This window comes from Carassius carassius, chromosome 46 (assembly GCF_963082965.1).
Source record: "Carassius carassius chromosome 46, fCarCar2.1, whole genome shotgun sequence".
NCBI lineage: Eukaryota > Metazoa > Chordata > Actinopteri > Cypriniformes > Cyprinidae > Carassius > Carassius carassius.
In genome coordinates this window covers 13008887-13153065 of record NC_081800.1, presented here as the reverse complement: position 1 = coordinate 13153065, position 144179 = coordinate 13008887, and the positions used below count along the sequence as shown (strand labels likewise).

Sequence of the window (144179 nt, the reverse complement as noted above, 5' to 3'; positions counted from 1 at the left end):
AGGATTTAGACCGTATCATAGTACTGAGACTGCTCTCCTTAGAGTTACAAATGATCTACTCTTATCATCTGATCGTGGGTGTATTTCTCTATTAGTTTTATTGGATCTTAGTGCTGCGTTTGACACAATTGACCACAACATTCTTTTGCATAGACTTGAAAACTTTGTTGGCATTAATGAAAGTGCATTAGCATGGTTTAAATCGTACTTATATGACCGCCATCAGTTCGTAGCAGTGAATGAAGATGTATCATATCGATCACAAGTGCAGTATGGAGTACCTCAAGGCTCAGTACTAGGGCCGCTACTCTTCACGCTTTATATGTTACCCTTGGGAGATTTCATCAGGAAACATGGTGTTAGCTTTCACTGTTATGCTGATGATTCTTAGCTCTATATTTCTTCACGGCCCAGTGAAACACACCAATTTGAAAAACTAATGGAATGCATAGTCGATATAAAAAACTGGATGACGAGTAATTTCTTACTGCTAAATTCTGAAAAAACAGAGGTGTTAATTATAGGACCTAAAAGCTCTGCTTGTAATAACCTAGAACACTGTCTTAGACTTGATGGTTGCTCTGTCAATTCTTTTTTATCAGTTAGGAACCTAGGTGTGCTATTTGATCGCAATCTTTCCTTAGAAAGCCACGTTTCTAGCATTTGTAAAACTGCATTTTTCCATCTCAAAAATATATCTAAATTACGGCCTATGCTCTCAAAGTCAAATGCAGAAATGTTAATCCATGCATTTATGACCTCAAGGTTAGATTATTGTAATGCTTTATTGGGTGGTTGTTCTGCACGCTTAGTAAACAAACTACAGCTAGTCCAAAATGCAGCAGCAAGAGTTCTTACTAGAACCAGGAAGTATGACCATATTAGCCCGGTCCTGTCAACACTGCACTGGCTCCCTATCAAGCATCGCATAGATTTTAAAATATTGCTTTTTACTTACAAAGCCCTGAATGGTTTAGCACCTCAGTATTTGAATGAGCTCTTTTTACATTATAATCCTCTACGTCCGCTACGTTCTCAAAACTCAGGCAATTTGATAATACCTAGAATATCAAAATCAACTGCGGGCGGCAGATCCTTTTCCTATTTGGCGCCGAAACTCTGGAATAACCCACCTAACATTGTTCGGGAGGCAGACACACTCTTGCAATTTAAATATAGATTAAAGACCAATCTCTTTAACCTGGCTTACACATAACATACTAATATGCTTTTAATATCCAAATCCGTTAAAGGATTTTTAGGCTGCATTAATTAGGTAAACCGGAACCGGGAACACTTCACATAACACCCTATGTACTTGCTACATCATTAAGTTAACAGCATCTACGCTAATATTTGTCTGTTTTCTTATTCCGAGGTCACCGTAGCCACCAGATCCAGTCTGTGTCCAGATCAGAGGGTCACTGCAGTCAACCGGATCCAGTACGTATCCAGACCAGATGGTGGATCAGCACCTAGAAAGGACCTCTACTGCCCTGAAAGACAGCGGAGACCAGGACAACTAGAACCCCAGATACAGATCCCCTGTAAAGACCTTGTCTCAGAGGACCACCAGGAGAAGACCACAGGAAACAGATGATTCTTCTGCACAATCTGACTTTGCTGCAGCCTGGAATTGAACTACTGGTTTCATCTGGTCAGAGGAGAACTGGCCCCCCAACTGAGCCTGGTTACTCCCAAGGTTTTTTTCTCCATTCTGTCACCGATGGAGTTTTGGTTCCTTGCCGCTGTCGCCTCTGGCTTGCTTAGTTGGGGTCACTTCATCTACAGCGATATCGTTGACTCGATTGCAAATAAATGCACAGACACTATTTAACTGAACAGAGATGACATCACTGAATTCAATGATAAACTTCCTTTAACTATCATTTTTGCATTATTGACACTGTTTTCCTAATGAATGTTGTTCGGTTGCTTTGACGCAATGTATTTTGTTTAAAGCGCTATATAAATAAAGGTGACTTGACTTGACACTGATAATTGCCTGCAAAACATCATTACTTGATCAATTAATAAAAGTTCCAGTGATTATTGTATTAAAATTATAAAAGAGTTTATGTACAATAGTGTACAATAGTAATTTATTTTCATAATATTCAGTTTCCCATTTGGAAGCTAAATAAAATCTTAATTAAAAGTATCTGAAAGTACACATGTAGCAACGTTAATTTACTGTGTTTACAAAAACTAGCAAATGGTATTTTGGCGGAAACTTGACGGTTACCATGTTGTTATTTTTTGCCAGAGCATTAGTGCAGGAATTTGATATCCACGTTTTGAGAAACCGCTTCATTAGCTTGATTGCACTTGAATACGTGTAGAAAATCATTAAATCATGGAACTGTAAGCGTGTCAGAAGTCGTTTCATTATTGGGTTGTGCAGTAAGTAGTGAGTGAGAGCGGACGGTTGGCTGAAGTTTTTGCACTGTTCAACTCCCCCAAAACCGCGCGCCTGTGCGCCTGTTCCTCCGCCTGCAGTCTGTAAACCAGTCCAGCTCTCCGCCTCACTGACAGATACAGGCTTGATGACCCAAGCTTAGCGTTAAAACTAGAAGACCAAGTTACGCCGAAGAGAAAATATATTTGCTTTAAAGCCCAAATAACAAACACAAAACACAAGGTAAATACGGGCGCAGGGGCTGTGGACATATTGCAGCCCAAATTAAGGTAAGTGGTTCATTATTATTATTATTATTATTTCTTTTATTATTTTTATTTTTGGGGGCTTGTTATGTTTTGTGCTGTCATTTTCATTTGACTAGCTACTTACAAGCTTTTGGTTATTTGCGTAATGCACGTCTTTATATCTAAAGTTTCGGAACTACTTAAGCTTTAGTAAACATTAAATTTCACGAAACCAAAGGCTTGTGAAACATTCTCAGTTAAGATTTATGCATGTGCAAACTTGTTGCTCTCTGTTTATTCATATGCACTGATATGGTGAATGAGTTGTGCAGTTATTGGCGCTAAATGATGTCCTGGTGTTTGGGTGGTAAATGTGTATATCTTATAATCTTATAATAATAAAATAATAATAAAAATCCTGTCGTTTTCTATGAGATTCACAATGAGGTTTTATGATTTATTTACAAGTTTGATTTGATTGTTTAAATTATTTCTCACATGTTTCAAAGCACAAATTTCAGGGCATCTCTGTCTTTTTCCATTTCATTTACCCTCACTTTGTCTTATTCAGTCTATCTCCAAATTTCATATATATAAAACTGTGGAAATGACCAATATCCTTTTTTTTTAATACTGCTTCACACTCAATATAACTCTTTTAACAACCAGCTCTGTTGATCAGGTCTGCCTTCACTTTTTGTTGTGCCAGTGGCCACATCCATGCAGGGCAGTAATAGACATTGCCAGGCAGAAGCTTTTTTAGGGACTGAAGTTAACAAATTACAGTCAAGCCAGCAGTTAATTCCTGCCAAGCACATAGAGTCCAGAACCACCAAATGGTTCGTCAGGAGAGAGAGAGAGAAAAGTAAGTTGTCTATGTGTGCATGCAACAGGCAAAACAGCTGAATTTAGATGACTGACTTCATTTGTGAGAACACATCACATAGGAAGTCTTCATTTGATTGCTAATGTCAGACTTTTATTGACTGTTGAACATTGAAAGCGTGTCATTGGACTCCCAATCATACTACATTTCATGTGTCAAAGCTGTTGTTTTGAAAGAAATCCTTCTTTCTAACTAATTTAATCAACAACAGATTCACAGAGGACATATGAGTTCACTGGCTCCCACGGTTAGAGAAGTGCCATTTAACTCTAAACATTCTTATGGTCAAGGCATTTTCAATTAACAATTCACACTTGAAGATCAAAAGAAAATATTAATAAAGTTGTTATATCTCCAGAAACCAGAAATATTGTGAGTAAATAATAGACAGTGTTCCATTTAGCTCAGAAGTCGGAGCTGGGAATAATATCACACTGAGTTGACTGCATTCCAGTACACAAGTCAGAAAACCAAGATGGACATGTCAATTGTTAGCAATACGAGTTGATAAGTACACATATTTTTCACAGATAATGCTGAAGTATCATGTCCACAGATAGAAGTTGTTTAGTACTGTGTGAGTTTATTGAAACATAGACAAAGAGATGTGCTAATAAACAATATTACTACTCTTTCACCTACTGTTAATGCACTGAGCAGCCATTTTGGATTCCAAAGTCAGGGTTTTTTCCATATTTCAGTTCCGACATTCCAGTTAAAAGTTCCTATACCTGAAACTCCAAATTTCCTATTTCCGAGTACAGACGAAATACACCAAAAGTACCATATATTCTGCTATGAGTGTTATCAGAGCGCATTTGTAGACATTGCATTTATTATGTGTTCATTATTGACCATAACATGAAAAAATGGACTGTAAAAAAAAAAAAAAAACAGATTGAAAAAAAAAATGGATTGTAATTGATTATGATAATAGACCAGGGTTATTCAAATCTTGCCCTGGAGGTCCAATGCGGTGCAGAGTTTGGCTCAAACCCTGATCAAAGTCACCTGCCTGTGATTTTCTAATGATCCCAAAAACATTGATTAGCATGCTCAGGTGTGTTTGACTAGGGTTGGAGCCAAACTCTGCACCACATTGGCCCTCCAGCGCAAGATTTGAATAACCCTGTAATAGACCTTAATAAGGTTAGATGCCATATTGAATTTTACACAGATGAAAACACGGGTATGAGGGATAGAAACTAAAGTGCTACCGTGTTTTGTCCACTTTTTTTCAGAAAGACATTTTGTCAGCTGAACAGTTGATATGTTTTTAAACAACAGTAGAAACCATTGAACACACCGTACTTCTGTCCCTCACAGCCTCATTTGCATTCCTGTCAAAAATTGTTCATGGCGCTACCCTTTCTAAGCTCTACTGAATTTAGTATCCATTATAGATTTATCAAAGCCAGAGTCAAAACATTTCTAATGATAACTGCCTATTTATAAATAAATAAAAACCCTCTGTACTGTTTGCTTTTGCACAAAACATCCTGTGAGGAAATCAGGAGTTGATACTGATGGAGCACTCTTTTTCTGAACTCTTCTGATGCTTTCTTGAATGTTGCCTCAGATGTTTAATCTCGTGTCTTATTTATACATTTCAACTCACTGTAAAACTCAATGGCAGACATGCCATAGCCTTGGCTTTTAGTTTTTCAGGCTTAACTCTTTAGATGAATCTTAAAGACATACAGATCATACAAGAACACACGCCTTTCAGTATGCAGGGAAATTACCTTCTTGGCTAATGTGTTATTGTTGTGTTTTATTATTGTTATTACAGTAATCATGGGAAACATGCTGCAGTGTTCAGAGAGCTCTCTGTGTGGGCTCTGCTCAGTCTCTGTCATTTCTGGAGAGAAGTCTGCTGTGCACTCTATTATTAAAATCTGACATTTAGTTAATTAAGTCTGTCTTTTTCAGAAACACCAGACTAGGTGGAGATTTAGACAGAAATTAATTGTTTTAATGAAGAGAAAATACATTTATTGATGCCCAAGATCTAAATGTTAAAGAGTATTGTTTCATAAGCTTATTTGTCAAAGAGGGAAAACAAAATCTAAAGAAATTAGTCATAAACTACTATTATACACTATCATTAAAAAGTTTGGGGTCAATGTTTTTTTTTTTTTTATTGTAAAGAAATTACCACGTTTTTCAACATGAATGCATTTAATTGATCAAAAGTGACAGTAAAAACATTTATAATGTTGCAAAATATGTCTATTTCAAATACTGTTCTTTTAAACTTTATAATTTTTCAAAGAATTACTTGTAAGAAAAAAGTTTATATTGTAATAATATTATGCAATATTAACTGTTTTCAGCATTGATAATAAGAAATGTTTCTCGAGCACCAAGTCAGCATATATATATATATATATATATATATATATATATATATATATATATATATATATATACAGTACAGACCAAAAGTTTGGAAACAATATTAATGTTTTTGAAAGAAGTTTCTTCTGCTCATCAAGCCTGCATTTATTTGATCAAAAATACAGAAAAAACAGTAATATTGTGAAATATTAGTACAACTTAAAATAATAGTTTTCTATTTAAATATACTTTAAAAAAAATAATTTATTCCTGATGCAAAGCTGAATTTTCAGCATCATTACTCCAGCCTTCAGTGTCACATGTAACATCCAGTCTATCACATGATCATTTAGAAATCATTCTAATATTCTGATTTATTATGAGTGTTGGAAACAGTTCTGCTGTCTAATATATTTGATGAATAAAAGGTTAAAAAGAACTGCATTTAACAAATTCTAATAATATATATTCTAATAATATATTTTCTTTACTGTCACTTTTTATCAATTTAACACATCCTTGCTGAATAAAAGTATTGATTTTATTTAAAAAAAAGAAAGAAAAAAAATTACTGACCCCAAATTACTGACCAGTAGTGTATATTGTTATTACAAAATATTTATATTTTAAAAACATAGCTTCTTTTTTTTCTTTTTACTTTTTATTCATCAAAGTATCCTAAAAAAGTATCACATGTTCTGAAAAAATATTAAGCAGCAGAACTGTTTCCAACTTTGATAATGAATCATCATATTAGAATGATTTCTAATTCTAAAGGATCATGTGATAATGATCCAAAAAATTCAGCTTTTCATCACAGTATAAATGATAATTTAAAGTATAATAAATTTAAAAACAATTATTTTAAATTGTAATAATATATCACAATATTACATTTTTTTCTGTATTTTTGATCAAATAAATGCAGGCTTGATGAGCAGAAGAAACTTCTTTCAAAAACATTAAAAATAGTAATGTTTCCAAACTTTTGGTCTGTACTGTATATAACTTTTGACCAGTAGTGTGCATTTTGTTTTATTTATTTATTTTTTTTTTTTAACTATAGTGGGGCCAGAGAAAATGTGTTAATGCAAGTAAAAATCTGTCCTTCTGGTCCAACTGGACCAGCAGAAAACAGCTTATGCAGACATAAATAATCTTAATACAGAACCAACACCTTGGTTTTGCCATCAGCAGCTGCTCTCTCTTAATTTCTGTCACATTTAACTTTAAAACTAACTGACATTTTGAGTGATATAAATAGCTGTCTGCATTCCACATTGAGGAGTATGTGCTGTGTAATTAGCAGCAGAAGTGGTTGTTATGTCTAGGCCATACCATTCCTCAAGTCACCGTTCAGGAGAGGACTGTGTCTTTAGACTGGAGTGATAAGTGCTGTGAACTTTGGATTGTCCACTGATGTATTTGGCTAAGGCCTTGGGAAATGATTATCCTTGTTTAAGCTAATGTTTGAATGTTTTTATCAAAGGCATCATGATGTGTGTGGATTTGCTTATTGGCTTTGGGATTTGGGATTCACAAGTATATTTACTAACAGGTTTGTTTCATTTTGAATCAGACATTTCCAAAAAATGACACTTCAGTGAGGAGGTCAGTTACATCAGTAATGACTCTGAATTAATCAATGACTGAATGGATAAATGACTCACTCTCCAGTGAGTTTGAGGCTATTTTGTAAATCCTTACTCATGATAAAGAACTGATTCTTAAATGGATAGTTCACCAAAAAATGAAAATTATAATCCCATGATTTACTCACCCCCAAGCCATAGCTATATATGACAGAGTGATATTTTATGAAGCCCAAAAAAATAAAATATGAAGCTTGAAAGAGCCAGGGCATTTTTTTTATATAACTCTGAGTGTATTTATCTGAAAGAAGAAAGTCATATACACCTAGGATGGCTTGAGGGCCAGTAAATAATGGGGTAATTTTCATTTTTTTGTGAACTGTCCCTTTAAGAGTCATTTGTTCATGAATCATTACCCCAGCTAACAGGTAATATTCTCAAGGTTCTCTTAAAGCTGTGAACAAATATTCTACCGGGGCATTAACAAAATGTTAGTTCCCTATCTGTCGGTCACTACGAGTTACCACTCCCACCACTTGGGAGGCCAATCATCTCTGAGTTTAAGAGAAAACGCCAATGAAAATTGGCTAGTGGATTTAACATACCTGAGCCACTCCCCGTGCCAACGTGTATAAATAGGGCGACAGGTGCATCCACTCATTAGATTTTTGCTTCGGAGCCGAGTGGTTGTATGAAAGCTGTTATACTCCACAAAGCCATTCATCTGCTGTGTCGGGAAGCTGTTCTGGTTGGCGGTACGGCGCAAACAGCGGTGTCCCTTTCAGCGATTCCCCTGGGCGCTTCAACTAAGAGAGCAGATTTCCTAAAAGAGCAAATCGCGGACGATTCGCGTTTTTTTAAAGCCGCCGTTTCGTCCGCGTCCTTCTGGATGCGGTCGTTTCCTGTTCTCTGACAATGGCCACGTTCGTTGTCTTCTGTGTCTGGGCATTCAGCACGCTGAAGGCGTGTTCGTGGATGATTCATGCACGCACTGCGTGTGTGACCATGGCAACGCTGCGATTGCGTCTCTCCTTTCTTAAAGGGAAAGGAGCAGACCCCTCTGTCACTACCAGTTCCGGTTTCTCTGTCACGAGCAGATGACCGCCGGCTAGTGCTCTGGGAGATTTGAAGGTGACAGTGAGAGCTTCTCCGCCGGGCCACGCCCCACGGACCTCTTACCCCTTCCGCAGTGTTTGTCTTGTGCGGCTGCTGGGTGATTTTGCTGGGCTGTCTTATGGCAGTCCCAACGGGTCATTCAGTTTGCCGCCGGGGATCAGATGTCGATTGCAGCATCGGGGATGGGCTGTTGACCTCTGTGGATGAAGATTCGGCAGGGCTGCCCCCCTCGGGTGTTGTCGCCACTGCCGAATTGGACCCAGAGTTGACAGCCGTGCTTGCCCGGGCAGCTGTGAGCATCAGGATGGAGGTGAATGCACCGCCCAGCGCTGAGTGCTCATGGCTGTTTGATTGGTTCTCGGTGTAGAGCGCGACTCACAACCGCGTTTTACTCTGGTTCCTTTCTTCCCGGATGTGCATGGGGAAGTGATGTAGTCGTGGATGGCCCCTTTTTACGGCCGGAAGCAGCTCATTTCGTTCCTCCGTCCTCACTACCCTTGATGGCGGGGCAGCTAGGGGTGCGTTGACATTCCCCAGCAGGAGAGTGCGATTGCGGTGCACTTGTGTCCGCAAAACGTCGCCACTGGGAGGAATTGTCCGTGCCTCTCACCCAAGGCCTGTAAGCTGCCATGGCTATCCTGCAAACTCAGCAAGCCAAGGCTTTAACAAATGCACGAGGGAAGAACCAACCCGAGGTTGATGCAGGAGCTGCGCACGGCGACTGACCTCACCCTTTCGCAACGCCTCTCCACGTGTCTCTGGCCAGTTCCTCCGGGAACACGAGGAGTGTGGCTGTGATGACTCGGAACGCGATGCCTTCTGGGCCATCTGACACAACTCCCCATCGCTGCACCACTGCGGGTATGTTGATTGTCCCTTTGGTGCCACTTGTACGGAGTTTGGGAGCATGGCTTCGCTGCCCAACCCGTCACGCTGGCTCATTCGGATGGTCCGACTCGGTTACGCGATTCAGTTCGCCCGGCGACCTCCCAAGTTCAATGGCATCCTCGAGACTTCGGTGGCAGTCCGGGATGCCTCTGTTTTGCGCGAGGAGATTGCTGTCCTGCTGGCGAAGGATGCAATCGAGCCGGTCCCTCCAGCCGAGATGAGGATGGGGTTTTACAGCTCTTACTTCATCGTACCCAAGAATCCTGGATCTGCGAGTCTTAAATCGGGCCCTGCACAAGCTCCCGTTCAAGATGCTGACGCAGAAACGCATTCTCAAATGCGTTCAGCCCCAGGACTGGTTTGCAGCGATCGACCTGAAAGACGCGTACTTTCATGTCTCGATCAGAGGTGGAAAGTAACGAATTACATTTACTCGCGTTACTGTAATTGAGTAGCTTTTTTGTGTACTAATACTTTTTAAAGTAATTTTTTAAATCTGTAATTTTACTTTTACTTAAGTATATTTTGTTTGAAGTATTGTACTTCGCTACATTTTAAAACACATTAATTACTGAGTAAAAAAATAAAAAATAAAAAATAAAAATCGCTCCCTGGAAACTACGGCATAATGGGCAGGAGGGCAAACTGGCGCTAAAATCACAAGAAAGATGCAGACGGACAAAACAGGCGTTAGTGGTGCAGACACCACTGAAAACGAAACCCCGTCATATTCTGAAGTTGAACTCGAAGGAAATGAAGTGAACCCCTGGCCATATGTATGCTCTATTATGCAGTGTAAGCTGTATTTGCCTAGGAAGACCAAACTAGCAGCTTATAAAATCTCGACAAGACATCAACCGTTCGCAAGAATGTAGAGGTAAGCTAAATAATTGCATCGTTGCATTGGTGGTTAAAATGAAGCTTTGACATTTTAGCAAGAGGTTTTGCACAAATTAGCTAAAAAGACCGTGGTGAGGAGTGTGCTATTTTTGTTTTAATGATGTGCGCGCGCATTTATTGTGCGTTCTTTCACTGTGTGATTCAGTCTCCTAAAATGCATTTAGAATGATCACAAAATTGAAGATATAGGGGCAGAAAATTCACATATTTATATAATTTCATATATTAAATCAAAATCACACAAAGAATGCCATCGTTTCCTCCAAAAATCATCATGAATATATACATACATATATATAACAGTTCAGTAAACAAGTTAATTAAGAGACTTGCGTTTTAGACACCATATTGCCTTTTTAGCTCTATTTCTACAACAGAAAATAATTCCAAACACAGCCACCAAAGCACAGTTTTGCGTCTCTGAGCAACGTGACAGTGTTTCGTTCCTGAATGAATCAAACGTTTAAATGATTCGGTTCAATCGCAATGACTCACTTATTAACAGTGACTTGCTGACACATACTGGCCATTTTAATTTCACATTTAAAGTATCTTTTGATTTTTTTTAATAATTAATTTCTTATCATTTCAAATGAGTATTCAACATTTTATGTCTTGTATATCAAAACATTATTCATGCATTTGTAACTGCAGGTTAAATGCATTCTTGTCCTGCACTAAACAGTGTAATACATCTAAATGCCACTTCCAATGAATCTTCTGCATTTCCTCTGCATTAAAAGATGAGTTTGTTGATACTGATTTGCCTGGTAACAGCCCAAATGTTTTATTATTCTAAATAACTGATTCCTTTAATTAAAAACAACTAGTTTGAGATTAATAGACCTATCCCAGGGGTGTCAAACTCAGTTCCTGGAGGGCCGTAGCCCTGCAGAGTTTAGTTCTAACCCTGCTCCAGCACACATATCCTGTAGTTTTCAAATAAACCTAAATGATTAGATTAGCTGGATCAGGTGTGTTTATTAGGGTTATATCTAATATCTAAACTGTGCAGGACTGTGGCCCTCCAGGAACTGAGTTTGACACTCTTGGCCTGTCCCATTTTGACTCCCTCCCACTGTTAAAATGTAACTAAGTAATTTTTACTCTGAGTAAAGTTTAAATGAGCTACTTTTTACTTTTACTTGAGTAGATTTTTAGACTGGTACTTTTACTTGTACTTAAGTAAAATTTCATTAATGTAATGGTACTTTTACTTGAGTAGAATATTTTTGTACTCTTTCCACCTCTGGTCTCGATCCTCCCTCGCCACAGACCGTTTCCGCGGTTTTCATTCGAGGGCCAGGCATGGCAGTACAAGGTCCTCCCCTTCGGGCTCTCCCTGTCCCCCCGTGTCTTCACGAAGCTCGTGGAGGGTGCCCTTGCCCCACTCTGGGAAGTGGGTGTCAGGATCCTCAGTCTCGATGACTGGCTCATTATGGCCCGGTCCCGAGAGCAGTTGTGCGATCACAGGGACTTGGTCCGACGGTTTCGTCCGCTGTTGCTGGACAAGCACGTGTTGGTCCGCACGGACAACACTGCGGCTGTTTCGTACATCAACCGACAGGGCGGTCTACGATCACGTCGCATGTCTCAACTCGCCCGCCATCTCCTCCTCTGGAGTCAGACGCGGCTCAAATCGCTGCGCGCTATCCACATCCCGGGGGAGCTCAATCGTGCAGCAGACGCGCTCTCACGACAGCTCACTTTCCCCGGGGAATGGCGACTCCATCCCCAGACGGTCCAGCTGATCTGGAGTCGATTCGACCTCCATCAAGAGGGTCGGGGACCTCCAAGCATTTTCGGTAAGTGAAGAGTGCCTTGTGTTCGGGCCGGCCTTCTCTCACGTTGTCCTGAGACCCCGGCCTGGATACGTGCCCAAGGTTCCCACCACTCCCTTCCGAGACCAGGTGGTGAACCTGCAAGTGCTGCCCCTGGAGGAGGCAGATCCAGCCTTGGCGTTGCTGTGTCCCGTAAGCGCGCTTCGCATATACGTGGACCGCACCCAGAGCTTTAGAAGCTCTGAGCAGCTCCTGGTCTGCTTGGAGGTCAGCAGAAGGGGAAGGCTGTCTCTAAGCAGAGGTTGGCCCACTGGATAGCCGTGCCCCCTGGGGGTGAGGGCCCACTCCACACGGAGTGTGGCCTCCTCCTATGCGCTGGCGCACGGCGCCTCTCTGGCAGACATCTGTCGAGCTGCGGGCTGGGCGACACCCAACACCTTTGCGAAGTTTTACAACCTCCGTGTAGAGCCAGTTTCTTCCCGTGTGTTGGGTAACAGCGGGAAGGGCTGGCGAGGTGTCACGCTTGCTGCGTCATTCCCCCTAACACGGGGATGTGAGCGCCTTTCTTCTCCCAGTGAGTTCCCCGATTGGCATACCCTGGTCGAGCATCCTCCAGCACCCTCGGCAGTCAGACTTGGCGGAGCAGTCTGTCGCCAGGCCCAGTACTGGTGTTAGCATGCCCGGAGCTCCGGTCAGCACATGTACTGGGCTAGGTGTCCATATGGCTTGATTCCCTATAGGTAATACCATATGTGTATTTTTCAACGGTAAGGTTTCCCTCTTGGCAAACCCGTGTCTTCCCTTGACAGACCCGTTCTGTCAGTCTCTTCTGGCAGCCGTTCCATCCCTACTCTAAGGTAGGACCTGCCTCAGAGACCCCTTCCGTATGTAGTACTGCCCCCTGGGTCAGTCCATATCAGTATCTCCACATGCCACCTCCCTACGGGTCTCCGTAGCGACCTTTTCCTAAGGCTCGCTTCCCCATTGTCTTGCCAAGCTGTAAGAACAAAGAGGGAAGATTTGAAGCAATCTTTCTCCGAAGGTTGAAATCCCTTCCAAACTAACCTTGTGTGGGCGGAACAGCAGCGTGGCCTTCTCCAGCTGCGATGTACTCACCCTTTGGCCACTTCGGCACCAAGGTCAGTGAATTTGCGCTGGGGCTTTGGGAAGGTTATGACCTTAAGCTTAGCTTTTGTGGCACGCCAGGGCTTGTCGACAATTGCAGCGCCACAGGGTTGTGACGATATTCAGGTTGTGGCGTTTTCCATAGGACCCCATATGTCGTTCGACATAACTCGTAGTGACCGAAAGATAGGGAACGTCTCGGTTACGTACGTAACCCTCGTTCCCTGATGGAGGGAACGGAGACGTTATGTCCCCATGCCACAATCTTGAACCGGTCGCTGTTGCCGGGACACGTTCTCGGCTCCTCAGCGTAAAACCTAATGAGTGGATGCACCTGTCGCCCTATTTATACCCATTGGCACGGGGAGTGGCTCAGGTATGTTAAATCCACTAGCCAATTTTCATTAGCGTTTTCTCTTAAACTCAGAGATGATTGGCCTCCCAAGTGAGACCCCATATGTCGTTCGACATAACGTCTCCGTTCCCTCCATCAGGGAACGAGGGTTATGTACGTAACCGAGACGTTCTATCTGGTCTTTATTAATGTTCTCAAAACCTTAGCACAATAATGTCATTGATACATAGTTCATGGAATTTTTTTTTTCTGAAACAAAAAAGTTGCATGTTCGTCTAACATTTTTTAAATGTTACTACTTGTTTCAGAATAGTCAGAAAACATTCAAAAGTACTGTTGCCAAAATGTTTGCTGTAAATAATGTATGATATGATGGAATGCTTTATTAACATTTGCTAAACCAAGATAAAAAAATAATAATAATATAAAAAATCTGGATTTTCTGAAAGTAAAAAAAAAACATTTAGAGATAACATATTTATAACTTAACAGGAACATTAGTGAAACATTCTTATAATATATTTTTGTTAGCTGGGATGGCTTATGCTGTGTTCGTTTGGCTCACATTAAATTCTGGCACACATTTTAACAAGATGAAACAGACAAAGCTTTCCCAACTAGACCGTAATGATTCCATGACACTTTCATTCACATTTGTGACCATTTTATTTGCAGTATGGAGCCATGCAGAATTGTATTTAGCTCTCCAAACAGCACATACAACTGTATTCTGCTGATGTGCGAACATAACTATTGAGATCCCACTCAAGACACCTCGTTTTGTTGAGCAGCTTCTAATGAAAACATTTCTGCTTGGAAGTGCTGAGTGTATCCCATAAAAACAGCACATATACTTACTATATACAGTACTTGTGTTATGGTGCTTGTGGTCAATAACACATATAGTTAACACATATAGTTATCAAACTCTTCCCTGAAGAGCAGGATGCAGTGACTTGTGTGTGACTGTGCCTCAGCCCTCTCCTTGCATTCCTCTGGCCAGTCCAAACCAGACCTTTTTTGGGTGTGTGGTATAATTTAGCCACTATTTTTACAAATGGGTACATTTTCTTCCCTTTTTGCTTTTATTCCAGGTCAGAGGCATAAAAATGGATGTTAATTTCCATGTGCTTGACTTTAAAGTGAAAGATGGTCAGACGATATGAGAGGAACACATATGTTGGCATGTCAGGATAAAGAATGGGATTCCATTGGATACTATAGCCTTTAATGCATACCTTGGATGAACTGATATTTAGGAAATGTTTGGATCAGCAACATATGGTCAGCTCTGGGAACTGTCAGGCACCATGCCAAATGTTTAATGTAAATGTCTGTTTGTAGTCATTTCAAAGATCTTAAGAACCTAGACAACAGCGTGAATGTTCACAGAAGATGATTGAGGAGCCAAGGGGAACCGCTAAAGCATCCATGCTCATTACTCCAATAATGACACAGTCACAGACGCTGTGTGGAATGGGAGACATAAAGGACTCAATGGACACAATTAAAAATGAACAACATTTGTGTGGGATCCCTCTAAGCTTAATAGGAGTCTTTACTGTGGGTTTGCTATGCATAAATAGGAACAGAGGCTAGTTCTTTGACTTAGAGGTGTCTCTCAATTCATTGTTCATCTTTGAATGACAAATGTTATATTATCTAACTTAGAAATAAACAAAACATTTAGTTCATTGGAGGTCTTCTTTGATGCACAGGATATAAAAAAACATATATTATATTATATTAATATCCATATATTATATTTAATTATGTTATAATCTTAGTGTCTTCGTTTTATCTATTAGTATTTCCCTTAAAGTCGAAGACAAACACAAAATACAAAGTTCAGGAAACTTGAGGGAACATATTTGAATGTGGCAGTAAATTGTGATGGGAAGACACTGAGTTTCTCTCTTGGGACACATGGCATCTTCTGACATCTGGCTCCTCTCCCCAGCATATATAGGGAATACTATGGATTTAAAGTGTTGTGACTCATTTGTGAAAACAATCATCTATGATGGCAGTGAGATTTACTGATTTTTTCCCCCAGCTGGTTGGATTTAAAGGATAATTGTAATGCTATGTTGCTTGAGCTTTTGCCAGGAGATATCACATTCAGTGTGAAGTATTATGATTCAGGGTTATAGTTCAGGATGCAGGTTGGGTTTAGGGTGCTGATTTGGGTTTCCAACAGGTGTTGGCTTTAATTTTAGATCTCAGTTTGATCAGGTTTAACACACTGGCCAAGGTTAAGTCAGAAACTGACAGGTGGGGGGCATGTAGCTGAATAGGGTTTGCGGTTTAGGTTACAGCCCCATGTTTAAGGGTCAGCGTGGTCCTCTGGTTGGTTCTGCGGACCCTGGATCCTTAACCACATCTTAGCCCCAAAATGTCTGGTGACGTCACAGGACCCAGCTGGAAGACATTGAGAAATGACATCATGAGTGGCTCCTTCGCCCTTTTAGTCACAAACTCACAGAGACTGTCAGAAATATCCCCTCCTACCTCCTTCCTGTCTAATGAATGGCTTGTTTTAAGATATGTTTTAAGAAGGCCAGTTTGAGTTTTTCCACCACCACACTCCGTCTGACCAGACACAGACTCACTGCTTGTCTCTTTAGTTACCCTTTGCTTATTTTTTTTTTGAAATGTCAGCAGATGATACTAAAAGATAAACTAAAATGTTGTTCTCATTCAGATGTTTTTAACATCACACAATCTTATTTATGCACTTTTAAATAATAGTACTTTTAGTACCTTTTAGTAATGTCTATGTCAAAGCTTTTAGTGTTTCTCAGGGAATGCTGAATGATGCATTCATATTCAGATGGCAATGTTACAATATCATCCCAAACCCCAAATAACATCCTACTTCCACCCTGTTCCTTTGATGTACTTTGTGAAATGTATTATTGTCTTAATTATTATAAACAGAGGAAATGGGTTGCGGGCTGAACTTGAAGAGAAGACATAGAGTCTTAAGTACCTACACATTGTCCCTTGTGTAATTAACACATTAACACATTCAGCTCCAAATGAAAGTAAAGGCTCAGTGTTAACGAAAATGTATGACAATCCCACACAGAACAGGATACACACAGTTACATATAAAAACAGCTGTGTCAAATGAAATAAACAACCATTAATCTCTTTTTGTCTCCTCATGGTGCAGGTCCGTGTGTGTAAGTCTCTGTCTCTCTGCAATGTTCTCCTGCCGCTCTCGCCTGCTTCTGCTGCTCAGTATCTGCAGCCTGACTGCTCCCTCACTGGCTCTGCCCTTTGAGCAGAGAGGATTCTGGGACTTTGCTTTGGATGGAGAAGTGGGAGATCTGACAACGGTGATGATGAGAGATGAAGAGGGTTCAGCTGTAGAGGAGCTGCCACCAGATGTGTTCTCATGCCCCTTTGGTTGCCATTGTCAGCTCAATGTGGTGCAGTGCTCAGACCTAAGTGAGTATCTATCTATCTATCTATCTATCTATCTATCTATCTATCTATCTATCTATCTATCTATCTATCTATCTATCTATCTATCTATCTATCTATCTATCTATCTATCTATCTATCTAGATAGACCTTGTATATGTGTGCAGAGCTGTGGTTGGGGGGCTGTGATGTGTGTTTGTCAGCGGTCGGCTGGTCACTGAGCGCTTGTTGGTTTGAGTGGCAGGTGGGCAGATGGCTTGGAAGAAGATATTGTAAAAAGGAAAACAAGAAATATCTTCAGTTCGGCCTCTTAGCATATTGGCTTAAAATGGCTTGAACTCAAGATATTCTATGGGATAATTTCTTTTATGTACAAAAACCTCATAAACGAGTACAATTATTAGAAAAGAAGATTTCAAATAATATTTTATGCTTCTGCTATTATTGTGCAATATTTTACCCCCCTTGGACGCAAAAGCAGTTCTGTTAGTTAATCAGACTGTTAATGGGTGCTCTGTTCAGTGCCTGATTGTTCTAGTATTAATTCTTGTATTCTTTATATTATTTGCTAACATAAAATAACATCAAATAAATGTAAAGATTGCATCTTTTACACTTATGTTTGTTTAAAAATGTGGTAAAAGCTATAATGTTGTGAAATATTATTACAGTTTAAAATAAGTGTTTTCTGTTTGAATGTATTATGGCAAAGCTGAATTTTCAGCATCATTACTCCAGTCTTCAGTGTCACATGATCCTTCAGAAATCATTCTAATATGCTGATTTGACCTGTCTATTTGATTCTTATCATTATAAATTTGGAAAAAAAATTATGTTTGTCAAAACCATAATTCTTTAATAAATAGTAAGTTAAAAAGAACAGCGTTTGTTTGACATATACAGTAGAAATCTTTTGTAACATTAAACATGTCTTTATTGCATCCTTGCTGAATAAAAGTATAGTTTCATTAAAATATTTTTATTTTTATTTATTTTTTAATGGTAGCGTAAATGTGCTGTTTACCATCTTCTACAATCTATAAGACTGATAGCACAGCATGCTGATGTGTTCCTTACAAAAAGTATGCGATAATTCCAGAAAAAAAGACTCCTGGGCTGAAAGTTTGTGTTCATTGTATATTGTGTTCATTCTATGATGACATTATCAAAAATATAAATTCCAAACAAAAAATCCTAAGCTAATGTAATGATGGCAGTTCCTTAGATCTGAATAAAGAGCATATTAAACACTACGACACACGGAAACACAAAAGTCTTTTCTGTGAAAATGCTTGAGTTGATTAAGGTATCCAGAAGATGTTTTTTTACTAATAAAAAACAAGTCAGAATGATTTCCTGTGTTAATTGCCTGCAGGCCACATATCAATATATTTCTTTGATATGCTTAATAATGCATTGATTTTACTTTACGGTCCTGCTTGAAGTTAGATGGCTTGGAAGTTGTGGTTCTCAAGAACATTATAAATGGCTGCTAGGTTGAACCCAGCCTAGTATCAATTATTGGGCTCTGCTGGAAATCATCATGAATCATTGGCCTGATTTAGAATCTTGGACACTCCGTTGCTAAAACAGACACAATGCTGGATTTGTGCTTTGGTGCGGTTCTGCTGGAGTTTTGTGATGTGGTCCATATGTGGCTAAAGAACCTAAATGTTTTTTAAAGTGCATGTTTAAAGTGGTGGCAGAACATCCTCAGGTTACTCTAATATAAAGATACACTAATGCAAAACCTGACACTGGAATGAAAATGCCCAGTAAGCACACAGTAGGCCACAATAACTGATTTATTTCGAACTAAACATCTTGTCAAAGACATGCTGTAATTGTTAAGATTTTCAATTGTGTTCACTATCTAATTCTGTTATTGTGATGTTGAATAAGAAGCCCTGTCATGGGGAAATCCAGACCAGATGGAAGGCTAATGGTCTCTCTGTACAGACATTTGTATACAGATCTGTATACTCTATACCCTACAAGCTTTAAATTAGCTGTAAACATTTTGTCTTCATGTTTAGGTTTGACTGCAGTGCCCAAGGAAATTCCCAGAGACACCAAACTCCTGGACCTACAGAACAACCGCATCACAGAACTGAAGGAGAATGACTTCAAAGGACTTACAGACCTCTATGTAAGACACTGTTACTGATCAAAGAAATGAGAACTAGAGAGGGTGAAGGTCAAGCAATAAATTCTACTCATCATTAATAACAAGTGAGAAAAATGAAGATAGATGAGGCTGAATGAGGCAAGAACATTTTGGCTTATTGGTGTTCCTCAAAACACTAACATTTTATTCAAATTGAAAAGTTCATAATATTGTTAATTTCTGGATGTTTTCTGGTGCTGTTCACTGATGTGTGCAAGTCTCACAGCTTGATAAAAAAAATTGTATTCAACGTTGGCTGATGCAATCATGCAATCAAGCTCCATATTAGCTAAATATATCACTATTTACTTTAATGCTGTAACTTTAGATTAAGTATTTACATTTTAATATTTAAGATTTTTATTTTATATATAGAAACAACGAGACAAGCATGTTTTGGCTAGCTCCTGAAAAAATGGTCTGTCGTTTGCTGCACACATTACTTTACCTTTGGCACTCTGTGTCAAACAGTTCAAGTCTCTGAAGGAGAATGCCCCTGTAGTTTGGGAAACACACGCCGGTGCCAAACTGAATGTTTTAGTTCCCTTCTTAGAGCTCATATTATCCCCAATATGTATCCCTAATATTTACTCAGCCTCTCTCACCAAACACAATATTTGGCATGGCCTGAAAAACAAGACATAAAATTATAGCATCATTTATAAGTCATTTGATTTTGTGTACATATTTAATGCTCATGGTCAAACTGTTATTAATCATGTCTGCATGACTTTCCATGAACCAAATGCTAACGTCTTTCTGTCTCCCACCAGGCTCTGTCACTGGTCAACAACAAGATCTCCAAAGTCCACCCGCGAGCCTTCGCACCCCTCCTACGCTTAAAAAAGCTTTATTTTTCCCGTAACCTCCTGACGGTGATGCCCAAGAACCTTCCCCCATCCCTGGTGGAGCTGCGCATTCATGACAACCATATTAAGAAGGTTGCAGAAGGAACGTTCTCTGGTCTGGGCAGCATGAACTGCATTGGTTTGTATGCACGCTTGCCATTATGTGGTATAGAGGTTACAGTCTGACCAAACCATTTCCTTTTTTAGATGGAGCCTGCTGGTTTTTGTGATGGGATATTCTGTCTGATGTTGAATGCTTCTTATAGAGATGGGCGGAAACCCTATTCAGAACAGCGGCTTTGAGCCTGGCGCTTTTAAAGGCCTGAAACTCAACTACCTGCGCATCTCTGAGTCCAAACTAACTGGAATTCCAAAAGGTGATTCTTTATAATATTCATAAAAGTCATTATGTGAACTCTTGTCAAATGATAGGATTGTATTTATTTTGAAAAAAGAACATTTGGATAATACAGTTACTCTGTGCAGCTTCTCACTTGAATGAGCTTTAATAATATCCTTCACAATTTGCATGAGTTTTAATGGGTGGTGCTACTTCCAATTATATAATGAGGAATGTTCCTCTCTTCCCAGACCTCCCTGACAGCCTTCATGAGCTCCACTTGGACAATAACCAGATCCAAGCTATTCAACTGGAGGACCTGAGCCGCTATAAACACCTGTACAGGTGAAGCAACTCATGACCCTTCTGCACTCAACACACCACATAGCTTTTCCTGTGGGCTCTCTATAAAGCAACAGCGCCACCTGGTGTATGACATTTTAATAATATGGGGGGGGGTGGTTAAATGCTTGCTACAATAGTGTAGTTCAGTTTGTAGAGACATAGGTGATTACAGACCCTATGTTTGCCATTTAGGCTCCTGAAAAGTCAAGTATTATCCTTTAAATTTCACAAAAATTATGATTGCCAGTTTATTGGAGTAATCTCAGAAGTGTTGTTAACTAAAACTATTGTGCTAACAAAAGCTTGCAAGGAAAAAACATTTTTTAATAAAATAAGAAAACCATGTTTGCAAAATTCTAAATTGAAACCATAAGTGTGCATTATAACAAAATAAAAACTAATAATACTACAGAGAAAGTTTTTTTAGTTTTATTTTTTATTCTAGAATGGTCTGGTACTTGGACTGCAGTGATAAATGAATTTGTACGCACTAGAATTTGACATACTTTGATATTTGGACAAAATTTCCAGAGTACAGTCAAATCCAATTCACGAGTAACATGACAGATAAAAACATAAAAAAAAAGACATTCAGCCAAGTAAGGTGTCCCATACTCGGAATTCATGCTCTGCATTTAACCCATCCAAAGTGCACACACACACGCCCGGAGCAGTGGGCAGCCATTTATGGTGCAGCACCTGGGGGTTCAGTGCCTTGCTCAAGAGCACCTCAGTCATGGTATTGAAGGCAGAGAGAGCACTGTACATTTACTCCCCCAACCTGCAATTCCTGCTGGACCGAGACTCAAACTCGCATCCTTTGCATTACAAGTCCAAATCTCTAACCATTAGGCCACAACTTTATGTATAGTGTAAGTAACAGCATAACGTTAAGATAACAAGACATTAATAAACTCAATTGGTTAATGTCTTGAACTTAAAACAATGAACTCGGATCAAGTACTAGAAACTAAAGAGAGTGGGATTGTCTTATATAACACAACGTACACAACCTACCACTATTATATGATGATTTGTCTGAAATCACAATAATAAACCAGCATTCAGCAGTCAAGTTAATCCATGAAACAATGCATAGACAACAACTCATGAAAATCTCTTTTTCCTGAAAAATCCTGCATATATTGCAGCTTGTCCTGCAGGGCTGCAGTTGACCCATTGCCTGTTCACAGTGTTTCCAGTCTATTGTGTTTCCACCTCACTAGATGTCTGTCACAATGTGTGCAGCCCATCTATTGTCTATTGCTTATTCATTGTTTGCCAGATTGGGCCTGGGTTTCAACCACATCCGGATGATTGAGAATGGCAGCCTATCATATGTACCTAATCTCAGGGAGCTGCATCTGGAAAACAACCGGCTGAACCGCATCCCCATGGGTCTGCCAGACATGAAGTACCTGCAGGTGCGAGAAATCAAACTGATGAACAAAAAGTGTCCCATTCACACAAGCACAATCATTGATTTTGGCTTCTATTCCAGGTGGTCTACCTTCATTCCAACAACATAAATCGAGTGGATGTTAATGACTTCTGCCCTCGAGGTTTCGGCATGAAGAGGAGCTTCTATAATGGCATTAGCCTCTATGGCAACCCGGTTAACTACTGGGAGGTGCAGCCTGCCACCTTTCGCTGCATTGGTGACCGATTGGCCATTCATTTCGGAAACTATAAGAAATAGAGAATGGATGAAAAGAGAGATTTGTGGACAAATACCAATGCTGGAATTGAAACAGAACAGAAAAACTTGGAGAAAGTGGGCCAAAATGGTGTTAACAAACAATGTTTGCAAATCATTCTTATTATGTATCTTTGGATGTATTTGTTAATGATGTCTAAAGTTCACACCAAGGATGCCAACAATAATGATAAAGATATCGTTTTAAAAATTAAATGACATTTTAAGAATAAAATCAAAAGAATAGTACAGTCCAAACCACAACAGTAACGGATTGATAACAGTCAATCAGAATCAACATTATAAAGAGATCAAGCATTTAAAGGGGCAGACAACGAAACTGCAGAATGCTTTTAAAGGAACACTCCACTTTTTTTGAAAATAGGCAAATTTTTCAACTCCCTTAGAGCTGAACAGTTGAGTTGAGTGATATTACACAGCGCTTGAAAATAATCCCCAGCAACTCTGCAACTACAAAAACTAGCTGGGCACTATTTTCAGGTGCTGTGTAATATCACTGTGACTGCTGCACCCATGTTAAGGCAGCAACGTCCCCTGATTATTATGCCAGAATGAGAGTATAGTTCCTATCCATATCAGCCTAGAAAAATTTTCAGTGGATCTTAGTACACGATGTAACTAGAGAAGAAATAAGTTTTAAATAGGAACAATACAGAAACTCTTTGGTCATTTTTTTAGCCAGATGCTAACGGTCTAATCAGATTTAATGATCTATGCTCAGTGTTGGGAAGGTTACTTTGGAAATGTAATAGGTTACAGATTACAAGTTACCCTGTTTAAAATGTAATAGTAGTGTAACTTTTTCAATTACTTTATTAAAGTAATGTAACTAATTACTTTTGAGTACTTTTTGATTACTTTTCTAAATTTGTGAAAATTAAAGAATAATAAATAAAAGCATACACATCAACTTAAATACAGTTATCTAATAAGCATGTGACGTATTCTGTGTACTAAACTCCTGAAACATTGGTGTTTTTTTAAACTACTGTCTCTTTGTATATGATGATAGTTTTCTCAAAATAAGTAAAATGCACATGAAGTGACACAGAGCAGTTCTAGAAATTATGTTTATGTGCTCGTGTACTCCTATATTGAGATGGCAGAGGTTGAAAACACTGCGAGCTTCAGTAGGCCCATGTGTAGTAAATGAAACCATGTCTTTGCCATTAATTTACAGGAGGGGCGGACTGGGAAAAATTTCAGACTGGAAAATTCAAACTCATACAAACAAATTCATGGACAAAACTATTTTTTGTATTGACCTGACATAAAAAAAGGTTTAAATCTTTAATTTGGGGACATGCAAAATAATTAAAAGTTCTCTCCTGAACTGCACCTTCACTTCTATTTTTCTCTTCAGTCTCTTTATTTTGCCCTGTTATCCATATCTCTTGTGACTTTAATACTCAAGATTGAACAAAACTATACTTTACAATACAATACTCTACAATACTACAATATCTTTATAGAAAAATCCTAATACTGTACACGAGTCATGTTTTTTCCCTTACAAAAATTAACCTTGCTTTTATTAGCCTATATAAAAGTAAAATAACCTTGTTTTTTTTTTTTTTTGCAAATGGATTTGTATTTATTCTTAAATAAATACATTTGTAAAATAATTTTACATTTTTGGTTACCACAGTTAAACAATAGTAACCATTTTCTCTGGATTTATAGTTAAAAATTAAAATGTTAATTTTTGTAAGGGTTGTGTTGTTGTCTGTCATAGCTCCCCCTAATCCTATAAAAAAAAATCGGAATTTTTGTCAGCTAAATTACTACTGTAACATTACAACAGATAATACGATGTCCTTTATATACAACCCGAATTCCGGAAAAGTTGGGACGTTTTTTACATTTTAATAAAATGAAAACTAAAAGACTTTCAAATCACATGAGCCAATATTTTATTCACAATAGAACATAGATAACATAGCAAATGTTTAAACTGAGAAAGTTTACAATTTTATGCACAAAATGAGCTCATTTCATTTTTGATTTCTGCTACAGGTCTCAAAATAGTTGGGGCGCTTCTGGACCATGTTCACATATGGCTTCCTTTTTGCATGATAGAGCTTTAGTTGGCATCTGCTGATGGCACGGCGGATTGTGTTTACCGACAGTGGTTTCTGAAAGTATTCCTGGGCCCATTTAGTAATGTCATTGACACAATCATGCCGATGAGTGATGCAGTGTCGTCTGAGAGCCCGAAGACCACGGGCATCCAATAAAGGTCTCCGGCCTTGTCCCTTACGCACAGAGATTTCTCCAGTTTCTCTGAATCTTTTGATGATGTTATGCACTGTAGATGATGAGGTTTGCAAAGCCTTTGCAATTTGACGTTGAGGAACATTGTTTTTAAAGTTTTCCACAATTTTTTTACGCAGTCTTTCACAGATTGGAGAGCCTCTGCCCATCTTTACTTCTGAGAGACTCTGCTTCTCTAAGACAAAGCTTTTATAGCTAATCATGTTACAGACCTGATATCAATTAACTTAATTAATCACTAGATGTTCTCCCAGCTGAATCTTTTCAAAACTGCTTGCTTTTTTAGCCATTTGTTGCCCCCGTGCCAACTTTTTTGAGACCTGTAGCAGGCATTAAATTTTAAATGAGCTAATTAAGTGGATAAAAGTGTAAAATTTCTCAGTTTAAACATTTGCTACGTTATCTATGTTCTATTGTGAATAAAATATTGGCTCATGTGATTTGAAATTCCTTTAGTTTTCATTTTATTAAAATTTAAAAAACGTCCCAACTTTTCCGGAATTCGGGTTGTAGTATTTTGAGTGATGACTGATGAGCAACGTGCTGCTGCTTGATGAAATAAATAAAAAAACCAAGACAAAAAAGCATCTTTACAGATGAAACTGACCTGAAACCCTGAACAGGAGTTCTGCTTCTCTGCTCCATCAGTCCACTCTATTCTCTATTCTCTCTCTCTCTCTCTCTCTCGCATTGATTACTCTGAGTCTGATCCAAACCATTTGGCGGAGGCGCGGAGAGCGCGCGAGTCATGACTAACAATTCATGACTTATTAGAGATTTAATTATCAAATGGTGGATTCGCAAATGATCGCTTTAGTACATTCGGCAGGCAATTATACAAAAATGATATTAAATATTGGGGCAAAATCGGCTGCCAGGCCACCGAGAATTGTCCCGTTTCTCCCGGTGTCCAGTCCGCGCCTGATTTCCACGGACAGGCAGAATGTGCAAGTCATATATTGCATTTTTGGGGCTTAATATTCACAGACACTAGTCCATGTCATGTTTTGATTCAAGTGTAATGACCTACTTTTGATTTAGTCATCCAAAATGTGGCATATTCCGTCCGCGTTAGGCATTTCGTTTTTATGACTGGATTCAACGAACCAGACTGTGTTTCCGCATCCCGGAAATTATTAGGGCGGTATGTCTCAGAATAGTCAGTGCAATTTGGGAAAGAAATTAGTTAAATCTGTATGTGGTTGTGTGTAAATATTTAAATGTAATCCCCTTTGTAATCGTAAAAAGTTTCATAAGTAACTGTAATTTAATTACTCATTTTTTCGTAGTAACTGTAACTAATTACAGTTACAATAATTTTGTAATTAAATTACGTAACGCCGTTACATGTAACTAGTTACTCCCCAACACTGTCTATGCTAAGCTAAGCTAAAAGTGCTACAGTAAGAGCCGGAGATTGGCTGAATGGATCCAAAAACAGTAAAACTCAACTGTTTAACTCACCCGGAGTTGGAAAATGAGCATATTTTCAAAAAAAAGTGTAGTGTTCCTTTAATAAACAGAACATTATTGTCTGTCAGTGTGGATGCTTATATAGTTATTGTTATCTTTATAGTGATCATATAGTTGATGTGAACAGACCTGAAAGAGAAAAGGAAGGAGCAATAAAAATAAGTAATAGAAAATTCAAAAAGAAATTTGTGGAATTTGATCTCTTACAATTGGCTCTATTTATAAAACCATAATAATGGTCATTGTTTTGTAAGTGTTTTACAGTAAATTCTTACCATTATCAGTTCACTTTTTAAGGGCTCTGTTTGCTTGACACTTTTATAATAGTTAATATTGTTATTATTTTATATTAGTTTATGTTTTATTATTAATAGTGAAGTTTGGATTGGATGTTGAAATGGGAAGGTTGAATCTAGATGTTAAATTCATGGTGCTTATAATAAGTGTATCTGTGTTGTTTGTAAAAATGTTTGCTTTCTTTTTTCACCTTTTTCGCCTTGCGTCCTTCAGGGGTCTTATTGTTGTGGGAGTACTTTAGGGCAATGGAGGAACCTTACACAGACACAATATAATTATGTTGTCGAGTTTCAGTAAGCCAAATGCCTCATGTTCTTACCCAGCACTTTTGGGATTGAGGCTGATTCAGAAAAGGATTGTAATGTTATGTTGTTTTGCACAGTTTCTCTATGAATTCCAAATCTCTTCTTTGTAGCGTGTTGTTTTTCTCATGTTTTCTTTGGCAGTGACTCTGCATGCATTCAGTCTACACTCTACTGCATATTTCAATAAAATATCTTTCAGCTTGACTTCAGGAGCAGAAGTGATGTGCCATCATGATTTGAAAGCTGTGACTAATACAACTTGAGTTAACACGAGTTTGATGAGTTCAGTGAACATTTCCAGTGCTCTTCTTGTTAAACAAGAATGTGTCCTCCTTTCTCAATAAAGCCAAATATTGATTGATTGCATTATCAAGCACAATGTCAATGGTTCATTCTACTTTGTTGCAAACCATGTCAGAGAAATTCCAGATTTTATAAATTAAAATAAAACATAAAATTATTAAAACCTTGTGGGAGATGTATTTATGTATCTGAGTATTTGTATGATTAAGTTACTGAATATACACTATTTGGACAAAAGTATATTGGGACACACCTCATAATTACAGAATTCAGGTGTTTCAATCAGACCCACTGCCACATGTATAAAAACAAAGAGCTAGCCAAGAAGGCTGCATTTACAAACATTTGTGAAAATAAATTGCAGTAAGTCAGTTCATTCAATTTAAAAACACAGTTCATGAAATTTCATTCCTTTTAGATATTCCATGGCCAACTGTTGGTGGTATTATTGGAAACTGGAAGCATAGAAGCAACTCAGTTACAAAGCAGAAGACCACATGAAGTCACAGTTCCAAACTTCCCCTGGCATTATCATCAACATAAACAAATGTGTGGCAGGCGCTTCATGGAATGGATTTCCATGGCTGAGCAGCTACACACAAGCCTCACATCACCGAGTATAATGGCAAGCATTGGATGGAGTGATGAAAAGCACATGTCACTGTAGACTCTGTAGCAGAGGAAACCTGTTCTGTGATAATCACACCTCTCTTTTTGGTAGTTTGATGGGCGAGGCTATGTTTGGTAGATGCCAGGAGAAAGTTACCTGCCTGACCGCACTGTGCTTAATGTAAATTTTGGTGGAGGAGGGTTAATGTTATGGGGTTGGGCTAGGTTGGTGGAGGAGGGTTAATGTTATGGGGTTGGGCTATGGTGGAGGAGAGTTAATGTTGGGCTAGGTCCTTTATTTCCAGTAAAGGGAAATGCTGCAACATGCCAAATTATTTTGGACAATGCTATGCTTCCAACTTTTGTGGGAAAAGCCCTTTTCTATTCCAGCATGAATGTGCCCCAGTGCACACAGCAAGGTCCATAAAGACTGTTGGATGTGTTTGGTGTGGAACCAATGGGACATCTTTGGGATGTACTGGAACAGAGATTGTGAGTCAGGTCTTCGAAGTACAACATCTGTATCTGATCTCACAAATGCATTACTCGATGATTGGTCAAAAATTCTCACATGAACACTCCAAAATCTTGTGGAAAGCCTTCCCAGGAGAGTAGAAACTGTTGTAGGTGGGGGGTGTTCAGAAAGTGATGTCATTGAGATCCCTGATGGTGTAATGATCAGGTGTCTCAATACTTTTGTCCATTTATTGTATATTAAATCGTTTAATACCAACAGCAGATCAGGAAAACATGTTTGATCTGCTGCCACACTTGACCATTTGAATACATACATTTAAATTTTTGTTTTTGTGTGTGTGTGTGTCCAACATGACACTGAAAGTAGCCTAGTGCTTACTCTGTCAAAATATTTATTCAAAGTCCAGATTATTATTTTGGTACCCAGATCTCTTTATTAATTGAAATAATTTGTTATCCAAAAGATAGGTCTATATAGTCTCTGTTGAATAGGTAACAAAATAGTCAAGAATTATTTTTGTGCATTTTTTTCAGCTACTACTACTACTACTACTACTAATAATAATAATATTGGATCTAAAGTCCAAATTACTGTTTTGGTACTAAGAAGATATTTACATTAATTAAAATAATTTGAACGAGCTATCTAAAAGAACTACTCAATTAAGGAGGTTATAATATTTTTGAGCATTTTCTCAGCTGGTGTGTAACAGTTTCAGCCGAATCACCTCAGCTCTAATATTATGGGAAAAAAAACACGTCTGATTGTTTTGTTGAGCACAAACAGTTTCACCGACGTCATAATTCACGTTATAAAATCACAATATAATTCTCAATCAAAATGCGGAGGATGGCATTAGATGCAATCCACGTCCCATTTTCATCAGATTAATTTCGCTTTATAAGCCTGTATTGTCATCACAAGATCATCTGGTGTATGAAAACCGCCTGTAGCATTAAACCTGTCTTGTTTTCTCACTAGAAGGCAGCACTGTGAATTTAACACAGGTATCTTACGGCTTTTATTGTAACAGCCGCGTCAAAGAATGCCCGTCGACAGCGCGTCACCGCGTCAAACATGTCTGTCGGTATCTGCAGGTCTCTGCCGTGAGCGTCTGACGCGCTCAGGAAGCGTTTGACCACAGCGTTCCGCGACGCGCTCAACGCGACTGCGGATGCTAAACACTCTGCTCTCGGGCGTCATAGAGGAATGAGTATCTGAAATCCAGTGGTTAACATTAAATAAAGGCCTCTGGAGTTATCGACTGCTGGAGCCTGATTTGATGCGTCGCTGTGGTCCGGGTGAGTCAGAGGAAACGCTTGACCTGAAGTGCTGAAAATCTCCGTTATATTGACGATTATTTCACTATAATTGCTCTGTGCCTGTCGTCGCTGCATGCATGGTTGCTTAATAAATACATTTCAGTTTTATCGTAGCACAAAAGATGCGTTGGTTTGTAAATAAGCAGGAGATCTTGTTCTCCTCCGGGTGCATAATGATTTGTGATGGACAGGATGAAGAGGACAGTGCTCTCTCTCTCCCCTGTGTTTGTGACCCGTCAGCACAGGTAGGCTACTCATGTGGATTACTACTGTTATTCATTAATAAAAGGCTCATTCCTGTTGTGCAGCACATTTTCTTACGTACATGTCTTAATATAATAACATACTGTACTCACAGTTTTTAAACAATGAGATAATAGTTGTCACAAAATCTAAATGAGTGAATTTCTAGTTAAGTTTTAGTTTTTGACTTTTTTGCCATCATTTGAGTAATCAATTTGTTTTTAAATGTAATTTAATACAACTAAAGATTACAGGTATTTCTATTTTAAATTCTAGATAGATTACACAATATATGATAATATCAGAATTTCAAAAGATTGACAGCCTCATACAAAGTTTTTCAATCTGGAAATTCAAGTATTTATTTTTTTATTTTATTTTTGTGCTGTCAAACGATTAATCACGATTAATTGCATCCAAAATAAAGGTATTTGTTTACATAATATATGTGTGTGAGGGATGTATATTTATTATGTACACACACACACACACACACACACACACACACATATGCATGCATATATTTAAGAAAAATATTTTACGTTTATATATGATATCATTTATATGAATATAAATATATACACATAAATATTTTCAAAATATATGCCTTATGTGTGTCTCTTTATATATACAGAATAAATATACACACTACACACATATATTATGTAAACAAAAACTTTTATTTAATCATTTGAAAGCGCTATTTTATTTTTTATTTTTGTAAAGCATTTTTTTGTAATCATGCATTTTTTATGTATATTCCAGCATATATTGATACATATTATTTTATTTTTTAAAGTACCGTACTGTGTAACAGGAGTGACCCAAAAAGTGTGGGGTCTTTGCTGATTTAATCCATGGTCTGGCATTGATCCCGGGCACACTGACACTTTAAAGTTTTCCTTTGTAGTTTGATGTGATGGATCTGTCACTATTGATTTTTGTGTACCTCTGTTTTTCCAGTGACTTCCACACACGCCATAGATGTCCACCCCTTAGCTCACTGAGCTAACTTTATTTCTCCTCATCACCCCTGTTATCCTTCCACTCTTCCCTCTCTCATGCCTCTTGCTCTGTCTTTACTCTGTCTCTCTTCTCTTATCTGTTCCTTGTTCATCCTCTTTAATTTTCCCGTCCTCCCTTCCTCTGCCACTCCTGCTCTTTGTTGGATGGCATAATGGTGTGCTGTGGTCGAGTGCTGGATTCACCCTGCACTCTGGCTCTGTTGGTGGGCTTCCAGTTTGCGTTTGTCCTTTACTTCTCCCTTGGAGGCTTTCGTGGCCTAGTGTCTGTATTGGTTCATTCCTCTGAGCCTGAGATCGACTACTCTCGACCGCATGATGTCTACACTAACCTCACCTCTCTGCTGCTCCACCATCCAGGACCCGGTGGACCAGAACAGCAGCTCAGGGACTGTGTGCTGCCCTCTCCACTGCTGGGTAGATATAAATCCACACTGAAGTGCTTAAGACATTGATCAATGGATTTGTTCATTTACTTTGTCTCATTGTCTGTTTTTGAATTAAATGTACCAAACACATGTTAATGAGTTTTGTCCACCCGCCAAAAAAGAAGAAGTCTTTTTTATTAATTACTCTGACTTTTATCTTATTTTACCAGATGTCTAAATTCACTTGCAGCATTTAAAAACAACTGATTTTAGTTTTTAGGGGTTTTATTTTATTTATTTATTCATAAACAACTGATATATTTCTTACTAAACTGCATTTTGTACATTGCACATTGCATTGATTGACTTGGATGACTTGGAAAAAGAAGAAATAAGCTGTTAATTAAATAAACAGTTTTTAAATGTCATTTTTTATTTTATAATGATTCAGCAATTTATTATTTCTATATTTTTTAATTTATTTATTTACTACATTTTAAAACATAAATTAATTATTTTAATGTATATTGGTTCGCCAGTTTAAACAGTGATTTATGACTTTTCACTCCATAAAAGATTCCATTTAACAGTGATATATATATATATATATATATATATATGTATATATATATGTATATATATATATATATATATATATATATATATATATATATATATATATATATATATATATATATATATATATATATATATATATATATATATATATATATATTAGGGGTGTAACGGTTCACAAAATTCACAGTTCGGTTCGATACAATACACTGGTGTCACGGTTCGGTTCGGTACTGTTCGGTACGTTTTAGATACAGCAAAAAGAAAAAATTAGCAGACAATGTAACAAAGTATGTTTTTTTTTTTTTACATTGAACAATGATGGAGCTATTCTTTACTCATCTTCTATGGTGTTTTCTTAACAGCATACTGTATAAAACAAAAACAGCTCCTTATAAAAAAAAAATGAAAATGTTATATTAGTTATGAACAAATACAAAGATGTAACTTTTTATATGGAACTCTATAAGTCTTTATATTGAGTGTGTTTTTACTCAATTGGTTCTTTAAAGGGGATTATGTTTTTTGGAACAAAGCAGGAATTACGGTCTGTCTGAAATGGGCTCGTGAAGGAATATTGTAACGGGGCTCAATTACATTAAGCATGTTCTTAAAACCTACGTTTTCCACTACAGAGTAAGGCGCTCGCTCACTCAGTACGCGCTGAAGGCTAGTTGCAAAATGGCTAATGCGTTTAACAGACCAGAAATAGAAGATCCTCCAATAACCAACAGGTCTGGTGTTTGGGTGCACTTTGGATTCCCTGTAAGCTATAATGGTGTGTGTATGTTTCTCCTTTTTTCCGTCTTTTCCCAGATACTGACACACTAATGTGATGTCGGCGTAAATGAGTTGACATGTTTCAAGTATTCCCGCTGGTGTTTTTTTTTTTTTTTGTAGGCCTACCCTAGATGCAACCTGTCCTCCAACCAATATGCTTGTATAGGTCGTTGGTCCAAATCCCTGAAATACGACCCATCAGAGCGTATACTACAATTGCGGCAAAAGGTCGTTTTCATATTAATGTTTTGTACTCTTTTATTTGCCCTCTGGTTTGTGTTTTGTGTAGCTCAGTTGGTAGATTATTGCGTTATACCTTGATATGTAATCATGCTATCATGGGTTCGATCCCAGGGAACGGACATGCATGAAAATGTATAAGCTCAATAAATCATAATTTAGCATGATTTCTGTGAGGGTTAGGTTTAGGGGTGGGGTTAGGTGTGGTCATTTGAACGAATAAGCCACCTAGTAAAATATGTAGGAAATACTGTGAGATCGGTGTAAATAGCCCATGCATTTCATTTAAATAAGCGTGCGTTTTGATAGGTAATGACGTGATACGTCATTTCATGACGACAGACGCAACGCGATACTGTCATTATTTTTTATGCCCGCTAGAGGGCGCTTAACTTTAAAACGTAAATATAGGTCGTAATAAGGTGCTTGCACAAACGACCTATATGGTCGTTTTTTGTTGGAGGACAGGCTCCAAAGTGCACCCAAACACCAGACCTGTTGGTTATTGGAGGATCTTCTATTTCTGGTCTGTTAAACGCATTGGCCATTTTGCAACGCGCCTTCAGCCTGTATTGCTGAGTGAGCGAGCGCCTGACTGAGTAGCCTAACATAAACATATAAGTTGGTTCTTCTTCGGGGGTGTCAGGGGCGTTGCCTGTTACGTCGTTTGGGTTATTGGGCTACCTTGTTGAACGCATATCATTATATTTCACAATTTTTATAATTAATTAGTCCAACGAACCGTTCGGTCCATAAGAGTACCGCGTACCGAACCGAAAGCCTCGTACCGAATGGTTCAATACAAATACGCGTATCGTTACACCCCTAATATATATATATATATATATATATATATATATATATATAGTGTTTTACAGATTCAAGATTTAAAGTAAAGAAAATTCAATATAATTCAATATATTCAATATAGTCTTGACCAATACAATAATAAAAACAAATTCTTTGACCGATATGGTCCAATATATCGTACATCCCTACTCGGAAATTCTCCACAAAAAGGAATAAAGTCATACAGGTTTGAAACAAAATAATGGTGATTAAATAATGACAGAATTGAAATTTTTTGGTAAAATAAATTCCTTTAATTTGGTGCTGTAGCACAGATTGTGTGTGCTCTCCTCCTGCTGTCTGCCAGTGGGTCCTGTTTCTGTCCACCTCTCCTCACCCCCTTCCCTGGAGAAGATAAAAGAGAAGAACCCCTTGGTGACCTTAGGGGGTCATTACAACCCGCCAAACTGTGAGCCACGGCACCACACAGCCATCGTGGTCCCCTACCGGAACCGGCAGACCCACCTCCGCGCCCTCCTCTACCATCTGCACCCCTTTTTGCAGAGGCAGCAGGTCCACTACGGCATTTACATTGTGCACCAGGTCTCTTGTTCATTTTTATGCTGACTTGTCACATCTATTGTTTGGGGGAAAATCCTAGCAGTAATTAGAGGAAGTAGCAGGGACAAAGGGTAAACAAAGCTCATAGCCTATTGTCAAGCTATATTAGTGTTCTATTCTTGCCGAAGAATGCATTTGTGTACACTTGATTTGCTCATAGTCTGTGTTATCAGTCAGGGAACTCCACCTTTAACCGAGCGAAGTTGCTGAATGTTGGAGTGCGGGAGGCACTGAAAGAGGAGAACTGGAGCTGTATTTTCCTGCATGACGTCGATCTGCTGCCTGAGAATGACCACAACACCTACACCTGCCACCCCCAGTACCCTACACACCTCTCTGTAGCTATGGACAAGTTCAGATACAGGTACCTTACCCAGGATTAAATGTTTCAACACACCTTTTCTCTTAATGAACAGGGGTGATATTTTTGTTTGCATTCTTATGTTTGTAGTCATGGTAGTATAGACATGTCAATAATACTAATTTTAATATTATGTAATTATAATCATAATAATTTTTATATTACAGTATTATAATATAATAATAAAAAAATGGTGTGTAGTTGAACAATGTCAAGGTTAGATGCCAGTATACCGGTACACTACCTTTCAAAAATTTACAGGGTTTCTAATGTCTTTGAAAAAGGTCTCTAATGCTAATTTGATTTTTTTTTAAATACAGTAAAAACAGTAATATTATTAAATATTATTAGTAAACATAATATAATATACAATACTATAATATTACAAAATAATGATTTATATTTGAATATATTTTACAATGTAATATATGCTTATGATGGCAAAGCTAAATTTTCAGCATCCACTTCAGTGTCACAAAATACTTTGTATTTTACTTTATATGTGATTAATTTTTTAGGATTCTTTGATGAATAGAAGTTTCAATAGAATGCCATTTATTTATAAGATTAAAATGCCTTTACTGTAAATTTTGTTCAATTTAACACATCTTTGCTGAATAGAAAAAAACGTACTGACCCCAAACTTATGTATATAAATATAAGAAAAAAAAATTGGTGGTCAATATTTCAATTAAATTCTACACACTTTAATTTAAAACAGGCAACAAGAAACAAAAAAAATAAAAATAAATAAAAAACATACAATAAATAAAAAACGTGTTTTTTCTTTTTGAAGAATTTGATAGATCTTATAAAACTTCTAGAAACAAAAAGTTCATCCTCTTCACGCTTGGCAAAATAGGTGATGTAGTTCATTCAATATTAGTGCTGACACAGTTGTACTCAGTAACTCATGGCTCTGGTCCTCTAAATTGACATCCAGGTCTGCACATCTTGGGTCACAGAGTCTGCATTTCTGTACTCTGCAGCCACAGTGTCCATCTAGATAGTAACATTCACAGAGAACAAAAAAACTGCAGAGAAATCAACCCATAAATTCAGTGCACCAAGACTGAGGACAACTTCAGAGCCTCTCTGTGATGAATCCCCAGCATTCAGACATGACTCAGTGAGTTAGTCATTGGGTAGAAATACAGAGAAAAGATACATAGCTCATCTAGCTATCACTCAAAATCTAATGAATAGTACTAAAGAATACATAACAGCTTTAGGAGCACAAGGGATCTCTGGAGGGCAGGTTGAATCAGCCGTCAAAGTTACAATACCACTGTCTTTTTTATTTGTTTTATTACATTTAAAAAACAAAAAAAACAATGAGTACTTTTCCACAGCAATGAATTAAATTGAGTAAAAACACAGTGTTACAAAAGAGTTCTATTTCAAGTTAATTCTGCTCTTTTAAACTGTCTATTCATTATTTATTCATTATCGTGACCATGAAAAAATGTATCATGGCTCCCACAAGAAACATTGATAATAAGAAGAACTGAGCACCAAATCAGCATATTAGAATGATTTCTAAAGGATCATGTGACACAGAAGACTGAAAAAAGCTTTAAGAATCATACAAAGTAAATTCTATTTTAAAATATATTATAAATCAGTTATATAAAATTGTTCATATCATTACTATTTGTACTGTATTTTTGATTAATTAATGCAGCCTTGTTCAGCATAAGAGATTTCTTACAAAACCATAAAAAGATCTTTCCAACCCCAAACTTTTGAAGTCATGTTTATACATGCAACAGTTGCTTTTCCTATAATTTTCCCATGATTTATTCAAAGAACACATTAAAATACAGTGAAACCACATTTTAAAGATTTACACGTTATCTATGGTTGTCACATGATGTCATCATGTTGCATGTTTAATTTTTGAAACCTAATCAAACTTTATTTACTTCTTATTTTTTGTCCAAGTTTGTGTAAAAACCCATTAACATTTGGCTGCCTTTTCAAAAAATGCTTAAAAAAAAAAGATCAGTATATTATGATTTGCACCCAGTTTTCTCTGTTAATCTGCACATTTTGCCAATTTTAGCAGGTCAAATGGATAAAAAAAGCACATACTATACAGTGCACATACTATATACTTCAGAAATATTAGTGTGGTAGTGTTCTGAAAATAGTTCAGGACAAAATTATTGACACAAATTTAAACCGCATTCTTTGTTAATTTATAAGGGCTCCCAGTTTTCTCTCCATTCGTACAGATTGCTGTACTGATGTAATGCAGAGGTACAGATGAACATTAAACTGCAGGGGAAGCTGTGACACTTCAGATGGAATGATTGATGAAAGATAGTAGAGACAGATGACCTTATTCCTCTGTGCCTCACCAAATCACTGCTCTGACTCCTTTGCAGGCTTCCATACTCCCAGTACTTCGGAGGGGTGTCTGCTGTAACTCCAGAGCAGTACCTCAAGATGAATGGCTTTCCAAACCAGTATTGGGGCTGGGGAGGAGAGGATGATGACATCGCAGCTCGGTGAGGATGGCAGAATTCAGTTCATAATGCATTTGCATGAGTTATTTCAACATAATGGAATGCAGTAGAGATAAAAGTAACTGGCACGTCTACATCAGAAATGTGTCCTGTTAAGCTTTTTTGTTGCACTTCTGTCATCTCTCCATCACCATTTAGTTTTCAGTTTATTTTCGCATTGGTATTTTGCCATTATTCTCATTTTCACTGCATCCGTCTATCCCTCATGCCCTCCCCTGCATAGCCACATGAGGGACCAGTAAGTACATGCATGAATCACTAGATTGGACTAACTATTTAGGTGTCACTATACTTTTTATTCAATAATGCATTCAAGTAATTTTACTTCTGTGACAATTAGAAACATGCTGTAAAAGATTAAAAGTTTTTGAAGGAAGCCTTGAAACCAGAATGAGTCAAGTGTAGTAGATCATTAGTAGTGTTGAGGATTTGAATCACATTTTCTTTATGGTTAGTTCTCTCTTAAGTGTCTTTGGCATGAATAGGATTGAGCATCATGAGGAATCTAATGAATCTGTTTCGGATTCCTCATTACGCAGTTCCGTTAATGATTCTTTTAGAACGTTTGAGAAAGGTGTATTTGAAAAAATCTATGATGAGATCATTTTTGTAATAAATACATTTAAAAAGAAAAATGTTATTACGTTATTATTTTACTGTCTTTTGTATAGGCTGCTTATATTCAAAATAATAATTGGCCTAACTGTGTATTAAATAAGAGTGCTAAAACTAAAATGTGGCATACAGTATGTCATTCCGCCATTATTTTGATAAAATACTACTGGCAAAAACAATAGAGTGCATGCTTAACTACACTTTGTCATATAAACAACCAGTCTGTAATTACATTAAATCTCATAAGCCTTAAAGTGTTACTCCACCACAAAATGAAAATGTTGTCATTAATCTCTTACCCCCATGTCGTTCCAAATCCGTAAAAGCTTTGTTCGTCTTCGGAACACAATTTAAGATATTTTGGATACATGTACATACAGAACCTCTGAGTCCATCAGTGTTTTTCTTTTCTTGCTTGCTGTTTAATATGCCTTGGTTTGATTTCAAAGCTTGGTTTAAATATGGTTTGATTTCACCCTGAGCTATTTTTCAGGGTACAGATTAAATCTAGTCCAAGACAAAAAGTATTTCTGGAGACAATCCAGGACCCAGATTTTTGTTTTGGGAAAACTGACATTGCATGTATTCTTGGAGAACATTTTGAAGGGCATATCAGCTCATGGTGATTTGCAAACCTGGCTGTCACATAAATAACCATCAATACCCTTACCCTGACTCGGATGACTCAAATGGCTGAACCAGAAGAAAGAACTTAAAGTATTTAAGTATTTAAAAGCTGGATTAGCCTCTCCAACTTTAGATGAACCTTCTGAGGATTTTCACTTATGGTTAGAACCTTTTTACATGAAAATCCTCAACATAACTTTTTTTAGCTAGTTCACATCCCTCTGGCCCATTTTGAGGACTCTGCTGGAAATGGTTTTCCTGCTGTGCTTTGTGCTGCTCTTTCTTTTGTCCCTGTCTGTTTGATACTTCATACCATTTTTTTTTTCTTATATGTTACTGTTTCTATTTGCCCTGTGGTTTTGTCTTTAGAGTCCGTCTCTCTGGGATGAAGATAATGCGCCCACCTTTGGCCATTGGTCATTATAAGATGATCAAACATAAAGGAGATCAGGGTAATGAGCAGAACCCGAGAAGGTGATGTCACTTGGCACAATATATTATATTATAAACTTGGTGTTGGTACTAGGGTTGAAAAGGGACATAAAAATGTCTGGGAAATTTCCAGAAACTTTCCTTGTTCTCTTGCGGACTTTTGGAAAATTGGAAATTTGGAAAAAGGAAGGTTTCTGGAAATGATTCACCTTTTTTTAACCCTAGTTGGTACAATCTTAAAAATAAAGGTTCTAGCGATGCCATAGGGGAATCATTCTGGGTTCCCCAAAGAACCTTTAAGTGAACAGTTCTTAAAAGAATCATTATTTTTCTTGGTGTGAAGAAAATTTTTAATCTAAAGAACCTTTTTCCACTGTAAGAAGCTTTTGTCCATCAAAAAGGTTCTAAGGACGTTAAAGGTATGGAACCATAGATGGCAATAAAGAACCTTTATTTTTAAGAGTGTATGGATAGATACGTTTATTATTTAATCCATTTGTTCAGTCTGTTTATTGAATCAGTTCCTCTTCATGAACTTGTTCTTGTAGGTTTGACTTGCTGAAGCGCACAAGGCTGAACTGGCGCTCAGATGGACTGAATTCACTGACTTATGAGCTCCTGTCCAAAGAGTTGGAGCCATTGTACACTAATGTGTCTGTCAACATTGGGGATGATCCACACCATAACCCTATGAAGGCTCTACCTTGGAAGTTAGAGCCTCAACCCGTTCCAACCAATAAAACGAAGACTGAAAAAGTGGGTGTGGTCATCAATCATAATGCTACAAAAGTGGAGCTCACCCACTTGAATGCCAGTAATGTAAGTTCAAATGTTGGTCAAAAAGCTCCTTTAAACCAGGAGGTGGGATGATTCTGATAATCAAGTATCCACAGACAATCCACAGGGTGAGTTATTAATGGATAGTGGAGGAAATACCAGTTTGCTCTTTGTTTTATACCATAAACCATTGCTACTCTAGGCAAATAATTTAATTCCACTGAAAGTTGACTGAAACGGTTTGGCCGCCTCTGAATGTTGTTCAGCTGCTGATATGGTGACATTTGCACAAGTCTGGAATCATATGCTGAAGATCTCGTTTTGCTGTAGGAGTCATATCAGAGTGGGCTGAGCTGTAAACCCTCTCGAAAGTGACCAGTCGATGTACCTGTGCAAGTCCTGTGTGTTTTTGAGCCGATGTGCTGCCAGCTGCTGCTCTTCACCCCACTGTGTGGGTCTGTTTTTCTGTGCCTTTTCTTGCCATTGATCCAGTCTCTTATCAACATGCCATGACTTAATCAAAAACATTATTACTGCACACCACTGTTATTAATACTACAGTTGAATGCTCATTCCACATTTATCTATTTTTCTCTTCTTTTAATATCAGCACACACTGCTTTGTGATCTAGAGCTTGAGCAGACATGTCACTGTGGTCTATTTTTGGTCTTACTGTACAAACTTAGAAAGGTGTGATCTTTCTCTTTTAGCTGCTCAAGATACCTATTAATAGTTTTATGATATTGTGTAAAAGATAATTATTTTAGGTATTGTGTGGTGCCTTTGTTGGATTCCATTTTGGTTGTAGACAATCACTGGGATAAGCATATAAAATTACCAAATTATGTAGAATCTTTTCCCACTTCTATTTGTTAAATAGATTTGATGGTTTAGGTTGAAGTGTGACTTTAGTCTAAGACGTTAGTTGTTATTTTAAGATTTTATTACATTCAACAGGTAAGGGGTACTTTTATGGTTCGTTATATAGAAAGAATACATTTTATTTGTTAGACAAAAATATTGGTTGTATCACCATCATGGCACTTTTACAGCATGTAAAAAAACTGCACTCTGTATTAAACACAGTCCTAGAGTGTAAGGTACATTTAAAGAACAAAGATATTAGTGACATACATTTTACTTTGGAAATAAAAACTGCATTGAACATTAAATTAGCAGGTTCACTTACATTTTTCAATCTCCCACAATGCACACTGTAGACCATTAAGAAAAAGATCTTATTATTTGCTGTAAATGATAGTCTGAAGGTGATCATTGAGAATTTACCACATCATGTGACATGGTGCATATTTCAAATTTCATTTCAAAGAGGTTGTTTAAATGATATATTCTGGTTTTGATACGCAATTCTTAGTGCGACAGCCTAAAAAAAAAAAACATGTTTTACTTCATGCCATTGTATTAAAACTGCAAAAAGTGTATTTGCAAGACCCTTGTATACTACTATAAATATATATATATATATATATATATATATATATATATATATATATATATATATATATATATATATATATATATATACATTAAAGTACATAGTTTTCTATTAGATACAGTATTTGGCATTAGTTTTAAATTACTTTAAGGCCTAATTGTCTCTAACTTGAGAAAATCATATCTGATCTTAAGATCTTAACTGTTTTAGACCTGACATGCTCTGGAAATGTTTTTTATTTTTAGGATTTTCTTTTTTTGGGGGGGTCATGTCATTTTTGGTCAGAAAATGTGTATTTGAATGTCTTCTCTTCTGGCTATGATGACTGTTGGTTATACAAACCCGATTCCAAAAAAGTTGGGACACTGTACAAATTGTGAATAAAAACAGAATGCAATGATGTAGAAGTTTCCAATTTCTATATTTTATTCAGAATACAACATAGATGACATGTTTAAACAGAGAAAATATATCATTTTAAGGGAAAAATAAGCTGCTTTTAAATTTCATGGCATCAACACATCTCAAAAAAGTTGGGACAAGGCCATGTTTACCACTGTGTGGCATCCCCTCTTCTTTTTATAACAGTCTGCAAACGTCTGAGGACGACCGAGGAGACAAGTTGCTCGAGATTAGGAATAGGAATGTTATCCCATTCTTGTCTAATACAGGCTTCTATTTGCTCAACTGTCTTAGGTCTTCTTTGTCGCATCTTCCTCTTTATGATCTGCCAAATGTTTTCTATGGGTGAAAGATCTGGACTGCAGGCTGGCCATTTCAGTACCCGGATCCTTCTTCTACGCAGCCATGATGTTGTAATTGTAATAAACCCCTTTGTATATTGCAGAAGAATACAATGTCCAGTCTTGATTATGTTCTTTGAACTTTTACTGAAGCTATTGGTGAACTCGTTTACAACTATTCAGTAGCCACGCTATACACACACACTTTACGTCCCTCCTCATATACGTCATACGTTACGTCATACATTCAGACATAACTAATCATTATTCTATTACAGTAATTAATTGATGCGGTATGTGGTCTGGCATTGTCATGTAGGAAAATGCAAGGTCTTCCCTAAAAAGAGACGATGTCTGGATAGGAGCATATGTTGTTCTAGAACTTGGATATACCTTTCAGCATTGATTGTGCCTTTCCAGATGTGTAAGCTGCCCATGCCAAATGCACTCATGCAACCCAATACCATCAGAGATGCAGGCTTCTGAACTGAGTGCTGATAATAACTTGAGTTGTCCTTGTCCTCTTTAGTACGGATGACATGGCATCCCAGTTTTCCAAAAAGAACTTCAAATTTAGATTTTTCTGACCACAGAACAGTTTTCCACTTTGCCACAGTCCATTTTAAATGAGCCTTGGCCCAGAGAAAACATCTGCGCTTCTGGATCATGTTTAGATATGGCTTCTTTTTTGACCTATAGAGTTTAAGCCGGCAACGGCGAATGGCACGGTGGATTGTGTTCACTGACAATGTTTTCTGGAAGTATTCCTGAGCCCATGTTGTGATTTCCATTACAGTAGCATTCCTGTATGTTATGCAGTGCCGTCTAAGGGCCCGAAGATCACAGGCATCCAGTATGGTTTTCCGGCCTTGACCCTCACGCACAGAGATTGTTCCAGATTCTCTGAATCTTTGGATGATATTATGCACAGTAGATGATGATAACTTCAAACTCTTTGCAATTTTTCTCTGAGAAACTCCTTTCTGATATTGCTCCACTATTTTTCGCCACAGCATTGGGGGAATTGGTGATCCTCTGCCCATCTTGACTTCTGAGAGACACTGCCTCTCTGAGAGGCTCTTTTTATACCAAATCATGTTGCCAGTTGACCTAATTAGTTGCAAATTGGTCCTCCAGCTGTTTCTTATATGTACATTTAAAGGAACACTCCGACTTTTTGGGACTTAGCTTATTCACAGTATCCCCCAGAGTTAGATAAGTCCATACATACCTTTTTCATTTCTGTGCGTTCTGTAAGTGTTATTTGATGCACCCACCACTAGCCTAGCTTAGCACAAAGACTGGATGTAAATGGATAATGGTAGCATAGTAATCCCAATAAGTGACAAAATAATGCAAACATTTTCCTATTTACATGTTGTGATCTGTATAGTCACAGCGTGTACAAATAACAAGGCTATATGAGACAGAGACCATTTTTAATCGTATAAATACTGGGAACTATATTCTCACTAGGTGTAGGAGCACAGCTAACGTTACTTTGGCGGAGTGGCTACTTGGGCGGAGTGATTAGAAAACTTTGTATGAATAGCTAAGCTACAAGTAAACAGGTGATCATGAAAGGCTATTTCAAATGTGCTATGTCAGTTGACGTGTGCATATTTTGTGTATTGACACACTGTATGCAATGGCTATACTACAATTTCATTGAACTATGAATGATCATTATAACAAAATCACTTACTTGGTGGACAGCTGACCATTAGGTTCACTCGGGCTCAGGAATACTTCCAGAAAACATTGTCAGTGAACACAATCCATGGTGCAATTCGCCGTTGCCGTTGACTCTATAGGTCAAAAAAGAAGCCATATCTAAACATGATCCAGAAGCGCAGGTGCGCCAAGTTTTATTTATTCTCATAAATTCTGTTACCATTTGCCATGCATTGTACGGCTGAGAGACTGCAACGACTAACACTAAAAATCATAATTTGTGTTCTACTGAAGAAACAAAGTCACCTACATCTTGGATGCACTTGGGGGTAAGCAGATAGACATCTAATTTTAATTTTTGGCTTAACTATCCCTTTAATCTTACTATAGGGATTCTTAAATAGTTCATCCAAAAATGTAAACTCTGCCATTGTTTACCCTCATGTCATTCCTTACCTGTATGACTATTTCTTCTGCAAAACACAAAATCAGATATTTTGAAGAATGTTGGGAACAACACAGATTTGGTGACTACTGACTTGCGTTTGGACAATTGAAAAGAAAAACAATGAGACACTTCTCAAAATATCTCATGCTCGAACAGAAAAAAGAAAGTCAGGTTGGTTTTTGGGTGAACTATCCCTTCAAGCTCACCTTCAGTTCCCCAAGCTTTCAGTGTCTGCTCACAAAATCACTCACTGGCTTCCAAGCACCAAAAACATAAACTGATGACTAGTGAATCAAGCTGATGTTGTGTCATATGTGGCCTACAGGTGTGTCAGTGTATTATTAAGCAAATAAAGAAAAAAAATTTAAAATCTCTTATGCTGTTTATCTTTTTAAACAATATTATCAAGGTACTCTCATATATTTTCTGCCAATACTTGACCCTGCATTTAGTATTTAATCTAAGAAGATTCCATTACAAAAGCCTTTTAGTAAAACTAATCAGCTTTAGCTTCATTGAAACAATTCAGTTAATGTGTGCCAACACACACACACACACATTATAGTATGCACAAACTGAGAGCACAGTTACAACAAAAAAAATAATATCTGTGAAGTAGAAGTGGTTTTCAAAGAAATGTTACAATTACGTAATGCCATTTCATGGAACAACTTTTATAACTGCCCATGCAGGGGATCTGATTATAAATGGTGTTATTTCTGCTGAGATGCTGGTCTGCTGTTCTGGGCTGGTGGTCTTAACTCGGCTTGGCTCTCTTGAGTGGTTGGTCTGGATGGAGCCTGTTGGCTGTGGTGACTTCCTGGTCTAGACTGAGTTTGGTTTTCAAGAAGGTTTACTGGGTTAGACTGAGCTTGTTGTCTTGTTGGTCTAGACTGGTCTTGGCTATACTGTGATTTGGGCCTCTCTGGTTCATTTTGGTCTGGGTCATTCACCGTCATTTTTTACTCTTCTGCACCCTGGTCCACTTTATGTTTTCCTTTAAGGATATTGTTTAGTCAGAACACCACATCGTTAACAGTTCTGGGTGTTACCTGGCTGCCAGCAGGGGCCTCATGAGTTTGGTTTGTGGTAAATTTCATCTGGCCCACCTGGCCCTATTGTGAATGGGCAGTGGGGATTATGGAAGCAGGAGGGATATAGTAAGGCAAATAATATGCTTTGGAATGCTGGCCATGTACTTCCATGCTAATAATGAAATAATTTATAAATAGTAAAATGAAACTGCTGCAAAACATTTTAAGCTGAGTAATTACATTTAAATAACATACAAGTCATCAAAACAAACCTTTGTTCTCACACCAGACAGAAGGTGGCGATGGTCTGTTCCTATAAATGTAGTGTAGCCTTCTGCTACTGATAGTCTCTTGAGGAACAAAAAGTAAATAGACCATACACAAGTATTAATATGAACAATTATTCTCTCCACCCGGTGAAACTGGTACTGTGACATTTAAATGAAAAATAACTCGAAGCCTGCCAATGATTTATTTTTCCCTTCATTTCTTTTTGAAAAAAGTAAACATTTATAATGTTTGCACATTCCATTGTGCTCTGTTTGATTGAAGTGCATGCTTTTGCATTTTTTTGCATTGGCATGGTTCATTGTTTGAGTAAAGAAAATGCACAATTATAGTAAAATGTACACTACAGTTCAAAAGTTTGGTTCAGTAAGATTGTTTTTGAAAATTGTATTAAATTAGTCAAAAGAGACAGTAAAGATATTTGTTACAAAGGAATTGTTTTCTCAGTAATATATACAACGTAATATATACAACGTACTATATATATATATATATATATATATATATATATATATATATATATATATATATATATATATAATCATATAAAAGCTGTTCCTTTGCAAAAAAAACTGACATTGCGACTGGCTGTGTTAATGTTACCTTGTTGAAATGTCCCAATTTTGGAACTTTTGCGACTAAAAGGCACTTTCATACTGCAGAAGAAATCATAAATATGCTTTATGCATCAACGTTATTAAATTTTTTAAAAGAAAAATGCTAGAAAAGTTCTAATTTAAGCAGAGTAACTAGTCGAAATCTTTTTCCACTTGAATGTGCTGGCAATGGTCTCCTAGCAAGTTCAAATTGTTTTAGATTCTTTGAATATTTAAAATACTCCCTTGGCAAAGTGTTTATTTTTAAGCTTCAGCTCTTATTTTATATGTTATATATTATTTAAAATATTTTTTATATTTAAAATAAAATAAAATTAAAGTTTCCCTTTCGTTCAGCGTACAGTGATATCCTCCCGTGCGAGGGGGCGCTGGAGATCATTTGAGCTCTACGTTGCACGTTTAACGATCTGCTGAAGGAAAGTCATAACAACCGACTGTTAAGTTTGTGCATGCGAACAGTAACTATAAATCGAATAATACGCTTTGAAACTGTAACCATTTTGATGCAAGGCGTAAAATGAGCACGCGGGCGTCAACATCTGGATCCGTCAATGAGGCTAAAGGCAGAAGAAGTGTTGAAGATGTCCCAGACTCCAAAACACACTTCAGAGTCTGTCGGTTTATCATCGAGACTGGTATCTGCAATTTTTCTGAAATGTTTAGAGATTTGTTTTTAATCTCTTTAACTTTCAAAGTTTTAAGGATGCACTGCAGCTGCTTGTTAGTTCATTTTCATTATCCAAGGATCAAGTGCAGATCCAGTTTCTGGTCCCATAATAATAAATAATAATAATTCCTTACATTTATAAAGCGCTTTTCTAGGCGCTTTACATAGTCAGGGGGTGTCTCCTCATCCACCACCAGTGTGCAGCATCCACCTGGATGATACAGCATGTGCATCCTATGATCCTATGTTTTCCTCATCTGTAGGAGTGAAGTTAGGCATGAGATCTGTGCCCATGGCCACAGCATGTGTGCTGTATCGCAGGTTCTACCAGTCGGCCAGTCTTCAGGTCTATGAGCCTTACCTAGTGGCCATGTCTGCCATCTACCTCGCAGGCAAAGTAGAAGAGCAGCATCTCAGGACAAGAGATATCATCAATGTCTGTCACAGGTATATAAGGAGGATATTAAAGTAGCAGTTCTGTTCTCAGAATTCGTGTATAGGCATAGCATGTCCTTTTTCTTTGATCCAGGTATTTTCACCCAGAAAGTGATCCACTGGAACTGGACGGGAAGTTCTGGGATTTGAGGGACAGTATAGTGCAATGTGAGCTGCTGATCCTTCGGCAACTTAACTTCCAAGTGTCTTTTGAGCACCCACACAAGGTAATGCATGCAATTGTTACCTTGGGTCTCAAGCTTTTAGAATGAGTAATATATCTGTTGTCCACAGAAAAGAAAAGTTGTGTAGGATTTAAACTACAATGAGTGAGTAACCGGTAATAGAGTTTTCCATTTTGGGTGAACTATTTCATTAATGACTGGCAGCAAACATTTTGCAGGAAGCCTATATAATATATACTGTGCTTTGTGTACAAAACAATATAGTAAAAAAAAATAATGCTCTGCAGGGTTATTATCATAAACTAAAGCTATGAAAGCTCTGACAAAAAAAACATAACCTAATCTGATGCCTTGGCTATGGCTACTAATTGAAACAGGTGTAAGCTGAAGCACTAAAATTAGTAACTGAAAAAAATAAATAAATTAGATATATTGAAAGCTAAAAAAGTGTAAAACTGAAAGCTAATGTAAAATATTAATAAAACTATAGTATGTCAGTGCTGTAATACTGCTTTAAACTGGCATCACACTGGCACTCTTTACACACACTGCCAAGACGCTGTACGTAGTCAGGGGGTATCTCCTCATCCACCACCAGTGTGCAGCATCCACCTGGATGATACAGCATGTGCATCCTATGATCCTATGTTTTCCTCATCTGTAGGAGTGGGTGTTGATGGCGCAGTGGATAAGACACATGCCTTTGGTGTGAGAGACCCAGGTTTGAATCCACTGTGAGACACAAATGTGTCCCTGAGCAAGACATTTAACCCCTAGTTGCTCCAGAGGCGTGTGACCTCTGACATATATAACAATTATATATATAAAACGCGTCAGCTAAATGAATAATGTAAAAGACTCAATGATTTATATACTCGATTTATTATTTTCATTCTCAATTGCTAAGAATTTGATCAATTATAGGATGTAAACATACTCTCATCTTTGTACCTTTTCTATCTAATGCTGTCTAAACTTTATTTGTGTTTTGATCCATCTAACAAACTTGATTTTGCTGTGTCCCAGTACCTGCTGCAATACCTGCTCTCTGTGAGGAGTCTTTTGAATCGCCACGCCTGGTCTCGAACCCCCATCGCAGAGACGTCCCTGGCTGTATTAAAAGACAGTTACCATGGCTCTGTGTGTGTCCGCCATAAGCCTCAACACCTAGCCCTCACCTCCCTCTATCTTGCTCTCCAGACATATGGAGTGCAGCTCCCCAGAGGAGAACTAGAGTGGTGGCAGGTAGGAGTTATTTTTAATTTTTACAATTTCATGTGTAGAAAAACAAAAAATGTCCAGGCAGCATTTGGGTCATGCTGTGTCTGCATTGAGTCACTGAGACTGAACGTTGACCAGTTTGATTCTTACCATTGCCAGAGCCAGATCAGGCATCAGTAGAGCCTTGACTGCAGTAACCTTTAGAGAGTGGCAAGTAGTTCCCATGGCAATAAGGGCACCTAATGACTGCTGCCTGGTCTGAGAGAAATAACATTGTCTTTCACACAAGATGTGTTCCCTTAGTGACACTCTAAGGTAATATTTAAGAATCAAACCATTTCATATTTTTCAAAGGACTTTTAAAACCACTTGCTCGGCTTCAGTTTCCTAGAATTCTGTCAAGTTCTATCAAAGAAATACAATAGACCTTTTCTGACATATTTAGCCGTAAGACTATGATTCATTTTTCTAGTAATTTGTTGAAGAGTTTTAGGTAAGAAGAAACCTTCCAACTGGCATGTAAAAGGGACCTAAATTTTGTTTTGTTTTATGAGTTTTTTTTTAAGTGGATGTATATGACATGACAAAATCATGATGTGGAAAATCTATACAAATAATTTTGTGCAATTGTTTGTATAGAAATCATAAAAAAAGTACTTTTTCTTGTGTTGTCTAGACTTTGGCCCAATCCCAATTCTATTTTATACCCCTTCCCCTAAAATATTCCCCTAAGGATTGGGACACCACTACTATGCCGCCACACGTCATCATTCGTCGTCTAGCTCTTACAATACACACATATACTGGTGTGCTGGTGTGCATTACAGCCTTTAATTATCATTCTGTATTAATGAGCTGCTTACTGACACACACACATATCTTAAATTGCGCTGCTCACACATCCAGGAGAAAATAAACTTGTCAACGCTGCCCCACGACTTTTATCAAATACAGTTTAAATGCTGAATTGCTACATTATATTTTCCAGTGATGAGAGGATACAATCGCTGTTTTTAAGTAAACTCACTCTAAAAAGATAAACACACAGACGCAAATACACGCAACTTCCATTTCTCTCTCTCTCTCTCTCTCTCTCTCTCTCTCTCTCTCTCTTTCTCTCTCGAATAGGCAATATTTGAGAAAATGGTTTAGCGATTTCTAATTATTGGGGGGATTAGCCCCCATCAATGTCTACGGCAGTTATCGCCCTGATCAGTTATCGCCCCTTAATAGTTGACTAACCTTTAGATTACGAGAAGATCATTTTTTAGACGCTTAGTCGCAGAAAAAAAAAATCCACACGCCTGTCATTCATCAACCTCAAATATGGCTTATCATCTGAAATATGTGAGTAGTAGCAACTTTACATGGCCACTCAATCTAATGTTAACCTAGAAAAATGTGCACAGTTCAAGTGTTTTAGTGGAGTGTGAAAGCAGAACAGTAGCACTCACGGGAGGATAGATGGAGGCGCTGGTGCTGTCACTTGCTCTTAAAATACTCATTTTGGTCATACGGATAAGAGTAATACATCTTTCAATTCTGTGAAGCATCTTTTTTTTACCTAATATTCATATTTTATTTGTTTTCAACTTTAATTCTATTAACAACATTTTTAATAGCTTTAGGTTATGATAATAACCCTGCAGAGCATTACTATTTTTAAACATGTTTTTAGGCATGTTTCCTGTCAAAACATTGCGCTTTTGTAAAATAATGAAAGTAAACAGGATCCACTTTCTGTCATCTCGGCCTCTGTGAACTTGAGCCTGAAACTCTGTGTATATATTTAAAAATATATCTATAGAGAGTGAAATGTCTACTTTTAAAAGAAACGATTCAAATGTGAAAAAACCTAATATTCTCAGGTCATCTAATCCATATGAATCTTTCATGCAGGCACATCCGTTACTGTGTGAAGATGACGAGTCAGTGTCGCCGAATTAATCTCTTAAACCAAAAATACTAGTTTATCAATAGATTATTAATATGTTAATTAGGGCTGGAGAAATTAATCGATGCATTGTGAATCAGGAAATCGCGATTCTTTCTTGAATCGATTCTGAGCTTAATTTTGAACAGCAGATGGCACTGCATGCTTTAGAAACAGCCATAATCTGCTTGTTTCCAAATCACTACACACACTTCAACCTAAAATAATAATTTGTAAAGTTCGAAACGTTATAAAGGTGTTCACAGTGGGCTGTGTTTACATTAATCTTGCATCATAAAAACATTCTAAACTGAGGTGAAATTACATGACTCAGCCAAACGCACAAGCACTCTTTAGTACTCTTCTTCATGAGCTTCATGAGTGTGCGGATAAAAACTAGATTAGAGCGCCATCTGCTGTTAAAATCTAAGCTCATTATCGATTCTAGAGGAATTACGATGCATTCTTAAAATCTAAGAATCGATCCACGAATCGACTCTGCATCAATTTATCATCCCAGCCCTAATGTTAATGCAGTTTGATCTCACTGTTTTTCCCTGTCACATTCATCATCATTACTTCTGCCGGTGTGCTGTGGCAAGATTTATGCATGCTCTTGATCGTTTAATAAACTATGTAGGCAATTAAAGGCTTATTAGCACGATTTAAATGGTTTATTAATAAACGTGTGATTAGTCGACTAATGCTTAAAGTGAATGACTACTACTCGACCAGAAAAATCTTTAGTCGAGGGCAGCCCTAGTTATTGGTATTAGTAAAACAGGCTGATGCATTTAAGTCAGTAAATTATAGCCAAATGATGTGAGCCCAGATTATTTCCAGTTGGTCTACCTATTGATGAACACAAATAATAAAAATAAAATTACTATATTTATTTCAAGAGTATTATTAAACAATTGTGGAAAAATATCAGAGTAGTTTTATGCATGGCACACAGGCATTTCTTTATATTTGGTTTCCATTTAAAATTTCTAAAAAATAAAAAAAATTAATACAATAATAATATGTTCTTAATTCCAGTACTTCATAAAAGGCTTAAACTTAAGTAATTATGAGATATGAAAGATTGTTTTCTGCCATTGTATTCCACTCTGTATGATGTTTGGAGTTATATGACACACATAGAGATCTGGATCAATACCAGAATATTGGCAAATATATTGATTACAACTTATGAATGCAAAAATATGTAAATGCAAAATATGGTAGTGGCCAAAAGTGATCTTCACCTCCATATATTGTTTTATTTTGGAATTTTTAAGCATGTTAAAACCTGTATTCCATGATAAGCTGTAGTTTGCTTTCCAAATTATTTTAACCAAGTTAGTTTGTTTTCTTAAATGCAATATATTTTGATCTTGCAGGGTCATTGAAAGCAGACATTGAGAAATATCCTCTCCAGACATCACTTTTGGCCACTGCTGTATAATTAATTACCGGTTATTATTTAATATAAAATCATCACACTATTAAAATTTCCACATTGGGGCATCCCTGTGTAATATATATCATATGAGCATGACATCTGATGCTGAAACCTAAAATAATTTAGGTTTTTGGTACTTTTATGAAATAACAAACATTTATATCTAGTTCATTGAATGTACCATTGCCCACTCTCTGTTTTTTCTTCATGTTTCTCTCGCCTTTGTTGGGTTTCCTGTTTACATTGACCTATTTTAAATGGAAATTTGAGGTAAAAATGTAGCCACAGCAAGGCCTCTTAGAGGAAATAAAAATAAGAGGCTGTTGTTTTCACTAGACTGCAAAAAGATCACTACAAGAGACTAAACTATTATTAGTTGCCTCAGAACTAATATTTAGATGTAATCTCTGATATAGCATGCAGGTGGACCCAATTCTGGGATCTGCATTGATGTTTTGCTTGTTTCCCTGCAGGTTGTTTGTGCAGACATCACCAAGGCTCAGATCGAAACCATCATGAGTGAATTACTGCGGCTCTATGACATGGAGGCCAAGTGTACTTGAGAGACAAAGAATGAAATGGGTACTAAAACACTTGACATGGAAACCAACACCTTCGGCTGTATATGTTCCTCAGAGACATTTTGTGACTGCCTGAGATCTGTAACGATGATCTTAGCTCATGCATTGAGCCGTCTTTCTCCTGATGTTGTGATTTAACCTAGTGAGCTCTACTTGCTAATTACATCACAGGACGTGAAGGTTTCTAAAGGCTCTTTAAGAGTGATGAGGGGAATTTATATATATCATTATCATTGTATCATTATCAAGTGGTGGTATGAAAACCAGACTTTAGCTACACCACATCAATCAATTCCCAGCCACCGACCTACTTTCTTCTCCTTCCTTGTGCTATTTTTTCTCCTAAATGTGGGGGGGGAGGGGGGGGTTGCAAAAGGGATGGAATAGCTGGTTGAAGGAAGAAGGAAACCAAAAAAAGAGCCATCCTGTCCCCAGAGCTAAATTCTGAAATAAACGGCTAGATCTCAGCCATTTCTTTTTTATATTTTCTAATTTAATTACTCTCCTCATCTCCCTGCAGAACTTGTCCCGGTAGGCTTCTTTATGTAACTCATTAAAGCAGTATTACTGTATGCTGTAAAGCAAATCAGCACAGTTTTAGTATAAACCAGACTTCTATTTCAAACTTCAATAACAACACTTCACTGAATTTAAACTTTTCATATTCTCAGCTAAAGATGAAAATTAACTGACAGGTTCATTCAAAGTATATTTAAAAATGTCATTTCTAATAAACATTTTTTTGCACTAATGCTTTTTTGAAACAGCACCTGTAAATAGTCTTTCTTTGTAGATTTTCTTTTCCATTTATGATGTTCTGCTTGAAATTTCTGGATCTAGTTAGCTCAGGATATTGCTCTAGAGTGGATCTTAATAAGTTACTATGGCAACTGCTATTGTAGAGGGAGCCTTTGAAACATACAAATGTGAGAGTCCATTATAGCACACCTGTCAAGCTCAGCACATCAAATAATTTCAGTCAGGGAAATGTACTAATTTAGTCATTATTTACCAAATCAGTCGTTCCTAACGTGTTTAACAGCTGTTTCCCCTCTAGCTAACTGAATAGACCGGAGACTGCAACCACGGTTTTAAAAGTTCCCTTGGCATCAGATTTCAGTATGTGCTACATTTGTTATCTAGATCTGAATATATATATATATATATATATATATATATATATATATATATATATATATATATATATATATATATATATATATATATATATATATATATAAAGAAATCTTCTGTTTAATCACTAATACAATATTACAGTTGTTCCGATTTGTTTGCAAGTTTACCAAAATAACTTTAACTTTAATTATGCACTAACGATTTTATTGGCATTAGCATTTATTCATATTGATTAATGTTAATTTCTACATATACAAGCACAATTTCCATGTGTAATAAGATGTATTCTAAAACAGTGGTTCCCAACCTTTTTCAACTCGCGGCCCACACAACCAAACACACATGCTTGCGCTGCCCACTGCAAAAAAAATGAACTGACCCCGCTATTGTGGGTTAATAACTTAGTACTCAGAAGCTAAATTATTAACTGTATTTACAGAATGAACTAGGGCTGTGCTATCGCGATTTCTTTGATCAATTTTGCGATTTCGATTTTAATCACGATTTTGACACACACAGATATGCTTTACAGTCATAAATGCATTCAGGATGAATTTGAAACATATTTCAAAAAGAAAACCAATTAGAGCTTTATCAAAAAGTTGTAATGTCTCTAGAACAGACATAAGTAAAAATTATCACTATAGTAAAGGTGTAACAAAATGTATAGACTTATGGCAAAAAAATATAAATAAATAAATCCCGTGTCCAGGGACTTTTTTTTTTTCTTTTTTGCCATGCATTGTTCATAGTAGGGCTGCACGATATTGGGAAAAAATGACATTGCGATATTTTATTTTTCTGCGATATATATTGCGATATTTTTTCTTAAAAACAAAAATGGGGTGAGCACACTTACATTCTCATTTTAAATGATTTAAACATCGACACCATCGTGTCAATTGATTAATATACACGAGGAAGAGAGAGCAAGACAGCGCTCGTGATGTTTGAAAACGGCTCGCTCTCTCTCGGTCTCTCTCTCTCTCTCAATTCAATTCATATTGCTTTATTGGCATGACATACAAAGGTACATATTGCCAAAGCATTGTACATAGCAGAATAGAAACAAACAAAACAAAAATGCATTCATAAGAAAAAAAAATTACATGCAAAATAAATCCATATACATTTCTATAAACATTGATGGTACTTCTAATGTACTCTCTGTCTGTCTCTCTCGCACGCGCGCTCTCTCTCTCTCTGTGTCTCTCTCGCGCGCGCGCTCTCTCTCTCTCTGTGTCTCTCTCGCGCGCGCTCTCTCTCCCTGTCTCTCGCGCGCGCTCTCTCTCTCTCTCTCTCTCTGTGTCTCTCTCTCTCTCTCTGTCTCTCTCGCGCGCTCTCTCTCTGTCTCTCTCGCTCTCTCTCTCTCTCGCCCTCTCTGTCTCTCTCGCGTGCTCTCTCTGTCTCTCTCGCGCTCCCTCTCTCTCTGCCCTGTTAAACTTGCATGTGGTTTTCAGTCCTGTCAATTATAAACTTTCACTCTATGATGGTTAAGCTGTGCAATTAATCCGCGAATCACATTCGTCAAGGGCAGGGGGGTAGCTGGCCCGTACAGTTAATGAATAACGGATCAACTACGACAGCCTACATCGCACATCCTGCGATGTGACTATCGTGGATTCATACATCGCGATATCGATGCTTAAACGACACATCGTGCAGCCCTAGTTCATAGAGCTCATTAATTGTAGCGGTGCCTCAGGTGTTGAAATAGATTTGTTATACATTATAGAGGTAGACAGTCAGCGGAGCAGTCAGGAGGGAACACATTGATAGCCATTTATGTCGAGCCTGTTGGCAGTCATTTATGCACGTTTGAATTTGTTGTTCTGTAGCATATGCAGCAAAAATATCTAAGATAAATTAGTGGTTTATTCTTAAACCAATCAGCGAGCTTGAATAGTGGAAGCATAGTAACAGTTTAATATAATTTTTGTTATTTAATTATATATATGGAATGATGTTATTGTGTTATGTTATGTTATTTTTACATATATTAACAGTATTATTATTTCTTTTAGTAATTGGCGGCCCAGTTGCAATACCACCGCGACCCACTAGGGGGCCGCGGACCACAGGTTGAAAACCACTGTTCTATAACAATAATAATATATTGGACAAACATTAACAAGAAACAGTTTCAACACATTTAACCTAGATTATTTTATGCTGTAAAATTTGTTGTTCGTTCATGATATGCCATACATTAACTGATGCACTAAAAAACTTCTTGTGACGTGTTAGATATTTTACAGTTTAGGGTGATGCAGATGGATGAATTTCCTTTGCGGTAAGCTGTTTTATGGATTATATTTGGGAAAAATATCTGAATATTCCTGCTTCACACTCCCTCTCCTTGCCACATGCACAGTTACGTACATACAAACACACACACGCACACACATCTCTCAGCAGGCAGGCCCTAATGCTGGGCATCATGAATTATGGAGAGGGTACATGTGCAGCCGGATTCTCTTCCATCAATAAAACATCGGCATGGCCCTCACTATGGGATAGAGTGCTGGGAATAGGAAGGATGGGATTGATTGTGACTAACCTTACTCTCTTTGCCATCTCTTTTGGTTCTCTACATTCAATCTGTGTCCCCCATTACTAGATTTTGTTCTGTGTGAAAGCAAGCCTCTTGTTGCTTTCTTGGCTCTGCTTTTCTCTCATGGTGTCCATCTTGTAGTCTTTAATCTCTTTCTCTTTACTGTCCTTTTTAATCATTGCCTCTAATGGTGCTGGATGATTGTTTTTTCCTCATAATTCTGGACCTTTTTTAATACAACTGATTTCCAAAAAAATCTATAGGAAACAAAGACTAAAGTTTAAAATTGTACAGGTTCTTAAAGGAACAGTTTATCCCAAAATGAAATATTGTCATCATTTGCTCATCCTCATGTTGTTCCAAACCTGTATGTTTCTCTCTCTCTCTCTCTCTCTCTCTCTCTCTCTCTCTATCTCTTTTTTCAGTCAAGGTCAATGGGGTGTTCGGTTAACACTGGTTGTTAAACTCCTTAACATTACCTAATGCATTTTAGCTTCAGGCTCTAACAATTTTATATTTATTAATCTAGATTCATGTTATTTTCTACATACACCAAAACATTTTTAATATTTCAAGCATGTTACATGTTCCATATTTTAAATATATGGAACAAGAAGATATTTTGACCACACAATACGTCAATTTAGTAAATTATTTTACATTAAATGTATAGACAAAAACTGTACTTCACAATATATGCTTTTGTGTTTTACTAAAGAAATTGAGTCATACAGGTTTGTAACAACATGAGGGGTGAGCTAAATTATTACTTTTGGTTGAACGAGCCATTCAACCTTCAAATCACTTGCCCATTTTGAAAGTACTGCAATATCTGTTGCAGTCCAAAGATGAAGCGTTTTTCTCTTCTTGACATAAGAACTCCTGCCAGAGTTGGGAGTACAGCCAAATCAATCAACTCTCAAGAGGCAAACTATTGATGTTCAATTCAAAGTGTGGTTAAGAAAAGCTCAAAGTGTTTTAATGTATCTTTTTGTATTTACAGCAAAATCAGGAACAGTAAGAAGTGCTAGGGGATGTAGAAATAAGTAGTTACAGGTAAAAACTGCAGTAGAAATGGGAAGATTAGGCAAAGGACCATTAAAGGGATAGTTTATCCAAAAATGAATATTTTGTCATCATTTACTCAGCTCCATATTGTCTCAAACCAGTATGACTGACTTAAGTCTGTAGAAAAGAAGATATTTTAAAGTGATTCAGTGTTTTTGTCCATACAATGAAGGTCAGTGGGGTCTAGTTTTGTTCTGCACTACACTGGCTTTTCATGGTTCAACAGAAACGGTTCAAAAATGATCTTTTGTGTTCCACTGAAGTAAGAAAAGCATGTTTGGAACAACATGAGGGTGAGTAAATGCCAATTTTTAAATCTGGTCTCAAAATGTTTTCTGCTCAACCACTCTGCTGAAGTAGCTGTGAAATAGCGAATGGTTCTAATCTAACCTCCATCCCAGAATAGAGAGAATTCAGATGCAACAACATTCATGTTGAATCCTGGAGATGTGGGTTGGAGTTCAAAGACATGGAATGGTCTCGCTCGGGTAGCTTTTGGATGGATTTCCTCAGTAAAGCGTTGAGATGTAACTGGGCGGATTGTGTTTTGACTGACAGTGAGACTCCATCTGTTGGGTTGGGCTCCGAGGCTGGGATGCACTACCTGCAGGGCTAATGCACGGCAGCTCCCAGAGGGACAGCCATCTCCTAAACCCCTCACCTCTGAATTATAGATACAACTGCTCAACTGAAACTTTCTCTTTACTTTCCCGGACGTGCCTCACAAATATTTCAGTGTGAGCAGCCTTGTGTGCACACGTAGGTAAGAAAAATGTGGTGTTCAAGAATGTGCAATTGGAGCCATGAAAAATCAGCATATGCTGCATGCATTTTTTTTTTTTTGTATGTCGATTGCAAGGACAATGAAACATTAAAAAAAATGTGTGTTATGTTGGTTGCTTTGTTAGACTTTGTGGACAACTTTAGGTGCAACCTACCAAAAACTATCATCCAATTCTTGGTATTTCCCTCTGTACTTTTAAGTCAATGTGAACATCTGCTGAAGAGCATTTAGTGCCTGTCTGTATGCGTGTTTGCATATGAAGGTTTCAGGAGAGGCCCACTTGAGCACTCATCAGCACATAAAAGCTTTTTCTCGCTGGTCTAAGAGGCCTCCTGCATTAGGGCAATTAGATTTGAGCCCTGTATGCTTGGAGACGGCTACAAGATTACACCTGCGTGGGTGTAATGGGGCGTCTGAATTTGTGAATTGAAAACACATCTGGAAAGTGAGACGTAGCAGCGACACCAAGAGGATTATGTTCCAGATTTGAATCAAACGAACGTCATAGAGAAACTGCTCTTCAGCATTGTTGGCCATTATACGCTCTATCTATCTGTCTGTCTGTCTGTCTGTCTGTCTATCCATCTATCGTTCTATCATTCTGTCAATTCTGTAAAAGGAAAATATTTATGTAAAGATGTACACACATATTTTACAAATTATTCATATTCTCATTTAGAAATGTATAGCCTATGGTTACCTATAGGTTATAGCAACCTATATATGCTTCTATTTGTTTTCTTAATGTTAGTGGACAGTATATTTATTTATTAAAATAAAATCAGTACAATTACATAACTCACAATCATAACATCATGTTCATGAACCAATTAAGTGCCCCCCCCCCTTTTACCACTTTATCTTATGTATTAAGTTTGTCAACCCTGTTTACCATAATTGTTTAACTCTTTATTTAAAGAAGAATATAACTGGAAATATGAACAGTAAAAATAAACATCTTTTAGTTTTGTGACCTTCCTCATTCGTCAACCCTGCTATTCCATCAACCTTATATTTTTGCATATGTAATTTTCTGTTACATTAATTTACATAATTTAGCTTGAGATGGCACTATGCAGTTTCTAAGCATCTTAGGACATTCGTTGTCTCAAAGGATATTTAAACATTTTAAATAAATTACTTAAAAATAGGCTAAATGGCACCTGTTTCGTGGAATGATCCAAATCATCTATCAGACCTGTTCTTGCATTAACTCTGAGGTATGTGTGAGCTGACGTGATCGTACTGTAACGGAGCAGAGTAAGGAGGGAGCGCGAGAGAGAGAAAGAGACCCCATCCCCCGTCCTCTCCATCCGCGCGCATAGCAGCCCGCGCGGATGCTGCGTCCACGGTCCTCAGCGCGCAGCTCATCGAGGGGGCTCTCATCACACATCGCATAGAAAATCCAAATACCGCATCACCACGCTTTAGCACCTCTTTACACGTTCAAGAAGAAGCGTAAGAACTAACGAAATACCTTTGCCTTTTTTGATACATTGGTCGGGACAGTCATCTCAAACGATGTCTCCATCGCTCATTTTTTCCTCTGCGGAACCTCCATCTAACCAGGCAACAACTGCACTATTTTAGGATCCATCACATCCATCCGTAGTAAACACACTGCTGAACACCTGGGAGATAAGGACGACATGATAACAGCTACTGAGTGAACCCAGCCGCTCTTGTGTTTCTCCTGGATATTCCCTTTTCCCAACAAACCACGGCAATGTCCTTGGAGCATGGCCTGGTGAGTATCTGATATATACACCAGTCAGGATGTGTTTGCCATGGTAACAGTTATCATTAACGTCTGCTCTCTGTCATACTGTTCAATTGTCCCTGCATATGTTTTTCTAATGCAGATCTCTTTGTCATGTATTTATTTTGATAGCTGTCAAACACGTAAAACTACTGCAATGAAGCCTTAATAATGTAATAGTTTTCCAATTCTTACACGTTTTCTCAACTATGAGGTGTTCTGTTGGCTATTTACCATCGCTTGTCCTTTTGATTGTGTTGGACTGTATGACTTCCCAGAATGTTCTGACATTTTCCTGCATAGAAAATATATCATGTATTCTCAAATTGTTAAACAACAACAACAAAACCCACGCACATTTAGCTTATAGTTGTGTTGATTTTGCCTAACATCTCTGTGAGCGTGTGTACCTCGCATTGGTACCCACACTGGTCACCTTGCGGAGGGGCATTGCGCTTCCGGATGCGAGTGGCGCACCATCCTCTCACGAGCAGCGTCTTCGCGCTATTCAATCAACATCTACATCCGCTCACGGGACTCTGAAGAATCGCGTTTTGTTTGTAACTATTCGAGCTGTCACAGTTGTTTTTGCGTGAGGACCGGTCGCCCTCTGAAGTTGACCAGTAAAGGTCATTTTATCGTGGAACAGCGCGATGGGAAACACCTGAATGATGGAGCGCGGTGTGGGAGCTTCACCGTCTGAGTTGCTCAAGGTGCTCTGCTTTCATTTTCATTTTCAATTTTTTTTTTGTCCTTCCTGCTGCAACAGTGGCGGACTCGGACAGTAAATCAGGCCGGGAATTTGATTCCACCCCAGGCCACCTCTGTTGCTGCAGTCACCACCACCCAATTCATGTGTCCACCAGACTGATAAACTCTTTGGACAGGCAAAATAATCAAAAGAAGTATCAAGGCATTCACTGTCTCTATCATCTTTCCCTTAATCCCCCTCTCTTTCACTCTGCACATTGAATTTCTCTGTAATATGAAATAAGCACTTTCAGTAATCAATATTAATTATGCAGCCATAAATTGACTGTCCCAATGATCACAGTCCTACTACTGATGACCTTATAAATCATAAAAGCACATATGTTTCTAAGAGTATAGCCTTTAAACTTTACCTGAAGGTTCCTGCTCTGACTCAAAAGCTGAACTGTCCACCCCCTCTTGTTCAACAGCAGGAGCACTAGCAGCACTAGTGCTACTGTTGCTTCCTTCATCTCCTTCAAAATAAATAAGCATTGTACACTAGGCTACATATTGTAGGCTAGAAATGGAAAATCAATTTCTGGTCAATTTTGGCACTAAAAAAATACTGTATCTTCATATGTAAAACAGTGTGCTAGTTTGTCATTAAGATGCTCTTTTAATACATCTATCATTTGTAATATAAATAAATAAATAAATATATATATATATTTTTTAAAATAGATTTTATCTATTGTAAGTCGCTTTGAATGAAAGCGTCCGTTATGTAAATATTAGGGTGGAACAGTTCAACTTTTTCACTGTTCGGTTTGTTTCACGGTTTTAGAGTCACAGTTTCAGTACCGTTGTATATGTGCTATGTTTATGGAAAAACTATACTTTCAAAGATTAAGAATATTCTACCTACAAGCAATAGCACAAATAAATAGAATAGAGTAAAGATACAAATAAAATAAACTGACTTTCAGGGTTTTTTTTAGGTAGGTCTTGCATTAGTTTTTAGGTACAGAAATTAAAGTAATCAAATGTAAAACAGCATTGCATTTTGGACTATAAATTAAAGATTATTCTATATTAAAGTAAAAAAAGCTTTTTAATCAAGAGTAGTGAGTGATTTCTTTGTTGTTGCTGTTCGATTAATATAAAGACTGTCACTTTAAGAGAATGCACTGATACAGTGTTCGTATTAGCATTGAACAAGAGTCAATGATTTGTCCAGGTTTTTTTTTTTCATTATCGCTGTTGTTGTAACGTCTGGGAATCCAGAATGCGCTTCCATCAGCAGTAACATATATTAGCTGAACCCTGTTTGTTTTACGTGTTATTTATAGTAAACCATATTACAGATGCTTTGTCAGATTTAAGTTGAACAGCGGTCCCAGCTCGTGTCGAACCGTGTGGGGGTGAACTGAACGGTTCGAATTTTTTTTTCCGTGAACCATAGTAAATATAAATGTAATTCTGACCGACCTACTCCCTCACTGGCGAACATGGCTGGGGTTTTGCAGCAACTTGCCGCGTCTGTGGCCAGGGCTTTTCTCCTTTTTATACGTTCCCTCTCTGCTCCTCCTTTGCGTTTACGCTCCATTTTTTGCGCGATTTTCTAAGAAAAAGCCTGCCTCTGGATATAGTCAATTAGGCAGTGCTTCGCTGATGTTTGGTCATGTGGTGGTGTCATTTTCACTCCGCGATCGCCTGATTCATAGATTCATAAGACCGTCAATTAATTCGCAGTTGCATACCAGCCTATTGCACGTCAGCCTGATCGACTGCACATCGGCATGCCAGAATGACCGTCAGGCCACCGGGGAATGTCCCGGTGCTCCCGATGACCAGTCCGCCCCTGTGCTGCAAGGTGTGCCAGTATCTGGGTGTGGGACGGACGAGGAGAGGAGGGGTAGTTGTAGTCTCTTATGCCTCAGACAGTAAATCTATACTCGACACTGATTGGCCATTTACGTATGACCGTCAAAGCATGATCCCAGTTTTGGGGGTTTACATTATTTCAGAGAGACTGAGACTATTAGGCCTACACTGTGCTGTGTGGAAACTAAAGTGACGTTTCAAACATTTACCAGTGGCTTGAAAAACACTAGTGTCATACTGGCTGATCAATAAGGACAGTTTTTGTATTCTTTTTTAAACAAATTGATGGGTGTAGAGCAGCATTTGTTTCTCAGGCTAATCGATATATCAGGCATCTTTGTGTTTGTGTGTTTGTCTGCTCAATTTAGAAGGGGGCCAGGCAGTGTTGTAAATTGTGCCGGCTAGAGAATTGTAACATCATCAGTTTAACAAAATCAACCACGTGAAAAATCAATCTCCTGACACCAGAGGCATCCTGAGGTGACAATAGACTGAGCGTAATATGAAGAATTTACAGGATACAAATATTTTTTTGTATAATTTTGTGTCTGGCTTATTTGATTGGTGATCATGCTATGTTAAAATGCAAATTCTTGTTTAATTTTATATGTAAAATTATTCAAGCTTTTGTACGTAGAAAACTTATACTCAATGTGTAATAAAAATTACACTTTATATATCAGGTATCAGTCACACACACACACACACACACACACACACACACACACACACACATATATTTAATATATCTATATATATATTCCATTGTACTTTTCCTGGACATATAAAGACTGGGATATTAAATAGGCCTATATTTAAGTTTCACATCTTGCTCTAGAAGTGTGGTGTAATGAATTAAAACTTCCTAATCATCGGGAAGAAGGAGGCGGGAACCGGCAGACAATCGAAATGAAGCTTTAATAACAAAAACACAAAACAGCGCACCAGCCCCTCACGGACGACTGATGCACACAAAATAAAAATCAAAACACAACTAAAAACCCAGGCCTGGTCATCTCTCCTCCTTCACTGTCGTCGCTCCAGTTTTATATCCTTCCATCTCCTACGTGGGACTCGAGACCGGCGGTGGGCCGCAGGTGCCACTGATTTGCCCAATCATTGGCGGCCTCACTCCTTGTTCCCACGTCCCTCGGCCCCGCCCCACTCGCCACATGTGGTATGTCGTTTTAATAGCATATTATACTTGACATTAATTTAAAGTTTAGGGATAAGTATTACATTTGTAAACTAATTTCAAACAGACAAATGTGGGAATATGTCAAATTTTAACATAAATCAAAGAGTTAAATATATTTAAGCAAAATGTTTTACAATAGTCCTCTGTCTCTGATTTACAATATTTATTTGATATATGTATCGATATGTATAGTTGTAGACTTTGTCATTGGACATTAAAATGTGAGTTCATGCTTTGGTAATGTCAGTTAAAGCTGTTGCTTGACTCTGTTTTTGATTAGCATCTTAATTTAGATTAGCATATCATGCGTCTTATACAAATGTGCTTGGAAACTTGTTCCAGTTCTCTGTCCAGGTTGCCCCAGTTTGAATGCTGTTGTTGCAGCAATAAGGAAAGTTGGCCTAGAAGATGTCTGGACAAAACTGCAGCAGCACTCTGCAGCAGTCATTTGTGTCATTTTACACAAAAAAAAACATAAAAAGCCAACTGTGACATTCAGTGGATAAGGACTGAGTATGTATTTACTCTATGGGCATGCATATGACAAAGCTTTCTGCAGAGCGTGTGGAGTTGTGGATACATTGTAACACATGAATGGCTGATGCTGGGTTAGATAACGTGCATAGACCAGGAATGGTGAAAACAAATGACCCATGGGATGGCGATTCATGGTTACATTTCATCTCAATGAGATAAAAAGGTCTCTAGCTTGTTTGCAACACATAAATAGAACAAGAATCATCCCATCCCTGTGCATTCGGTCAACATTGCGCAGTTGTCTGGGCCATGAGCAGGTATTTAGAATCGAAGCCGAGCAGCTTATGTTACTCCCTACAGACTCTTACGCCAATGCAGTCCATGTCTCACTTTGAAAGCCTGAAACCAGTGTAACGAATACAAGCCACTGCAGTGAAGGTGGATGGGAGATGGTAAAAATGGAAAAGCAAAGAACAGATTGAGGATAATGGAGTGCGTGCGAAGGGGATTGGAATCTTATGAACTTATAAATAGAGAAGGTAATGTTCACTTACAGTAGCATGCAGTGGTTTTGTGCTCACATGAGAAGATAAGGGAGACATAATCATAAATTAAGTAATTCAAACAGGTTTTGTTGTTGGGGAATGTGTATTGAACACAGAAATAAAGCTAATATCAAGCTAATATCACATACCAGGAGATGCAGATACAGCTAGCATGTGTGTTCAGACTCCATAAGTGTCATGTCAAATGAGTATGTAGATGAATAACAGTAAAAAAAACAAAAAAAAGGTCCAAAGCATGTTATACAACATTCACCAGTGTTCAGAGTCATTGTGACCCAAGGCTTTTTTACCCCGGTGTGCTGCCTTTTCTTAATTATTAGCTTATGGTGTATTCCAGAGGGAGTGTGTCTACTATGTTTTACTCCATCAGTTTGGCTAAATCATATTTTTCTCTCCTTCAGTATGACAGCACCTTTATTACCATCACTGCGTGCCTGATGGTAAAGCCATGTCACTAGCAGGCCTGTAGGCCTCTGTGCTGTATTTACCCTTGTCACTGAGACACTACATAAACAGGGACCTCATGGGAAGGTATTTTAAAAAAAAAAAGCAAAAAACAAAAAACTACTGGCTGACAATTAGATGGGTCCTGTAAAGTGTAGCTGAATTTGAACTCAAGCAATGTCTGTCCACTCACATCAAAGCACAGGGCTGGACTGATTTTTTTTTTTTTTCCTATTTTATTCCTTCTATATCATTTATCTTTGTTCCATTTTTAGAAACCGAACAGGAGGATTTTTTCCTTCTTCTGATTAAAGAAACTCACTGACAGTAAATGTGTCATGGATGTCATTTGTGTCACAAGTGACAGTCCGCCAAAAAATGAAAGTTCTGGCAACAGTTACTTAACCATAAGACTTACTTTCTTTCGTGGAATGACAACAATAAAAAAAAGGTATTTGGCATACAGTACAACTGGATTGGGGCCCCACTTCCTTCTCCACTTCCTTCCACTATAGAAAAGTAAAGCCAAAACATCCCAGTATGGTTGCTGTAATCTTGTGAAAATGTCATTTTGAGCCAAAATTTGCAAAGTATTTTTTTTAGTTCGATTTGTATCCCATTCATTTACCTGACCTATACTGCAGCCGGCCACAAGATGGCGATCAAATTGTTTTGGCTTCACTTTTCAGGATGTGTATGGCACACTTGATTGGGACCAGAGACAGTTTTGATCCCCATTCTCTTTCATTGTATGGAAAAGAGCAGCTTGCACAATATGCTAAATGCTAATTTTGTGTTCCGTAGAAGAACAAAGAGTCACAGTGCACCAAAAAAATAAAATAATTAATAAATAAATAAATAAAATAATTTACTCACCCTCATGTCATTTCACACCCTTAAGACTTCTTGCGTGGAACAAAAAGAGATGCAGATATTTAGCAGATTGCCCAAGCGGCTCTGTTCCACACAGTGAAACTGAATGGGACCAAGAAACAGTTTTGGTCCTCATTCACTTTCATTGTATGGGAAAGCTAAATATCTTCATTTGTGTTTCACAGAAAAACAAAGGGTCACAGTGGACCAAAAAAAGAAAATTCTGCCGTCAGTTTTTCCAAACCTGTAAGATATTCTTGTATGGAACACAAATAGAGATATTTAGCAGATTGTGCAAGCCAATCTTTTCCATACATTGAATCTTGTTGGGGACCAAAACTGCAAAGAGCAACTTGTGCATTATGCTAAATATCTCCATTTGTGAGTCATACGAGTTTGGAACAACATGAGCGTGAATAAACATAATTTTCATTTTTTGGGTGAATTTTTCCTTTAAGGCATCTCATGTCTGTTTAGATTCTGTTTGTTTATACTCTAAAAGCTTCTTTCCTTGAGGCCTATTTGAATCTTCCTTGGTCACAATAGTTTCATAGAACTGGTGTTCGTATTTGTTTCTATTTAGTAGGTGTTAAGGGAATATGTGTCTTTTTTTTCCCATGGAAACTGTCATGCCTTGTTAAACAAGTAATTTCAGTTTATGTCTAAAAGCGAGTGGACGGAAGTGCGGCTAAACTACTTCGCTCAGTAGTTGTGCTGTGTGTTCAGACTCTGTCAGTGGCCTGTCTCTGTAATAAGAGTGAAGTGAGCAGCACACTGACTCATCAACCCTTGCTTGCTTTTTATTTTATTTTTATTTTTTTGTGCTGCAGACATCTTGATTTTGAATGTAGTCAGTTAATAAAGTAATCTCCTGCATTGTGTAACAGTGCCAGATCACTGGCTCCTGTTGTCTTAAACTGGTATGGCTATTATTTAATGGTTGAATATGGGTTAGAGTTTCTTCTAGCTTTAGGGGGTTGTGTTTGTGTGTGTGTCTGCGCCCGTGAGTGGGTGTGAACGTGAGTACTTCTCTGTTGGTTACTTAGACACATTATATAAGGCACTGAACAATTTATGTAAATCTGGCCCCTGTGTCTCTCCCTTTTAACTTTAGCAGATTGGGTTGGGTCGTGGTAGTCAGGGCTGGTCTGGGCAAGGCAGACCTGGGAAAGCTCTTTACACTATCAACAGTGTCTTACCAAATGGCACTAGAACACACTTGCTGAAAGGTTTGGGAAAACACTGATCAATATGAATATTCAGCATAATCTCCAGACCATCTGCCTCCTGCACACTGAACATAACTGCACGGTTAAGCAGTCTGGTGTTAAGGGAAATCTGGGGCTGCATAGATGCTAAAGTGAATGTGTCTGATGCCAGCAAGTGGCCCCAAAATATGCAAATATGCTCAAGTGTATATATATATATATTCAATTATGATTTATATATACAGTACAGACCAAAAGTTTGGAAACATAACTATTTTTAATGTTTTTGAAAGAAGTTTCTTCTGCTCATCAAGCCTGCATTTATTTGATCAAAAATACAGAAAAAACTGTAATATTGTGAAATATTATTACAACTTAAAATGATAGTTTTCTATTTGAATATACTTTTAAAAAATAATTTATTCCTGTGATGCAAAGCTGAATTTTCAGCATCATTACTCCAGCCTTCAGTGTCACATGTAACATCCAGTCTATCACATGATCATTTAGAAATCATTCTAATATTCTGATTTATTATGAGTGTTGGAAACCGTTCTGCTGTCTAATATATTTGATGAATAAAAGGTTAAAAAGAACTGCATTTATTCAAAATAAAAATAAAAATTCTAATAATATATATATATCAATTTAACACATCCTTGCTGAATAAAATTATTGATTTTAGTATTGATGAAAGTATTGAAGTGTATATTGTTATTACAAAATATTTATATTTTAAAAACATAGCTTCTTTTTTTTTTTTACTTTTTATTCATCAAAGTATCCTAAAAAAGTATCACATGTTCTGAAAAAATATTAAGCAGCAGAACTGTTTCCAACTTTGATAATGAATCATCATATTAGAATGATTTCTAAAGGATCATGTGATAATGATCCTAAAAATTCAGCTTTGCATCACAGCAATAAATGATAATTTAAAGTATAATAAATTTAAAAACAATTATTTTACATTGTAATAATATATCACAATATTACATTTTTTCTGTATTTTTGATCAAATAAATGCAGGCTTGATGAGCAGAAGAAACTTCTTTCAAAAACATTAAAAATAGTAATGTTTCCAAACTTTTGGTCTGTACTGTATATATAAATCATAATTGCATATCTGATTACATATTTGACATGTGACCAGGCCCAGGTAGAATCTGCTGCAATCTTATTTGCAGGCTTTCGTGTTCAGAGGCTATACCATATTGATGCAATGATGGCTTATGAGGGAGAACTAATTCACTAGATTTGCAAGGTGGCATTAATAGCATTATATTTACAGTTTTTCTGGGTACACTAAAAAAATAAAAAAAAATGTCAGTAAAGAAATGTTTAAAGCCTTGGCGAGCATAAGAGGCTTGATTATTAATTTTGGATGGACAGAAATGCTTTTGTCATCAGTACAACCATAAATGGTGGAGACAGTCTCACCTTTATTAGCCTATTATATATATATATATATATATAAAATTAAATTTTCAGATGACCCCTGGCTCTAAACACATAAAAATGTAACTGTGGTTGGTCACATTACATGGCGCTCATACTGTATTTTCCCATCTAAGTAGGTGGTTCTTGGCCAGAATAAGCTGCAGTGAAGAACAGACTTTTTGCTGTCTTATTTGGGTACATGAGACTAACACATTCTCAGTTTGTTGTATATTCATACTGTGTATGTTACATTTTTGGATAATTTGCTTTCATCTATGAATAAAAGCATAGTACACTCAGCTCTCTTAACACATTTTACTATGTTTAAATAAATTCCTCTGATCTTCGGCCAAAACTAATGCAGAACAGGTGAAAAATCCCCATAGATTCTGTCTGGGCCTTTATGTGACTCCTGATTGTCTCTTGACTTTGCAGATCCTTCCTTTTGTGCATATATGCAGTGCACCAGAGATTAAGAAAGGAGGGGGAAAGGAAGGCTGAGGTTAATGAGTCAGCATGAGAATGATGATACCCTCTATGTCACTCCTGCACATTACCGGCCCTATCTGCCTACACACATACTCACACAACACGCTGCATACCCGGACTCATCACCATATAAGCAGTCTTGCAATGCCAGACTTTGACTAAACTGCATACAGCCTGGTCCAAATTGCAGCTCTTCTGTGCAAGAATCATTTTTTTATATAATTACTTATATGATTACACCAACCTGGCAAAAAGACTGATGGAAAAAATCACAAGCATAAAAGCATGATAAGTACATTAAAATATATGTTTTAATTAAATCTTCCAATAGTTCATATTCCAATATATTTATCTACCCAGTGCCTAAACTTTGTTTCCAAAAACACTTTACTCCTGGATTTTGCATATATTCAGCCAGTCATATTAGACCTTGCCAGATTGTGAAAGTTCTTTCCAGTTTTTTTGTGCTGTATGCATCAGGCCCACAATGAATGGACCGTGGGTGGTCTGTGGGCGTGCTGTCTGAGGCTGAGACTGTCATCGAAGAGAACATAGGGACATATACAGAGGCATGCTGGGAGATGGAAAAGAGAAACAGAGATAGATGAAGTAAGAATGTGGCATTAGGGCCAAATGATAGAGATGGAGAGGAAAATCTGCTAGTGTAGAGGTGTTTATGAGCAAGTGTGAATAAGAACCAAGCGTATATATGTGTGTGTGTGTGTGTGTGTGTGTGTGTGTCGGGATATAGCGAGGCTGAAGGAGCTTTGTGGAAGTCAGAGGCATCTGTAGGTTTCCATGGCAACTATGGGCCAATGCAGTGGTCTGGATGGCTAGAGATACAGTTTATGTTATAAGCATAACCATCTGTGAGAGCACACATTCCTCATACTGTACACCACACTGTATGTTCAGGAAATTTTGTCATGTTGCACTAGAAAATGACTGACCTGTCCGTTTGGCATAATTAATATTCCAAAGACCTGTCTAATACCTCATTTATGAGAGTAAGGGTAATGTGTGACTCAATTAAAACACTAAAGACCTTTGAATTGGGGTGAAAATGTGCTGATACGTTTGAAAGCATTAGCTCGAAGCCGTCTGACTGCAAGCTCACTCTGTCTCTTAAGGAATGCCCACTGTACTCTGAGTTGCTGCCCACACAAGCACTTTGAAGACTGTAATGTGTTATTCTGTCTGTGTGTCTCTGCAGGCTTCCTCACCAATCCCATCATCCCGCATCCTTTGAATCCTAACACATCAGCACTGCAGATCTACACAATATCCCGCTCGGTTTTGCGCCCCCTCTTTGCTCTCGTTCTCTTTGTCCTGATGGATTGGAAGCGGCCCGATACCTCGTTCTGTTGACCCTCGGGGTGAGGGGGTTGAGTGGAGAGGACAGGATTTCTCCAAATACACTAGAAGTGTCCTGCTGTCATTGTCCCGATTTCCTCTGATGGAGGGTTAAAAGAACGGGAGGAACTACCGGGGAGGGAGAGGACTCAAAACCCAAAAACTCAAGCCAAGAATTATCACTAATACTGACCTCGTGTTGCTAAATGCTCTTGGACTAGAAGAAGTCATTTAGATCAAGCATCGTGGAGCCAACAACCTAAGATTCAAGATGTCCACCACGGCAACCATGGGTGAGATGGCGAATAGCGCAGTGGAGTTTTACCCCAAGCGGGGTGGAGGAGACGCAGAAACCAACCATGCTGGAGACTTTGGGGTGACACTGGAGGAGCTCCGGTCCCTGATGGAGATGAGAGGACCCGAGGCCTTGCAGAAAATTCAGGAAAGCTTTGGAGATGTAGAAGGCCTATGCCAGAGACTCAAGTCTTCCACCAGTGATGGTGAGAGAAATGTTTTGCTTTGCAGTCTTGATTTCTTGACATGTGAACTCATACATCTCATTTAGTCCCTATACTCTTAAAAGTAATGTTTCAAAATGGGGGTTCACAGCAAGGCCATAGAAGAACCAATTTTGGTTCCAGAAAGAACCTTTCAGAAATTAGTTCTTCAAATAAACATTTTTCTCAGTGTAAAGAACATAAAAAAACTTATTCCACTATAAAGGACCTTTTGTTCAGTGGAAAGGTTAAGTGATTGTTAAAGGATCTTCATGGAACCATAGCTTCTAATAAATAGTCTTTATTTTTAAGACTGTTCCTCATCAGAGAGCATATTTCTCTTTGAGCTGGTTAAAGACCCCAAATATTTTACTCCTTTCTCTATTTCTCTCTCACCTCTTCACACTACTTGTCCACCTCTCTCTCTCTCTCTCTCTCTCTCTCTCTCTCTCACTCTCACTTGGCCAGCTTCTCACTCTGAGTGCACGCGTCGTGTGGAGCTGCTAGTTGACGGTGCTGTTGGCGGGGCGGTGGGTGTAGAGAGAGGGGTTACTGGGTAAACAGAGTTGGAGAGACTCACTCACTAGAGTCAGTGACTCGAAAGGTCCCCGCAGAGATCACAATTATTGGCATAACCATCCATCCTATTCTGACTCGTAATTGCATGAGTTGCTGTGATGTTTTATACGCCATGATGACTGCAGATGAGAATTTAGATAATTGGAGATAATGCTCAGTCATGAGAAATAGATAAACTCCATAAAACTCAAATTGGATTGTACTGATTGTATTTCTAGATTTATAACGACACGATTGCTTATAGCTCTTATGGATCTTTTGTTTTGTTGATATGATAAAGCCAATTTTCTCTTTTCTATTTATTTAGCCATTTTTGTCTAAATGAAAAATAATACACTAATATTTAAAAAATTTTTGTAAAATTTTGGCATCACAATATTATAATGTACAATATAAAAAATGAGATTGGCTAAAGATTACATTTAACAGTGTTATTAAGTTATTAGTGTTAAGATTATAAGATTATTTTTAAATGAGTGTTAGATTATAGCAACATTTCTCTAAACATGTAAAATAGGGGAGATGAGCATGAACAGTTAATTATCCAATGTCTCAAAAAAGTCTGTGTGGGACAGACATATTGTGCATTCCTATTAGTATCCTTATGAATATGTTAAAAAGAGCACATAAAAATAAGAATTAACATCAGGAAATTTTATTGCTCAAAGGTAAATTTTTCATAGCTCATTGTAATATTATATTTGACTTAGACTCCTTAAGAGAAATGCAAAATGTTGTCATGTAGAAGTAGACCTGGTGAAAATTAATGTACAGGAGATAGTTAAGATAATTTGGTCTTGGAAAAACTGGATGAGAAATCTTTGAGTTCAGTCTGACATCTCTGACTTTTATTATTTTGGCTTATTATATGGCTTATATATGGCTTAAATAATTATTTTATTATTTTTTTAACGCTTATTATATATTATTATTTATTTATTTTTTTTATATATATATTGTAAGATCGCTTCTGAGATAGATGTGAGATTACAAAGCAAATATTTTTCAGGAGAAACATCTCAGATATTGCAGAGATTTCATGTGTGACTTATTTTCCCTAAAGGATGACAGCTAGGGGTGAATGCCTACCGTGCAGTTTTCTAGTACTGCATCCTGCTGTTGTGTAATGAGTGCCTCAACCCCCACATCCCCTTTAAGGCAACAAATATATTCTTTGAATGCATACAAACATTGACCCAAATGTTTAGCCAGCGCACTGAAAATAGTTGTTCACACATGCATACCTAAAAATTAGGAAACCTCAAGGGGGCGATAGAGTTAAATGTCTCCTTAAACTGGATGTTTTTTTTTCATGTTTCAGCACCTGTAGATATAAACAAATTGACATGCTAAGTTTGATTCTCTTCAAATTGCCGCTTTGACCTAGAAGGAGAAAGTGGACAATAAAAGAAGACAGTTAGGATAATGCTCATTATAGTGTCCCTTGTGGCCACATTGGGAATGCAATGCATAGTCGTGTTGTGTTATGAATGGACTTCCATGCTCTTCCAGCAGTGATTCTCATTCTTTTATACACCAAGGCCCCTTCACAATATCCACAACAATAATCAAAGACCCCTTGTTGAAAAGATTTCCTCCCTATTTCTTTCCATTTTTTTTCACAAATTTTTTTCAGTTCACAATTTCTACCCAACAAAATATTGTATAGCTTGGCATAATTGGAAAACTAAAACTAAAGTAAACATAACATTTATACTATATTAAAAGATAACTTTTTAGTAATGGATTCGAGAAACATCAAGTATCTTTTGTGTGAAGGTGGATTCTATCATTATTGCTTTGTCCTGTTTGTGACACTTACTCAGATTTAATTTTGTGCTTAATTTTCTCAAAGTTTCCATACTTTGTGCTGCACCAGAACTTGCATTGACCGTTGAGGCTAAATGCGGACATGATGGTTCATAGAGTCCATTGCAATCTAAAACATTTGAAACACAGGGATGCATGAAAATGAGCTTGCATAGCTAAAAGCATTTGCGTCTTCAGTAGTGAATATCCCTTAAAACATTTCCAGAAGTGACTGGTAGACCATAGTTTGGTAGCAGATTAGAAGTGTAAAACACATATAATAACATGGCCAATTTTGCCCTGTAATAATGAAATTTCCACCATCAGTGCCATTAAACAGGAAGCCATCTTTCTGTGTGAGTCTTGAAGAAACTTTTTGTCTTCATCCTATTGAAGAGAGAGCAGAAATAAAAAACTGGAATCAAATATTAAATATTACTTAATACATCTCCTCATATTGGAAAGTTATTTATTTATTTATCTTTAAATTTATAAAGTTCAGAATGAAAAAAGTTCAAGAATCTCTTATGGTTCACCCCAATTTTACTCACCCTCATGTCATTCCATTCTTTTGTCTGAAGTCTTTTGTTCATCTTCGAAAGAAAAATTAAAATATATTTAAAATGAAACCTTTGCCTCTCCATTGAAGGGTGGTTACAGCAAAACCTCAGTTCAAAAAGTTCATAAAAACATTGTAAAGATAATCCATACAAATCGAAAGATACGATTGCTTTATAATATGAATAAATTTACATAAAGCATGAACATAAAGCACATCCAATATGTAAAAAAGTGTCTAAATTAAATATTTTCATGTAATGCAATTATGTCTTTTCACAAGACTTGGATTAAAGCGCTTGATTCTTATGGATGATGGAAGATGTTTTTTTATAAACCTTTTGAATGGAAAAACTTTTGGTTTCATGAACTTTCAGTGGAGGCACAGAAATTTCTCAGGTTTAATTAAAAAGATCATAATTTGTTATTTGAAGATGAACAAAAGTCTTATGGGTTTGTAATGACATGAGGGTGAATAATTATGATTAAAAAGTCATTTTTGGTAGATCTATCTTTTTTTAATGATACTTAGACAGATAGCCTATGCGGTTGTGTTTGTTAGATTATCAGATGTTGTCAGCAATGTAAAAAAAAAATATTTTTAAATGCTATGTTGAAAACTAAACCTGAAATTAGAACAGCACACACAAAATGATGCCTGAAAAACTTAGACTTTTTGATTTTTGTTTATACGTTTTTGCACCTTTAATAAACATTCTCAAAATGCACAAATTAATATAGAAAAATTTTGAATTTACAAGTTTTCTTTGGCCAAATTATAGAAGTAATGCTTTTCCCACACATTCAGTTGAGAACTAGAGTCATCTCTGAAACAATGCACAGACCTAATACATTAGGCCTACGTTAAAATATGACTTTAAAATAGAAATATATAAAATTCTAATTTTTCCTACTTGTCCAGATATAGGCAGGCCCAGTTCCAGAATCAAATTACTGAGAGTTCTGAAATTAGTGAAGGGGGCTCTAGCCTTAATGCAGCCTACATCTATTTTCACACATTTTTGCCATGTCCACTGTTATGGTTATTACTATCATTGCAATGTCAATATCAATATCTTTGCATTTATATGCGCATGACACTTCTGAAACTTTGCAGTGTGTTAGTGATCACTCTTTTTAACATCATTTAAAAAAAAGCATTTTCCGTATTTCATTTCTAGGTAAAAAAAAAAAAAATTCCCGCAAAATTAAGGGATGCAAAAGTATACAAACCTAAAACTGAAATCAACTAAAAGATTTTGAAACCTCCACATCTTCACTGGTTGAGAAGATGTGAATGCTTTCAGGCTAGCTTTATGTATGGAGATAGCTAATAGTTGTTATTAGGGACTACTCTGTTGACAGGTGATAACAAAACCTGATGCTCCTGATGCTAATGGTCATACAATAAGTGGAGTTTGCCTCTAAGTGCATGTGGAAGCAGAACTAATCCTGTTACATGGCCATGACAAAGTAGAGACAATATAAGAGGAGAGGAAACCAGAGGGGGCGGAGATGAAGTGATGCTGAATAAGGCTGACACTGTGAAGATGAGGCCCTGAAAATGGAAGTCCATTAGTGTCCCTCTTCTCCAGCAATGTGTTTCAGCCGAGCTTCGGACCACAGATCCACAGATCTCATCCTGCTGCTGTAAACACTGTTTTCAGTGCAGGGCGTGGACATATCAATCTATCAGCCTGAACATACACAGATATCTGTTCTGCTTTAGCAGGAGATGGAGATCCGAGAGCAATGGGGCTGGAGGGTGGAAAGAGAATGAAAAGAGAGAAAGAGAGAGGTTAGGAAGGAACAGAAGGAGAGAGAAGGAGTTCTGGTACAGCTTGCTGCATTGTCAAGGACATGCTAAGGGGAGATGGCGAGAGAGGCAGAGTGACTGAGCGGGGTGGGGGGAGAAGGAGGTGGGGTGTTTGAGAAGCAAGAGATTCTTTAAAGCGAATGGATGCGGGCATGGCTACTCAGCAGTTTTTCTTAAAGGGACAGGTCATCCATAAATGGAAATCTGGTATTCATTTAATCAGCCTCCTGTTGTTCCAAACCTGTATAACATGTATAACAAACAACCTTTTTCTGTTGAACACAATAGGAGATGTTTTGAAGATGTGCTGGTCACTCTTTTCCATACAAATGTAATATCTAGAGATCGGAACTTTAAAACTTAAAAATACTGATAAGTATCATTAAAGTGGTTCATATGATGTCTGCTGTACAATATTCCAAGTGTTCTGAAATCATACAATAGCTTTGAGAGAAACAGACCAAAACTTACAATCGTATTCATTGTTACGTCCCCTCTAGCGATTGTAAACAAATCATTCAGATCGATTTTGTGATCTGGATCAGTCAGAATCATTTAGATCATTCGATTTACTAAAAAGATCCAACTCAGGAAAACAGTTCCTTTATAATTCAGACATAGCTGTTCCTCTAATAAATGTGCTAAGGAGATCTATAAGTGATATTTTTGGTTAATAAACACTTACTGTAAATTTCATTTTTTTTCTCTCTAAGGGCCTGTTCGCTGCTGCACCCAGCTAGTGAGTGAACTAGGTCAATCTGATTCATGAACAAATCAGTACAACCGATTTTCCGAATCTTTAGACTGATTTTGTGAGCCAGAATCAACCAATTCATTAGCAAATCGTTTGGATTGGTTTTGTGAACAAATCAGCCAATTCACTGAAAAGATCTGAAAAAAAAAATATCCCTTCACGAATCAGACATAGCAGCTTTTCTCACGAATGTGCCAAAGAGAGCTAGGAATATTTTTAATTAATAATTGAAAATCATATGACTTCAAAAGACTTGGAATACAGTGCACGTTTTGTATAGATCACTTTATGATACTTTTATGGTTCTTTTGTTAAAGCTTGAAAGGCCCCCATTCATTTTACTTTCATGAAAGTTTAAAAAATGTCTACATTTCTCAAGAAGGTCATTAGATAAGACGCACTAACAATGAGCAGTTTATTACTTAAAGCATTAATTAATCTTTGTTAAAGTTAGCTAATAAAAATAGTCCCACCAAAGTGCTTTAAAATGTATCAGTGAATGTTGAAATTAAAATTAATTCAGACTAAGAAATTCCACAGAAGAACTGTTCATTGTAAGTCCATGCTAACTAATGAATGTTAATAAATGGAACCTTGTTGCAAAGTGTTATTTTTAGGTGCACTGTCCCTCTTCAGATAGCATGAGTTTGTCATCTTCATTCATCTTCTGTCCTTCCTGACTCTCTCTCTCTCTCGCTCTTCTCACTTTGTCTTTCATTCATTTGTCCACTTCCCATCTACAGTGTTGTATAATCATGCATTCAGTAATGGAAATAGCAAGGTTTAGTGCTAGTATGAAGTGAGTATGATCAGTGTATAACCCTCAGGAGCTTTAGCCTACAGTCGGCCTGATGCTCTGACTCAGTGGAGGTATACATACCAGCCCATACATTCCTCCTTGGTCCACTTAAAGCATTTTCTGGTTGGATTGTCCTGTCCTTATCCATCCCTGACTGAAGCATGTTCACTGCACACTCATAGGCTGATGTCAATAGTGCCTGATCCAGCTGAGATGTAATGCTGGGTTTAACTCCGGGTGACTCTACTGGCTTCAACACTGACTGAAAACATCATGAATTTTCTTCCAGGCCCGAAAAGACTCACAGCTTCCACAGCAGACCAATCAAAAATCTATTATAAGGCTCACGCGGACCACACCGAATCAACAACATCATCTGTAGCTGGGCGAAAAGGTGCCTGAAGACAGGAAGTAGAAGAACAGCACGATTTGTGCTTGATGTCTTCATCACCATGGAAACTGTACAAATCTGTGAAAGAGAGAGTAACAGAAAGACTGAAAGATAGATGACTGGGGAGAGGGGAAGTAAGGGCACTGGGCACATTAAACGCAATGTGTCTCATGTCTTCATGTCCATTTCTTTTCATTCTTCGTTTCTCTCTCGGCCCCTCATTCTATATAGGAGCCCTTTGAAATGAGCAGAAATATGCGATTAATTATTTACATCAGAAATTCAATACATGTGGTTCATCGTTTCTTACTTTGGCACAATCTGCTTTCACAAATCGATACGTTTCTAATACATTACACTTGCGTCATTGTGGTCAGTCAGTTATCATTTATTGTATTGTACACATGCAATATATTGTGTTATTCGTCTTGTCTTTGTGACCCTCATTTGAATTTTCATGTTTGACTTGTAAGATGGCTAAATGTATTGTTTAAATGTGTGGTGATAATAGGAAAGGTAAGCAGTGCATATGCTATTAAAGGTGTCAGTTAGCTCCATGGTGAATTTAAAGCTAGTGTGTTTGTGTATGTTTGTGTGCTTTTGTGTGAAATGGTATTGGAGATGTTCTCTGTAGGAATCTATGAAATATTTATTCATATAGTTTTTTTTCAAGCTGTAAGGATTGGATTGGTCTTAAATGCACTGATGAAAGACTAGAAACGAAAAAGAAAAAAAACTACCATGATTCTCTGTCATATTTTTTTTTTTTCAAGAAGGCGCCAATATTACATTCTGACTTCACTAATTCAGTTTATTATTTGCATAACTGTAATCTTGAACTGTTGTGCAGCGTTCACCTTCTCATTAAGCTTCATCTTTCCCCACTACATTTGTTTGTGTGTTCAGCGACCACTGGCCTGTAAGATGATAGTTAATATGTTAATATACAATTTTGAAAGCTTTTTCTGAAACCTATCCTGTAGCTCAAATTGTAGAGCATGACGCTAGCAACACCAAGGTAACAGGTTTGATTCCCTGGGAAAGCAAGAACTGATCAAATGTAAATATATACCTCGAATGCAATGTAAGTCGCTTTGGATAAAAGTGTCTGCCAAAATGCATAAATAGAAATGCAAAGCACCTGATCTCATGATGTAAACCTCACACCTAGGTGTCATATATCTATATTGAGGAAAGGGAACAAAATGTATATCCATAACTGCATACCACTGAATTCTGACAACTACTTATTCACACATTAGTGAGCTTTAATTGGTACTTAATTTCAGTCTTTCTGAACACAATATCCCTCTCCAACACAATATTCGAAGCCCCCTCTCTAAGTATGCGTAGGCTAAAACATTTCCAGTATTTATGCTGTAATTATGACAACGCTGATTATTTTCAAACTTTATAATAATATAAATTGAGAGTATTGATATATTAAATGAATGACACAATTCATTTTGTGTTACTAGAAGTTTCAAGAAATGTATACTCTTCAATAAAAGCAATAATTAGTGATGTTTAGTTATTATTTATCACTTATTGTTATGGCCCTCAGAAAATAGTGTAGTGCACTGTCCTGCAAAGTTTATTTCCAACCTGCTTCAGCACACCTGGCCTGTGACTTTTCAAGTGATCTTGAAGACCTTGATTAGCTGATTCAGGTGTGTTTGATTGGGGTTGGAGCTGAACTGTGCAGGACAGTGGGTCCCCAGGAGCTGGGTTGAAGACCTAGTGTGTGACATGCACAAACTCTGCTTTCTTTTTCTTTCTTTTTTTTTTTTTATCAACTTTAGACTATTATTTCCATCCAGTCAGAGGATATCAAACATGTTGGGTTCAACACATATTGTTGTCATGTTTCTCCTACATTTGTTAATTTAGTTAATTCAGTTTAGACAATTATTTTCTGTATGTTACATGAATTACACTGTATTTCTACATTCTATGTCAATGTTGACATTCTGATTCAAATATCCTTTTTTTTTTTTTTATAATTCACACCCTGTCTTGTTTTTTTCTGAGATCTCAAGGATAAATCAATAAAACTTTATAGTACCCTTCTCAAGGCTTTAGTTTGGCCAAAAATGCTTCCTGCCAAAAGACATTGGAGCTAAAGACCATTAAAATCCAAATTGCATCAATAGCCAATCTTCAGATTGCAAACACAAGCATCTCATTCTTAATGACTGTTTAAAAAATAATGTGTCTTACATTGGGTGAAACCACATGTACAGGATGTTTCAAACTTAACAGGAAAGTCCCAGGCTCTGAAATGAGAAAAGCACACTAAGTTCATTTATGGTGTATACTACTCATTGCCCTGGGGGTGAGGGTGCTCACGCATTAAAAAATTGTGATGACCTCTGTTTGACTCCTCTTCTTTTCCTTTCAGGTTTGTCAGATAACCCGACAGATCTGGAGAAGCGCAGACAGGCATTTGGACAAAACTTCATACCCCCCAAAAAACCCAAGACCTTCCTTCAGCTGGTGTGGGAGGCATTACAAGACGTCACCCTCATCATCCTGGAGATTGCAGCCATCATCTCCCTCGGCCTGTCCTTCTATCAGCCACCCGGACACGAGAGCGAGGGTGAGAGAGAGAGGGAAGCTAGACAGGGATGTTAAAGGGATGAGGTATGTAGAGGAAGGGAATTAAAGGGATGGTGTGGGTCGCGGGAGGAGGGAATGACGGATAGAGAGTGGGAGGGGAGAGAGAACTGAATCAAGGGAGTGTGGGAGGAAAAAGGTGAGAATGAAGGTGAAAAAATTGGAGTGAGAAAAGAGGATGTCAAGTAGGAACGCAGAGAAAGACAAAATGAGTTTAGGGGTGCTCGGGAAAAATAAACAGTCAAATATATAGCTTCATGGCAAAGAACTCTCATAGATTTATACAATCCCACATTGAGTGCTGCATAAACTATATGTCACTCTGCATAAGAAAGACATAATGTACAACCAGCAGAGCATTATTGCAAAATGAACCATGGCAGGGTGATCAGATTTCTGAAAGGGTCGATTTTTTATATTGCCAGCTGTACTGCACACTATCCTAATAATTTTCCCTTCTTCCTTTCATTGCAAAAACACTTGAACGAGCTGTGTTCAACCAAGTCTCTACATTTCTAACACACAACAACCTCCTTGACAGCAACCAATCTGGTTTCAGAAGTGGACATTCAACTGGGACTGCCTTGCTCTCAGTTGTTGAAGCTCTAAGACTGGCAAGAGCGGAATCCAAATCTTCAGTACTTGATCTGTCCGCTGCTTTTGACAAGGTTAACCACCAGATCCTCCTTTCAACCCTACTGGCAAAAGGCATCTCAGGAACCACACCTCAATGGTTTGAGGCTTACCTATCAGATAGGTCCTTCAAAGTATCTTGGAGAGGTGAGGTGTCCAAGTCAAGTCAAGTCACCTTTATTTATATAGTGCTTTAAACAAAATACATTGCGTCAAAGCAACTGAACAACATTCATTAGGAAAACAGTGTGTCAATTCTCATGTGCCAAGTCACAACATCTAACTACTGAGGTGCCTCAGGGCTCAGTTCTTGGACCACTTCTCCTCTCTGTCTACATGGCATCAATAGGTTCTGTCATTCAGAAACATGGCTTTTCATACCACTGCTATGCTGATGACACTCAACTCTACCTCTCATTCCATCCTAATGATCCGATGGTAGCTATTCACATCTCAGCTTGTCTAACAGACATTTCTTCCTGGATGATGGACCATCACCTTCAACTCAACCTTGCCAAGACAGAACTGCTTGTGATTCCAGCAAACCCATCGTTTCATCACAATTTCACCATCAAGTTAGGCACATCAACCATAACTCCTTCAAAAACAGCTAGAAGCCTTGGAGTTATGATTGATGATCAGCTGACTTTCTCAGACCAAATTACTAAAACTGTCCAATCCTGCAGATTTGCTTAATTCAAAGTCAAAGTCACCTTTATTTATATAGCGCTTTAAACAAAATACATTGCGTCAAAGCAACTGAACAACATTCATTAGGAAAACAGTGTCAATAATGCAAAAATGATAGTTAAAGGCAGTTCATCATTGGATTCAGTTATGTCATCTCTGTTCAGTTAAATAGTGTCTGTGCATTTATTTGCAATCAAGTCAACGATATCGCTGTAGATGAAGTGTCATGAAGTGCCCAACTAAGCAAGCCAGAGGCGACAGCGGCAAGGAACCGAAACTCCATCGGTGACAGAATGGAGAAAAAAACCTTGGGAGAAACCAGGCTCAGTTGGGGGGCCAGTTCTCCTCTGACCAGACGAAACCAGTAGTTCAATTCCAGGCTGCAGCAAAGTCAGATTGTGCAGAAGAATCATCTGTTTGCTGTGGTCTTGTCCTGGTGGTCCTCTGAGACAATGTCTTTACAGGGGATCTGTATCTGGGGCTCTAGTTGTCCTGGTCTCCGCTGTCTTTCAGGGATGTAGAGGTCCTTTCTAGGTGCTGATCCAGCATCTGGTCTGGATACGTACTGGATCCGGGTGACTGCAGTGACCCTCTGATCTGGACACAGACTGGATCTGGTGGCTACGGTGACCTCGGAACAATAGAGAAACAGACAAATATTAGCGTAGATGCCATTCTTCTAATTATGTAGCAAGTACATAGGGTGTTATGGGAAGTGTTCCCGGTTCCGGTTTACCTAATTAATGCAGCCTAAAAATCCTTTAACGGATTTGGATAATAAAAGCATATTAGTATGTTATGTGTATGCCAGGGTAAAGAGATGGGTCTTTAATCTAGATTTAAACTGCAAGAGTGTGTCTGCCTCCCGAACAATGTTAGATTCAACATCAAGAAGATCAAGCCCTTTCTTTTGGAACATGCTGCACAACTCCTTGTTCAAGCTCTTGTTCTGTCCAGGCTGTACTATTGCAATGCCCTCTTGGCAGGTCTTCCAGCCAATTCTATCAAACCTTTACAATTAATTCAGAACGCGGCAGCAAGATTAATTTTTAATGAGCCAAAAAGAATACATGTCACACTTCTGTTTATCAATTTGCACTGGCTTCCAGTAGCTGCTCGTATAAAATTCAAGGCATTGATTTTTGCCTACAAAACTACCACTGGCTTTGCACCCATTTACCTAAATTTGTTACTTCAGACTCATGCGCCCTCTAGAAGCTTGCGTTCTGGAAGTGAACGTCGCTTGATTGTGCCATCCCAAAGAAGCACAAAGTCACTTTTACGGACTTTTAAATTAAATGTTCCCTCCTGGTGGAATGACCTCCCCAACTCTATCCGGACAGCTGAGTCCTTAGCCATCTTCAAGAATCGGCTTAAAACACATCTCTTCCATCTTTATTTGACCCTCTAACTTTAACACTCACTATTCTATTCTTAAAAAAAAAAATCTAACTACCTTTCTAATCTTTTTGTATTCTATTTTCTTTTTATTAATTATGCAATTGTATATGTGTGTGTGTATGTGTATGTGTAAAGACCTCTAACACTAGCTTGCTCTATTCTTTTTTTTTTTTTTTTATCTGTTTTCTTTATATTATATTATTTAAAATCCCATGCTATGTGTACTGTGTTACCCTACCTGAGACTTGTTATAGCACTTATATATCATTGCTCTTTTTGTTGTTTTTGATTGCTTCCACCGTCCTCATCTGTAAGTCGCTTTGGATAAAAGCATCTGCTAAATGAATAAATGTAAATGTAAATGTAATGTAAATTGCATGGCTATTTGCTAATCTTAAATACTGATTTTAATATATATTTTTTTCTCTACTTGTATCTACCAGCAGTATAAAGACTGCAACAGTATTACAACATTAATTCATATATTAATATTAATCTGCAGCCCAAGTCAGTTTTTCTATAAATTAGTTAGCATAACATATTTAGCTACAATATAAAAAGTCTTCTATTTTAAGGCCTTTCTGTCCAGTATTTCTGTCTTTTACCAGTTTGTTTTTCTTTCAAGTGATATTTTTGCATATTTCGATGTTTAAGAATAGATACATATAAAACGATGTTCTATAATTTGTAATCAGGCAACAAAAAGTGTGCCTAATGATAGCTATTGGGTCCAAGGATAGCACACATACGTCTCCAAGATGTCTTTTAAAGAGCGCTTCATCTGGAAAGCATCTGCTTCCAATCTGCTTCAATAAGAATCAAGTATTCCAGACGCTCATGTAATAATGAACTTCTAACCTCTGCAGGTTGTGGAAATGGGTCAGGAGGAGCTGAAGATGAGGGGGAGGCAGAGGCAGGATGGATCGAAGGTGCAGCCATCCTTCTCTCTGTCATTTGCGTGGTGCTGGTGACGGCTTTCAACGACTGGAGTAAAGAGAAACAGTTCCGGGGACTGCAAAGCCGCATCGAGCTGGAGCAGCGATTTGCTGTGGTGCGCAATGGAAACGTCATACAGATCCCTGTTGCCGAGATGGTGGTTGGGGACATGGCCCAGGTCAAATACGGTCAGTTTCCTGTTTTGCTGAGCTCGATGAATGGAATAAATGCTGAGATTAGGTTTAACCCATCTAATATGAGGAATGTGTGGATTAACTCTGGGGTATTTTTAAAGTAATGTTCATAGTGTTAATTTCCACAAATCACAATGGAAACTCATTTGTTCATAACGTACCCTGTGCAATATAACATGCTTTCTGGGATATTAAGGATGCTCTACTGATCACGTGATATTTATTTGTCCAACTTTTGTTTCCTCTCTCAGGTGACCTCCTACCTGCTGATGGGGTCCTGGTTCAGGGAAATGACCTGAAAATCGACGAGAGCGCTTTAACTGGTGAATCAGACCATGTGCGGAAGTCGGTCGACAAGGACCCCATGCTTCTCTCTGGTAAGCATGTGTACATATGTGGATCATACTGTAGATGTTGCTAAACCATATATGGTGACCCTGGACCTTAAGTGTCAATTTTTTGAAATTGAGATTTATACATCATCTGAAAGCTAAATAAAGATACAACTATTTGAAAATAGGTGTAAGGGAGGTGTAAAAAAATCAAAATACTGAGAAAATCGCCTTTGAAGTTGTCCAAATGAATTCTTAGTTATGCATATTACTAATCAAAAAGTAAGTTTTTAAATATTTACGGTAGAAAAGTTAAAATATAAAAATATCTTCATGGAACATAATCTTTACTAATGAATCCTAATGATTTTTGGCAAAAAAGAATAATAAATAATTTTTACCCATACAAGGTTTTTTATTTTATTTTTTTTATTTTTTTGGCTATTGCTAATAATACACCCCAGCGACTTAAGCCTTAAGGTTTTGTGGTCCAGGGTCAAATATAATGGTGGCTTCAAAAAAAAAATTTGAAATTGGCCATTGTGGTAAGTGTTAAAGGGGTCATATAATGCCCATTTTCCACAAGTTGATATGATTCTTTAGAGTCTTAATGAAAAGTCTGTAACATAGTTTGTTTAAAATTTCTCAATGTTAGTGTTAGTATTCCGTTTCTCTCGGAAATACGTCACAACACTGGAGAAAAGTCGTTTGCAACTTCCGGTTCATGCGGACTTTAAGTAGATCAAGGGCGCATTTCTTCAATTTATCCAAATGTAAGTTAATCCTCTGCGATTTCAGTCGCTCAGATGTCGAGTGTAAATGACTTCTGCTATGTTCATTATTACATCCAACAACAAAACACCTCAATCACTTAGGAGTCATGCTCGTCTGCATCTCGGACTTATGATGGCTCACTCAGGGCGGGTCTGAGGTAAGACACAAGTCCAGTCTGTGCTGAAACGCTGCTGTCAATCAAACAATCATGGGAGGGGCCTCCGACCGTGTGACGTCACACGGTCCGAAGGCTCGATTTGAGAAAGGGGAAAACATTTAAAGAGAATACAGAAAAACCACTTGGTGGACTTTTATCATTGGGGATCATGGACAATAAAAACATTGACAGTCAATCAGAATCCACTGACTTTAAAGAGCTTGAGCATTTGTGGCAGGCAGTATACAATTAACCACAGCATTTATAATAAACAGAACATTATTGTCTGTAGGTGTGGATGCTAATATTTTTATGGCTATAATTTTCTGTATAGGTATCATTCTTAGTGTGAATAGGCCTTTATGGTAGTAGCAAAAAAAATCATTGTGTATTAAAGTAAAATGGTTGTTAAAGGTTGATGCCTCTTCTTAAGAGACTGGTCAGCCTTTCTTGAAAGTGTCTGAAGTAGTTTTGTATTCTCCTCTCGGCTGCACTCCTTCAGCTGTCAGTCAGCTGCACAAAGCACTTGGAGCGTCCGCATTCTGTGTGTCAGAATAACTGAGATGCTGCAGTGGCATCCAGATGTTGATAATTAGATCTGAGAATCTCTGTTTCCTGCTGTGAGCACTGGTGCATGCCCTCTCTCTTCCTTCTTGCTATTCTTAGACACTTGGGATGATAACTCCATTCTCATCATGAGGCTGTCCTGCTCTACTGATGATATTATTGAATAATATCCCATTGAAATGTTTGTGAAGTTGATGTATGGAGGCTGTTGTTGTGTGCGGTCTGGAGTCAAATGCTAATGATGAACTGCAGCAGGCCAGGCTGTCTGTATTTGAAGATAAATAGTCAATGTCTAAAAGGAATTGTTGAGAAAATGTGAAAATAATCACAGAAATATGTCTTAATAACTGTCTTTGGTTACATTACTTTGTTTAGCCAGTTTGAATTTGTGCAATAAATGTAAAATGTTACTTATTTAGAAAATTTGAGAAAATTGTAGGGTGTTTAGTTTTTTTTTTTTTTTTTTTGTAAAGCAACTTTAAGCTTTGGAAAAGCACTATATAAATTATTATTATTATTATTATTATTATTATTATAGAAATTGGTCAAGTGGCTTTTGAAAAAAAACACCTTTTAAATTAAACCATTATTATTATTAAGTTTTACAAAAGTACATTTATTTCATTGTTTTATAATTTTATAATTTATAATTTAGACATTGTTGTTATTATTATAGAAATGTGTCACTTTCTTGTAAAATGAACTTGAGCTTTTAAAAAAACAAAATTTTACATAAAACTTTATTACTGAGCTCTAGGTCATTTTACAAGAAACCAGAATTATTTAAATAAAATGTTTTTATTAACTTAGATATTCTAAATATATTTACTGGCATAAATATAAAAGCTATGATTTTACTCTTACATGTAGTTTTATGCCGACTTAATATGAAATGACAATCTTTGAAACAGAAGGGTAACCAATAATTTATTGATGCTGCAAAGCATACTGGGAGGTCACAAATCAGCAACATTGTTCAACAGGAAAGTATTTATTTACACTAGTTCTATGAGTCTAGTCAGGACAACCTTTGCAGAATTGTTGGGAGGTCTTTCCATTTATGCTACAATAAAATATCAGTCATTCATGTCTACTTTGTGTCTGTCTCTCTCTCTCAATCTTTCTTTCTCAGGTACCCATGTGATGGAGGGATCAGGCAGGATGCTGGTGACCGCAGTTGGAGTCAACTCTCAGAGTGGCATCATATTCACACTACTGGGAGCTGGTGAAGGGGAAGAGGAGAAGAAAGAGAAGAAAGGTAGGTGTACGAAGGAAGAGCATCAAGTGCAAACCAAAACACACCGTAATACTGAGGCTGAAGAAAATGTTGAGGCTGGTGTAGGATATAGTAAGAATGAGTAGCACTACCAGACAGTGGAGAATGGAGAGAGGGGGTGGGAGATCCTTACATAAGAGAGATGGGATGGATATGAATGGAGGACCAGTGGGCTCGGAGCCTGCAGGAAAATTTATGAATGGTAAGACGAGCAAGAGAGACAAGCAGAGCTCCACTGCTGCAAACTTTATGGCCCATGTCATGGCTAATTTAACCTGCAGCCAACAGAGAGGAGACTGGAGAGAAGGGAAAAGAGAAGGATTATGAGTTATATTGGAGTAGGCCGATTAATTATTCAGAGAAAGGGAACGAAAGAGAGATACAGAGAGATGGAGAGAGAGCAAAGGTTGGATGTGGGTGGATGAAGGATGAAGTGGCGCCATGTTCTGTTACTGTCCCACTGAATCGCTTTATATGTGTCATCAGCCACCGAACAGACTTAGAACTGCCTCACAATCACAACTGAATTGTCTTTTTTTCTTTTGTAATATTTATGCATCTTTTCTGATACCCATAATTGTAGATTAGTCTGTACTTTTATAAGACTGCACGTGACAAATAATGCCAGCAAACCTTTTTAATTCACTATTTAAGATTTGAAGTTGAAATATATATCAAGTTAATTTATTTAAAAACAGCCACAAGACTGGCCAAAGTGCTGAACATTAAAATCAAACCATAAACGCATAGAACAGAAATAATAAAACATATGTATTTAAAACCAAAGGAATGAAAGATAAACAAGACAATAATACAATGAAATAAGAATGGGAAAATAGACCAGATCAAATAAGTGTGTTTTTAAAATATAAATATTCTACTGTATGTGGAGATTCATTTAACAGGAGACCATAAAAACAATTAGGACTATCAATTATAAATATGTGTTTATAGTTTTTATTCGTTTTTATTTAAGCTTTAGTTCAAATTAGCTAAATTAATTAGTTTCAGCTGTAGTTTTAGTTAACTATAATAACTATAATACTGTAATAACTATAATAACCCAAATGCTGGTAATTCAAAAACATTATGTACAGTCAGAGTAACTCATTGAGTAGATCAATATATTGTTTGCTTCATAAAGTAGATTCACACTAGACATGTGCTTTTATTCCTTCTGTAGTATTTATATTTATTTATCTATTTTTATTGATTTATGTCTTTGGCCGTTGCTCTGTTTCACAGTTTTTCACGCACCATGAGTGCTGCATTTTAAGACATTATAAGTAAAATGTAGTTTAAAAAAAACACGAGATCCCTCTGTTATTTTCCATTCTGTAGCGTTTGAATCTTTGCTGATAATTAATCATGCTAAATTAACTAGATTATTAATTTACTAATTTAACTAAATAGTAGACTGGCAAAATAACTGTTCAACAGTAATTAGAAAACAATCTTTTACATGAAGCAGAATCGTCATGCAGGAACGTCACATTGTAGGACACTGATGAAGTACACCAATACTCTGTAATTTCATATTAATAACCTACGTATATGCAGTTGTGGCTTTTTTCAGTTTTCCTCAGTACCATATATATGATCATCGTTAATTTCTCTTTTTTCTTACCTCTACCACCACCCAATCCTACAAAATTTCCCATGATCCCCCTCCTCCACACCTGCAATATCCCTTTGTTTCGCTATCCAATCAGTGGACAGTAGTTACTCACTAACAACTATGGCCAAACCAAGTGGCATCACCAATGGTACGTAATCCACAGCCCTGTTGTTCTGAGTCCACAGGAGTTACAGAACACCTTCAGCACAGATGAAATGACTGCAATCAGCACTAAATAGAGTTGGATTAGCCCAGAATTGTGGTGGAGTGCATTCACAGGTTTAAAATGTGATAGTTTAAAAGCCCAGCTCAATGTGTGTGCTATATGTTTGCATTTGTGTGTCTGTTTCCATAGTTCTGTGCACTCTCATTTCCCCCCCCCAGAGAACACTGTGTGCCCTGTCTCTCATTCTGTCTCTGTCTGTCACTTTTTATTCCCTTGTTCCCCCTCTGTCTCTCTCTCTCTCTCTCTCTCTCTCTGTCTTTCTCTCTCACAGGCAAGCAACCAGAGGCAGCTGTGGAGACCAATCAGAATAAAGGTACCACAGGGGCAGTAGAGTAGATGAATGGAGAAAATGAGGGGTTAAATGTTTTCTTGTTGTAGAAAATTTCTTTGGACTCTTCAGCTACGTTGTTGCTATATGAGGATAGCAATGGGAAATATATGCACTTATACCATGTATGCACACAGCCACATACATAAAGAGGCAGAAACGCACTCTTAGTGTAACATCACACATGGTTGCTCAGCGGCATACATGACGACTGCTTCCTTAGTACATTGTACCCGTAGTTCATTGTTTCCGGTGTCGAGGAAAAGCACCCAAACACATGCTGAATAGTGCCAGCTCTGTAGAACTTGAGAACTTGTTGTGGGCCAACTCTAACCGATGTCAGTGTTTATGCTGTGTGTGTCCACACTTGTCTTGCTTTGCTTCGTTGTGTGTCCAGTGTATGTGTGTATGCCACTTTGAGCGTAAATATTCGATGTGTGGTATGCAGGTATTCAGAGCTTTGAATGAGTCTCGTCCTTGCCGGAGGACTCTCACGATGCCTCTGAGTTGTAGTCCATATGTAGTGACGCTAACTCATGTCCCGCCCACCAGCCAAAAAGCAAGATGGAGCCGTTGCCATGGAGATGCAGCCTCTGAAGAGTGCGGAGGGTGGTGAAGTGGAGGAGAGAGAGAAGAAAAAATCCAATGTGCCCAAGAAGGAGAAGTCTGTACTGCAGGGCAAACTCACCAAACTGGCTGTACAGATTGGCAAAGCAGGTGCGTGGGACTTCATGTGGCCAATTACGAGGTGATGTCATAAGGAGAGATAAATCACCTCACTCTGACACGCTTACACTCTGCTTATCCTATTGTCTTTAATTTTTTATCCTCAAACAAAGTTATATTCAGTGTTGAAGAATGTTACTTTTAAAAGTAAGGTGTGACAATATTCTATTACTTCTTTAAAAAGTAACAAAGCAAAGTTTTTTTTATGGAAAGTAACATGTTATTTTTCTTTTGTTAACTGAAAGGAAGCACTTGCTAATTTTGTAACATTGTTACTTTTTATGGAATTAATTGGGCCCTATGGATTCAATTTAACGCCGTATATATACGCAAAAAAATAAAGTTTTGCAAAAGAAAATAAAGTTTTGCAAACGAACATTAAAATTATTGAGGAAAATAAATTTGCTTTTTGCAAACAAAAATAAAGAATTGCAAAACATAAATGAAACAGCGCGAAAGCAATAATTTTGCAATGCATATTTTCCATGGTCATATCTATTAATTTATCTGCAACGCTGCTTTTATTTTGTGTGTCAATCTAGTTTGAGCTTGCGATACCGTTTTCCCTTTGCACTTCATTTTTCTGCACGTCTCTCTTTGGGGCACTGTTTTGACATGGGAGCGGGGCCAAGGGACGGGGGCGTGTACAACATGCTTCCCTGGAAGTGACGTCATCGGCCCGAGACGCAGCTCACTGATCCAGGTCCTGTCATGATGAGCAGAGACTTTCGAGTGGATCGTTTCTTTTTATTCAATAGCATTAAAACATTCATGTTTTTGTTTTATTTACTTTATTAACAAATGTATATGTGCATTAACAGTGTTGGTTCTAGTTAAAGAAGTTGTTAACACAAACATCTGCTGTATATTTCTCTCGATTTGCACACTTTTATAGCATTAAAATGTATCATTTGGTTAACTGCAAGTGTTTGTTTAAAATCTCTTAACTTGTGGGAGGATGCCAGCGCACAGACGCGTTCTTTGTTTACATTAGTTCAGAGTTACTGCTAGTTTTATTGTAAATATATATAAATATATAATGCAATTCATTTCATAAACTATAACTTACATCATTGAAGAGGTCTACGACTCAAATTTCATATCGATCGCGAATTCATTTTTCATTTACATAACTACTGGCATAAATTAATAAATGACTGTCGAGTCTTTGAGTCTTTTTGGTTTAGTTTTGTCGTGGCCACGATATTAAATGTTGGGAACGTGATAATGTCGTGTCGATAACGCTTCTGTGTGCTGCCATCCTCCAACAAGTTAACCACATCATCTCTGGGGACCACCGGTGGGTCCAATATTGCATATGCCTAATTCTCAAAAAATCAAAATAACAGCTCAAGTGGTTAAGAGATTTTGAACAAACACTTGCAGTTAACCAAATGAAACAATACACATTTTAATGCTATAAAAGTGTACACATCGAGAGAAACAGCAGATGTTCCTGTTAACAACTTCTTTAACTAGAGCCAACGCTGCTAATACACAAATAGATTTTTTAATAAAGTTAATAAAATGAAAAAATTAATGTTTTAATGCTATTGAATAAAAAGAAACGATCCACTCAAAAGTCTCTGCTCATCATGACAGGACCTGGATCAGTGAGCTGCGTCTCGGGCCAATGACGTCACTTCCAGGGAGGCATGTTGAACACGCCCCCGTCCCTTGGCTCCACCCCATGTCAAAACAGTGCCACAAAGAGAGACGTGCAGAAAAGTGAAGCGCAAAGGGAAATGGTATCGCAAGCTCAAACTAGACTGGGACACGCAAAATAAAAGCAGCGTTGCAGATAAATTAATAGATATGACCATGGAAAATATATATTGCAAAATCATTGCTTTCACGCCGTTTCATTTATGTTTTGCAATTCTTAATTTTTGTTTGCAAAAAGCAAATTTATTTTCCTCAATACTTTAATTTTCATTTGCAAAACTTTATTTTCTTCTGCAAAACGTAAATCTTTTGCGTACATATACGCCGTTAAATTGACTCCATAGGGCCCTATCATACACCCGGCGCAATGCGACGCAAGGCGCAGCGCAAAAGTGTTTGCTAGTTTCAGTCCGGCGCCATTCGCATTTTCCCGTCCAGCGCCACGTCGTTTAATTAGCAAATGCATTTGCGCCAATTTGTGCACCCATGGGCGTGCTGGTCTAAAAAAGAGGTGTGTTCAGGCGCATTGCTGGTGCATTGCTATTTTAAGGAGCTGAAAATAGACTGCACCATAGACCAACTCAAACCTGGTCTACAGTCAATGGCGCAATATTTTTTTTGTTATTTAAAGAGCGCTTTGGTAGAAAATGCGCCTCTGGGTGGGTCCACAGTGCGTTTTGACTTTGCTTATTACACACAGGGATGCGCATCACACAAACATGCCAAATATTAAAAACAAAAGGATTACAGTGTAAAAGAATATTATTGTGTAGGCTACATAAATATAAAAATGTAATGATGGATAGTCATTGCATGTATTACAATTAGGCTACCTATTTGCAATTCAGGCTATTACTACTTATAATGACAAATGAAATTGGCTAATTAATTGAACAATCATGCCAATACACACACATATACTGTATATTAACTGACTCATCGCGAAGAGCTTTTGTGGATTCCTGCCTGTCCCGTAGATGATCTGCTCGCGCAATTTAACTTTGCGAACGAGCAGATCGGTTTCTTCGCTTGAGAAGCGTTCAGCTTTTCCGCCAACAAATTCCGCCATGTAAATAGAGATCCGCCACGGCACGAGCGCATCTCGCTCTTAAAGGGAATGGGAGATGAAACTGTGATTGGTGTATTGAATGTTACACCCATTACTCATTAAGAGAATAGGGACAACCCATTCCAAAAACGGACCGTTTTTCAGTCGTTAAAATAGCAAGAGTGGATTTGGACACGCCCTGAGTGCACCTGCGCCGTGCGATTTAAACTTTACATTTACATCGTTAAAATAGGGCCCATTGTGTTACTTTTGTTATATTTTCTCTCAATTAATTGAGTGGAAGTGCTGATTAATTGTATTATGTTGTTACTTTTTATGGAAAGTGTTAAAAGTTTACATGATCAATTTTGTGCTACATTTTTCACTGTTTACTGAAAGGAAGCCCTTGCTATTTGTGTTATCTTTTATGAAATGTAACACATAGTGTTCATTTTGTCATATAATTGTTACTTTTTATGGGAAGTAACATGTTAAATGCTTGTACTTGTGCCAGTAATGGAGTGTAAGTGATTAATTGTGTTACTTTATGGAAAGTAATATGTTACATGTTGCTACATGCTACATTTTGTCACTGTTAAATGAGAGGAAGTAGCAGCTAATTGTGTTGCGTTGTTATTTTTCATGGGATTTAACACATTTTCAATTTACACACTCATTATTCAAATATTCCATTATTTTTATTTTTGCATAATAAATAATTTAAATAATTAGTATTTTATTATATATTATAATGTAATTTTGATAAGTAATCCGTTAGTTTATTTGTTATTTTTAGACAATAGATTTATTTTAGATCATTCTGCAAGTATCATAAAGATTATTTATTATGCTGTTTTGTTTGTAGGTCTTGTGATGTCAGCCATTACAGTTATCATCCTGGTGCTGTACTTTGTGATCGAGACGTTTGTGGTGGAGGGGCGGAGCTGGTTGCCTCAGTGCACGCCTATCTACGTACAGTATTTTGTCAAATTTTTTATCATCGGTGTGACTGTGCTGGTGGTAGCTGTCCCTGAGGGTCTACCCCTTGCTGTTACCATCTCCCTGGCCTATTCAGTAAAGGTGAGAGAGAACAGGTGCACTGTGTGTGTGTGTGTGTGTGTGTGTGTGTGTGTGTGTGTGTGTGTGTGTGTGTGTGTGTGTGTGTGTGTGTGTGTGTGTGTGTGTGTGTGTGTGTGTGTGTGTGTGTGTGTGTGTGTGTGTGTGTGTAAACAGCTAATGAAATGAATTGTAGAGCTAACAGATTACATAACCAAATTTTAACAAAATAAACATTTTTCTCTGGATGTTTTTTCATTTAATATATTTAGCATGTTTTGCTTTTGTCAACACTGTTTTTTCACCACCCAAATCTTCTGTTGCTGTTAATTCAGAAAATGATGAAGGACAATAACCTAGTGCGTCACTTGGATGCCTGTGAGACAATGGGCAATGCCACTGCCATCTGCTCTGACAAGACCGGCACCCTCACCACCAACCGCATGACTGTAGTGCAGTCCTACATCAATGACCAGCACTTCCGTGAGATCCCGGACCCCAGCCAGATCAACCCTAACACCCTGGAGATGATTGTCAATGCCATATCTATCAACTGCGCCTATACCTCCAAGATCTTGGTGAGAGATTGGATATGATTAATAAAAAATAAAAAATAAAAAATATATATAAATATATATATATATATATTTTAATCCAGCCTAGTGTTAGCTGGTTAAGCCCTGGCCAAAATGGTCTTCAGACAGTGTAGCCGGACCCCCAGCCTGGTCAATTTAGTTTTTAGCTGAAAAGTGCCCAAAACTTCTGTATAACCAGGCAAGTTACCTGTGTGTAATCTGTCAAATTTACAGTGAAAGCATACAGCAGTGGTTGCCAGAATTTTATTCTGAACAGAATTAACTTTAATTTAATGTAAAAAGAAAAGTATATTCCATTAAATGATATATTATTAATAGAACATCCTACTATTCTGTTTTGTACCTGTATAATATACTGATAACCAAGTATATACATTTAACAATATATTATTGTAAAATTACTTAAAATGTCCCCTTTTAAAGATATTCACCATATATAGTAAGGGAACTTGCCGTTAACCAAGTAACAGAGATACCAAAGAATTTAGCAGCATTTTACTGTATTTTACTGTTAAAATTACAACAACAAAAAAACAATTCAGTTAAGGCTGGGAGACCAGCATGCCAACTTAGTCAGGTAAGATGTTGTTGTTGTGTTTTTTTTTTTTACTGGAGGGAAGCTACTGTTATACTGGCTTGTAAATACAAATAGAAACGTGTTCATCCATTTTTTTTTTTTCCATTTTTTTTTTCATTTTCTCTTCTCTGTGTCCCTTGCTTCATTTCAATTCTCTTTCAGCCCCCGGATATGGAAGGTGGTCTGCCCAAGCAGGTTGGTAATAAGACAGAGTGTGGTCTGCTGGGCTTTCTGCTGGACTTGAAGAGAGACTATGCCCCTGTGAGAGAGCAGATCCCCGAGGAGAAGCTTTACAAAGTCTACACTTTCAACTCTGTACGCAAGTCCATGAGCACTGTGGTACAGATGCCAGATGGAAGTTTCCGGCTCTACAGCAAAGGAGCTTCTGAGATCCTTCTGAAAAAGTTAGTAAAACACAACAATATCTTTGAATTATAACCGTAACTTCAGATGTTTTGTTTCTTTTGTTGGCTGTCATTAAACACCTCTTTTTGTCCTTCTTGCTTTCTCTTTTTCTATCTCAGGTGTTCCTCGATACTTGGTGCCAATGGTGAAGCACGTAACTTCAAGCCGCGCGACCGAGATGAGATGGTGAAGAAAGTGATCGAGCCAATGGCGTGTGAAGGCCTGCGAACCATCTGCATCGCTTATCGTAATCTTCCCTGCGACCCCGAGCCTGACTGGGATAATGAAGCTGAAATTGTCACCGATCTGACTTGCATTTCTGTCGTCGGGATTGAGGATCCCGTTCGACCTGAGGTACAGTATGAAGTGAGAACATATATCCTGTGTACTTGGAATGCGTTTTCTCTTTTCAAGCATTTCTCTGCTCCCTCCACAGGTTCCTGAAGCCATTCGCAAGTGTCAGAGGGCAGGCATCACTGTGCGCATGGTCACCGGCGACAACATTAACACAGCACGAGCTATTGCTGTCAAATGTGGCATCATTCAGCCTGGGGATGACTTTCTGTGCATTGAGGGTAAAGAATTCAACCGAAGAATCAGGAATGAGAAAGGAGAGGTTTGTGGAAATTGAATTTCAGACATCTCGGCACCAAACCAATACAGACTAAACTGAATCATGGATGTCTGGACTCTGTGTACGTGCATGTGTGTGTGTGTTATAGATTGAGCAGGAGAGGATTGATAAAATCTGGCCCAAGCTCAGAGTCCTTGCACGTTCCTCCCCCACGGACAAACACACTCTCGTAAAAGGTGAGATTCTCTTTCTACTCCTTCTCAAACACAGAATCTTACTGTACACTACCAGGTATGGTTTGGTGATTATGTAGTGTCCAAAATTGTTATTCAGTGACTGACCAAGGTTATGTGCTAGCTGGTAATTGTTTGATGGGTGATGATGCCATTATGTAGGCATCATTGACAGCACTGTGCTGGAGCAGAGACAGGTGGTGGCCGTAACTGGTGATGGCACCAATGATGGACCAGCTCTCAAGAAGGCAGATGTGGGCTTTGCGATGGTAAGCACATCTGATGAACACTTCCCACTAATCTATTCATATATTCGTCCTTCCATCCAAGAGGTAGTTAAGAGATGAGTAATTGAGATGAATTGTGATTTATTAGAAGCTCTACTTACATCATGTTCACCCAACAAGGGTGTATGAAAAAAGCCACTTTTCTCCACTGAATCTGACTTTGATGCATATATAACCTAAATCTCTCTATCTTTCTCTCTTTCCGTCTCTAGGGTATAGCAGGCACTGATGTAGCTAAAGAAGCCTCTGACATCATCCTGACCGATGATAACTTCTCCAGCATTGTGAAGGCTGTCATGTGGGGGAGAAATGTGTATGACAGCATCTCCAAGTTCCTGCAGTTTCAGCTTACTGTCAATGTAGTGGCCGTCATCGTTGCTTTCACCGGGGCCTGCATTACACAGGTAGTACACTGAGTGTGTTCCACTGTAATTTTTGTATTATTTATATGCTATTATACCATTTATTAATATTTTGAGATTTGTTTTTTATTTTTCATTGTAATTTTATGTAGCCGCACTGGGTTGTACATAATTAACTCAAATGATATATAGGGAATTTGAATAATAATTAGGAATATGATTAATATATATATCTCATATGACAGTTACATTAAAAGTATTGAAGATGAAAAATAGCTCAATTGCATATATCAATAACTCATTACAAGGCACTGTAATTTACTCATTAATATGTCAATATTCCATTCTTCATATCAATTATAGTGATATCTCTTACTGTAAATTACCGCAAATCAAACAGTGGTTTGTCCAGCAAACGGCCGTAAGATTAACTTATCAATTTTCAATAAAGTTATCACTTCTTATAATTCAAGGAAAAATATTCTCTGGCCATGAAAACATTATCCTATCATTATGAAATTTAGGTTACTAAAAAGTAAAGAGCTCGTAGCTAAAGATCAGACATTTCATTGACTCGTGAAGTGAGCGTTTCAGTCAGAGGCAATCATGAATATATATTGGTTTTTAATAATTGAACTAATAATACATCAAACTACAAATCACACAGGGTAAATACGCGTACGACAATATAGACAGTAAACTTTGTACAAGACATAACAGAATCCAAATGAGGGAGAGAGGGAGAGAGAGAGAGAGAGAAAGAGAGAGGGAGAATGAGTGAGAGAGGATGAATGAGAGAATAGGAGTGATCACAGAATCACGCGCTCAGTTATGCAAACTCACAGACAGTAACCCTTGAAAGACAACAACGAATCAAATCACCTTGAAAAGGTAATAGACAAACAGAATCCATCTTCCTCGTGTGGAGAGGCGAATAGGTGAATAAACTTAGTAAGGAAAAGAAACGAAAACAACGGAGATGAAAGCTCCCGAAGGAGCCATGAGTAAGAGCTGTTCTCTCAGCCGCCGTGCGGAGAGGGACAGCGATAGGAGAGCGAACCAAGGCCGTGCAGAGGGACCAGAGGAGACGAGAAGAGCGTAAGAGAGGAGAAGAACCAAGAGAGAGGGAGGAACTTCCTGGGTCAGTCCTTATAGCTCGACTGGTTCACGCCTCTGTTCGCGTGAACAACCAATGAACGTCCGCGATCTCAAGCGGGAAAAAGTTCCTTTGTCTCTGGGGAAACACCCACTCTAATAAGTTCTGGCTTATAAGATTTCAGCAGTGATATTTCAGCAAGTTCGTAATTCCAGATTAATACTGTAATGATAAAAACCTTCATATTCATCCGGAAGAAGGAGGCGGGAACCGGCGGACAATCAAATATCACTTTAATTACAAAAATAAACACAAAACAGCGCACCAGCCCCTCACGGACGACTGGTGCGCTCAAATAAAAATCAAAACACAACTAATGCCCAGGCCTGGTCCTCTCTCCTCCTTCACTGTCGTCGCTCCAGTTTTATATCCTTCCATCTCCTACGTGGGACTCGAGACCGGCGGTGGGCCGCAGGTGCCACTGATTTGCCCAATCATTGCCGGCCTCCCTCCTTGTTCCCACGTCCCTCGGCCCCGCCCCACTCGCCACATACCCCCATCGCCCCTCGCAGGCCGGGGGGTACCCACGAGACTGCGCTCTACTCTCCCCCACCTCCCACCCTCCCTCCGGGGGGGACCGCTCACGGGGACCTGCGAGAACCTGGGGGTAGGACAGACGAGGCGATTTCAATAACCCAAAAATTATTTGATATATTTTTAGTTTTAGTTAACAATAACAACACTGACTGTTGAGCTCAATTTGACAGCATTTGTGGTATAGTGTTGATTACCCCCCAAAAATATTGTTTAATTTTCCCTCAAAATTCCAGGTTGCGGGATGCACTTACAACTTCACTACCTTCATCAGTAATCTCTGTGTTTTTGTGTGTAGGACTCTCCACTGAAAGCAGTACAGATGTTGTGGGTTAATCTGATCATGGACACATTTGCCTCTTTGGCTCTTGCAACTGAGCCACCCACCGAAGCTCTGCTGCTTAGGAAACCCTATGGCCGTAACAACCCCCTCATCTCACTCACAATGATGAAGAACATCCTGGGTCATGGAGTTTATCAGCTCATCATCATCTTCACCCTGTTGTTTGTTGGTGGGACAGAGCATTCAAGAATCAATATGTTGTTTTGCATTATTTATTGATGATGAATAATACAGTAATAAAGTGAAAGTGTAGCAGCTTACAGCTCAGAATTATAACATCATAGTCTCAAATATGTTACATATATTTACATATTCATTTAGCAGAAGCTGTGAGAATGACAGCATGCTAGCAGAAGTGACTAGGCTAAAGGTGAAACAATGGGTGCTTACTGAGTGCACCTGTCAAGGTTTTAAGAACGGTAAAGGTTTTAATTTTGCATGCCTTCATATCTTTCATCCTATCAAGGAGAGAAAATCTTCAACATCGACAGCGGCCGTAACGCCCCCTTACACTCCCCCCCATCTGAACACTACACCATCATCTTCAACACCTTTGTCCTGATGCAGCTCTTCAACGAGATCAACGCTCGCAAGATTCACGGTGAAAGGAATGTTTTCGACGGCATCTTTGGGAACCCTATCTTCTGCAGCATTGTTCTGGGAACATTTGGAGTGCAGGTCAGAGCTACTGTTTGTGTTATCTATTTATATTCTTCAAAATATCATCTTTTATGTTCCACTGAAAAAAATGCATGGAAAAAATGCAGGCAAAAACGCAGACAGGTTTGAAATTACTTAAGTGTGAGTAAATGATGACACAATTTACATTTTTGGGTCAACTACTATATATCTATAAATCCAATCAAGACATTTATACAGACTATTTTTGAAATCAGAATTCTATCTGGGCCTGTCCATGGGGTTGTAGGAAAGATGAAATGAGAGGGAAACTGATGTACTGGCAGCCTGTGTTAAGATAGCTGGTGTTGAATGTTTGTTTGTTTGCTGTTGATCTGTGTGCAGATTGTGATTGTGCAGTTTGGGGGCAAGCCCTTCAGCTGTTCCCCTCTCAATTTGGAGCAATGGCTGTGGTGCCTCTTCGTGGGAGTTGGAGAATTGCTGTGGGGTCAGGTAGGAGAGCAAGAGACACAAAGAACGAAAAATTTGTACAATTATAAAAGACATTATTTGTGTAACTGAAGGTGTCGAGTATTTCATCAAGTTTTCCCCAAAGAACCTAATGGCTGATATTTGTCCATTTTGAAAATATTGCATCAGCTGATAACTGTGATAGACTGCCTTATAAACACAAGTGGTTATCCTGCCTAGAATAACGTACAGTGTCCTCCATAAGAATTGGAACAGTAAAGACAAAATTGTTCTGTTTGGTGTGCAGTCAATGAATCTGTAAATATGATTTAAAGTTGAATATGAGACAAAACTACAGAATTTCACATTTGATTCAACACAAATATGTTTTACCAGCTAAGAAGATCAGCACTTTTAGAGTTTAATCTCCTTGCCTGATGTGAGCATAAGTATTGGAACAGTTGCCTCACAGGTCTTTCTAAGTGTTCAGCTGTGTCCTGTTGCATTAATTTTTCAGATATTAAAAGCAGGCAATGTTTCTTATCAGTTATATCCATTGCTTCTGCATTCTAAGTATTGCATTCTATGATGAGACACACACAAACCAGAATGAAGACGAGGAAGCCGACTCTGAAAGAAAAGTAAGCAATTTGGATGCTAAAAGAGGTAGAGAGAAACACAAAGGGCATGGAGAAATCAAGAGTTTGAAAACTACCGGTGACATCAGCAACCAACGACAACCTGACCGGCTGAGAAAAACAAGAGTAGTTGATTATGGAGAAATCATAAAAGCTGTGAAAATGAACCCTAAAATACATGTCTGTAAAATCACCAACAACCTCCAGAAAGCTGGGGTAATGCTCTGTCAATCTACAGTCCACAGGAGAATTTGACACATAATTACAGAAGCTACACAGATGCACAAGATGCAAGCCTCTGATCAGCACCAAAAATAGAAATGCAAGGTTCTTCACAAATGTGAGTCAGTAGAGCTTTGGAACAGAAGAGTTTTATCTAAGTGATTGGAAAGCAAAAGTGTTGAGAAAAAAGTGAATTACAAATGATCCTAAGCATACAACCTTATCTGTGAAGCTTGGTGAAGGTGGTGTCATGGCATGGGCAAGCATGGCAGTCTCTAGAACAGGATCTCTTCATTTTAATGATGACTTAATGTATGATGGCAGTAGCAGAATGAATTATGAAAAGGTACAAAATCGCCTTGGCTACCAATATTCAAGAAAATGCCACCAAACTCATTAGAAAGCACTTCATATTGGATCAGGACAATGACCCAAAACATCCTGCCAGTTTAGTCAAGGACTTTATCAGGGCAAAGAAATGTAAAGTCTAAGATTGCCCAAATCAATTTCCAGATTTAAATTCGATTGAACATAAATTTCACCAGCTGAAGAGTAGACTAAAGACAGAAACTCCTCAAAACAAGCAACAGTTGGAATTGGCTGCATTAAATGCTGGGGAAAAGCATTTCAAAGAATAAGACCAAGAGTCTGGTGATGTCTATGGTTTGCAGACTCACTGCTCTGATTGCATGCAAGGGATCTGCATCTAAATATTAGCTTTCAATCTTTTACATCTGCCTTAAATTCAACTGTTCCAATACTTATGCTCACATCAAATAGTGGGATGAACTCTAAAAGTGCTGTCCTTTTTATTTGGTAAAATGTGTGTCGAAAGACCTAATAATAAAATGTGACATTCTGTAGTTTTGTTGCATATTGTTACGGATCACTCGGGAAGCTGAGGAGTAACAGATAAAGATGTTTTTGGAACAGACACAAGCAGAGGAACAGGTAGTGAGGGATGAGTGAATGGATGGATCCGTGCAGGCTGGGTGAAGACGTCTTGGAGTGAAGGTGAACCACACACACGCACACGGGGGATCTGGGTCTTTGGAGAATCGCTGGAGAGAGGTAAGTAGAAGAGGAGTTAGTCCTTAGAGTAAGCATACAAGAATGACCTTGTCTCGAACGTGACCGGACAATGACTGAGTGCATGTGTGTGGCTTTTATGGTGCTGAGGTGATTGGATGGTGATGCGGATCAGATGGATTGTGATTTAGAATTCCGGTGAGGGTGTGCGTCGTGATTGCGTGGAGGTGGAACCTGGCGTGTTTGTAACAGTACCCCCCTCCCCATGGCCTGCCCCTGAGACACCCCGACGACGTGGTGGGCGTCCTCTTCCCCTGGGAGCTGGTCGTTTGGGATGATTGGAGTGGAAGGTATCGAGTAAGGTAGGATCCAGGATGTCGTTGCGTGGGACCCAGGAACGTTCCTCTGGACCGTATCCTTCCCAGTCCACTAGGTATTCCAGCTGCCCACCACGCCGCCGGGAGTCCAGGATGTCCTTGACTGTGTAGGCTGCGCCGTCATCTAGGAGGAGAGGAGGGGGGGCTTCGGCTTCGCCACATTCTGTGGAGGGAGAGACAGAAGGATGGTGAGGTTTAAGAAGGGAAACATGGAATGTGGGGTGAATCCGGTACTCAGGGGGTAGTTGGAGTTTGTATGTGACCGGATTGATCTGCTGGATGATGGTGAATGGGCCAATGAATCTTGGACTGAGCTTGCGGCAGGGTAGGCGCAGGCGGATGTCCCGGGTGGACAGCGAGACCTTCTGACCAGGTCCTTCAGCAACGAGAGGGTTTCATTGACCCCCGGATGACCAGTGCCAAGTGATGTATGAGTGGAGTGCGCCATGTCCTGTGGATATATTGGTGTCCCGGTGGGCAACCCGGCGGGGTGTTGGTAGTTGGATTGGTAGGAGGAAGAGTCTCAGAGGACGAGCTAATAGGAGAGACAATGATACTTTCAGGAAGAATGGTTTCCGGAGTCTCAGGCTTTTCTTCGAGGGCATAACATCTGGATAGGGCATCGGCCCTTACGTTTTTCACCCCTGGGCGGTACGAGATGGTGAATTGGAAGCGGGTGAAGAATAACGCCCAGCGGGCTTGTCTAGGGTTGAGTCTTTTGGCTACTCGAAGATACTCTAGGTTCTTATGGTCAGTGAGGACCAGAAAGGGGTGTCTGGCTCCCTCTAGCCAGTGCCTCCATTCCTCCAAAGCTAGTTTGATGGCCAACAGCTCCCGATTGCCTATGTTGTAGTTAACCTCCGCCGGGTTGAGTTTCCGGGAGAAGGCGGCACATGGATGGAGGCAGCTGGGATTCCCCTGCTGCTGAGACAGGACTGCTCCCACTCCGGTGGTTGAGGCATCAACTTCCACTACGAAGGGTAGATCGGGATCGGGATGGCACAGGAGTGGGGCGGTCGTAAAGGCCTTCTTCAGGGCTTGGAAGGCTTCAGTGGCGGCAGGAGTCCAGGAGAGAGACTTAGGTTTATTGCAGAGGAGACTGGTGAGAGGACTGGTGATGGTACTGAAGTTGCGTATAAACCGTCTGTAGAAGTTGGCAAAGCCTAGGAATCGCTGTAACTCCTTGATGGTGGTTGGAGTGGGCCAATCCTTGACGGCGTTAACCTTCCCCTCGTCCATCCGGATGCCACTGCTACTGATGTTATAGCCAAGGAACTGCACTGAGGGCTGATGGAAGGAGCATTTTTCGGCCTTGAGGTAGAGCTGGTAGGCCCTCAGGCATTGCAGGACCTCAGCAACTTGGCGTTGATGTTCTGCCAGGCTCCGGGAGTAGATGAGGATGTCATCGATATAGACTAAGACGAACTTGTGGAGGAACTCCCGGAGCACCTCGTGGATGAAATCCTGGAATACGGAGGGGGCGTTAAAAAGTCCATACGGCATTACACAATATTCGTAGTGGCCAGTAGGGGTGATGAAGGCGGTCTTCCACTCGTCCCCCTCACGTATCCGGATGAGGTTATAGGCGCTGCGGAGGTCCAACTTGGTGAATACAGTGGCACCACGGAGATGTTCCAAAGCAGCTGGGACGAGGGGAAGTGGATATCTGAACTTCACAGTAATGTTATTGAGAGCCCGGTAATCTATACATGGTCTCAAACCTCCGTCCTTCTTCTCCACGAAGAAGAAGCTCGAAGCAGCAGGGGAGGTCGATGGATGAATATAACCCTGGGCCAGCGCCTCCTTGATGTAATCCTCCATGGCCTTCTCCTCAGGAATGGAAAGGGGATATATCCTTTCCTTTGGCACTGGTTCACCCGGCAGCAGATCTATTGCACAGTCCCACGGCCGGTGAGGAGGCAGCTTGGAAGCCTGTTTGGGGCAGAAGACGTCACTGAAGGGGGCGTAGCAGTGAGGGATTGCGATGGACTGGTTTTCCACTGGGATCTCAATGGATGTGGAATAGAGTGGAAGAGGTTCAGGGGAAGGTGTGACTGGAATTGGACAACCGGAGATACATGACTTGAAACAGGCCTCGCCACACTTCAGGATCTTGCCTGTTTTCCAGGAAATTACGGGGTTGTGCTGCTCCAGCCACGGACGCCCTAGAATCAAGTCAGCGGTGGATTCCTCCAGAACCAGCAGATGGATCTCCTCATGGTGGAGTAGTCCGGTTTGGAGGGATATGGGACCCACACTATGGCGCACGCACCTCCTGCTTAGCGGCTTGCCGGTGATAGTGTGGACCTGGTAGGCTGTCGGCGTTGCCGTGGTAGGGAGCTTGAGCTGACGGCAGAGGGTGCCGGAGATAAATTTGCCGGCTGACCCAGAATCAAGGAGGGCGGAAACTGGAAGAGACATTTACATTACATTTATGCATTTACATTTATGCATTTAGCAGACGCTTTTATCCAAAGCAACTTACATTGCATTCAGGCTAACAATTTTTCTCCTAACATGTGTTCCCTGGGATTCAAACCCCCGACCTTGCGCTTGCTAACGCAATGCTCTACCACTTGAGCTACAGGAACAAGAGACATGTCAGCGGCAGTAAGTGTCACAACAGTGGTGAGTGGTTTCATTTGGTATCTTGAAGGCAGAATGGCACTCACCATGGGACGAAGAGGACGGACGGGGCATACAGCAATGGCATGCACTGGGGCTGCACAGTAGAGGCACAGATTCTGGGCCAGCCGTCTTTGTCGCTCCGCAATAGTAAGGCGATAGGAGTCAAGAATCATGGGTTCGCTGGCTGGTTCTGGGGAGCTGACGGCCTCTGGTCGGCAGAGTCGTGTGGAAGAATACGCTTGGCCCTGGTGCTCTTCTAAGCACGACTGCATAAGAGTGGCGAAGCGGATGGACAGCTGGATGAATCGTTCAAGCCCGATGGTGTCCTCGTATGCAGCGAGATGCAACTGCACTCGAGGTTCCAATCCCTGACGGTAGGTAGTCAGCAAAGCCTGTTCGTTCCATCCACTGGAGGCCGCTAGAGTCCTAAACTGAAGGGCATATTCATTGACAGACATTTTTCCCTGTTTTAGATTATACAGCTTCTCACCAATGGAAGAGTCCCAAGCTGGTCTGCCGAAAACTTCACAGAAATGGTTGATGAAGCTAGAATAAGACTGGACAACTGGGTTATTTTGAGTCCATATAGAATCTGCCCACAGTAGTGCTTTACCTTGCAGCTGGGAAATAACAAAGGCTACCTTCGATCGCTCAGTGGGGTATAAGTGCGGTTGCATCTCCAGGACCAGCAAACATTGTAGGAGGAAACCGCTGCATTCCAGCGTAGAACCATAGTAGGGTGCCGGCCTGGCCATGGGACTGGCGTGAACGGAAGGAGAGGAAGTGTTGACATGGTCGGCGGAAGTGCTCGCTGCAGGTGTAGCCATGAGTGTTTTTCGGAGTGCATCAACCAGATCTTGAAAGGGGTCCGTGAGGCTCATGCTTGTGCCTGGCGGTGCTGATCCGGTCATCTGTTACGGATCCCTCGGGAAGCTGAGGAGTAACAGATAAAGATGTTTATTGGAACAGACACAAGCAGAGGAGCAGGTAGTGAGGGATGAGTGAATGGATGGATCCGTGCAGGCTGGGTGAAGTAGTCTTGGAGTGAAGGTGAACCACACACACGCACACGGGGGATCTGGGTCTTCGGAGAATCGCTGGAGAGAGGTAAGTAGAAGAGGAGTTAGTCCTTAGAGTAAGCATACAGGAATGAACTTGTTGCGAACGTGACCGCGTGAGTGCGTGAGTGCGTGTGTGTGGCTTTTATGGTGCTGAGGTGATTGGATGGTGATGCGGATCAGGTGGATGTGATTTAGAATTCCGGTGAAGGTGTGCGTCGTGATTGCGTGCAGGTGGAACCTGGCGTGTTTGTATCACATATTCATCTTTTAATCATATTTGCAAATGTATTGACTACACAGCAGAGAAAGCAAGTTTGTCTTTACTGTTCCAATACTTATGGAGGGCACTGCATGTTTCAATATATTTTAAGTGAACTTTTAGAAAATATTTAAAAATATATATTTTGTGTGCATTTAATATAGTTTCCTAATAATTAATTGTTTTATACAGTGTATGTGAACACCCAAATGTGCCACATGCAATTAATTTTAAACCAATGTCTATTAATTAGGAGTTAGTCCTCCTTTTACTGCTACAACAGCTTCTAATCTTAAGGAATGGCTTTTTTCTACTAGATGTTGGAACATAGCTTTGTGAATTTGCTCCCATTAAGACACAAGAGCATCAGTGAGGTCAGGCACTGATGTTGGGTAATGAGGCCTGGCTCATCCCAAATTCATCCCACGGGTTTTCAGTTGGGTTCAGGTTCTTCCACAGTATAGTATTTATTGGTGTGAAAGCTCTCTGGGTCTCATCCTACTGTGAATATTTGTCAGTGGGTGTATGATAAATTTTATGCATCTTGAAGTATCATGAATTGGTGTACCCAAAATAGACAAGCCCGTTAAAGATGCAAAAAGCAATTTTAAATAAAATGCTTAGAAAATATCACATACCACAGGCTCATTGTCTAACCACTCAACGCCAAGTTTTTAAGGTACCTTCTGCCTTTCATTTTGCATATTCATAGGGCAATCCAAATTTGGGCAGCAGGAAGCTGAGAGCTTGGTAGATGAATTGGATCTTGCAAGTTAAGTGCCAACTCCAGCTTCATAAGCATTTTTCAGTTTTGTCTCACAAGAATGTTATTTTGCTGCCGCCACTTCTGACGTCTCAGCGGGTTCTTTGTAGGGTGGAGGAGGGGGATTGGTTCCTTCCATAACTAAATCTGACAGAATAGCAGTACTTTTAAATAGTGTTTCATTAGTTCCATAGTACCATCCTGGAACTGCATGGGAATTGATAATGTGGTTTCTTGGACATACATACATATTGCTCAGACAGCTGATAGAGCTGAACAATGATTGGGCCGATATTAAAGATCTGGCAGATATAATACGCTGATAATTAGTTTCATGTTAAGGCTGACAGTAAAAATGTCTTTCTATTTCTAGAAAGTATTTCGCATAAATAAATACAACTAAACACTTAAAACTAAAATCAGTTAAGTAAATTTACACACCACAACATTTTAATTTTACAGGATGAAACATGGGGAAAAGAGCATGAACAGTTCAATATCTAATATGCTGCCATTAAAAAAAATTCCTTGTTCAAATTTTTTATGTTTTTAAAGTCTCTTATTCTCAGAAATTGATTCATATAGTGTCTTTTATTTCTGTGATTGCAAAGCCATCGATATGTGCTTTTGACCGTAGGGCAGAGTTTTGATAATAGGGATGTTGTCTAATTCAGTTTCAATCAGTTCCAGATTTGTAGCACTTTTATTAAAGTATGTCTACATCTTTTGTAAATATATGTATTTTATGTACTGTAAATCAAGCACTGCTCACTATCATACACAGTGGCGTGCACAAAACCTCCGGAGGGGCAGGGTGAAATGGCATTACGAGGGCACAATCACAGTTCAGGGGGTAACCAGGGGCACCTAGATCAGACTGAAAGGGCACTTTAGCACACCCCGACTCGAGCCCCCCTGCACCCACCCCTTGTGCATGCCTCTGATCATATGCATCAGTCACTCCACTCCTTTTAAACCAATTCTTCTTTTCATCTCAGGTGATAGCCACAGTGCCCACTAGTCACCTGAAGTGTCTGAAGGAGGCAGGCCATGGACCAGGGACGGACGAGATGTCGGAGGACGAGCTGGCTGAGGATGAGGAGGAGATAGACCACGCTGAGAGAGAGCTACGAAGGGGGCAGATCCTCTGGTTTAGAGGCCTTAACCGTATCCAGACTCAGGTGCTGTGCATGCGACCCCTTACCTCTGACCAGTTAGAGCACTAGCCACGTAAGATGGTTTCCACAGACAGTAGAGCTTTTGTCTCCTCAAAGAATGCTCTTTTGCTTTTTCTTTTGTTTCCTTCTCTACTCTCCCCACTCTCTCTAGACCCTCTCTGAATCACCAACATTAGTTCATCCTTGCCTTCTTCCTTTTCTCTTTCCTCCTCTCTTTTGCTAATCTGGCTTTGTCTCTGCTTCCCACTGTTGGGACCCTATACTTGCGTATAGATTTCCCCCAACAAGAATGTATAACATTCCCAACCCCCTTTCCGTGCTCAGAGCTCTGTTTTGTCACTCTATTATGTAACTCGAGTCCTTTAAATTCCTAATTTATTTGCTTTTTAACTCATTTGGCTCAGAGTCACAGCACAGAATCATCCTGATGCGCTGCATGGGACTTGAGAATAATGCTTCTCAGACTTGATAGAGCTTGAAAGATTTAATGAGGATCTGAACAATGTTTGACTCTGGGGATGCACCAATATTTAAGATCTGGTAGATATGATAAGCTGTTAATTATTTTCATGCTGTGGCTGATATTGAGTTGGCCTATGAGTATAAAATAAGGGGTTCAGAAGTTTGGGGTCAGTTAGATAAAAAAATAAAAATAAATTAACGTCTTCTAACTCTATATAATTACCAAGGCTACATTTATTTGATCAAATAAATGTACACAAAAATATATTATTACTATTTAAAATGTAAAATATTTTAAAATGCAATTTATTCCTGTGATGGCAAAGCTGAATTTTTTTTTAGCAGCAATTACTCATTCTAAATTATTCTAAATTGATGCTCAAGAAACACATTTGTGCTGCTTAATATTTTTTGTAGAAACTGTGATAAATTTTTTCAGGGTTCTTTGATTAATAGTAAATTCAAAAGAACAGCATATAGTTTAAGAGAAACCTTTTCACATTTTAAATCTTTACTGTGATTTTGATTAATTTAATTCGTCCTTATTGAATAAAAGTATTAATTTTTTTCAGGAAAAAAACTGACCCAAACTTTTGAACTGTAGTGTATCTGCTGATACAATAAAATGATCCTCTAATATCTACTGATATGGTGCTGTTTTATAGTGCATCACTATATTACACATCAAGGCTCTTAACATTATCATAAATGTGCCTAACTTAATTACAAAATAGTGTGAATATATTAGAAGTAGTTATTGTTTTGATTTGATCTGTATATATAATCAACCAAATGTGTATTATACTATCTTCTTTCTCTTTCCATTTTCTGTTCGCTATCTCTTTCTCTTTACAATTTTCAACCTTCATGAAAACTCAGCTCTCAGTTTTATTTTGTTTTTGAATTGTTGAAGTAGTTTGATTTAAAGGGCCAATGCTTGCTTAATTTCCTGAATTTCCAGCATAATTATACTGAAATTAATTATATTGAATTACAGTACAGACCAAAAGTTTGGACACACCTTCTCATTCAAAGAGTTTTCTTTATTTTTATGACTATGAAAATTGTAGAGTCATACTGAAAGCATGTACTGTATATGCATACACTTATTGTTCTCAGTCTGGACTCCATCCATGACTTTAAGTGTGATTATTCTCTTTTTGGGGGTTTGCAAAGAATTGTCATTTGATGGTTCTTTAAATTATGAATCTTTGTGGAAGGATTTGTTGTGTGATGCACTTGTGACTTTTGAGTTAGTATACATTAGTTAGTATATCATTAGTATACAAGTTTCTTGATCAGAACTGTGCTAGGTACATATACAGTATGATATTGAAGGTCAGCAGTTGTAGAGGAGGTGCGTCATGGTGCCTGTTGGTTTATGGCACTGTAACTCTATAAGCTTTTATAATAGAACATTCTCAGAGCACATGCATGCATGATGTGGCACTCTCTTTTTTGGCCAATATACATCAGTGAGCATACTTGATGGGATAGTAGAGCATTTTTTTTTTTTTTTTTGGAGTGCCCCGTATGGATTTTTGAAGTGCTTATAAAGCTCCATACAAGATTTCCATTGATTCCTTCACTGCTTGACACTGAGTAGGCAAAACACAACACACATTATAGCGACTGGGCTCATATCAACAGTCAGCCTGATCTAATCACAGCTTTCAACCTGCGTGACTCCACTGAGGAGAGTACCTCCATTTCTCAGTGTTGTGTTTTTGACACAGGGTATTTGCAGATTAATTATCAATGAGGTTTTATGCAAGCTGATTGCATATTCTTACGGCATTTCCCATTTTAGTTTGGCATGGTTCAACTTGTTCTTAAGGGCTGCATGTAAAATTGATTCAGCGCACAAAGTGAGTTTCAGAGAAATGAAACATTTTGGGGGTGGGGTGGTTGCAGAGGTATCCGTTTGTTGTGTTAGCTTTTATTACAAAGTGATGTTCAGTGAACTTATCTTGTGCAGTCTATTTGATAATAATAAAAAAAGCCAGTTAGAAAAAAAAAATACTGCAGTGACATCCACACTCTATTTGTGGAAGAAAAGAACAGAACCCTGTTAAATGAACTGACAAATGAAGGCAACGTTATTCTTTAAAGTCAATATGAAACGTCGCTTGCAACCAATACATTTTTTCTTGAGTGATTGTGATATTGTATGTGATAGGGAAACTGACTGAAGAGTGGAAAGTGATCTTGATATGACAGGTCTTGGTGGTCAGCGATAAGTTATTTTTGTGGCAGAGCAAGTAATTACATTTTAATGAATGATTATAAATACTTTTATTTTCTTTGTTATTTTATGCACCAATAAATTATTTCCAATAAGACCCAGACCATGTACTAAGAATGTAAATTGGATCGATTAGAATTTCATCATGACTTTCATTAAGATCCTGGTTGCAGATCATTGAAGGGGTAGTTTACCCAAAAATTAAAATGATGTCATCATTTACACAGCCTCGTGTTGTTTTATGTATGACTTTCTTTCTTCTGTGGAATACAAAAGGAGAAATTCTTAATTAGTAATGTAGGTTCCCATGTTTGTGAAGTCCCAAAAAGGACAAAAAACACCATGTGCTTTCCAGGTAGCTAGACAGCCGCTTTATGTGAGGAACAGATTGAAAAAAAAAAAAAAAAGTTTCTTATTTAATTTTTTTTTTTTTAACAGCAAATGGATTTGGAACAACAAGAGGGGGAGTAAATAATGACAGAATTTTCACTTTTGGGTGAGCTATCCTTTTAATGTTGAAAGATGTACCCTTTAGTACACAATGCCAGCATAGCTTTGTTTTCTCCTGCCGGGTGAAGTATCACAAGCATATTTTCTCCCGCTCTGCTCTTTCCTTGTTACTCTTTCTCTCTCTTTCTTTCTCTGAAGTGTGTATATGATGTGGTTCTCTCTCTCTCCTGCAGATGGAGGTAGTGAGTACGTTCAAGAGAAGTGGTTCGTTTCAGGGTGCAGTGAGACGTCGATCCTCAGTGCTCAGCCAGCTCCATGACGTAACCAATATTTCTACCCCCACTCATGTAGTTCTCTCCACTGCCAATGCAAGCGTCGCTCCCGGGAGTGAGTTCCCTGCTTTCCCTACCTGTGTCAGACACGACACTCACACACTCAGAAACACTCACCAAACATCAAAACTCTTACAAACACACGCACCAAGTATTTCTCCTCACACACAGCAGCACATGAAACACCCCACGGTGTGTGCCGTGGTACTTCTGTTCTGCATTTGAAACCTTCTGTGTGGTCTTCTCTGTGATTGAGTGGCTCTTTGCAAGATGGCCTGCCTGGCTTTGACTGATTCTCTATGGGCCGCTGTTTGTGTCTCCTCCCCGAGTCCCTCCTCTGCTTTTCTCGATTTCTGTGTGCTGTCTTGCTGTGTCGGGCCTTTTCTCTTGCTGTTGGGTTCTTCTTTGTTGTCTTAAGGTGTTGGTTTTGTTTTCAAATCCCCGTTTCTCTATAAGCCATTCTCTGTCTTCTTTCTGTCCAAAACGAAACCTATTACCTACAACAGAATGTGTAAAAAAAAAAAAAAAAACATTTTAAATTCTGTGCTAGTGTTGAGTGCACAGCTTTTTTTAAAGCTGAAGTAGTTGCTTTTTTTTTTCTTTTTTTGAGCAAATGCAATTGCAAAAATAATGACTGATCAGATTTCATAAACAGATAGTCCTGCCCCCAATCCAATGCCATTGGCTCAACCACATTTTTAATCGTAGTATTCAATTCAATTCAAGTTTATTTGTATAGCGCTTTTTACAATTCAAATCGTTACAAAGCAACTTTACAGAAAATTATGTTTCTACAATATTTAGTAGTAGCTAGTAGTTTGTGCACGTTTGACAGGATTTTAGAAAAATAAAAATAATAATAATAATACAAGACGTAGTCAGCTAGATGATGAACTATCAATATTATTAATTAATAGTAATTATAGGATGCAGTCACACATGTAGCAATAATTGTTAGTTCTGTTTGTTGATTCAAGGTTAGCATCATCTGGGGTCCTCTGAGGGTCAGCATCATCTCTTCTCAGGTGTTCTGGATCCAGACTGGAGCTTGTGTAAATCCTAGTTACCACGGGATGTAAATCCCGTGGCAAAACATAGAAACAAAATAGAGACATCATTAGTTTAACCCAAGCTAAAGAATAAAAATGCAGATGCAACTACACTCACAATTTAAGAGATACATTATTCGAATGCTTGGCGAAAGAGATGCGTTTTTAATCTAGATTTAAACAGAGAGAGTGTGTCTGAACCCCGAACATTATCAGGAAGGCTATTCCAGAGTTTGGGAGCCAAATGTGAAAAAGCTCTACCTCCTTTAGTGGACTTTGCTATCCTAGGAACTACCAAAAGTCCAGCGTTTTGTGACCTTAGGGTGCGTGATGGATTGTAACGTGGTAGAAGGCTAGTTAGGTACGCAGGAGCTAAACCATTTAGGGCCTTATAGGTAAGTAATGATAATTTGTAACTGATACGGAACTTAATAGGTAGCCAGTGCAGAGACTGTAAAATTGGGGTAATATGATCATATTTTCTTGACCTGGTAAGGACTCTAGCTGCTGCATTTTGGACTACCTGTAGCTTGTTTATTGACGAAGCAGGATGTCTTGTGAAGTATTGTTTTAATTGCACCACAGGTAAACACTTTTTGTATAAATCAGTCTACAAATGACTCATGTATAGTTGTCTATTGATATTCGGACTGTAATAGGATTTTAAAATCAACAAAAATGACACACTTCAGCTTTAAAGTAACGTATTTATAAAGATTTCTTAAAAACATTTGGAGAACAGAATATTGATTGATTATGAGCATTGAGAATAGCTGGATGGCTGAAACGTCTGCTCTTGCTCTAATAAAATGATTGATTCTTTTTGTTAAAGACTTTGTCTAGTTTTTCAGAGTGCGAACCATCAACAGTCTCTTCTACATTTCACTGGTTTTCACGCACCTGGACTTACAACCAGCCTTCATCTGAGCGCAACAATATTCCCTTGTCCTTTGAGAACAGAATATTTCACATAAGACATGAATATTAAAATAACACACAAGACATGACTTACATCATTTAATAATTTCTAGAAATGATTCAATAATTGCTTTTACAATTCATTATTTTAAAAGAATTATGTCTGGACATTGCAAGAAGAACCTACATTTAAACCTGAACTTAGTCCAGAAATCCACAGAAAGAATACAGAGAGAACACGGCACTCACTTCCGAGAGGCTTCTGTTAGCGTGGTTTGCTAAAAAGATGAGGTTTTACAGTATAAGCAGAGGTGCTCAATGTGCTGCACTGCTATGGCTTTTGAGCCTACAAAGGGGTAAACCTTTGAGTATAAGCCCTATAAGGTTCTTCTCCCTCTGATCTCTCTCTCTCTCTTTCTCTCTCTCTCGCTCTCGGTCATTTTCTTTCCCTCTCTTACTTTTTTTTTCCAGATAATTCATCTTGTAACTCTCATCATAAGACTGTGTGAAAGCATCCTCTACTGTCCTCACAGTCTTTTTCTCTGTCCCATGGTTGACATTTTTCATGGCTTAAATCTATTTTTACCTGTCTCCTGTTCTCTTCTCTGTATGTGTCTTCTAAACTCTTCTAAACTCACAAACATTCTTTCATTTTTCTATCAAACATAGTACATTAGCATATGTCGAGATATCATTCTTTAAAGGAATCAAAACAAAGGTTCAAAACAAGTTCAGCTCTAGCATCTGTGTAATTCTGTTGAAAATATTATCAGCTTGTCAGTTTACAAAAACAATCCCAAGATTACATACTGTATGCTGTAAATAGAGTCAAAAGTTAAAATTCTGTCCTAAAAATACTTTATTAACTAATGCCATTACACACCTGAATGGCTTTCATTCATATGTGAAACATGCAATAAGATTGTTTTAACAGAGATTTTAAGAATGTGAATTATATGTTTTCTTGCTGGGAATAGTGGACTAACTATATTTGTATCAGTGCTTTTAGATTTTTTTCCCAGCTATTTCTCCATCTTATATATATATATATATATATATATATATATATATATATATATATATATATATATATATATATATATATATATATATATATATATATATATATAACATTTCAACATTTATTTTAGGCAGGAAAGTTAATTACAACTACCATATCATTGCGTCTGACCTCTCTGTGATGTGCTTCATATGTATCTGTACATTTCGTACTGAGCTCATGTGAGTGAAATGTGCCAATGCACTCCAGTCTTCTTTTTCAGCCCTATAAATATCATTTTGTTGTTTTTCTCACACAAATTTTTTTTTGACTTTGACTGAGATTTGCAAACATGAACTAGTTTAACCATCATTCTGTCAACCTCATGTTAGAAACCATACTACAGAAAGATTTAGTAGATGTTAGTGTGTTGATATCTTTGCCTAAATGAACTATTTTTAATCATTTATGATGTATATATTATATACATATCTTTGAAAATAATTTTTTACTAGCATAGCATCTTCAGAGAAGAAAACACTATATTTAGATCAATCATTAATCACAAGTACACCAAAACATGTTTTTTTTTTCCTCACAGCTGTCTCACATACAAATGTTTGTTTAAAACTATTTGACAGATCTATGGATCAAGTTTGTTTTCATTTTAGGTTTTGTAAGATGTGACCCAGATGTTGAGAAGAGTACTGTCTGATAGATTCATGTTTATCTCACTCATTTGCTCAAACTTTTGCATTGTATGGTAATGGTTCACTGTTAAACACAGATGCTCACTATCAGCCAGTGGAATATGTTTTGGAATATAAGAGGAAATGTCCAAGCGATGCTAATTTATTAAAGTTTTCCTAGCTTTGATTACTACCATCTGATAAAAAAATTAATCATATTCATAGACTTTGTGAATTCTGCCATCAGATTATACAGTGCATTTTATAAAGTGCATTGCTAAATGTATAATATTGTATAATTTCATAAAGTTCTCCATAGTTAAATCAATCAAGAAGACACCTATTGCTGTAATTAAAATTAACTCCTTATAAACCTTGTTTGACGTTTTGCAATAAAAAAGAGAGAAAATGTAGATAGTTTCAATTTAAATTGTGACTTTTAATTAAATTAATAGTACAAAATGTGAAATTCTTTAAATGGAGAGAATTGCACTGTATGATTTAGAGCATTTACAGTCACTTCTAAATATAGAATATGTCAAATTAAAGTCAGCAGTTAGATATTGATAATTCACTCATTTTTGATCGCTTTATTACGTACTCATTAAAAAGTGTGAAAATAGGTCCAGCGATTACTCTTTAACAGTCGTTATGCATAAACATTTCTGAATGCATTTTTAAAAATTCAACATGAAGTCATTATTTCATCACTGCTTTGTTAAATACTTCATCTTCTGTCCTGCATCTTATCACTTAGTCTTTCTGTGTAGATCTATTTTCATTTCAGACGTCTTTGGGAAATATTTGTTGAGTGAAGAAGTCTTTTTTGGTTTTAATGATAAAGTTTTTCCATCAAGCTTTTTTTTCTTTGAAAGAAAGTGGATAGTAATCTGGCATGCAAACATCCAGAGCAAAAAAAAAAACTCAATCAGTTTTAAACAAACACACATTTCCCAAAAGTGGGCGATATACTCGAACGTTTACCTGTATCCATGCAAAAACACAAAAAAAAACCTCCAGAAAGACAGAAACTCAAAGAACAAAAATGAAAACAAACAGTCTCTCAATTCAGATTTGCATGACTTTTTCTCAACAAACAGGCTCTTTGGAAAAACAGATAAGAAATTGGCCAAATGCTTGACCGTCCCTTCCTGTTTGTTCGTTTTGTCTCTTGTAAATTCTTTCTTGGTCATTTTAGCTTCTTTTCCTTTGCTGGGTGAGTGTTGAAAAGAGGGTTTGGGTGGGCGGCACCGGCCCGTGGCCACAGCAAAGGATCGCACTCTCAAATCTCCTTCCTTCTAAATATATACACACGAGAGACGCGTGTGTATATGTGCTCTTACAGCATGAGTCTGACTGCTTACCATCATGCATTCAAGTTTTTGAGTTTGACTACGACTTTCATTGTTTCTGTTCCTGTAACATGACAATGAGACAGCTGACCTGGAATGAGCATTTTGCTTTCTGATCGGTTCCCGTGCTCCTTCTTCTTTTCTCTGCATATAGCCTGAGGCAGATCTCATCAACACCCTTCAGCTCTTCTTCTCTGTGTCTCATCTGCACTCGACCGCTCTGCTGCATGCCAAAAGATGCTCACACTCTCTCTATCTCTCTCACTTAATGTGCTTTTCCCCACCTCTCTAAACATCCAAGATATGAATATGTCATCCCAACAGTAATCAAGAATAGTATCCCTTACCAAGATAAAAACAAAATTCAATTCCAGGCCTATGAAACTGTACAAAGGTGTGATCCATTTGTGCTGATAAGATGACTTTTGTAGAAACCAGAGATGCTGTGACTTTGTTTATTGTGCCTGCTCTGTTCTTGTTAGTGTGATGGTGCTTGTTAAGGTCTTCTGTCACAGCGGTTGGTGTCATGTAATCAATGGCTCAGTGCCAGGAAGTGACTAGTCCCAGAAAAGTCATCATCATCCATCTAGATGACGTCTCTGGAAATTTTATAACTCATCCTATGGCAGTCAATGTGATCTGAGCCTATACAGTAATTTATCATATAGGCCTACCAGAGCAGACTTTCCATTTAAAAAACACTTTTTTAAATGTAGGTCATATTAAAACTGGAAAAAAAAACTCTCAAACTATGATTCCATCCTAAAATATATATATTTTTAACTTATCAAAATACATTTTTATTGTGAAAGTTAATTGGCGATTATACGTTTCTGCCATAATTAACTGCTCAAAAGGAAAATATTGCCTGTGAGCAGAATGTTTTTATCGTACATTGTTTTTTACTTATCCTAAAATATTTACAATCATTATTTAGTTTTAGGATACATAGAACACTAGCTTTGAAACTACATATTGAAATTAAAATAGGGAGATAATTTTATACAATGTCATTTTTTTGACCAAATTTATTTATGAAAAAAGTCTTATTTTTCTGGAAGTGCCCATAATTTAAGAAACACCCATATGTTTTATATAACTATGACATCACAATCACATTACAGGAGTGCCATTGCTTCGTTGTTACTCCACTCCTGAATGCTGCTGGTACAATTGAGGAGTATGTCATAACTCCTCTGAAAACAGCATAGTGCATCACTGTGGGTGCATCCTCCCTCCATCCCACCAGCCGGACCCCCAGTCATGCTTCTGACTATTCATAACATCCCCTTTGCTTAGCACTGTGTTGCAGATTCTTACCAACTGTTTCGTCCATTGGCTGTGTGTCTATGTGTACATCAAGATATCCTCCTTTATGTTTTTCTTTCTCTCTGTGTCACTACTTCAGTTTTTAAATCAATATACAGACATGGCATATGTTTTGTATTGGCTTTTTGTTTGGTACTTTGTGCTTCTATTCATCTATTTACACCTATATACACCGTGCACTGGTGGATGACCAAAGGAAAGAAAATGTTTAGTATTAAACTAGTAAAAATGTGTAGTGTTTTTCTAGTGGTGAAGTTTTTGTTACAAATCCCAACCTATTAAGCAATATCTTATAAGCAAGAATGCCGATATTTAGACTGGTAAAGAACAACACGATTGCAAGTATGCCATTGTTTTTATTTGACTGTTAAATAAATACAATTAAAAATTAAGGGTTACATTTTAAAAATTATATTATCAGATATTTTACAGATTTTTGCTCCACCAATAGTTCCAAATAAATCCACCAAAACTAAAGTAAACATTGGTTTAAGTGTTCACAATAAAACTGGAGTATACTTTGGGATTTAGTGTTTGCGCCAAAACTAACATAAACATTGGGTTTAAATGTTCACATTTAAACTGAAGCATACTTTGGGTTTAAGCATTTGCTATAAAACTAAATGGATTTAGTGTTTGCGCCAAAACTAAAGTATATATTAGGTTTAAGAGTTCACATTAAAACTGAAGCATACTTTGGTTTTAAGCATTCACATTACAACTGAAGTATACTTTGAGTTGTGTTTACATTAAAATGGAAGCATTTGCATTAAAAAAAAAATTAAAAATAAAAAACATTTCTTGCAATTACATTTTATTTATGTGTATGTGTGTGACTATAAATTACACATTGCACCTTTAGGTATTACTGTGCCTACCCTAATATATATTTAAAAAAAAAAGACAAATTCAGTTAGTGCACAATTTTGCAGCAACCTGATCTTGAGCTGTCTGTGCATTGTAAGGCATGTTCAGAACAGGTTCTATGATGTTTCAGGTCTTTTCTATCACACATGTACTGAGAGATTTCTTTGCTTTCCACCCTCTTCTGTCTCAACTCTCTCCCTGTCCTCACTTCTCCCTCTCTGTTTTCTCTCTTCCTCCTCTGTGCCTCGTCCCCTCTCTTCCCGTATAGATGCGGGTGGTGAAAGCGTTCCGTAGCTCCCTTTACAATGGAATCGAGAAACCCGCGTCCAGGAATTCCATCCACAACTTCATGGCACACCCCGAGTTTCTCATCAACGACTTCATCCACAACATCCCACTGATTGATGACACTGACATTGACGATGAATCGGAGTGGTCGAGGAACAACCAGCACTTGCATCCGGCCTTCCAAAAGCCCCCTCCTCCTCCGGTCCAGCAGCCGCAGCGAAGCCGCCCACCGCCCCGTCCCTACCGCCAGTACAGCCTCCCTGACACACCTAACCACAACAACAATGCCATTGAGAGCAGCGTCTACCAGCTGAACCTCCCCACAGGCCTAGACGGCCATTGGACAACCCCCTCTCAGCAGATGTACCCCCTCCTCGCCCTGGAGACCTCTCTATGACTAACTGGGCTCCAGAGGATAAGACCTTAAAAACTTTGAGGATGTGGACCTGTGCAGGTCAGGCTGGTGGGGGAGGCTTCTACAGACATGTGGTAGATGGTCGACACCCAATACTATGACAGGGTCAACCCATTACAATCATTCCCCCACTACCACCATCCACGAAAACACTATCACTCCTCATGTCTCAACAACAGCCCCACAGACACCTCTCCTCTCACCGTGTGGAGAGGAGGCCAGTCTGTTGCATGTCTGTGGTTCCTTTGGATGGACCTGAGAAGGTGAGGAATCCAGACCCAATGGATTTTAGCGGCTCTTTAGTGCTGGCGACTATTGACTTCTCAGAATGCAAAGGAATATGTTCCCTACAGGTGGAGTAGGGGTCCATTCACTTTACTTTTTATCGGTGTTACTAAACTCAGTATCATTATTATCATATTTGACTTACTATCGCCACCGTCCTCCCGAGTGCTCGGATTATCATTGAGATATCACAGAAAATGACTTTTATTACTCTGAGCAATGCTTTATGGATTAGCTTTAAATATATATATATATACATTATGTATCTATTTATTCATTGTGATCACCATGTTTTTTTTCATTTTCACTTTGTCTATCTCTCTCTCTCTCTGTGTGTCTATGTGTGTGTCGTGTCTGTCCTGAAAGCATAAAAAATCTAGAAAAAAGAAGTACTAACAAAGCAAATATAATATTAATTTGAAGCTTTGACTAATTCAATTATAATGCGTCTGCTGATAACAAAAAGACAAAAACATTGCCGCACCATTTTAATGATCATTGTTTAACAGCATTTTGGGTAAAAGAAAAAGTATTCTCTTATTTGAAGGCAATTTGTAGCTTCACTCTAAGTGAGAGTAAGCATTTTTTTAAACACAAAAATCATGTTCATGTTTAAAATATGCCACAGGGTAGAGGATTTGGGAAATCCCATCACAGAGATTCAGTGGTCGTGGGTGGGATTTCGGTTTTCCATCTCAGCAATGGCAATCGGCTTTACTACAAAATGGCCTTGTTAGTATGTCTTACCTTGTTTAAAGTAGCTGAAATTGCATTTAAGGATTTCAGTGGGTTTGCCCAGACTCAACATTTAATGGTGTCTTATATTTCTTTGACATAAAAGCCATTAAAACTCATATTGTGCAGATGACACCAACAAATGCATCAACCCTTTAAACATGTTCAAATAATTATATTCGCTCAGTCGATGCATATCTGCTGGCCCTTTAAATACATTCATACTCACACTTGCTTTCCACATGTGTGTGGAATATTTCTCATATTGTGAATATCTGCAGACTGTGGTCACCAGGGTAGGGAATCCATCTTATACTGCCATACTATATTTAAAAAATATCAAAGAAACTAAAGATGGACTATCTGTGAGGTTGTCATTACTTTTGCACAATATCAAGGTTCACTGAGCAAACGTTCACTGTGGACTTTCCATATACTTTAGCATTTCAGAACAACATGTTTGCACAGAACAGTATTCCCTATTATATATGTAAAGACATGCATGATTCTCCATGTCAGATCATTTCATTGACATTCCACTGATCAATTGTACCATCTGGGGTTACCTCCTTTTACACCCCATAATCATCTGGAATGGTACTGTTGTGATCATACTGCTACAGTTGATGCATTGCAACCTAATACAATCATTTTGGGGAAAGAGACTGGCACTTATGCAACAGACTGCCCTGCCCACAGCTCTGTGAAATACGCTTCACAACATGTACATATGGATCTAAAAAAACAACAACAACCTTTATCTGTATAGAACACTTTTCTAGATTGTCCAGTTTAAAGAAACTGGTGAATATCGAAAGCAGACAATGCAAGCATGAGCTTCACTAGATCATGTCATTGCATTGGTCGGTCGTTTCTTTGCGGAGCATGTTGATATCATATCGTTCGCTTTACACTGTCATTGTTTGACTTCACTTTCATCTGTCGATGCTTCACTGTGGCTCTTAAGCGGTTGGTGGACACACATTTCTCCTCCCAGCGCATCTGTGCTGTCATTAATGTGCTATAGTCTGATGTTCTCCTCTTGATACTCTGCCCTGTCTGTGGCGTAGAGCCTAGAGGTGTAGCAGTGTTACACTGTCAATTTGACAAGTTGCTTAAAATGGGTTGACTCATTCTACAACTAGCAGGACATTTGTTGTTGGATCTTTAAATGGAAACCCATTTTTTATAGGAATATTCTGGGTTTAGACCCTGTTTTTCTTTATAAAAATAAAGCAAAACCCTGGGGGATACAGCAAGGCTTACAATGGAAGTGAATGGGGCAATCCATAAACATTTAAATACTAATTGTTCTAATAGTGTAGCCACAAGATGTAAACAGTATGAATTTCAACAAGAATTTAGTGTGGGAAGAAAAAACTTCTTTTCTGTGTAAAGTTAAATCCAAAATGTACAACTTTTGCCATGATGATGCAACAACATAGACCATAAAGTGATTGTAAAAATGTAGTTTAAACAGCTCAAATAATACAGAAGATTTATGTTAGTACCATTTTTATGATTATAACTGTCACATTTCTGCTTCAAAAACCATTCCACTTCATTGAAAGTGCCTCTTCGCAACCTCGATTTTTGCTTCTTATATAATTTATCAATAATATTATCTATAATTGTCTCTCATTTTCTTTTAAAAACTACTTAAAAGTAATTTTTGTGGTCTTGTATTGAACCCAGAATATTCCTTCAAGCGAAACCGTGTTCTATCTGCATGAGTTTGTCTGACATTTGGCTGGGTTGGATCAGGCTCAGACAGTTCCAGTGGAGTCTCTAGTGTCGAGAGCGCTGGCAGGTCTCACGGGCTGAACCCATTTAAAGGTCCAGACACAATCAGCAGGTCAGTGGTGGTCAGAGAGGATCAGTCAGTGAACCTGCTTTACCATAATAAAGAAACATTTCCTAACCTTATCTTATCCTCAGCAAAACTTAACTACCGAAATAGGCCTCAAGCTATGCTCGTCTCTGAATAATTTTTAAATCTAACAACAGAATATCTAAGACGTATACCCCAATCATTGAACTCTCCGGACAGTTATGATATATACTGTATATAACAATGGTATATGTATGGTATCCCTCCTCTCCACCTCAACAGACATCCACTTTATCAAGACTCCTGATAGAGTGACAAATATATATACACACACATACATATATATATATATATTAAAAAAGAAAACAGATAATCCAAAACTTCATCGTCTGCCTTCATTTTGTTCCATTCTGTTGTAGGAAAATCATACAAGGTAAGGTGAAAATAAAAATGTAATGTGAAAAAGAGTAAATAATATACTATATTTAATATAAAAGTTATAAATTATTGTACAACTGCACCACAACTGTACATTTTGCCAAAATGTGCACATGTGCATCTTTTGTTTACGATTTAAGCACCTTTTTTTGTTTTACTCGATTGTCTCTTCCTCTTTCTCCCTCCTTTTGCTGTTTTGTAAAGAATTCAAATTGAACAGCTTGTACATTATTATGATGATGATTATTATTATTACTATTATTATTATTGTCTTTTTCCATCAGTGCACTTTTAACTGATGGAAAAAACAGTTGCACATTCTCCTGGACATACACTTACTGCTCTGCTCTACAATGGAATAAAAAAAAAAGAGAAAAAATGGAACTATTAAATATATTAATTATTACCTGCCTGTTACTTAAGAGAAAAATCTATATATGATGAAAGAACACAGCTGTATACTGTAGACTAAACTGTATGGAAATCTAAGAATTTAATGGGAAAATAAGTCAACACTTTTTGTCTGTATAAAAAAATCTAATCAAAGTATTCTACAATAATAACTTTGGCCAGTGTCTGTGGTTGTGTTTCATTGTGTGCCTGTGATTATTTCTTTAGCCTGGTGACATTGCTTTACAAACTGCCAAAACACATCTTCCCTTTACTGGAAAGATTAAGAAATTCTGGTTATCATTTGAGCGACAAGGTGACCAACACTTGCATTAGATAACTAGATCAAACTTTATATTCTGAGCACTGTTCCAGTTCCAGTCTCCTATTGTTGACAAAGAGCAAACACAGCCCTGATTTTGAAGAAGAACTGCTGTTGTGTTTAGTTTCATTTGTGTCCTCATTGCAGGATATTCTGGCCAGGAACTGCCCATTTACAGTCAGGGTCATCTGAAATAAATGACACCAATGGGAGACAAAGGTTAACATCTTGCTGCCCTTTATGTAGATCTACTTAGTAAGAATTTACAATATTTACTATTTAATGCCATAGAAATAGAGGCAGAGTCAGGATGGTGCAGGATGGATGAATTGTCATGGAGTGAGGTAATCAAGAAGATTGTGATGGCTGGAGCAGAATATCCTGGAGGTACACAATTTAATTACAAAGTTTGGTTCAAGTGAAAATGCCAATAAACACATTTAAAATGACAATAATAAGATCATTACAAAAGATAAAACAAAATAGTTTTCTGTTATAATGCTTATCGGTTTTGTTATTTGGACATGGCTTTATGGGAGAAGCATTTCATAATAACTAAATGTAATTGTGTGACAAAAAAAATGTAAGGCAAGTAATCACTGAGTTAACAAAACTGAAATTTAACAACAGTGAAGTAAAAACCTGTAATTAAATGAGGAACGTGACTTGTCGAAATCTTATGACATAACGCAGTCCCTGAACAAATTATAGCGACTTGATAAGAACACTCAAAAATACTGACAAAATGTTACTTAACTTCATATGGAAAAATGGCATACATTATATAAAGAAATATGTGGTTTTAAATACCTATGATCTCACCCAACGTCTGGAAACTGTACACAATACATACAATACATTTTCTCCATATTTGAAAATATTTTTTTTTGTAATTATAATGTTGAATAATTACCAGCTAAATTATGTAATTTCTCTTCCAGGTCCTTCCCACTTGGGTTCTGTTATACAAGCACAACTTTTTTCCTCATACATATTTTATAATAATCAAGATATTCTGTATAAAATCCAATCTCTTTTCTTTCAATGCTGGTTTGAGCAAATATTTTACTTGTAAATAAATTGTTTAATAACAAATATTTAAAAATTCCCATGACCCATATAGTATTTGCTATTGTTTTTGATGCCATAACATCTGGAGTTATTAGACTGTTTCAAAATATCCTCTATCATTCTGCCTTACCTTCTTACATCGTTTCAGGGGAAACATTGCTTTTTAGTCACTTCTTCTAACAAATCAATATGTTTGTTATTTGTTAATGAATTTGTGTCAGTTCCAAATGTTATTGTTTATTTGAATGTTTTTGTTTCTGATATTACCTGGAGGAAAGTTTCGATGATTCTGAATAGATACTTAATTATTAATAAGATAAAACACATTTCCTTTCGATTTATCCATGTATATATCCTGTTAATACTTAAACTATCCTGTTAATATTCTTAAAGAAATACAAAAAATACAAAAAAGATATGGATGCAAACTGTTATTTTTGACAGCACCCAGAAACTATAATGCATATACAGTATATGCTGGCACTGCCGTTACTCTAAATTGTTGTGGAAAGACTTTTCTGTATTTTTTAATGAGAACACTGATTTGGGGAAAAAGTTTTATTAGGATTTGTTAATTGGTAAAAAAAAAATGTAAAAAAAAATGCATTTACAGAAAAACAAACTATACTTAATCTTCTTATCTTAATTATATATATATATTATGTAAATGTAAATTGTCAAGTAAGAAGACACTTTTCCTCTTCTTTTTATTTTTTTATTTTTTGCTTGCTGAACTATGTTACTGGACTATGATGGACTATGTTACTATTTTAAGGCTAGAAGAATAAAGAAAAGAGACATTGTGTTTCGTATCCTAAAATGATAACAATGTTTTATATTCTGTTGATAATGTCTGTTTTATTTACAGGTTTATTGATTTGCCAGCCTAGTGTGTCAGTTTTACAAAATATTGTAATAAACATCTATTGCACAGGTGACAACACTCAACAAGGACAGGAGACTTATGACCATTTTGATGTTCAGCTTGATTTGCAGATAAATGTTTGAGCACAATCATAACAAAAATATTTTATCTTCATCTTCTGATTGAGGGCTCCATTACTCAATTTAATAACTCTTTACTCTTTATTTTACATGCAATTTCTGGGCAGATTTTCTCAGTTTATTTGAAAGACAGCAGGCATTAAGGACAACTTTTTATTTGAGGAACTCAATGGAGATTATAGTATGTTTATGTTTGTGATTTTTTCTTCTTCTGACATTGCATCTTTAAAGCAATACTACTGAAAACCTCCTCACTGAAATAAAACTTATTTTTGTCCAGGAATATTTTGAATCATTTAATCAAGCTGTTTCATGCACTAGATTTGACATTTGATTTGTTTCCTCTGTCCTGACCACCAGAAAGAAAAGTCATTACATTGTCATTTCATGTCTTTGCATTGTTTAGAACATAAGAAAAAAAAAAGGAAAAATAACATTTTTGAAAAATTATATTCATGTTATGCTTTGTCCTCTATAGCGGACACCAGAAAAAATAAAAAGATATGAATAGATGTGGGATTCTTTTTTTCTCCAGTTTTTGTTTTTAAATATTTTTTATTATTATTATTTAATTTTATTTTTTTTATTCTTTATACCAATTTATTATTATTATTGATTCTCAACTATGTTATGAAAGATATAACAGAATTATTTGATATACAATTTTGCTTTATGCAGTATGTGTGTAAAATTAACAGGTTTTCCCATTAATGTATCTGTACACTATCTAATTTGCATATGAATGTGTTTTTGGGGCAACATGTAATGAAAAAAGAAGTGTAATAATGGGAGTAATAATTTATGACAAACAATTAGGCCTACTGTATTAGTCAAAACAAAACAAAAGTTTGTTAGATTTATGACCATTACAAAATATCATATTTCCCTAAGGGTGTTAAACTGAACTGAAGTGTGGCCAAGTATGTGTCCCATACTCGGAATTTGTGCTCTGCATTTAACACATCCAAGTGTGCACACAGTAGTGAACACACACACACCGTGAACAAGGGGTGTGCGATATGATGATTATCGTGGATGATACAAATTTCTCCACAATCTGCTTTTGAAGTAATATCATTGTATCGTGCTACAGTCATGGCCAAAAGTTTTGAGAATTACATAAATATTGGAAATTGGAAAAGTTGCTGCTTAAGTTTTTATAATAGCAATTTGCATAAACTCCAGAATGTTATGAAGAGTGATCAGATGAATTGCATAGTCCTTCTTTGCCATGAAAATGAACTTAATCCCAAAAAAACCTTTCCACTGCATTTCATTGCTGTCATTAAAGGACCTGCTGAGATCATTTCAGTAATCGTCTTGTTAACTCAGGTGAGAATGTTGACGAGCACAAGGCTGGAGATCATTATGTCAGACTGATTGGGTTAGAATGGCAGACTTGACATGTTAAAAGGAGGGTGATGCTTGAAATCATTGTTCTTCCATTGTTAACCATGGTGACCTGCAAAGAAACGTGTGCAGCCATCATTGCGTTGCATAAAAATGGCTTCACAGGCAAGGATATTGTGGCTACTAAGATTGCACCTTAATCAACAATTTATAGGATCATCAAGAACTTCAAGGAAAGAGGTTAAATTCTTGTAAAGAAGGCTTTAGGGCATCCAAGAAAGTCCAGCAAGCGCCAGGATCGTCTCCTAAAGAGGATTCAGCTGCGGGATCGGAGTGCCACCAGTGCAGAGCTTGCTCAGGAATGGCAGCAGGCAGGTGTGAGCGCATCTGCACGCACAGTGAGGCCAAGACTTTTGGAAGATGGCCTGGTGTCAAGAAGGGCAGCAAAGAAGCTCAGTGGGTTCACTCACAATTCTGCCCAAAAACACAGCCATGAATAAAGAATGGTACCAAAACACCCTCCAATAGCAACTTCTTCCAACAATCCAACAACAGTTTGGTGAAGAACAATGCATTTTCCAGCACGATGGAGCACTGTGCCATAAGGCAAAAGTGATAACTAAGTGGCTCGGGGACCAGAATGTTGAAATTTTGGGTCCATGGCCTGGAAACTCCCCAGATCTTAATCCCATTGAGAACTTGTGGTCAATCCTCAAGAGGCGGGTGGACAAACAAAAACCCACTAATTCTGACAAACTCCAAGAAGTGATTATGAAAGAATGGGTTGCTATCAGTCAGGATTTGGCCCAGAAGTTGATTGAGAGCATGCCCAGTCGAATTGCAGAGGTCCTGAAAAAGAAGGGCCAACACTGCAAATACCGACTCTTTGCATAAATGTCATGTAATTGTCGATAAAAGCCTTTGAAACGTATGAAGTGCTTGTAATTATATTTCAGTACATCACAGAAACAACTGAAACAAAGATCTAAAAGCAGTTTAGCAGCAAACTTTTTGAAAACTAATATTTATGTAATTCTCAAAACTTTTGGCCACGACAGTACAGTGCACATTCTATCGACTACAGTTCTGTCGCCTCGTAAACGTACAACGTGACAGCCTACATTAACATCAGTGTTAACCAAGCGGTAGGGTTAACATTATTCTCACTGGACACTGCACTTATTCGCAATCATATAAGTACATTATTTGCATGTGCTTTAAAGCTTTGCCAGTTAAACATTTCATTCATGCGCTGTTCTGATGTACGCTTTCTCTGAGCCCCTACCCAAAGCGCGTACACTAAAAAGCCTGTTAAACAGCGCCTGATTACTGGACTAACTAATCTTTTGAGCTAATACTGTAAAACACAAGTTTTACATATAGACTCAGTTGGTTATGTCTAAAATGAAAGTAAACAGTTGAGAGAGGATTTTTGCTGTATATCAGATGTGTGCAGTTCTTAAAGGGACAGTACTGAACATGCTGCTGACAGTCATTATATGCTGCGTTTCCACCGAAATTACCCGGAACATTTGTACCAGGAACTTTTTTTCCCAGGAACTTTTTTCCCCCAGACCTGTTGCTTTTTGTGTTTCCACCGCGGTGTAAAGTACCGAAAAGATTAGGCAAATAGACTGGTGACGTAGGTCTGCACGCATTTCTCAATACAAAGTACGCTGATTTTGGATGTGCATCCTCCTGTAGTGCGGACTTTGTGCATTCGACTTGGGAGTGTGATGTCCCCGACGACGCAAATCCAGTAATTCTGCAAACAGCAGCGTACTTGATAACTTTAGTCAGCTGACCATGGCTACAGGAATTTTCCTCTCTGTATATTTACAATAAAACAAAATAGGATATCAAATACCACTACCTCCTTTTCGTTTTCATTTAAACATAATAAATGAGCTGCAGAAATGTACTTAGTTCAGGGATATGTGTATATATACAGCCGTATATATAAATTTGCCTTTTTTATTTTCATTTTAACATACAGGTCCTTCTCAAAAAATTAGCATATTGTGATAAAGTTCATTATTTTCCATAATGTAATGATAAAAATTAAACTTTCATATATTTTAGATTCATTGCACACCAACTGAAATATTTCAGGTCTTTTATTGTTTTAATACTGATGATTTTGGCATACAGCTCATGAAAACCCAAAATTCCTATCTCAAACAATTAGCATATCATGAAAAGGTTCTCTAAACGAGCTATTAACCTAATCATCTGGATCAACTAATTAACTCTAAACACCTGCAAAAGATTCCTGAGGCTTTTAAAAACTCCCAGCCTGGTTCATTACTCAAAACCGCAATCATGGGTAAGACTGCTGTCCAGAAGGCCATCATTGACACCCTCAAGCGAGAGGGTAAGACACAGAAAGACATTTCTGAACGAATAGGCTGTTCCCAGAGTGCTGTATCAAGGCACCTCAGTGGGAAGTCTGTGGGAGGGAAATAGTGTGGCAAAAAACGCTGCACAACGAGAAGAGGTTACCGGACCCTTAGGAAAATTGTGGAGAAGGATCAATTCCAGACTTTGGGGGACCTGCGGAAGCAGTGGACTGAGTCTGGAGTAGAAACATCCAGAGCCACCGTGCACAGGCGTGTGCAGGAAATGGGCTACAGAGAAGCAGCACTGGACTGTTGCTCAGTGGTCCAAAGTACTTTTTTCGGATGAAAGCTAATTTTGCATGTAATTCGGAAATCAAGGTGCCAGAGTCTGGAGGAAGACTGGGGAGAAGGAAATGCCAAAATGCCTGAAGTCCAGTGTCAAGTACCCACAGTCAGTGATGGTCTGGGGTGCCATGTCAGCTGCTGGTGTTGGTCCACTGTGTTTTATCAAGGGCAGGGTCAATGCAGCTAGTTATCAGGAGATTTTGGAGCACTTCATGCTTCCATCTGCTGAAAAGCTTTATGGAGATGAAGATTTCGTTTTTCAGAACGACCTGGCAAAAATGGTTTACTGACCATGGTATTACTGTGCTCAATTGGCCTGCCAACATTCCTGACCTGAACCCCATAGAGAATCTGTGGGATATTGTGAAGAGAAAGTTGAGATACGCAAGACCCAACACTCTGGATGAGCTTAAGGCCGCTATCGAAGCATCCTGGGCCTCCATAACACCTCAGCAGTGCCACAGGCGGATTGCCTCCATGCCACGCCGCATTGAAGCAGTCATTTCTGCAAAAGGATTCCCGACCAAGTATTGAGTGCATAACTGAACATAATTATTTGAAGGTTGACTTTCTTTGTATTAAAAACACTTTTCTTTTATTGGTCGGATGAAATATGCTAATTTTTTGAGATAGGAATTTTGGGTTTTCATGAGCTGTATGCCAAAATCATCAGTATTAAAACAATAAAAGACCTGAAATATTTCAGTTGGTGTGCAATGAATCTAAAATATATGAAAGTTAAATTTTTATCATTACATTATGGAAGATAATGAACTTTATCACAATATGCTAATTTTTTGAGAAGGACCTGTATAGATAAATTGAATACAGACCAAAGATAACCTGTTAGATTTACCCAAAACGAATTATATTTTATGTTTAACCACTAAAGAGGTATCAAAGCCAGCAACTTTTGAGTGAGTAAATGATGGTATAAAAATAACAACAAAACACAGAGAAAAATCACTTACTACTCTTGACTGAAAAATGTTAATACAGTTGTTTAATAGAAATCAGTCTATATAGTGTTTTTTTCTTCTTATATTCATTCAATTTCCTGAATGCTCCTGCTAAATACACCTTTTGTGTACTATGTTTTTTACAGTCTATGCCTGAGACTCGAACCCGCAACCTTCAGGTTACAAGTCCAACTCTCTAAACATAGGCCACAACACTAAATTAATGTCAGCCATTTTAAAGACCAAGGAGAGGGAGTTGTCATGGTGAAACTTCCAAACATTTGGTAATGTGCTCTTTACAGGACATCCAGACTTAATCAGTGACATTTAGGGTGTCAGAGAAATTCACTAAAAATGTGTCCACAACAGAAGACAAAACCCCATAGCTGGGTGTCATAAGGATGTAAGAAATAAAAGACTCACACATTATTATAATTATTTATAATGTACAAGGTAGGTATTATAATCATCATTAGGCCTAGCCAGTGTGTTCTATTACATAGACTGTATAAAATCCTGGATATTCGAAATTTCGAATATGGGCAAAAAGGCGGGAGTTGGTTGCTCAAACCACGACCACATAGCTTGAGACGATGACAGTAGCAGCAATCCACCTGTTACTCAAGTGGCTGTGCCTTTAATTATGCAGAACTTTAAGGCTTTTTAATAATTTAAAGGGATGAGTTATAAAAAAAAAAAAAAAAAAAATTCACCCCCCTCATAGTTGTCATGAAGGGCAAAATTAGCTATATAGACCAAAATAAAAATTTTAACCAGGCAGTAAACGTTTTTTTTCTGCTGTTAAGTTTGGCGTTTTAATCAGGTTTTAATATCAAGAGGGTCTGGCTGCAGACTTGCACTTGCACTCTCAGACTTGCATTCTCAGACTTGCACTCTCAGACACTTGCCCTTCTGCTAGTGACATCACTTGCAGTCTTTTTATTTTATTGAATTTTTTTTTACTTTTTGTTTGAACATTTCATAACAGTAGCCAGGTTGCGAAGACAAGAAAAAATAAACTAAATTACAATGTCACTTGCAATCGCTACTTGCACTCTCTGCTACCTGCGACACTTGCAATCGACACAAATCGTGCTTGTTGCCAATGGAGACAAGAAGCTGTGGTGGTGAATAAACACAACGCGCAAAGTTTCGCGTTAAGCATTTTCCATATAGATTAAACTGTCTACAACTCGTTTATATCAATGTCTTTGTCCATTAAGCTACATTATTGGGGCGGCAGTGGCTCAGTGGTTCATGTAGGTTGTCTACAAACTGGAAGGTTGGTGGTTCAATCCCCGGATCCACCTGACCAAGTGTCAAGGTGTCCTTGAGCAAGACACCTAACCCCAGCTGCTCCCGACGAGCTGGATGGCGCCTTGAATGGCTGACACCGCAGTCGGTGTGTGAATGGGTGAATGTGAGGCAACTTGTAAAGCGCTTTGGATGGCCATGCGGTCTGTTGAAAGCGCTATATAAATGCAGTCCATTTACCATATAATGATTTTCTATAGGAGGAAAACATTTAATGTACAATTTAACGCACTGTGTTCTTCTGTTCTCGTCTGCTTGCCTGTACGGAGTTGATCCTTTTAAAATCACTTAATGCATTTCATAATGCACGTTCATATTTGCTGGTCTGTAAATACGTTGAGTCAACAACAAGACATATAGGCTAGGCCTACTGAATTGTCTTTATCATCTTAGTCTGTTATTAGGCCACATTAAGCATTCACATAGTGTTCATAGCCATCTGCTTGCCTTGTAGTACATTAAATAATAACTATATATCGAATTTGAAAGACTTTGTGTATAGTAGTAGGCCTGCTAATTTAGTTTTAATCGTTTAACCACCACCACAGCGTCTTGTATCCTTTGGCAACATGCACGATTTGTGTTGATTGCAAGTGACGTTACAGGTAGCAGAGAGAGCAAGTAGCGATTGCAAGTGACATTGTAATTTAGTTTCTTTTTTCTTGTCTTCACCACCTGGCTACTGTTGTAAAATGTTGAGAGATTCAAACAAAAAGTTATAAATAAATAGAACAAAATAAAAAAAATAAAGACTGCAAGTGAAGTCGCTAGCGGAAGCACAAGTGTCTGAGAGTGCAAGCAGGCGGGAAGGAAGTCGACTGGAAGTTGAAGTCGGCCGAGTGCCGCCATCTTGTAGCAGAACTTCACTTGCGTTAGCATCACATTGACTCCCATTCATTTTGGCGTCACTTTGACAGCGAATAACTTTACATCTGAGGCGTTTAAAGACTCCATTTGTCCATTATTTATTTCTAAAGATACACGACAATGTATAAAGGGCTCCATTACCTTCTATGTTACATTATGGCCCCGTAGAAACAGTTTTTGTAAAAATAGGCTAAGGTTGCGTCATAACCACTCGACTCCCTGTCGCACAGTAGAGAAATTACCGTACAGACAGGAGGAGAAGCTTGCAGGCAATCGGGGAGACGTCAAGAGAGAAGCCCATAGATATAGAGTCCATAAAAGCAATGGGACAAAATATTTCAGAATACTTACTCCTGCTCACTTACACCAAAGAACTCCCCGCTCAAGCTCACCTTCTCTGCAAGATTAATGATGGCAGTTTGCACGCACAGCTACTAGAAGATTTACATCTGTCAGACAGGTTGCTGACGTCATCAAGCTTAGTTTGAGTCTGCGCGTCAGAAACGGAAGTGCTAAAAATCGCTAAAAATGGGCTTCGATTGTCTCAATTGAGTTCCAATGGGGTCGCTGTGTCCATTTCTTTTACTGTCTATGAGTGCAAGTCTGAGAATGCAAGTAGCGGTTGCAAGTGACATTGTAATTTAGTTTCTTTTTTCTTGTCTTCACCACCTGGCTACCGTTGTAAAATGTTTAAAGATTCAAACAAAAAGTTATCAATAAATAGAACAAAAAATAAATAAATAAAGACTGCAAGTGACGTCGCTAGCGGAAGCACAAGTGTCTGAGAATGCAAGTCTGAGCGTGCAAGTGCAAGTCTGCAGCCAGACCCTTCTCTTTAAAATGGGGGCCTATGGGTTTAAGTCACTTCCGTATGGGCTTCAAGAGAGAACGCGGGAGTTTGCCGCTTGGTTCTATCCACTGATCTACCTTATGTTCTCGATCAGTAGTTCTTCTATCCTGTAATCACAGTTGTAATGTGCGCGTGGCCGCTGGGGGTCGCTGTGACGCAGACGCTGAACAACACTGACGCACAGAGTCAGACTCAGGAATAACAACATGGCGGGGAATTCAACAGAGCAGCTGCTGTCTATGCGAGTTTACAACAGCCTTCAGGTAGTTTACACATCTTTATAGACACAATACTCAGGAAACGACACATTCAATCATTTTCTGATGTTTTGCGAACTTAATAGCGGCTGTTTTGAGTCTGTAGTAGTATTTTGTGTCTAATGAGCCTCTAGCTGCTAGTTTTGGAGCTAACAGCTGTGTGTTCAAATAAAATAACAGATATTTTAAGATATTATCTGTTGTCTACATTTTAGGACTACACATAATTGCTGGTTTAGTTATCGAGTTTAAATGTGTCAGTAACACAGTTACTAAGGTTAGATGGGCTGTTTGACCTGCTGTGTTGTCTGCTCAGCGTCTGGGCTGTCCTCTGGTGGACGGGCTGTACCTGCGGGAGCCGGACAGTGTGCAGGAGCTCCTCTGCTCTCCTTCATTACACAGGACTGATATCCTCAAGTGGATTTGCGCCAGGTTTGATGCATGATAGACTTAGAAACATGATTAGAATGATGTGTAGTTAGCAAATCTGTGTAATAAAATGCCTTGCTCTGTTTGTGTTTACAAAGCATTTGTCCATCCCTAAAGGAGAAGTTTTCCACAATGAAATCAACTCAGAATGAGGATTTAGTTCAAGGTAATCCTTTGTATGGGTCAAAGACTAAAAGAGGTTCTTAACTGTATAACCTAAAAAACCTTGTCAGGCAAGAATCATTAGATGACATTGAAAGACAATATATATAAAGATCACAAATGTTGGTCAGAATAAGTGTTGTTACATTCTTTTCATAAATATAGCTGTTACTCTGATTATTTATTTATTTATTTGCAAAGAAAAGGTCCAACAAAAGCTTGGTCTGCTCTGTTTTGTTATTTTCTTGTGTTTATTGTTTGATATATGTTCATTGTTTTGTTGTGCTTTCTCTCTCGCTCACAGAACTCACACGGTTTGGTTATGAAATGATGTTATGTAAAGCTAATGACCAGGATTTAATTAAGGTATGAAGTTCTACAATGTTGATCTTTATACAGTCTGGTGCATTTAATGTAAGGAGCAGAATAGAGATTACTGTGAAATGTTTTTGAAGGTTTGATCATTTTAGTTTCACTCGCACCTTTAGCAACACTGCTGAAAACTTAATTTAATTAAACATTTTATACAGTACATATACAACAAGCAAAATATGTTTGGGATGGATTGAAACTTGGTTAAGAAACGTCTCTATACTCCTGTCTCGTCTGTTATATTTTCAGGGCCGTGCACCACCTTTGAGGCAACTGAGGTTTCTGGAGCAGATTCTAATGGTGATTCAAGCAGACTCTAGGTATCTGACTTGTGCAGGTTTTTGTAACACTGATTTTACACCAACCTTGAGTCAGGCCTACAATAATTTAAAGTGGTCTTGTTTCTTTGTTGTTTGTTTTGATGGATGTAGGCAGAACACATGCTCTGGGGATGACACCGTAAAGAACGATGATCTTCTTGGAGAGCTGATGTCTCAGGACCACTTATCTGACCTGGATATGCTCCTGAATCCAGTCTGCAGTCCGTGGCCTGCGCATATCCGTGAACATCTAATACGCACACAGTCAACTCAACACAAAAAAACGAATGGAAACCACAGTAAACCCAGCGATTTCACAGACAGGTCTGTGTGATTGTTATGCACCCATGTACAAGTTTTTTTTTTTCTTCTTCAAACTGTTGTCTTTAACACGGTTGTTATTTACTGGCATTGAAGGAGTGATCAACATTCGCGACTAGGAAGTCGTGGAGAAGAAAGCCTGACAGAGGCCATGGCGCTGCTGCAGTCTACCCGGAGCGCATTAGACGAGCTCCACAAAGAGGTGGGACCATCTTGTGCCATTTCTCACATCTGATTTGAGGTGTTTGGTTTCCATAATAATGTGATCCTCTCTGTTCCTCAGTGTGAGTTCCTACAGTCACATCCATCAGGTTCTGCAGCTGTGCTTTCCCCCTGTGCGCTGAAAGTGGCCATTTCAGACATGTCTCAGCTCATGACGGCTTTCGGACACATCTACAACACAGACTTTAAGGCGTACTGCCAGAGAGCCCCTCCGGCCCTCAACTCTGGTGCTAGTGTTTTTCAGTCTGTACATCAGCTCCTGCATGCCTGTAATATGGTAAAGCATCTACATCATTTTTCTGGAGTCATTTAAAGGGATTAGAGATGGGAAGATTCCCCGTTTTGCTTAAAAAGTTAACGATGTGATGCATAGATTTAAAAAGTGTGCATTGAATACAAGTTTGCATTTGTATCACGATGCATATTTTCTAACATATTTGCATTGGTAAAAAAACCTATTTGTTAATGTTTAATTACTAGTGGATGCACGGTACTTTGATTGTTTAGAAAGTGACCAATAATCTGTGACAAATATTTCATATGTAGATTGATTTCTCCTCCCTAAACTGTTTCTCAAGTGCGTTCTCTCATCACTGCTGCTGCGTGAATATGACGCATCCCAACACCACGGAGACCCAAGGAAAAACTGATTAAAGTCCAAAACCTGACTTGAAATAACCTAACAAATAAATCGGGGCTAAAGCAGTTCCATAAAACGACAAATTAAATTCACACAGTCTCACTAATTTGTGCACGCTTATTCTTTAGCAGCCCTTAATGTCGATCATTGATACAGTGAATGTATCTGCGCTGTTCATTGCATTTGAGATGTTGTGTTGTCCTCAGTGCATAACTCACATGTCACATGTATATTTTTATCTGTAAATTTTAGGAAGTCATGCAAACATTAATTTCGCTCGAGTGTCTCGAGTGAACTAGCACTACAGCGCGCATGCGTGCTAAACAGAGAGTGTGGAATCAAATAGAATTATTTATTTTCATTTTTAATTCAGTGACTAATTATTTATTTAGTTATTTTAATGCTTTTTAATTTTAGATTGTAATGTTCTAATGTTCTGCTATCTGTTCTACAAACTATAAAAAGGTACAGCTGTAATAAAACCAGAGAGAAGGGATGCATGGCTAGAAACAAAAAAAATCTAGGCCTTTGTTAAATTTGCTTTATGGAACCAAATCATTTGCCAATGAGTCAGACTAACTCAAATAAGCCTTATGAAATAGGCCTTGGGGCATTAGAAGTTATCATATTTTTTCCATTGCATCAAATCGCATTGTGTTGAATCGAATTGAAATTGCATTGCACTGCATCATAACGGGTGAAACGCATCGCATCGGTAGCTGCTTCATATGTATCTTTAATGTATCATATTGTTGGCTTTGCATCGAGATGCGTATCATATCAGCCTGGGTCATGAGATCCATATCCCTATAAGGGATAGATCACCCAAAAATGAAAATTTGCTGTTAATTTTCTCAACCTCAGGCCACCCAAGGTGACTTTCACCATCAGGCTATCCAATACTTTTTTTATTGAGTAAAACCATACAATGCAATGCAACAAAAACAGCCACATCTATGGGTGACTGGTGGTTAGCAGCTTCATCACGACAATTCACCCGCCCATGCATCACGCCTCATGCAGAGGTTTTTGGAGAAACATCAAATAACCCAGGCTACTAGGTGCTCTGCGACTTCTGGCTTTTCCCAAAACTAAAATCACCTTTGAAAGGGAAGAGATTTCAGACCATCGATGAGATTCAAGAAAATAAGACGAGGAGTGTTTGGATATTAACATGGCTGAATACTGTCCGGACAGACCTCATATAAATTTTGCATATTCAAATACAAATGTATTCTATATTCTTCATTTACGTTTCAGGAGCTGGAGGCTCTTAAGCAGCTGTCTGAAACCTCGTTGGCTCTCACACAAACAGTGCAACAGCTGCAGACAGACAAGCGGTACTGGTCTAAAGGAGAGAAGCACACGCTGCGTGAGTGTTTTCTTGGATGTCTTTGTTTTCTAGCAAAATTTCTTGCACAAACTTAAATAACGTGTTTTTTTTGTTGGTTTTTTTTTTTTTCAGCTGAACAATTAGAGGAGCTAAAGAACAGATATGTGGCTTTTCTCTCCCTTCACCAATCATAACCTCAAGGACTAAGCAGAAATCTACAACCTACAGTTTGAGTTTTAATTGATAAAAGGCATGAGGTGTAAAATGTAGCCAATCAGACCACTTAGTTACATGACCAGGACTGTTCCCATAGCGCTTTGTGATTTATAACGCCACTATGCCGTGCACTCTTATTCAGATTTATACTAGAAATAAATAACAAAATGCTGTTTGTGAACTCCAAGACATCGATCAATAGACATTCCACTTATAAAATTGCCTTCAAGTATAATACTCTTAATCCTCTTTCTTTACAAAAGCCTGTTATTAGTGTGTGTAGTAGCACACACAAGTGTATCTTTAACTGCCAGTGTTTGATTTCCAGTCATATGTTATGATGTTTTTTTTTTGTTTTTTTTAAATAAAAACTGACCTTATAGAAACACAGTGGTTTTTTTATATATAGATAATTTACATTTGTGTAAACTTTGGAAGACAAAGAGCAGGCAAAAGCACTCACATCGATCTCAACTGGGTGCTCGACTAAGAAACAAGTGGAAAAATTCTTTAAATGTAAAGTCGCCAACACCAAAAGTATCAAAAATGTATTTTAAAAAAATAAAAAAGGTTTTGAGCATGCAGGCGCTTCATCAGACTTTAGAAGTAAAGTTATTGTCCGTTTACACATTGGTGATACTAATGGGAGGGTCTTTCTCTCAATGTTTAAAAGCACATATTTTTCAGAAAGCCAGGAATTTGAGTGTAAAACATTTCTCAGGCTGAGCTGTTATGTTTGTGAGCTTCCTGTAACCATTTCTGTTGCTAAACAAAACCTGAAGTCTATGGAGAATCAAGCCCTCAATCAACAAGGAGAGGTGAGTGACAGATGTGTGCTTCCTAATCTATTTCTTGTTTGTTTGAATATTCTGCGATTTACAAAAGCATTTTACAGCACAGATTATATCTTGCAGAGTTATAATATACATTTAAAATGACTCAATTTGTTAAATATCTGGCTGTTACATGCAAGCACACTCCACAAGACACTCATCCGATCAGTAACACCTAAGTGATGCTCATACCTCTGTTGAAAAGCTCCTTCAGTTGTGTGTACAAGCAGTGCTGTGTGAAGTTTCATCTTTGCTTAAGCTTTCAGTGATTCTGTCCTGCAGAAAGAACCTGAATTACTTGAGGAATAGAGATCTTTTAGCCCCAGCGTGCCACAGATCGGAACATTTCTATACGTTTTTCTTGAGAATTTTCACGAGTTCTTGTTAACTTCCACTAATACATAATAATCTATTTCTTAATTACCTATTCTTGAATGGACAGGCCAATGAATATTATTTTCACTCCCCGTCAGGCTCCTGGGGCAGGGAACACACATCGTCCCTTCAACATGAATCATTACGCTACTAAGAAGAGTGCAGTGCAGAGCATGTTGGATGTGGCTCTTCTGATGGTGAACTCCTCTCAGCTGAAGACAGTGCTGCATTCAGGAGCACAGCACTGCTTCTATGCTCCTCTCATCGCTCTGATCTCACTGTCCATCTCACTGCAGGTCACTGTGGGCCTCCTGCTCATCTTCATTGGTTAGTTTATACTTATGGAAGGATTTTTTTGTTTCTCTGATGTAATTTCATAATGTAACAATGTGTTTTCTGTTGTCCCCTTCAGTGAAGTATGACCTGAATGATGTTAAGATACAGCCAAGGCTAAACACAATGAATAATATGGCCACTGTTTTAGTGTTCTTTACTGTTCTTATCAACATCATCATCACGGTATTGAGGATTTGAGTCTGGAGGGTGAGCAGAGTCTCTCTTTTTTTTTTTTTTCTCCGTCTTTATAATTTAAAGAGTATTTAAGTCTGGACATCTAAACTTTATTCTTTACAGTACATTAATTATAATACTGTACTGTACTTTACATCTGTTCTGTTTCAGAAGCAGCATCTGATACTGCAGTCCCTATGAATAATATACAAGGACTGCTCACACGTATTTACAAGTTTTTTTCCACTGTAATCGTCTTAAACTTTTTTCTGCCATCCTTGTGAGCTATACAGATGTTTTTTATGAATACCTTCACTTCACTAAAGCACTACTGTCTTGAGTAAATGTGTAATGTCTAATGTTCTAATGTTTATTCACTCCCTTGACAGCAATCAAGAAATAAAAAAATAAACAAGAGTTTGCAATGTAATATTAACACACATTTGCTGACCCTCTCCTAGAGCCTTTAAATCGTACTAGAAGCCTTTAAACGTGTGGAAACAGTTCTTCTGAAAACTTGGTCAAAGGATTTCTCTAGAAATATGGCAAATAGTCTTAGTGTTTATACTTGACTAACTGGGGCCCAAGTCAGGAAGCAGACAGACTGGCTAAACCGACCGTCTGCTAACTGCCTCACGTCACAGAGGTCAGCTAATTCTCAGCACATAGAGACTCTTTCACCTAGATATCACACTATAGAGACTGTGTCTGTTCCCCGAACTAGAAAATACAAAAAACGTCCAAACCAAGTTAAGATTAACAATTTAATTGAGGTTCAACAAATAAAAAACAGATGCAATATTGATAAACAAATGATAAAGCTTGGCTTATTGAATATCAGATCCCTTTCTACGAAAACACTTTTTGTAAATAATATGATCACTGATCATAATATAGATGTGCTCTGTTTGACAGAAACCTGGCTAAAACCTGATGATTACATTATTTTAAATGAGTCCACCCCCCCAAGATTACTGTTATAAACATGAGCCGCGTCTAAAAGGCAAAGGGGGAGGTGTTGCTTCAATTTATAACAACATTTTCAGGATTTCTCAGAGGGCAGGCTTCAAGTATAACTCGTTTGAAGTAATGGTGCTTCATATAACATTATCCAGAGAAACAAATGTTAATGATAAATCCCCTGTTATGTTTGTACTGGCTACTGTATACAGGCCACCAGGGCACCATACAGACTTTATTAAAGAGTTTGGTGATTTTACATCCGAGTTAGTTCTGGCTGCAGATAAAGTTTTAATAGTTGGTGATTTTAATATCCATGTTGATAATGAAAGAAATGCGTTGGGATCAGCATTTATAGACATTCTGAACTCTACTGGGGTTAGACAACACATTTCAGGACCTACTCATTGTCGAAATCATACTCTAGATTTAATACTGTCACATGGATTTGATGTTGATAGTGTTGAAATTATGCAGCCAAGTGATGATATCTCAGATCATTATTTAGTTTTGTGCAAACGTCATATAGCCAAAATTGTAAATTCTACTTCTTGTTAGAAGTATGGTAGAACCATCACTTCTACCACAAAAGACTGCTTTTTAAGTTCTCATCCTGATGTATCCAAATTCCTTAGCATGTCCAAAACCTCAGAACAACTTCATGATGTAACAGAACCTATGGACTCTCTTTTTTCTTGCACTTTAAATACAGTTGCTCCTTTACGCTTAAGGAAGGTTAAGGAAAACAGTTTGACACCATGGTATAATGAGCACATTCGCACCCTAAAGAGAGCAGCCCGAAAAATGTAGCGCAGCTGGAGGAAAACAAAACTAGAGGTATTTCGTATTGCTTGGCGGGAAAGTAACCTATCCTACAGAAAAGCATTAAAAACTGCTAGATCCGATTACTTCTCTTTTAGAAGAAAACAAACATAACCCCAGGTATTTATTCAATACAGTGGCTAAATTAACAAAAAATAAAGCCTCAACAAGTGTTGACATTTCCCAACACCACAGCAGTAATGACTTTATGAACTACTTTACTTCTAAAATCGATACTATTAGAGATAAAATTGCAACCATTCAGCCGTCAGCTACAGTATCGCATGAGACAGTGCACTATAGACCCCCTGAGGAACAGTTCCACTCATTCTCTACTATAGGAGAGGAAGAATTATATAAACTTGTTAAATCATCTAAACCAACAACATGTATGTTAGACCCTATACCATCTAAGCTCCTAAAAGAGGTGCTTCCAGAAGTCATAGATCCTCTTTTGACTATTATTATTAATTCCTCATTGTCATTAGGGTACAGTATGTCCCCAAAACCTTCAAACTGGCTGTTATTAAGCCTCTCATCAAAAAACCACAACTTGACCCCAAAGAACTAGTTAATTATAGACCAATCTCGAATCTCCCTTTTCTGTCCAAGATACTAGAAAAGGTGGCATCCTCACAATAATATACCTTCTTAGAGAAAAATGGTATATGTGAGTATTTCCAGTAAGGATTTAGACCGTATCATAGTACTGAGACTGCTCTCCTTAGAGTTACAAATGATCTGCTCTTATCATCTGATCGTGGGTGTATCTCTCTATTAGTTTTATTGGATCTTAGTGCTGCGTTTGACACAATTGACCACAACATTCTTTTGCATAGACTTGAACACTTTGTTGGCATTAATGGAAGTGCATTAGCATGGTTTAAATCATACTTATATGACCGCCATCAGTTCGTAGCAGTGAAAGAAGATGTATCCTATCGATCACAAGTGCAGTATGGAGTACCTCAAGGCTCAGTACTAGGGCCGCTACTCTTCACGCTTTATATGTTACCCTTGGGAGATATCATCAGGAAACATGGTGTTAGCTTTCACTGTTATGCTGATGATACTCAGCTCTATATTTCTTCGCGTCCAGGTGAAAAACACCAATTTGAAAGACTAATGGAATGCATAGTCGATATAAAAAACTGGATGACGAGTAATTTCTTACTGCTAAATTCTGAAAAAACAGAGGTGTTAATTATAGGACCTAAAAACTCTGCTTGTAATAACCTAGAACACTGTCTAAGACTTGATGGTTGCTCTGTCAATTCTTCGTCATCCGTTAGGAACCTAGGTGTGCTATTTGATCGCAATCTTTCCTTAGAAAGCCACGTTTCTAGCATTTGTAAAACTGCATTTTTCCATCTCAAAAATATATCTAAATTACGGCCTATGCTCTCAGTGTCAAATGCAGAAATGTTAATCCATGCCTTTATGACCTCAAGGTTAGATTATTGTAATGCTTTATTGGGTGGTTGTTCTGCACGCTTAGTAAACAAACTACAGCTAGTCCAAAATGCAGCAGCAAGAGTTCTTACTAGAACCAGGAAGTATGGCCATATTAGCCCGGTCCTGTCAACACTGCACTGGCTCCCTATCAAACATCGTATAGATTTTAAAATATTGCTTATTACTTATAAAGCCCTGAATGGTTTAGCACCTCAGTATTTGAATGAGCTTTACATTATAATCCTCTACGTCCGCTACGTTCTCAAAACTCAGGGAATTTGATAATACCTAGAATATCAAAATCAACTGCGGGCGACAGATCCTTTTCCTATTTGGCGCCTAAACTCTGGAATAACTTACCTAACATTGTTCGGGAGGCAGACACACTCTTGCAGTTTAAATCTAGAATAAAGACCCATCTCTTTAACCTGGCTTACACATAACATACTAATATGCTTTTAATATCCAAATCCGTTAAAGGATTTTTAGGCTGCATTAATTAGGTAAACCGGAACCGGGAACACTTCCCATAACACCCTATGTACTTGCTACATCATTAGACGAATGGCATCTACGATAATATTAGTCTGTTTCTCTCTTATTCCGAGGTCACCGTAGCCACCAGATCCAGTCTGTATCCAGATCAGAGGGTCACTGCAGTCACCCGGATCCAGTACGTATCCAGACCAGATGCTGGATCAGCACCTAGAAAGGACCTCTACTGCCCTGAAAGACAGCGGAGACCAGGACAACTAGAACCCCAGATACAGATCCCCTGTAAAGACCTTGTCTCAGAGGACCACCAGGAGAAGACCACAGGAAACAGATGATTCTTCTGCACAATCTGACTTTGCTGCAGCCTGGAATTGAACTACTGGTTTCGTCTGGTCAGAGGAGAACTGGCCCCCCAACTGAGCCTGGTTACTCCCAAGGTTTTTTTCTCCATTCTGTTACCGATGGAGTTTCGGTTCCTTGCCGCTGTCGCCTCTGGCTTGCTTAGTTGGGGTCACTTCATCTACAGCAATATCATTGTCTTGATTGCAAATAAGTGCACAGACACTATTTAACTGAACAGAGATGACATAACTGAATTCATTGATGAACTGCCTTTAACTATCATTTTGCATTATTGACACACTGTTTTCCTAATAAATGTTGTTCAGTTGCTTTGACGCAATGTATTTTGTTTAAAGCGCTATACAAATAAAGGTGACTTGACTTAACTCGATAAATACAGTGGGGGAAAAAAGCTTAAAATGTCACTTTATTAGATAACATTGCAAACCAAGTGGCTTTTTTATTTATTTAAAAAAAAAGTATATTTTTCAAGCAAACATTTTTGAAATTCAAGAAGTGTTTGAAAAATGTTTGTTTAATTAGCAAAAAATGAGAAAAGCTTTAGTATAAACATTTGTATGCACTTAGTAGTCATTATCAAAGTACAATTCTAATAACAATGATATTCATATATTGTTTTTGGTTATCCAAAAAAAATGTTCAATACTTTATATACATAATAA

At 38.0% G+C, this 144179-nt stretch overlaps 6 protein-coding genes across 10 annotated transcripts; all 6 read left to right on the top strand.

Annotated features, from left to right (window-relative positions):
- Positions 1-2506: 2506 nt before the first annotated feature.
- LOC132129781 (biglycan-like) lies at positions 2507-22830 on the top strand. The gene is made up of 8 exons (XM_059541537.1): positions 2507-2688; positions 16808-17085; positions 19098-19210; positions 20002-20215; positions 20343-20453; positions 20668-20761; positions 22047-22185; positions 22263-22830. The coding sequence occupies exons 2-8, from the start codon at positions 16839-16841 to the stop codon at positions 22458-22460; spliced, it is 1116 nt and encodes a 371-aa protein (XP_059397520.1). The 5' UTR covers positions 2507-2688; positions 16808-16838; the 3' UTR covers positions 22461-22830.
- A 6873-nt stretch (positions 22831-29703) lies between these two features.
- Positions 29704-40720, top strand: LOC132129575 (beta-1,4-galactosyltransferase 3-like). The gene is made up of 7 exons (XM_059541208.1): positions 29704-29784; positions 30746-31221; positions 33925-34160; positions 34352-34542; positions 36930-37052; positions 38682-38786; positions 39293-40720. Exons 2-7 carry the CDS (start codon positions 30960-30962, stop codon positions 39612-39614), a joined length of 1239 nt encoding a protein of 412 aa, XP_059397191.1. The 5' UTR covers positions 29704-29784; positions 30746-30959; the 3' UTR covers positions 39615-40720.
- A 5429-nt stretch (positions 40721-46149) lies between these two features.
- Positions 46150-53015, top strand: LOC132129484 (cyclin-Q). Its single transcript, XM_059541103.1, has 5 exons — positions 46150-46417; positions 46713-46896; positions 46979-47111; positions 48096-48314; positions 52144-53015. The coding sequence occupies exons 1-5, from the start codon at positions 46300-46302 to the stop codon at positions 52231-52233; spliced, it is 744 nt and encodes a 247-aa protein (XP_059397086.1). The 5' UTR covers positions 46150-46299; the 3' UTR covers positions 52234-53015.
- Positions 53016-59107: 6092 nt separating this feature from the next.
- Positions 59108-123197, top strand: LOC132128858 (plasma membrane calcium-transporting ATPase 3). 5 transcript variants are annotated; one of them, XM_059540237.1, is made up of 22 exons: positions 59108-59541; positions 70039-70678; positions 79783-79980; positions 83588-83845; positions 84103-84228; positions 86814-86939; positions 89073-89114; positions 89682-89846; positions 93434-93648; positions 93960-94202; positions 94960-95201; positions 95322-95556; positions 95639-95818; positions 95925-96012; positions 96172-96278; positions 96509-96700; positions 98647-98860; positions 99158-99369; positions 99715-99822; positions 107756-107938; positions 111326-111412; positions 118897-123197. In XM_059540237.1, the coding sequence occupies exons 2-22, from the start codon at positions 70450-70452 to the stop codon at positions 119311-119313; spliced, it is 3867 nt and encodes a 1288-aa protein (XP_059396220.1). In that variant the 5' UTR covers positions 59108-59541; positions 70039-70449; the 3' UTR covers positions 119314-123197. The 5 variants fall into 5 exon arrangements, with proteins under 5 accessions (XP_059396220.1, XP_059396218.1, XP_059396216.1 ...); XM_059540235.1 differs by having other exon boundaries at positions 111326-111479; positions 118897-119071; XM_059540233.1 differs by lacking the exon at positions 111326-111412.
- A 10344-nt stretch (positions 123198-133541) lies between these two features.
- LOC132129428 (HAUS augmin-like complex subunit 7) lies at positions 133542-138090 on the top strand. Its single transcript, XM_059541027.1, has 10 exons — positions 133542-133695; positions 134006-134121; positions 134217-134284; positions 134585-134646; positions 134902-134972; positions 135084-135296; positions 135390-135495; positions 135577-135792; positions 137416-137527; positions 137621-138090. Exons 1-10 carry the CDS (start codon positions 133639-133641, stop codon positions 137680-137682), a joined length of 1083 nt encoding a protein of 360 aa, XP_059397010.1. The 5' UTR covers positions 133542-133638; the 3' UTR covers positions 137683-138090.
- Positions 138091-138293: 203 nt separating this feature from the next.
- On the top strand, positions 138294-139566 carry LOC132129462 (ninjurin-1-like). The gene is made up of 3 exons (XM_059541080.1): positions 138294-138522; positions 139011-139239; positions 139325-139566. The coding sequence occupies exons 1-3, from the start codon at positions 138367-138369 to the stop codon at positions 139444-139446; spliced, it is 507 nt and encodes a 168-aa protein (XP_059397063.1). The 5' UTR covers positions 138294-138366; the 3' UTR covers positions 139447-139566.
- The last annotated feature ends 4613 nt before the right edge of the window (positions 139567-144179 follow it).

Excerpts from the sequence above, each read along its gene's own strand:
- LOC132129781 (XM_059541537.1), top strand. The coding sequence starts at position 16,839 with ATGTTCTCCTGCCGCTCTCGCCTGCTTCTGCTGCTCAGTATCTGCAGC. Across the intron at positions 19,211-20,001 it reads AAGGACTTACAGACCTCTAT|GCTCTGTCACTGGTCAACAA; the intron begins GTAAGACACTGT and ends GTCTCCCACCAG. Across the intron at positions 20,762-22,046 it reads CGCTATAAACACCTGTACAG|ATTGGGCCTGGGTTTCAACC; the intron begins GTGAAGCAACTC and ends ATTGTTTGCCAG.
- LOC132129575 (XM_059541208.1), top strand. The coding sequence starts at position 30,960 with ATGGTGTGCTGTGGTCGAGTGCTGGATTCACCCTGCACTCTGGCTCTG. Across the intron at positions 31,222-33,924 it reads GCTGCCCTCTCCACTGCTGG|TGGGTCCTGTTTCTGTCCAC; the intron begins GTAGATATAAAT and ends GCTGTCTGCCAG. Across the intron at positions 34,161-34,351 it reads GCATTTACATTGTGCACCAG|TCAGGGAACTCCACCTTTAA; the intron begins GTCTCTTGTTCA and ends CTGTGTTATCAG.
- LOC132129484 (XM_059541103.1), top strand. The coding sequence starts at position 46,300 with ATGAGCACGCGGGCGTCAACATCTGGATCCGTCAATGAGGCTAAAGGC. Across the intron at positions 46,418-46,712 it reads TCGGTTTATCATCGAGACTG|GAGTGAAGTTAGGCATGAGA; the intron begins GTATCTGCAATT and ends CCTCATCTGTAG. Across the intron at positions 47,112-48,095 it reads CTTTTGAGCACCCACACAAG|TACCTGCTGCAATACCTGCT; the intron begins GTAATGCATGCA and ends GCTGTGTCCCAG.
- LOC132128858 (XM_059540237.1), top strand. The coding sequence starts at position 70,450 with ATGTCCACCACGGCAACCATGGGTGAGATGGCGAATAGCGCAGTGGAG. Across the intron at positions 93,649-93,959 it reads CCCTGGCCTATTCAGTAAAG|AAAATGATGAAGGACAATAA; the intron begins GTGAGAGAGAAC and ends CTGTTAATTCAG. Across the intron at positions 95,557-95,638 it reads AGGATCCCGTTCGACCTGAG|GTTCCTGAAGCCATTCGCAA; the intron begins GTACAGTATGAA and ends CTCCCTCCACAG.
- LOC132129428 (XM_059541027.1), top strand. The coding sequence starts at position 133,639 with ATGGCGGGGAATTCAACAGAGCAGCTGCTGTCTATGCGAGTTTACAAC. Across the intron at positions 134,285-134,584 it reads GAATGAGGATTTAGTTCAAG|AACTCACACGGTTTGGTTAT; the intron begins GTAATCCTTTGT and ends TCTCGCTCACAG. Across the intron at positions 134,647-134,901 it reads ATGACCAGGATTTAATTAAG|GGCCGTGCACCACCTTTGAG; the intron begins GTATGAAGTTCT and ends TTATATTTTCAG.
- LOC132129462 (XM_059541080.1), top strand. The coding sequence starts at position 138,367 with ATGTTTAAAAGCACATATTTTTCAGAAAGCCAGGAATTTGAGTGTAAA. Across the intron at positions 138,523-139,010 it reads CCCTCAATCAACAAGGAGAG|GCTCCTGGGGCAGGGAACAC; the intron begins GTGAGTGACAGA and ends ACTCCCCGTCAG. Across the intron at positions 139,240-139,324 it reads CCTCCTGCTCATCTTCATTG|TGAAGTATGACCTGAATGAT; the intron begins GTTAGTTTATAC and ends TGTCCCCTTCAG.